This window comes from Aphis gossypii, chromosome 2, assembly GCF_020184175.1.
Source record: "Aphis gossypii isolate Hap1 chromosome 2, ASM2018417v2, whole genome shotgun sequence".
Classification (NCBI taxonomy): domain Eukaryota; kingdom Metazoa; phylum Arthropoda; class Insecta; order Hemiptera; family Aphididae; genus Aphis; species Aphis gossypii.
Genome location: NC_065531.1, coordinates 8,646,120 through 8,790,298, shown reverse-complemented (window position 1 = coordinate 8,790,298; position 144,179 = coordinate 8,646,120). Strand labels below are relative to the sequence as shown.

The following is a 144,179-nucleotide window of genomic DNA, read 5'->3' as shown; positions in this document are numbered from 1 at the left end:
TCAGTTTGTTATTAATCATCACATATACATTTGTGCAATTTAATAAAAAGAATATTATTAAGGTCTTGACATAAACGTACAACATCCTGAATGACAAACATGGGTTCTCAATGTTTTATTAGCTCAGAGCCTAATTCAGCGTGTACCATCATTGTTTATACAATTGACGTGTTTATATCAGATTGCAATACCAACTGATATAAAACTGGAAAATATTAAGCGAAATGAAGTCCTTAATAATATATTATTAAAGTTTCAATTTTAATAGAATTTTTGATGTTAATAAAAAAAAAAAAAAAAGGTATTTTTAATGAAAGCAAAATAAAAATATTAATTTCTCAAATTAATGAATTGCATATTTCTTTATACGCTGTTGTAAAAGACAATATTCAATTAAATACTCAAAATAAAATAAGAATAGCAGTTAATTGTTGCCGTTTTGTACAACTTAAATCCCTGGATCACTAATCTTCTTCTTTTTCGTGTTTATGTGTAAATATATTACCACTATTATCATGGATAATCGTAGATTGTAAATATTTTTAAATAAAACAAGAAATACTAAATCAATTATATTGAACAACGGTACTTATTATAAAATAATTTATCATAAAAAAAAACTAAAAACATATTTATTAAAAAAAATAATTTAACGATTTTATTATGATTTATTATGACACATAACTTTCATATTTTTACATAGTCACCATAAAACATAATTTTAAAAATAAAAACAAAAACATACCATCATGTGATCTACAAATTACCAGATACATAATGTATATTTTTAACAAAATAATGTATTTACGAGGATATATAATTATAAAATTACACTACTATAAAAACATTGGTATTTTATTTAGTGGATCAATCAATATCTCAACTAAGTCCTGACCAAGAATAATACATTATCGTAATACTCATATTGTTCAGAAAGCAATTGCAGGAGTTGTTTTATGACATGCGCGTGCAAATGGACATTAAACAAATATCATTGCAACACGCACGCACACATACATTAACAATAAACATACTATATTATTATATCATATGTATGTAAATGGCATTATTTTGGCCGTTAATATCTAGTCATGGCTGTAGAAAAAAAATACTATTTTCATCTAATTAAAATATATTGTTCTTATACTATACGATAGTATAACGTGTTGTGACTACTATTCAAACCACCTCAAATACAGTGTACTATGTAAAAATATGACATATTCTAATATAATTTCAGTATGTACTTACAAATTTTTTCCATAATACACATGTACATTTCTTACACTAAAAATAACACTAACTTTATTATATAAAAAGCATCCAAACAGTAATAAATGACAACTAAACTTTGAGGAAGCAGTCAATGAATGTTCATGTAAGATAGGTGGCTATTTTTCATTTTTTTTTTTTTTTTGAAGGGGATAAAAAATTGCTGATGATAAAGGTTAGGTAAGGATATTATCCACACTAAAATGTAACTATTTCAGTTGCACATGATTCGCAATAGCATGATTCATTGAGGCATGGCACAAGAATTGGTTGATCAAAATAAATGAGAACAAGTCGATACAAGCCACCTTCCCCTTAGCCATAATATATGTCTCTTAATAAAATTAAACATTTTAACAATTTCTATCTCTAACGAAACAAAATACCTTAAAATTAAACTAAACAAATGTCTAACCTTCATTTCGAAAAAAAAAAAAATGACAAATATTTTAGCTTTTCAGTTTTCTCTTGAAATTCAAACACAACCTGAAATTAAAAATACTCATTCACTAAACCATGATTAGATTACTATAATATTAGTAAATATTAATCAATACTAAGAACCAGTGAGTTGAGCTCTCAAATATCAAACAAATAGAAAAAACTATATTTTAAGTGTTTTTACTCGAAATGTACATTAAATATACCTATATTTCTTAATTTAAACTAAGTCATCAAATTCTATCCTAAATGATTCCACAAAAAAATTTAAAAAAAAAAGCTGGAATTGTGTCTCTAGCAAAATGTTATTCCCTTTTCCACAAAAAAATAATACACACCAAACTTACATGCTAATACGTTAAGGATTCCCCCGTCCGTGGTTCACGTTACCATTGCATATTGATATCATCATAACTTATTGTGCATGTTTGTAGTAAAATTTAACCATTTTTTTTAGTAAGTATAACAAGTCTTGCATGCAAGTCTGGCCAATTTCACTAACATATATGGCCTATTTCGAAATTATAGTATAAGGAAAATTACATCTCGTTCCAACCTTGTCTTCCTCCTCCTTATCCTACCACCATCCCCACCGGACCCAAACGACGGACTCCGCTGATAAAATATTATAATATATTAATATGTATACTATTATGTATGAGAGTAAAATCCCTTTTAGATCCATTGCGGTCGATCCCCGGTGGTGGAGTACAGAACAAAGAGCCGAAGCGATGGTCGGGCTGACAGCGTTTCGGAATTCGGGATCGCGCTAGTTTCCAAAATTAATAGCCCCGCGAAAATTGAATATGATAATTATGCCACGCGCGGTCTACGCAGCAGTTAACGCTTATTATATATAGGTCCAACGCTGATGGTGGCGTGTCCATGTCACCGGGCGTGTGAGCCTGTGTTCGCTGCAGTGAATGCGGAGTCGGTGGACGTATAATCCCGGTCGGGTCGATGGTCCGAGTGCGTCGACGAGTGGGCAAGAGGTGGAATGGGTGTATATGTACCGCAACAAACACCTACCCGTCACCCCAAAGATAGCCAAAACACATATTGTATGCAGACCGCGATGGAGACGAATATATTATAATATCCGTTACTACTACACAATACACATAATACGTATATATATATATATATATATCGTATATTTGTATGTAGGTATTATACGACGTATAGGTTCATGGTTATATATTATACGGTGTGATTCACCAAACACGATCACCCTCTTTTTCTTCTTCAATAACACCTTGAATCAAAATCTGTTTTTTTTTTTTTTTTTTTTGTAATAGTCAACTATAATACCTATATACCTACCATTTTTTCCAACTGTTGATATTTTTGTACTACTTATGTACTGTTTTGCGGAGGTATACACTTTTTTTTCTTTAATTTAAAACCCCTATTCGTTACTGTAAATTATTTAGTGCATTGTTTTTTTCTGAAGATGTTGAGGTATTATGTACAATAAAAATTTGAACTTATGATGGTTTTTAATTTACTTAAAATTGTGTATTAAGAATAATGCATAAATAACATAATATACCAATGTTAATGAATTTAGAAAGTTTACTAAAATGATGTGCTAAAATGATAATTTTTAAAATGTTAATTATTAATATTAATTAATCAACATTAAACAATTTTAAAAATTACCCAAATATAATAAATACTTATTTTAATATCATATATATTTTATATTATTGCAAAACTATTTTTAAGAATTATTAACCTTAATATAAATATTATACAAACTGTAACACTACTCGTTTAAATTTTGAAAAAAACAATTTTAATAGTTTAAAAAATATTATAAATAATTAACTGTACAAATCGTTATCATTTGAAAAAAGGTATATCGTATCACTAAAATACAATCCTGAAACGACATAAACAATAAAAAAATAATTCAAACATTTTAAAATATAGTCTGAATATATTATTTAAAAATTCCAAAAATCAAATTTGAATAGATTCCCTATAAAAAAAAAAAAAAATGAAGGTTAGCATACTTACGTATTCAATTATTTTTTATAAAAATAGCGAGGTACCTATACTATTGTGTATTTTATTATCAGTATTTGATATTTTATAGCACTATAATACATTAATAATATGTATTTTAAATATTATAAGTGAATAATCTTAGCAATTATTTTTTTTTAAATACATTGTTTTTTATTTTAGAAAAAAAAATAGAATAATAAATAAATAAGACATCAAACTGTTCATAAAAATGATAGGTATATAATTAATTTGCTCAAAATTGTTATTAATTGAATAACGATGAATATTTTTCCTTTGAAATTCTAGTTATATCAAGTTTAATCATGATTATGCAGTTAATAATAAAAATAAAATAAATTCATTATTTTTTTATCGGTGTAGCGATTTCAGATTTGATACATAAAGCTATTCTGTTATACATGTATAGTGCGATGACAGTACGCAAATAATATGATATTCTATAATGTTATAATTTGCAGTATAATATGACGTGTATTAATATATTATTATTTTATTATCTACATAAACGAGTTAATACTCCGAAACTCAAATATTACCATCGACTTAAACGTAAACATCGTATTAAATCGGTGTTAGGTGGGTAAGAAAATTACATGATTAGGAGTGGAAGTTTCATATCTATACACACCCATAGGTAGATGTATGGATTAGATGGATTGGATTGTGGGAACTGGAAAAGGAGGCTCATAGAAAGATGTCAATGAGATTCAATTGGCCAAACTTCAAACACGAGATTAATATCCGTGAAACGCATATGATTTTCGTCAGTAAAGATACGAGAGTAATCATATTATAGTATTATACGCAATATAATAATAACGTATAATAATATGTAATTCTATTATTATGACACCATAGTTATTTATGTAATACATACAACATTGTAATGAGTACCTATTTAAGTGTATTAATTAGTATCTTTTAAAATTTAACTTAATATTATTATTTACAAAAAATTTTATCGATATTTATAAAAAAAATTTCTATCAATATCCTTAAAAAGAAGTGAAATATTTTGAAAATTAAATTACGTAAATAAAATGTCGATCTAAAGAACTAGTAAAATTTTCAAGTATCTACTACTCATGTTTTTTGAATAATAATACATTTTGAAAATCGTTTGATGATAAATCGTAGTAGTTACGTGATTTCGTAAAAATGTAACGCTTATAACATTTTTTCCTATAATGACGCTTTGTGTTTTCTCTATAGTTGTTTGAAGGAAAACTTATGAGAAACTTAGTGTTGAATTAAATAATTGAATATAAATACAAAAATTTTTATGAATTTTCAGCTACTAAATATCTTGTACATTTTTACAGTTTTGAAATATTCGTAAACATTTGAACTTAAAATGCTTATTAAAAAAAAAAATTGTGGCTAACGATTTTTGATTTTTTTTTGTTTTGAAAATTTAACCATATATAAATAACATAATAAAAATAAAAATTATAATATTATCCTATTGTAAATGTATAATAATAAAAAAAAAATCTAACTAATGATTATGATATAATTGAATATCTAACTAGTTTTATTGCAAAATATATTACAATGACATGACATTGTATATTAACAATAATTAATTATCGTGTTATGGTTTCTATCATATTATAATCTTCATTATAATATTATTATTGTTGTTTCTCATATTATTTTATTGGGTATTTAGAATAAAAACAGAACAATTTATAACTACCATAGTTCCTAGTATATTAAACATATTTATGCTATTTATAAACATGACCATATTAATTTTAACGGTTTTTATTAGGAAATCATATAACTTTATTACATAATGAGAGTTCAAGTACAGCTAATGTGTAATTTTAATTACAACTGATTCATGTAATAGATGAGCTTAAATATAAATAAAACATATTCAAATTTATGAAATTGAGTAATCGTAGAAAGATGTATTTTTGAATATATGATAGTATAATTTTATAATCATAAAGTAAATTCATAAAAAGTATTTATAGACCTAAAACATATTGTATATTATATTGGATTATTAGAAATACTATTTAACTTTTAAAATATCGTTATTTATAACACTGATATAGATAATATATAAAAGCTACTTATACATGGTTACGATTCTTGTAAAATGAATGTGACATATTTTGTTATAAATTATAATGTAGTAGATACATATATCTAAAACATGGTGATTCACTATGGAATATTCAACGGTAACAAACGTTGCCGACGCCGATGGTACCGAAACCGACTGCCAAACGACATTGAACGACCAAAGATTTACAGTCATAGGACCTTCTGGCGTTTGTGTTCGAGCCAACAAATGCCCGCACGGTGTGTTTTGACTAAAAGGAAACTTTTTGCATTCGCCACCGTTTTGGAAATGGTTATCCATACATAAGCTACAATTTAGTAGATTCCGAGGCTGTTTGGATTCACGCCAAGCTCAGATAGTGCGTTCATTCCCATTCTACCCCCTAGTCATATAACACAATATATATTTTCCCAACGGGTTTTCGCCAATGCAACACTAATTTCCGTTTCGCCAAATTAGCACTCAAGCAAACGCTATGTTTTTTTGTTGTTTTCTATTCTTAAGCGAATTTATGGCTTTAATGAAAACGCATATTATAATGCATATATACATATATATGTATAAATACTTATAAATGTAGACGATGTGCGTGTGCATTTGAAGGTTTTACACTTAGTTCGAACCAAGTACTACAGTTAAGTAATAAAACTAAGCGAATCGGAAAAAATTTACGATGTTCGATATAAAAGCAAAATTGAAAATATAAAATGTTTAATTTTGACTGTTTGTTACTAACTTTTCAACAAGCTTTGTGAAACAGAATTAAACAATTTTTTTTTTACATTTTTTCTATATTTATCAATTGTATATTATATCAATAAATATTAAAAAAATAATAATTTCTAATTTATTTATTTTTAATACTATTATCTTTTATGAAACTTTCAAAGCACTACAAAATTTTTACTTCCTTAAAATATAAAATATATTTTAACAATTTTATTAATGAATAATTAAATCAATCATACCTACTTCTAAAAATGTATAGAAACCCCGAAATCATAAGCTTTTATAATATTCAAGTGAAATACTACAAATAATTTAAAATTTATTTATATTCTTATAATCTTATCTATTTGAATTAAATTTAAAATATATTTATTAAATGTTATAGTGAGAATAGTATTTTTGTTTTCTAATCAAAATTGTAAAACGTTAAACATGATTTTTATAAGGGTGGCGTAAGTTTTAGTGCAAGGAATCATTTTAAACAAATATATAATTTTTTTTTCCAGAGAGCTAGTTTAACCGTTTGAGATTTTCTTATAAGATATTTATTGGCAATAGAAATATATATATATATCACTCACTCAGTTAAGGTTATTGAAAACTTTTGATGTTGTTAGTATATAACTTTTTACAAAACTTGTTTACTATTTCCTTTATATTTTTCATGAATATGAATAAAACTTCTCATGCTTAATTTTAAATCTAAAAACACTAAAAATACCATTAAGAAATTTGCTCAATGAATTTATGAATGATTACACGGACCATTTTATTAAGGTTTTAATAATACCTGAACGATAAATAATATACATGTATAATTCATTTTATAGCATTTTTGTGCTTACCTATATTTTACAGTATTCATACGAAAATCATTTATGATTTCTGAAAGGCTAGTGATGATAAACTTTACATTGATAATTTCATATTTTTAATAAACCATAATGATATAAAATATCCCAGTGTTAAATAATGTTTTCATAATATTTTTTATAATATAAACAACGTTCTATTATATCAGATATACCTATTAAGTAATTTAACAATTCCTAACGAAAAAAAAAATTCTACAATAGTCTACAATAGTATGTGAGTATCTAAAGTATGTATAATGTTTATAATTTCAACTAACCACTTATTGATAAAAAATGTATATGAATGATATTTGCATCAACCGATAGCTTTATTATACATATATTTTAAGTAGATAATGTTTTGTTTGCAAACATATAGTTTACACTTACACATTGTTTAAATAAATTATACATTGTTTCTATAATATTATGGTGATACATAATTACTTGAAGTATGAAAATTAAAAGTTATTACATTGTTCATATAGGTGCCTTTATGCCACGCAACTAATTAACTATAATTATGTTTAGGTTATTTATTTAATTTAAGTACCATATTAAATTTTTCGTATCTGTTCATAAATACTATGCATGAGTTATTTTATTATTTGTAGGTACCTTTAACAGTATCGATGTATAATAATAAAAACTAAATATATAATGCAAGCGATGAACGTGATAAACAATTTTCGGATACTACCCACTACATTTGACCATCGAGCTCATTATATTATGTAAAACAAGAAAGCAACTTTGGAACCATACTGAGTGTTTCTTGGGTATATGAAAAAGAGGAGTTAAAATTATAGGGATGAAAGATATGTAGAAACCAAGTAGTCAACAATGTTAATTAAATTTTGTGGAACCATAGTGGACTAGAAATTATTTAAGTCTAAAGCTTTTTTATATAGCACTCACAATATGTTCGATATTAAGTAACCATACCTAAAAATATTTTGATAATCAATTAAAAGCTAAATGATTAAATCAAAAATTAACATGACTTGAAATTTCAATATTTACTTTAAATACTATTATTTTATTCAAATTTTAATAATTCAAATGACTCAAAAATTAAAAAACAAGATTTATTTTTCATCACATATTTTTTTTTCACCAGTTACAGAAAAATATTGTACTACGCTATAATAAATTTATAATAAATTAATAAATAATATTATAATTAATATTATATTTATATTTATATATATTTATTATATTTATTATATATATTACATTATATTGTAATGTTATAAAATAATAAAAAAAATACTATTTGTATATTTTTAATGATATAAATTCTATTATTAAAAGTTATATTAATTTTAGTATTGTTATAACTTATGAATTTAACTAAACAGTAATAATATTTAGAATCAATTTTTAACTATATACAGAACACGAAGAGATTTACTATTTTTGTTTTACAATTTTACATAACCATTAAACATAATTATTAAATTAATATTATTTATAATATTTAAATGTTAAATAAAACAACTTAATTTAATAATGATTAAACAGTTTTACTAATCCTTAAGATATCCATTTTCAGTAATCATAAATAAAAAAATTGCTGTATTACTCATATTTCAGTCATTGTTCTACAAGTATAATATAATCAAATAGGTAGATTTATAAATTAAATGATATTTTCAGTATCATAAAAAAAAAAATATATTGTAACTAAAGTGAAATATATATATTAAACATTATCGTTCCAAATATACAACAATGTATAGCTTTCAATCCATGTTTTAATTTATTTAAAATACCTAATTGATTATATTTTATAAACATTATGAATTTTAAATTTTTAAATGCAAATAATAGAAGCACCCCATATTCCTAATTAGTTTTCATTCCTAACAGTTTACATTAAACTGATTACGGTGTACAGCCCTTTCGTATCAAGACACACTTCATTGTTTTAAGAATATCCCTATAAAAATACCATGGTATATTATGGTACCAAAAACTTTATTTATTTAATTTTTATTTCGCTAAAACACAATTACTCAAAAAGTTATTATTACTATATAACACACAAGGGTAATCCTATTATAGAAAAATAGGTAACTACCTCAGACCCTAATACTAACAAATTCAAATAAAACCCCTTTTGACGTTCCATCGTTTAGTAGTAAGCACAATAAAAATATGGTTATTTTCTTCTTTCTACTGATTATATAAAATAAACCGATATAATATTATAATTAACTTATTACAATATGCCTACAACACTGATCAATAAGAAATTAATAATGTATTACTGATAATAAAAACCATTTTTAAACCATTTTTTCTATGGTAATTCAGTTATACAATATCTGATCTGATTTTTAAAATTTTTAAATATTCCAAAATATCACATTTTTAAATTCTTGACATTTTTCGTACCATTTTAGAATTAAGGAATATCTTGTAAAAATGAAAACTTCTATTTTTTAAAATTAATATTACGACTTTTTTTGTAAATTATTTAGTGGATAATTTTTCAAAAAATTCTATCTACCAAAGTAAAAATTCAAACAAATAAATATAATTGAGTTATTTAAATTTGAGTACTAAGAATCATAGTTTCACGATAATGTGTTGATAAGATATAGAAACTTAAAGATGTTAGTAATTTATGTTAATATATTAATATTTATAATTTATAAAAATAGTTCAAGTATCATAAATACTAGATTCAATATTTCATAATTCTATTTTATATTTTAAAAACCGTTTTTTAAGGACCATTATCTGAAGTACAAATATTATAATACATTACTGGAAATTTACTTATTTGAATTTTAAACTAAATTCTTACATTACATTTTTCAATAAATGTACAATAAAAAATTTTAGATAAAAAGGGGGCCCTTAATTTAGAAACAATAGTTTATATTGTCATGAACACTTAACAAGTTAACTTTTATTATATAAGAGAGATCTAGATATACAGTACTATATTAGATAATAAGACAATTTCATGCATAACAACTATGGTAAGTTTGAATCGGTTAAAGTTTAAGTCTATAATAATGGGATCAGAATATTCTCAAGACTTTAGATAGCCTTTATAGCATTGTCCATATTATGAAGCTACTCAATCTTGCTTACTCTTAAAACCATGCTATATTATGTTGACTATAGCATCATAATATATACGTTAGAAGTGGCGCAAAAAATATCATCTTCATTTGTCAAAATATTCTTTTGCATTTGTCTCGCTTATAGAGTTTAGGGATTTGTGAAAAGCCCTACTCAATTTATCTAAAATATGTGTATAAAATTTAAATATACGTAAAAATAATGTTGTTTTCTATAGTGTAAACATTAACACATCTAAAATAAAGGCAATTAAAAAGTCACATAAAACCGATGTAGAAAAATATGTTAACTAAATTACAATCAGTGATAATAATAATTATTATTATTTACCTTGTTAAGACTTAATTAGCTATTTAAAATAATATGAAATTTATTAAAATGAGTTTTGTACAATGATATATAAAGAATAAACACTATGAATTTACGATATAAATATATATATTATATTATGATACCATATCAATATTAAGAATTTCGGAAATGTGTAAGTCTATGAATATATGATGCTATTGGATACCAGTTAGCGTGGTGGCTGTATTTTCGTAATTAGCTGATTTGTTTAGTTAATATCATTAAGTTGTATTTTCTACCTTTCAATTACTATTTAATTTATAAAAACAAATACCCAAATACTCCATAAAATATTATAAAATATAGTGTACTGAATAATGGTATATTAAAATATTATAAAAGTAATCCTAATATTTTCAAACTATTATTTTTTTTAGGTAGATACTAAAATAATGATAATATTGTCCACGGGAGAATTTTAATTTAAAATTATAGCCAAATATAATGATTTATAACTCACACCATGACAATAAAATCAATATATATATATATAATATATATATCAATAAAAAAATGTTAATACTATGAAAGTATTATTTTTTAATAAAGTATTAGAAAAAATTTCAAAATTAATCAAAATACTATTTTTGGAATACTTTATTTGGAATTTGTTGTAGTTTAAAATAATAATAAACCCCTTAAAATCTAAATGGGTATTGAATAATAACAGATAGATAGATAAATAAAAGATACTTTTATTATTTGTTAAAAGTATACAAAATATAAAAAAAAGTTCAATGGTTTTAGATTTTAAGGTAATCAAATAATAAAAAATATACATATTTTTTAACTTAATATATTATTATGTATTAATATGTCTATGTCCTTCTGAATTCATTAAACATACAGGAAAATTGCTGACTTCGTGAATTCAGCAGTTTCATGCATTAATGGTAACATATGATAAAAATATGAGCTATTCGGCTGATACATCAATATGGCTATATGATGAACATATTATAAAGACTTACAATATAGATAGTACATCTAATACGTAATAAATTTTCATAAAAAAATGTACCTAATTATAGGTACATAAAAAAAAAAACAAAAAAAAAAAAATTATGAAGAATACAATAATACTTACATTTGTTTGATTCATTGTTATATTGTGTAATGTGTTAGGTTATTTGCATATTCCTGTTTTATTTTTTTCACTACAAATAGTTGTGTAGTATTAAAATAGTCTTTGAATACATTGTATTAGTTAAGCTTCCACGTGATCGATTCCAAAAGTAAAATAGTTAAATCTCTCTAGTTCACTCGTTTTGTTTATTTATTCATATTAGGTCGGTGCTCGAAGCTCCCATTGAATATTCAACCATCAAAGAACATTGACGCACACTCAATACTTTCTATATAGGTGTATATATTAAATAATTTCTGCTCTAGTAGTCAATTTTAACCGAAGTCAACCAGTTCTGTTTGAAAGTCCTTACCTACTCATAGTTCCTTATTTTATTTCAATATTGAAAGGAGCAAATAAAAAACATTTGAAGAGGAGGGAAAGAAGGAAATACACATCATTAACTGGTAATTTTTTTCCTAAAAACGTATATTTTTCAGAGTTTTAAAATGCTCTCTAAAATTTGATAGACTTGTACACAATGGTATAATGATGATGTGATGATGTGATATATTGGCACTTAGACGTTTTAGGCGTTGACTAAATCAATTGTTAACCATTTGAAAATTGTGCAAGTTATTATTATTGTTGTTTGGAAAACAGAATTTGCACACTGAAAATGAATAACTGGCCTACGGCATTGAGTTTTAAAAGCGTTTGTTTTCCTATGTCAAGATTTAGTTATATAATATATATATATATATATAAAGAGTAAAAGTATAAAATATATATAATACAATACAGTAGGTACCTATTAGAGATAGATTCAATTAAATATTTTTTCAATTATAATTATATTTACTTAAAATGAATACATAGCCTCTAGGCAAGGAAGTAAGTCTGAAAATAATTGAATACTATGTTTATTCTCATAATTTAAAATTAATGGTTAAAAAAACAATGTCAAATAATGTATAAACTTACTAATAACATACAAAGAATCACGAATATTATTGGTCTCTAAATCAAAATTAAAATACAAATATTATGTTATATGCTTAAAGCTTAAGGCCAAATACAATATACCACAAAAGTTAATTTTTTAGAAAAACTATTATAAGTTTTCAAATTAGTTAATATAAATGGAAATGTAATTATTTCTTAATATAGACATTCAAGTATTTTTATGCACATATTACTAGGTAATTAAATTATAAAATTTTATAAATAACGTTGTCAAATTTATCAAAAATTGTGTGTTCAGACATAATATTTTTATATTACTTAAAATAAACTTTTCTTATTGAAATAATTACTGGTCAATATTTTTTTTAGATTTTTTGTTTTAGTTAATTTAAAAATAAAACAATTTTATAAAATATAATTCATAGCTATGTAAAGATAACACAGTTTTCATAATTTTGGATACTTAATTATAAAATTTGGAATCATAAAAAGGGCCTAGATTTCCTAATCGGACAAATAAAAATATTTTTTGAAAAATTAAACATAGATATTTGGTATTTATGACATCGAATTATTATATTCAACACACATTTTAAAATAAAATGCATATTGTAAACTTATGGAATATTAATCATCAATTTTATAAATTAAAAAAGCTTTTAAATAATTGTAAGCGTATCGGTATATGAATGTCTAAAGTGCACTTATTTTAGTCTTTGACTAAAGTGTGAAAAATTAATTTAAATAATTCTTATGAAAAAATCATAATACCAAATATAGAGATATATATTTTGAAATATATAACACTTTATTCAATTTGACATAGGGCATAATTTATATACATTTTATAATTCATGGTTTATATTAAAAATTACATTATTTATATTCATATGTTTAATAGAAATACAATTATTGAAACCACAAAATTATTAAAAAAATGGTTAATAATTTTTTTTAGTTTCTTTCAGATTACCTTCTTTAATATGGTTAAAATGGTTAAATATTAATTTTATCAACATGATGGATGTAATTTGTATAATCAAATTTACAGTTATATTGTTTGTATTGTGTTGTCTAAAAGTTTAAATTGAGGTCAGCTCGATTCTAGATATTCCAATAAAAAAAAAAATCTGTCAGTGGATGATACCATAATAAAACGGAAAATCAGAGTTCAATAAAAGTTCATGACATACATAGGTAGCTTACTGCGAATCTGGTTCATGAGCATGTATAGATTTTTAGTTGAAATTATTATTTATTACTTATTAATATTTATAAAGATAAAGAAAAATTAATTAAAAAATAATCAACTCTAAAATAATATAAACTATAGATAAGTAAATAACTCTAATCATAACTTTTTGATTACTCCTCTTCTTATAAAATCCAAAAACGGGTATAATATTGAAAAATAAAATTGTATACTAAAAAATAACCTAAGTTATTTAACTCTTAAAATATTAAGTATATTAGTAACATCTCAAAAACAATTCACAATTTTTTGATTATAAATGATTATTTATACATTTTAATAAAAAATTTAAAGTTTTGTTGTACATAATATACATTTTACAAATTTAAATAATTATAATTAAATAATATTGCGTAATATTCTAATTAAGGGAATAATCAAAATATTACAGATTTTTTTTTGGAAAAATAATTTTATCTATACCCACATTCACCATATTCACCAAAAAAATAGTAATAATTAGTACTCGTATACTCTAACAATTAACTTTTAAATAAATAACCATTTATTATTTATATTATATTACATTGAGTTAGATAATAAAAATTATACTTAACTATATATGTATTTATTTTGAATTATTGCTAAATTTTAAAAATTAATATTTTTATGACAAGAAATATAAAATTATGATGTACAATTAATAACCTAGTATTATCTCACGCAGTAACAAGAAAATAATTTAAAAAATGTACTTGAAATAATAACTTGTGATTTGTGTTTCTTGAAATTACATTAATGCTAAGAACATTGAATTTAATTGAAATTTTAATTTACAATATATTAAGGTATTTTATACGTGAATAGGATCAAAAAGTATAAATAAATTATGTTAAAATGTATTCAAATAAAAATAAGCTTTGATTAAAGCAAGATTATACCAACTGACTTTAAAATTATTAAAGTAACCACCATTAAATAATGTTAATTTAAGCGGATTAGTTAGTTTGCCTTCCCATCGAGTCAACTTTTAATTTTTTGAGTTTTGTTTAATTTTGTTTATTTTTTTATTTTTTGTCCCTTCAGATTATTCAGTCATTTTTTTTTACACGCCTTAACCTGGCAGACACTTCAATAAATCAACAGAAACTTTTCGAAAAGCGTTTCACTGCAAGTTTTCTAATTATCGGAAACAATGTTGACAGAGTGAATTTATTAGGGTATGGAATTTGAGAGTTTTCGATCACTGAATAAAAAAAAAATGAATCACCATTGCATTCCTAGGTTTTCACAGCATGAAATAAACAAGTTTACATTTCGAAAATAAGAGTTGTTGTATACTAAAAAAAAAGTTTACTGAAAACTACAAGCGAATACTTCACCATATATGAAAGAACTTCCACTTATTATTTCTTATTATTTTAATATAAAATGTTTCGATAAAATAATTACACTGATTATTAAAAACATATTTTTTTCAGATTAACAATGTTTATACATAATTGATAGTTTTCTTTTTAATTATGAAGTTATTTTTTTCCCTATAAATGAGTCACATACATTTGAATTTCAGAATTTAAACTCTTAAATTTGAATTTTTAAATTGATTTAATTTTGACACTAGAATATTATACAATTATAAAATTATGTAAACTCATCATTGAAATACTTATATAGGTAAAACTAGGGCTGCTATGCCCTAAAAAATCTCAAAAAATGTCATTGAAAAAAAAAATGCATTTCAATTATATTTATTATATCTTAAAAATTGGAAAAATAATTATACTTTCATGGTATTATTACTATAGTATTTGTTACTTGTTTAGTTCTGGACGTACTAATCAGTTATTAATTCGGTAATACTTGGCAAGGTCTAGCAATATGATAAAATTGTTATCGACGATTACTTGTTTTTTTATATAACTTATTATTCAAGCCTTGAGCAGTTTTTCGAAAGTGTCTTGTTAATCACGACACTAAATTTCATCAATTTTATATTTACAATTTCGTAAAATATTTAATCGTAAATAGATAAGAGTAAAGAAAAGACGTTAATACCGATTTGTATAATTGTATTATTGATTGTAGTAAAATTATAGATTCATGGAATTTATTTATATATCTATCTTAAAAATTCGAAAATATATTTTAATATTTTTTATCATATAATAATGCATAAAATATTGCAATGACGCAATTAATTTATTTTCTTATTTTTGTATTATTATAAATATAATATATTTTAATTTTAAAAATTAGCTTTCAAATAAAATACAGAATAGGTATTATAAAAACAGAAGGCTGAAATATGAATTTATATGTAAATTCATCAACTTACGAGTTCTGTTTATCATCTATCAGAATAATGCTTTATTATAACTTAATTTAATTTGTACATTATTTTTCATTAATTTCCCACCGTATCGAAATAATACTATAAACCATTTATTATATGTAGTGTATTTATTTGCAGAAGTGACTACCCCAATGTAAAAAAATCATTGTTACCTTAGGTTCTCATTAATTCATACACTGCAAACATATAAAACAAACGAGTACACAATTTATTACCATTAACAAAGCATATAATCAGATCAGGGTGGTCGGCAAATACGTTGTCCCGTTATAAGCAGTACGTTAATTAACGGTTACAGAGACAAAACAAAAACAGAACTGAAGGAACTCATGGGATGTTTTTAGAGGGCCCTAAAGGAAGACTACTGTCTGAAACAAGTATTTAATGTAATTTGCCTACGTTAGTTTTCAATTATTTAAAACATAATAACAACAAAATGCGAATACAATAGCTTAGTAATTATTTTTTTACAGCTAAACTTATATCTTTAGGTAGATATTAAAAATACACAATTTCAAAAAAAATAATTGATGTCATACTTACTAATTGATTTTATAGCATAACGATTCATTGAATTTTAGTAGGAGTATAAAAAATATATACTACCTATATAAGAAATAATTACACAGCATAGTTGAATAAGTTGAACATCTGAAACTATAATAGATGTCTTGAAATAAACCATACCTTATATTTCTTGAATAGTATTTAAATTATTAAGTTAATGAGAGACGATATACAATATTGTATGAATAAAATATTATTTTACTAATATAACGCTATTTTATTCCGCTATACTTCTCTAAAAGTATTACTATTTACCTAAGAATCATTTTTTAAATATAGTATTTAGATCTTTAATTAAATTAATATCATGTAAAAGCCAGAGCGTTTAATTATAATCACATATAATATATATATATTGTAATTATTCATCAACTTTTGAACAAAAACAGATTAAAAAAAAAAAAAAATGTTTTTATTTTGGTTTTTGATTTGTGAACAAAACTAATATAAGATTATTATAATTATTAATTTAAATTATTGCTTTTAAAAAATATTAATTATTTCCTTTTGATAATCTTGAGATATAATAATTTTCTTCTATTTTTTTTTAATAGTTATTAAATAATAACCTTGAAAAAATTGTAAAATATCTCTAGTAATATAGTTTCTAAATGAAATTATTTTTCTTATGAGATTATTTGAAATTAACACACCTATTACATTAATATTCTCGATGACAAGTTAAACTCATAAATCACCAGATCTTATAATTTTATAATATTTATTATAAAAAATCTCTAAAGGATTTTAAAGAATAATTAAAAACATTTTAACTCGTAATATTGTGTATACAATTTTCTTAAGTATTAATTTTAATTGTGGTATCACTAGTCCTTTATAAGCACACAATTGTTGGATAGGGAAATGAGCGAGGATAAAATCTCACATATGAGTCCCTAGCCAAAGGCATTAAAAAAACTATGCCTGCTCAAATCCACTCGTTAATCGACCCAACAAAACAGGACTCTAAAAACAACCCATTGTGAGTTCTCTTTGTTATTATATTCTATATTTGTAAGAATTAAGTCACGTATATATATATATATATATATATATATATATATATATATAAATGTTAAATAAATATATTTTTTTTAGCTTATTAAAATAAGCATAGAATATGAGAGGGATAATGTGTTTTGTCGTTAAATACGTTAAAAACCTAAATGGATAGTTATTTAGTTCGTAGAAATAAAAAAGCCTTTAATTTATTATTTTACGTTGAGAGTTACAATACCTTTTTAATGAACTTCCCTATAAAAAAAATACTATTCTATTAAAGCTGTCGGAGCCAGCTATTTATTAAGGGAAAAAATGCAGGCAATTTCTAGTTGCGCACTATAGTAGCCATACAATAATCCGTACACAAAAATAAAATCAAAACATTTCAACTATCATTATCAATGGAAAAATTAAAACGCTTTGAAGGGAAATCAAATTGTGTTCATTGTTTTATTAGTAAAAAGATGAAAACGTTATCTATGCAAAATTAGATTATGAATTAATCTAAAACAGTGTCAGAAGAATACATTTATAAATATTTGAAAACTTGAATATTTATAAAAACTGTGATTTATAGATATTTGTAATAAACTTCAAAATTAGTGCTTTTTAAATATAAATACAATTTACAATAAAAGATTGATAACATTAACCATGATTGTATTGAGCAGTAACGTGTCTGTATTAGAACTTAACTACAACGTTACAAAGTAAAAAAAAAAAAACCGGAGAAAAATACAGTAAAGTATTATATTTTTGCTATGTTTACGTAAAAAGAAAATCAGTCATTATGTAAATAAAAAATTGCTTATATCATTTAAATTCATGTTTAAAATACAGAAGATTAATTAATAAAAATAAGTTTTTTTTAACAAAACTTCATAATTTAAAAACTCATGTTTGTCACATGGTTGACATTATATTAAATGTAAATATCCAATATTCACATATTGTATACTAGGTAACATATTTATATATTTTAATTTATGTCTGTAGAAAATATACTATATAATATATATATATAGGTGAGACTACAGCTTTTGTCCATAAAGAATCGACTTTGGAATTGACGATGTTACATACTGGGGTAGAAAACAGTAACAATAAGTATTCTATCAAGTTCTCGTAACCTACTTTATCCTTATAATATATATATATATATATATATATATAACTATACTGCTATAGGTATCGGTTTTATTTACAATAAGGTTTTATTTATTTACGCCTAATTTAAGGGTAAGTAAACAAAAACAGGTGTCATAGTGAAGATAAGATGAATGGTAAAAATCCTTTTTGCTTGAAAATAATGACGAAGGAACATAATGGTAGCAATATGACTGTGGTGTGGAATGGTGGTACAGTAGTGATGGTAGAGGAAAAATGTCAAATTATAAGGGTTAGGATATAGAGGTGCGGTGATAGACCTTGCGCCCGTGGTTAAGCTGTTGATCACTCATAAGAGAGAAGTTTGGCATTAAAAAATGCTCATTATCTTTGTAGAGAATTCAAAATGCAAAATAGCTGTTGTGTTTGTTTACTATATACATAATATTATGTTTGACCAAAATGTTCAAAGAATCTTTCTGACACTAAAACTAACACATTTAATACATCACATTAAAAGATAAGAATTAAATTTGAAAAATGCATAATACGTTAGTATTTTTGTATTATTGTTATTTGTTTTTAATGTCATAGGGGGAAAAATGCTAGTTATAGAATTTAATTTAAATTATCATATTTGGAATAGTAACGTAATTTATATGATAATATAATATTATGTACAGTTGACATTTTAGATTTTGTTTTCAGCGAAGCGAATGTATTTTATTTAAAACAAAATATATACATTTATATACAAATAAGGTAATAATAACGATTTTATTAACGGGGGAGTTTATTTTACTAAATACAAGCATACTTTATTTTACATTTGAGTTGTATATTTATTATACAACAGTAAATATGTATTATTTAAATTTGTAAAAGGTAGAATGTATTGATATGTATCTACATTATTTTTTAAAAAAAATTGACTTAAAATTGACTGTAGTTTGTACATGTTGTTATAAATTCTACCTTATCTAGTACTGAGTAAATTTTTAGTACATGAAAAAATATTGTTAAAATTAGTGTATTATAATATCATACACCTATATAATATTATTATCAATGCAGTAAAATACCATAAACCTCAATCTTGTATATAATATTTATAATATTATAATATATTAAGTTTCTTGTGCTAAGACAAAATAAATTAACAATGTATACAATATATACCATACATCGTATAATGGTTTTGGTATAATTCATAAAAATGTATTTAATCTTGAAGTTTTTTTTTTTCATAAACCTTAGTGATAAACTTGTTCTTCATAGGTACTTTGTTTTTATACAATGTTTACATGTACTATTATGTTAAGAGGATGTCAGTACGCTATTTTTTTCTCTCTCCGACAAACGCACATTATACCTAGCAAATTTGAGTTAAGAAGGACTAACCTTGTACTGTCAACGTTAGTATTAGAGTAAATCAATTTATTGTTTAACTAGAGTTTAGAAAAATATCTGTATTCTAACTTTAATTTTTTTTATAATATTTTCTGGTTTTAAGTGAGATATGAGCCATTTTAAATTGTATCACTACATAATATACTCATAATACACACAAAACATTAAGAACCATTAAAAATCTAAGATTAGAAAACAAATAACGTTCTTAACTTTAAGTTTAATACCAATGTATTCTAATATTAGAGCTAACAGTACAAGTTTGGTTTTACTGAACGAAAATGCGTTCGTGGGTCAATGAAAAAAATCGAATCATCTCTGGCAACTCCTTAATATGTAATTCTAAACAGTATATAATAAATATAAAATATAATATTACATTATGAATACTAGTTTATACTGTTTATAAATAATGAAAGTATTTAATGTTATATACAGACCACGTTCAATGGATTTTTTAAAATTATTTATAAAGTATAACTTTAAAAATAGTTGTTAATTTCAGCTATAGTTAATTTCAGTATAATGTTTTTTATTTGATGAATTTCATTAATTATTTAATAACTCAATAAATTGTATTTTAAAAATGTTCTTTTTTATTATCACGTATTTTGCAGTTTTGTTCATAAATTATAAATTATAATCTTAAAAAAGTCGCTCTTCTCTATATAGTAGTTGTTGATTATACTGCAGCATTGAATAATTTATACTTTATCTATTAATATGGCTGTATTAAATTTAAATTCAATAATTCTGAACGGAGACAGTCTACCATCAGCCAAAATTGCAATTGCATATGCTATTACTTATTGCACATTTATAATATTACTTTTATTATTTATTTTTCTATTAATTAAATGTTTTAACTAATTTTTGACAAAAAAAAATATATATATATATATATTAAAATACAATATAGTAGTTATTACAATATTATTTCATATATTTTTTTAGTTTTAGCTGTAAAAGTAAATGAAAAAAAGTAAACACCAACTGCGTAAATAAGTTCATGGTATAGCTTGAAATTAATCTAAATCTTTTGAAAATTTGTTAATAAACCTTAAATAAATAATAACATGCGTAGTGGTGAAAAGTTTCAAATATCTACAAATAATATATTTGTTTAATAGCAACATAATTAATAAAATTGTGTAATTGAAAATATGTATTGTAATTTACATATCGTAAAATTCATGAAACAAGAAATATGTAATTCAATACATTTCGTTAATATTTAATAAAATATAATATTATAATACTGGAATTAGATACCCACAAAAAGATAAAAAATATAAATCTGTAGAAATAACAAAAATAGCTAACTATCAATAATTTTTACCACACAGTCACTACCCATCGATAAGTATTGTTACTTATCAATATCTGAGAATGGTAGCCATTATTTTCTATCATATCTATTTTATATTACTAAAAATAGGCCAAAATTAAAATCGATTATTCAATTCTCAATACCTTTACACTAAATATGCATTTTTATTTTTATTCCTAAAATTTGATGTAAAATCTTAAGAGTATAATATATTATTAAAATATACCTTATAGGATACACTTCTGATCAAAAATCTATTTAAATTTAATACTCAAAACAATATCTAATAAACAGCGACAATAATAATCGTTAAAACGTAAGAATACCAGTTCATTAACTGTTCAGGGAACCTGTGAATAATATTATATAGATAACACTACTGTGTGTCTTACCTTGACGGCATGATACATTACCCTTGCGCCTGACTTATACAAGATTCGTGTTTCGTTCTGCTACAGGAATCCCATTGCACTGCAAAATACCAAAGCTAATAATTTATACTTATGGACGGTTTTATCATGAAAACCAAATGGAACGGAGAAAAGTGCTGACAAAGACTGCTCCTTTCTAAATATCAACAAAATAAAGATAGAAAATATTATCCTCGTAACCATTTTGTGAGAATAATTACGATAAAATTCAATAGAGGTAAATGTTTTAGAACACTAACGTCAACATTTGAAACGTTTCTAAAGTTGAAATTCGTAAGCTATTGGTGTGGTATATTATCTAACTGTGATAATATAAGCATATACCTTATACTAGTATATAAGACATAACGAGTTCTTTCGTTAGTCTTCCGTGATAATTATTCATTGATTATGATTGTAAAAGTATAAAAAGAAATCCAACACGGCTTTGGTTATTGTAACTAAACAGATCACACGATGGAGAATGGTGTTACGATGTTTGCAAACGTTTACTTCAACATTTAGCAAACAGGAGCCCAATTTTTTCTGTTACCGAACGTTTCCAATGTTTATCTCAACCGAATTTTCTTTAAGTTATACGAGGTCACAAGATATACATATTTTTTTCATATTCGACATACTTATGTGCCAAACCTTGTACCACCACAATATATGTATGCTCTGTTATTAAGTTGCAGGGTTCTGAAGAACGCATATATTTTTAAATTAAAATTAATTAAAAAAAATGAATTTAATAATATACAAGTATCCCCATTTGTCAACCATAACTAGATTTAAAATATACTATACATAAGTCATAACCACAATTTAATGCTTAATTTAGTGATACCATAGACAAATAAAATAAATAAGATATCCAAATACACATTATTAATGAAGTCGTCACATACGTCTTGTATATGTCAACGTTACAATTTCTACAATTGTGTTATATAAATAATAAATATTTTAAATTTTTACTCATATGTAATTACTAATTACCTCATCTATTGAGGTATTTTGTAAATATTGACCTGTTGACTATTAGCATATCATGGTCGTATAACTTCAATGTTTATGATATTGGAATGTAAAAGACAGTAAACATCTAATATGTCTATCTGATATCTTATTTAAGCTACGTTGTACGTACTAAAAAAAAAAAAAATAAAAATAAAAAAAAAAAGAATAAATGCAAAACAAAAGCATAAATATAATCAGTGTCCTTAAACAATTACATTGTTACGTAGGGAAAAGTAAGTAAGTCCTTAGTCCTTCCGTGAATTAAACCGATATGGTAAGAAATAAAATAATTGTATAGTATGGGCTATAATTTATATTTTTGTAACAGATATTATTATTATTTTGGAAAATTTTTTTTTTAATAATATCATTATTATGCATTAATCATATTATTATAATGAAAAATTGAAACACACTATGTTATGAGGATAATAAGATTTTTATTTTTATTTATTTTTTGCTAAATTTACAGATTCAGTTATTTAGTATATAAATGTAAGTACATGCAGTAAGACTAGTTAGAGTGTACCTATGTTTGTATGTTTACTTTACATTTGTAATGTAAAGTGTATCCTTTTTGTAAGTAAAAAAAAGAATAGAAACTTTCAAGAATTTTTTGATTAAGACTCTAGCCATGTGATTAAAATGTATAGTGTGGGTATTAATTTTTTTTTGTGTAATTATTACTATTTCGAAAACTCATTATTGTAAACGATGACTCAGCTAATTTTTAAGAATCGAAACTCGTATATCTATTGCCTCATAATAAGAATATTATTCACAAGGGATTTATCGACAACGGAATGTCTTTTGATGATTTGATGTATTCTTATAACAGCTAGTAGCAAGAAAAGTTAATACTGTTGAAAGATTCATGGAATTTTTTCATTGAAAAAAAACAATTTAATTATTTTTTTTGAATATCGGATGGGTTAGTACATGCACGAGAAACCTCAATTGACGGCATCCATCTAGGGATGACAGCGCATAGTCATACAAAATAATATGCGATAGTTCTCACAACCTAATGCATTTGTTCCGATGAGAAATAAAAAAAACTTTTTAATTTCGCATGTAAACGCAAACGCCACACGAATGCAAGGTATTATAATACTGCCATTATTATTTACAATTATATCAGAATAATATTATTTTGTATACAAGTATTTAATATTCATATACACCAAACTATTGGATATTTCGTAGCAAACCAAACATAGAAATTATATCAAAATAGACCACTGAAATATAAAATGCTGATAGAAATATCGATTTTATGTCATTCACCAACAACTGGGATTGTAGTTATAGTTATAAATTATTTATTTTGAATTAAAAGTTTTCAAACAATCAGATTTTTTGGAAATGCATTATACAAGATTTAAAGATTCCTATTCCAGGTATATCATAGGGAAAAATTAAATTTTTTTTTCCTGCTCCTCGCACTAAAATAATTATACCACTTCTAAAATTGCTCGATGTAAGTAAAGTTATAATAAATAATGTAAAATATGGTTTCCTTAAAATTAATCGATTAAACGCAATGGTATCTATTGAAAAAATATAATTTAAAATCACTACAGTGTATGTGGCCATAGTAATATAATAATAAGCTTTTAAGTAATCAAGTTTCGTATGTGTGGAACCATTCATTAGTGATTAATATATTATGTTATAAGTCTATTCTTTTCGGCATTGTTATTTACGCATAATGTGCATTGCGCACCACATTATAATTACCTAGGTATATTTTAGTATTATATTGCAGGTGGTAGTTAAAGAATATTTGAGTATTTATGAATAAACAACGATGACGTAACAGCTGTGCGTTATTTACGATTTATTTTTTTATCTAAAAGTTTTGAACGAAACGTATTTAATAATGTGGCCATATTATCATGCAAGTATACTTTTTTACATGCCGCCTTAAATGTCATACGTCTGCACTCTGCAGTGTTATAATTTATCAGTGACTTAACGCGTACATGTTTTAGTCATAAATATTTAGATACATATCGTCTATAAATATTAAGCATGCTTAAGTACTAAGAAATATTTCTATTTAAAATATTAAAATTCAATAAAATCGAAAAAATACAATTGATACTATTTCAGATTATTATACTTAATTAGTTTAATAATAAATTAAGAGTTTTTATATGGATTTGTAAGTAAAAATATAAGCAAAATAATATAACATATAATTTAAACTTTAAAATGTTTAATATTTTACAAAATTTTAAGTGTTATACTGTTTAATGAGAACCTTATACTTATAATATGATATTCTACTGTATTATTAGACATTTCATAAATATTTGCTAATACATACAACAAACGTGGGTGCGTAGTTAGTATAGTTGAGTTTGGTATATAATTGTGAGCTCCATCAATAGCTGTATCTAAGTAAAATCCCTGTAAGCTTTGAATAATTATGTTAATCAACTTTGAGTTGTTGACAAGGAAAAAACATAAAATACTTAAAAAGTTGACTCAATAAATATAAGTTTTGATAAATTGTTTTAGAATAAAAATAAAGACGTCAATATAAGACATATAGTAACAATATACAACTAGCAATTAACAACGGCTAAAAAAATATTGATCGTTTTAGCACATGTTTGAGTTTTAACTAGTTACAAATAACGAAATACCTATTAATACTCTTTCTAAATAAGAATATATATATGCATATATACTTATTATTACACATATATAATAAACATCACATCGATTTGGTTCTATAAGTTAGTACTAAAGGGTAGTATATACGTAAATACGACGTGATAAACCTACCCTCGCAATAGTTGTTACGAAACATGTAACATGCTGACGCCGTCATGGTGATGACCGCATACAACGGTAGAACTACGAAAAATATTTTAACTCGGCAACCGTTATCCTGACGGTCGAGTTAACGCTTGTACATAAGTATTATTAAAGTATAATTAATGTTCTATGAACTTTAATTTATGGTATTTGAAACAAATTTGTAGTTGAACATAATATTATGATAAACGAATAAACTCTTTAACACAGAGAGTTGAATACCAATCTATATACCTATACATATTATACCTAGTTTCAATTATTATTAATTAAACAAAAGTAATTAACCAAAATTATTTATACTTATACAGTAAAACAACAATTCTCCAGACGTGAACTAATATAATGTTTACTTTCCTGGAAAAACAGTTGAGAAAAACAAAAAGAGAATTTTGAAAGAGAAAAATTGTATAACATTTCTCACTACGTAATCGTCATTATTATTTATTTTTAATTATGTATAATTTTTGTTTAGTATTAGTGAAGTTGTTTCTACCCACAGTAATTATCCCTATCGAAAATTAATTAGCCTAGATTATCGGCGTAATACTTTTTATATCATATCATTTAATAACATTTTATTTTAGAAATATACCTATATATCTGCGTAAAACAATTTTTATAATTTTTCAACTGTAAATTTTAAATGTACATGTATTTGTGTTTCTTGTTTTAAAGGTGTACAGTTTTTTTTTTTTTTTTTTTTTTAATGTAATAGGTATATTATTGCTTCTAGGTACCTACTTACAAAATTAATTTTAAAAAGGTGCTTTTTATTTTTACGATCGTGTTTTCGTCTATAACAATAACTGATCGCCTTACATGTTTTCTTTGTTCATTTATAAATTTAATTTTAAGTAATAAAGTTACTTATATATTTTATTAGTTATAGATTTAAAAAAATATATATATTAACTCAAGAGAGTTGATATTTCACTTTCCATCTATTATCTTATGTACCTATAGTTTATGTATATTCAATAATTAATTTAACGTTTAAGTATTAAATTGTTTTGATTTATATTTGTAAATGAAATCAAAAACAACCGTAAAACACCAAAATAGTATATTTTATAATGACTCATTAACAACTTATTACTTTAAATTAAACGTACCAAATATATATCTTAATGGATAATATAGTTAAACTTATAAACAAATTAAAAAGTAACAACCCATACTTACATCTACTGCATAATGTATTTTGAAAAGATAATAAAACATAAACTTTCAAATTATATTTAAAATTTACTGAAGTACAATGTACATAAATATTTACAATATTTATGATTTTTTTGAAAAATTGTTGTTTAAATTGGTTTACGGTTCGATTATTTTTCTTGTCTCAATTTCGTTAGCTGTCTCACTGAATACATTTAATAAATAATAAAGTTTCCAACGAGGTTTTCAGTGTTTCCACTCTTCTTCCACGGTTTTTCAAACATAATCTAGATATAAAAATATGTGGTCTAAATTTCATAAAATATAAAGCAAGATATTTTAATTATTTTAGTTTTTTTTTTTTTATTATTCATTATAAAAAACTAATTTAACATGTTTATAAAAACAAATATTATATCAATAAAATTATTTTGATTTATATTTTGTAGTTTTATATTTTTTAATTATATTAAAAATATTTCATTAGTTAACATTGAAATAATAATAACATTTTTTAAATTATTTGATAAGAACTGCATTTTAATGTATTTTAATATTTTTACATAATATTTAAAATTTCTAAAAATAAAATTAATATTTTTTTATTTGTTTTGTTTATAAAATAATATTAAAATAAAAAATATGAATAATATAATTTTATATATTTCAAGGCAGTTTTTTTATCATGTGCTTATTTTTACTATATTGATACTTAAGAATAAGTTCTAACCATTGATTACAAATACTATACTATTTATTTAGTTGTAACTTAAATACATTTGTTATTTCTAAAAAATCCAAAATTCAAAGTTTACATCCATCATTAATTTACATTTTTTTAACTTCTTTATATCATAATTTGTGATTTCAATCTATTTTTAATCTATGCGATATAAAATAAAATAATACCTTTATATTTATGTTTAATATAATATTTAAGTATTAAATTCATTAGTATATAGTTGTTACCTTTAGTATATTTTGAATTTTATCCAATTTTATATAGAATTATTAGAATTCAACGAATTCAACGAAGTATACATGGTTATTTGTTCTATGTCAATCAGCGTGACAAATATTCATTTACTGTTAAACGACATAAATATTCATTACATTTGGTAGTTGTAATAATACTATAATAGTTTCACCGATTTGTATTAGTCAAATGTATAAACACGGAAAAATGTGATTGACAATCAATAACGCGTTGCATCCATAGATTGTACAACACAATAAAATACTAATATGCAATAATACACTTCTATGCCATAATATCATACAATTACAATCATTCTATACTACAAATTTGTGTTCGTTATTTTGTGATATAAATTTAGTAATGAAATCGGAAAAAAAATATAATCCTCACTATAATGTTAACAGATGATATAGTAGAAGTATATTATAATAACTTATAATAAAATAAAAGACCATTTTTTATTTTAATTGTAAAATTATTAAATATTACACAGGCTCCTAGACTCTAGGACCTAGAGCACACATTTTATCTATAGGCCTATAGCTTTGATTGGATTCGAATGAGTTTGTCTGTGAATATTATATTATACACTTAGATCTTTCTCCATATTTTTATATATATATTTTTTTGTTTTTTGGCGATCAGTCTTATTCTAAACTATTCACAGTTTACTAAAAAAGTAAAACAATGATAGTCGAGTGAAATATTTGAAGAAAAGAAAAACTATAAAGATTTTAACATATTTTCCCACAAATTTTGAAATAGCCAATACATTTTTTTTAAATATTTAAAAAAAATACAATCGAAATGTGTTTTATCTTTAAAAAACCTCTCATACATGAAAAAATGTTGCCGTTTCCTAAAATGCATAATAATTCCAGAAGAAAAAATTGTTGTCACTTTAAATATTATTATTTATATTACCTACTATTATTATAACTCATTAGTGATTGGGTAATTTAAAATATAGTGTTTCAATTTATGTATAAAATAATGAAATAACAAGTGATATAATATGGAGATGTAGTTTAGTCTCGTTTATTTAAATATATAGTGGAAGTTAAAGGCATGAAAATATTTTTTCTACAATCCATAGCACAATTTTTTTTTCTTATATTAATATTTTCTCAGGGGGATAAGACTTGCATATTCTAGAATTGCAGATTTCATGTTTGTTTGATCAAAGAAAATAGTGCTTTTCATGTTATATGAGCGATTTTACGAAGATAAATCGAAATGATTGTTTCAAAACCTATTCATTTTTTGTAGGTACATATTTATTATAAAATAATATTATAGGTAGTTAAAATAATTACAACACAAAAAATAAACATAAACCTATATTAAATTTAAAATACTTAACTTAATAAATATATAATAACTATATATGTATATATATATAAGTATAATAATAGGTATATAGGTAACTAATTACAATTAAATGATAAATGTTTAATTAATAATATACATTTTAAATAAAATATAAATATGTAACTTTTCTGTAGTATAATATGTATTAAGAAAATTAATAAAATATCGTTTTAAGCAGTAGCGTAAATTGGATGGAGCAAATGTAGCAATTTCACCACCACATTTGAAATACGGTAGTGCAAGTTCATATTATTGCACCACCAGAAAATAATAAAAATTTGTTTACCTACCTATAATTTCTAATTTCAAATGTATACATTTGTCTTACAAATTACGAGTAGGTAAAAAAAAATGATTTTCATGCAACTGTCGGTTTGTCTTTATATCTTAAATCCTATTTCAAATAGGTTTATAATTTGGTAAAAATTTTTCCAATTTATAATATAAATTATATATATTAGTAATTGATGAATTTGAATATTTTTATGCTATACGCTTTAAAAGAAGACGTAGACTTGGTTTAAAATAAAAAAATAGTTGTTATTATTTTTTATGTACTGTTATATAATACATTTTTTACCACTAAAATAAGTCTATACTTATTTATTACATAACAATAAAATAAAATATGTTTATTAGGATAAGATTTTCATATTAAGTTAGCAATGGTTGGTTAGAAATCAAAATATTTCTTTGCACTACCAGAAATCGAGTCCAATTTATACCACTGGTTTTAAGTAAAGCGGTGTTTTACGGTTTCATATTAATTATATTTTATAACATGATGTTTTTATATATTGGTTCAATGCTACGTATAGTATTATATTGTATCATATATTTATTAAGCGGAGAATTTAATCATATACATACAATTAATTATAATATAATAAATTAAATTTCGATCTGTTCATATCACCAAACTTCAACTCATTCAAAAATTATTGTAATTCTTTACTTGTTAATTCATAGCTATAAGTATGTTAAATAATATGTACGTATAATAATTAATATTGTACCCTTTTTGTTTTTCTCTATAATTATTCTGTTTATGTATATGACTTCAACGATCGATTGTCGTTATTATTATTATGTATGTAATTGGGCCTGGCCCGTTTAAAGCTTAAATAAATAAATAAATAAATAAATAAATATAATTTAAGTTTTTAAAAATATGTCAACGCCAGTTAACATAAAATCATAATTAGTTTTATTTTTTAAGACATCTTAACAAAAATAACATTTATAGACGTACATATTATTGAATAGGTAGTAAAGATTAAGTTTACAAATATTTTTTCTAAAAAAAATCTATCAGAACGATTTGATATTTAATAAGTATCTATATTCTATAATATAGATTTAAACCTAATGACAAATGACAATACCAAAATAATGAGAAAAACTGAACAATTGACAGCTATTTTATTCATTTCCTGTGCATTATTGTACAGTTTCCATAATATGAAAACAAAAACCACTAGTCTTGGAGGATGTACAAAAATGTAGAAATTTTATCAAACGTCCAGAAAATTATACAGGAAGTTTTTTTTTGACTTATATTGTAAACTGTGCAACATCTATATTCTTTAAGATAACACAAAATATTTTAGAATTTATGATTAAAGAACAAATACCTATATAATATATAGGGTTTTTAAGAAAAATAATTCTCAAAAATAGTAAATATTAGGTAATATCATTACAATTATAGTGTTTTAATAATGAACTAATGCTAATAAAATTTTTTACATACTGTATGAAATTGTTTTTTTCAATGTATACTGGAGACGTTTTAATTTTTTGATAACACATAGTTTATAGAATTAAATTAATTAAAAAATAATATTTAATGAACTCTTTTACTAATTTACAATGGTATACTACTTTTGACTAGTGAAATATTTAACGTAAAAATAGTATTTAATTATAACTGAATCTCGAGCATTAAAAATAATTATAAACTAAATGTATACTGCAAAAATCATATATATTATACGTATCACCTTATTTTATGATTGTATACATACTTCTGAAAATAATTACGATAATTATTTGATTAGGTGGAAAACTCATCAAATTGTTCAAAACAATTGTCGTTTATACTCAATCATCACAGTGGTCAAAAAAAAGTATTGCCTTTTGTGTTTTAATTTTATAATACATTGTTTTTAAGTAGGTATATTAAAAATATTAATCTTTTTATAAACACGTATTAAAATAAGGTTAGGTTAAATAATAAGTACATACAAAAAGATTAAAATATATGTATACATAATATATTGGAAATTTAAAAAATTAAAAAATATTTACTTCAAAATGTATGTTCTAGACTGATGATTTAATACTGTGATAGGAAGACTATAATTACAGAACTTTACTAAATCATTAAAAAAAAAAATAATGAACTAATTTCAAAACCAGTCGATATTTGACATTTTCTACATTATTCACTCTGTATTAAAGAAGATTCAGTTTTATACATGTTATATTATCGAGAAAATCAAAATAGGTTAGTATACAGTATAATAGATAGATACAAAAAAAAAAAAAAATAAGATTAAAATATAAAAACAATTCGACAAGTCCATATTATTAATAATAATATTTCTAGTAGACATCGCGTCCGGCTGGTGATGGGAATAGAGTTGTCCGCGGACATGTGTGGCGGTAGCGGCAATTCGCCCTCTGTCGGGCGGGCGAGCGTCGTCGTCGGTTATTTTTTCCGTTCAACCGTAACCGCGCACGCGGCCACCGACGGTTTCGTTGGAACTTTGGCAGTTTGGCGTGCCGACGCGTCAGTACTCGCTGGTAAATCGTACTCGCTACTACTCGGCAGTCGGTGTCGCAATGCGGTGCGCATCGGTACGGTCATCGTCGTCCACGCGTGGTGTGCCGTCCAACGTCGGATGGCCCGTTAACTCGATATCATGGCAATAATACTTAACGATATTATCGTCATATTAAAATAAAAAAAAAAGAAATTTCGAAAGATCGATTTTGTTATTCGATCGGTTTTTTTTTTTAATTTTTTCGACTTCACAAAACGACATTACATCGAACATCTTGTCGATTACACGTTTTTTTTTTTAGAACAATATTACTTTTAAATCGTCGTCGTTTCGTTGTTGACGGCATGGTTGTTGTGACGGTGGTACAGGTGGTGACACCTTTGTAGGATGAGAGGGTCACCTCATTATCATAATCACAACAACAACTCGCTACAGTACCACCAATACCATCACGGTTGCGGAGGCGGCGGCGGCGGCGGCAGTGGCGTCGGCAGGCGAGGCCGGCCGAAAAACGGTTGGCCCGAAGTCGCTGTCGCCGTTTACGTGTCCGTCGCCGTGGCCGTGACCGTGTGCTATTGGAACGGTCTTCGCGGTGATTTCGTGCACGACGACATACCGGCCGTGGCCATGAACGCCGACGTGCTGGGCACCGGCCCGCTGTTTCGAGTGGCCACCAACGACTTCTGGGGCACCCCGCTGTCGGACCCAAACAGCCACAAATCGTACCGGCCGCTGACTACGCTGACTTTCAGGTGCGCCCCTTCGTAAACGACAATATTATTAATACTGTGTCCTTTTACGGCGAAAGGCAATGTCTGTAAACCTTTAAATGCATTTTTAGTTATATTTTTAAACGAGTATCGGTTGTTGACAAAATTATTCAATAATGTTTATAATATATCGTTATATGTGCTCAAATTCACTTCGAGAATCGTCGAAAACTCATTTTGACAGTATAATTATTAATAATGCGTTACTAGATTTCATCTTAGCAAAATGTATGTTAAATGTTTTGTTAAATGTTTCATTTACAATATTTCTCTAATGATATAATTTTTGAAAATTGATCGATAGTTGCATTTTATTTTGGTAGAGAAAAATTATAATATTAAGTACTATGTATATTTTAGTGCAGTCAGCTGTTACAGTATGTAAGCCAAGTGGTTTTTTTTTTGATAAGACAATATTTAAAATGGTCTCCCACCTTTGAAAGTCTAGGTGAAAATTGTATTTTATAACGATATTTACTTTATTTGGTAAAACTAAAATACAGAAAATTACGTATTTTATAATATTATTATATTATCATTGCTTCCATACATTGTTACTATATCTGCATTATGAATACTCTATACATTTTTAATAACGTTATAGTTCTTATAGATATTATTAATTAAAAAAATAATAATAATATTACATAAACATTGCACTTTGATAGAAAAAAACACATTAGCTTATAACAATAATTCTAAATTATTCAACTTGTATTTTAAAACTAATTTATATAATTGATACAATCAAGTTTTTTCTATTAGATGGTTAGCGTACATAATCTTAACTTTCATCTATTTTTGTGGATTTTAAATATATTTTTTCATGACTCAATGTGCCTAAATAGAACTTATGATCTTTCTATAGGAAAATATACTGTGGGAGATGTTCTTAGGAGTTTGGTTTAGTAAATTATTATGTATTTTTAATTAACCTAAAAAACTCACAATTTTTAAGATAGAATATTAAATAGTATTTTCTTCATTAGATATAATAAGATTTTCAAAAATATTCTAGTAACCATACCACGATTTACCTTCTTTAATATAATTATCGATTTGGAAAAATAAACCATACAAATTTTCTAGTTCATGCATATTATATTATATTCTATTGATTTTATTTAAAATGTATGTATGAAATTCATAACATTATTTTACTTTGAACAATGTCCATTAACAAATATTATGATACGAAAACATCAGAGAGGACATGTTTTTACCTCCCAACAGAGATAGACGATAATAGTTTTAAGGAGAAAAATACAGTATATATTTGGTATTATATTGGTATTATATTTTAACAAAATGTAAATGTGTGACGAAGAAAGTATTAGTGTGTTAGTCTGATCTGAATATTTTGTTGTTACCCCAGCAAACGAATGGTTGATTTTTAATCGGTAGTCGGTACACGTGGCAAAAAACTGGTGCATGCGCAGATACGTGACCAAGTATATTGTAAACATTGCTAGCTGTATTTTTGAGTCGCTCAAAAGACAAATATTTAAGTGTATAATATCAGTTGAGGGACTTAAATTTGGCGAACTTTAAACGGACAGAAATAAATACATTTTTTTTTTTTTATAGTATTTTATTATGTTTTAATTTTGCGTTATAAAATAAAGATCCTTGTTTTGAAAAGATCTCTTCAGTGAAAAATATATAACAAACTTAGTTAATGAATCAAAATTAGTTAAAAATAAAAAAAAAAATATTCGTCTAATCAAAACCCTGAATTTTATTATGGGTATATATAATATTATAATATATCACTACATTATTATATTTAAAATAGTGGCTATAGTCTTCTCTAAAGGATGTTTCACCATTGTTTTTAAGTTTTTATAATAATATTTTTGCTCGCAATTCATTAAACAGTTGGTTAAAGACTGAATACAATAATTAGCACTTTAATAGTATGTACAAAATATGAATATTGATTTTTGTGTTACTTTAAGAAACAATTTTTTTTTCGTACTATATAAAAATATTGTTTGATTTAAATTGTGTAATTCACATGTCCAACCAATGGTGAAAAATATAACAAAGATTATCTACCAATAAGGATATTATTACTATACGTAAAAGATTTTGGAATTAGAATTTACCTTTTTGAAAGACTCAATTGTTTGAGAACCTTTAACGACTCAAAAATCCTGGAAAATAGATGTTTCTACTTCATTACAGACAGAAATTATACCATTTAAATTATTGCAGTGCCTAGCATTGTTTTATTGTATCCACATAAAATAAAATCCATTTAACTGATTAGCTAAATGTTCAAATGGGTACTTAAAAGAATATTCTTTTGGCACCAAAACAAAAAAAAAATAATTAATTGTATTTTTATAAACTAAATATGTGTACTAAATATCACTATTTAAAAAAGAATTTCAATTATTATTTATGGTTATAAATACTTAAATTATTTAATGTACTCGTAATATTGAACATTCAAGATAATAATGATTAAAACTGCGATAATAAAATCAAAGTAAATTAGTAAATACTAAATAGTCATATTTATTTATATAAATAATTTTATAACAGTAAAATAAAAATCAACTATTATGTGTCTAGTTATTTAGTTGTTCTTTACATCATAATATTGATTTCAGTTAAAATTTTGAAAGTTAATTTATCTACTATCGGTTATTATCAATTAGTCATTTTATTCAGCTCATCAACTTACCCCACTTTCCCCTATTATATTTCATTAGTATACACTTATCGATATATTCGTAAATTTGTATAAACGCGCTTGCGAAGTAATTAATTAAACAACTCACCCTCGTTTGAGATTATCTGGAGACAAAACCGGAAGTCTGGTGATTATGAAGCGTTTTGATATTACGGCCGACTAATTACTATGTCGTAGCAATTTTAATTAGTTGCTAATAGTCGGTGGTCGCCTCGACCTCATTTACAGGCGCCTTATCATATAATGTATCCTTCACTTTTTGATAAACTGGAAATATATGTATATACCTACCTAAAAATACTCTTTGATTGTATGTTTTTGCTAGTTACATTATTTTTATTATCTAAAACAAAAAATTCTCAGTTTTTTAACTACCTAGATTATAATAAACTTTAAAAATAAACATGTAGGTAAATAAAATTATTTAATTAAATAAAGTTGCTTTTCAAAACAAAATTAATTTTGAATTTGATAAATTAAGTAGAATTATAATAAATATAATGTATTTTAATATTTTTCACTTGTTGTAAAAATAATTGTTGATTTTTGTACATGGTTAATATGAAAAATGTATGATATAATTATTTACAATAACATTTATTACATTTTATTGATGAAACTATTAACTTTAATTGTAACTGTTTAAAATAATTACTAGGAAAAGTTGCAATGCTATACATTTGTAAGATGAATATAATACATTCCGTTAAAGCGTTTAGATACTTAATAATCTATCTTCATTAATTTACATTCAAGTGCTTATTATTGATATATAAATATATATATATATACATATATATTAATGTACTTTATGAAACATTTTTTCATGCCATACTTTAATATTTAATAACAAATTTTCAATTTCAATCTATAATATTCATAGCGTATTTTAAATCTAACTTTTCAATATCTTGTTTATGAGAAAGAAATATAAACTAAAAATGTACAATAATAATAATTTTAGAATTGGTCACTTTTTTCGACGGAAAACAACGCAAGTGTATGATGTGACCACCCTAGTATTATAAGAAAAAAAAATAGGTACTTATTATAACTATAGACAAAGTTTTAAGTAGAAAATACTTACCGTGAAAAATAGAAATGTATAATATTATTATACCTTTGTTCTCTCAATTGGTTACTAAAATGTATTATCATATAAAACAAAAAAGTGTTCAGATTTTTGTTACTATAGTGTCAATACATACATATTATATAAAAATTCGACACATTTTTAATTCACTAAATATTATAGGAGATATTACGGTTATTTTTCTTTGATTTATTTGTATAGTAAAATCTCCCCTATTAGTTGATATCTCCCAATAACGGACGTTTTTTTATGAACCTTACATTTTCACTACTATTCAATAATAGTTATATAATAATATTTGTAATTAAATGGGCATGCATACAATTTATCATTGACCTCAAAATAATATCAATGTTATCATGATATACAATGAAATCAGATTATAATAATCGACTATTTATTTAGTTTAATATATTTTTTTGATATTTCCAGTTCATAAAAAAAGAATTGTGATCAAGTAATTTAGTAGTTATAAGTATTTTAAGTGTGTATAAGCGGAGTAGTTTGCACTGTAGGGTACTAAAATATGAAGGTTCATTGCTCTATTTAACAGAACTTTATATACTGATAACTAATTAAGAATTCGCTTGTAATCCGATTCAATATATCTAATAATTAAAAGAAATATATTCTGCTTCGGAATATAAAATACGTGTGCATTACCTTATTATGATATACATATAATAAAATATTTTTATACATAATAGATTTTTTTATGTATAAACCATAGAGTATTACTCTATTGTAGAAACACATTTCTGTCATTATAATGTTACAATCGTAAATATTTTTAAATTTCAGTAACATAAATTGTTAAGAAAGAATTTATAGCTTTAATATTGTTCTTAAGTATATCATTTAATATACTTTAGATATCTAAATATCTGTGGAAAATGTATATACAAATATTTACCTCCCATCAACTTCGTGCACTAAAAGTGTATTTAAATTATAATTCCATTACATTCTATATTTATTATTAATATTATGTATTAACAAGATAAATTATTTTGATAATTCATGCTAAAAATATTATAACTTTTGCAATAAAATTGCATTAAAAAAAAAAAAAAAAATGATAATGATTTTTCACGTGTTATACTGTCTATAATAAAAAAATAATACTATATAGTTAAATAAATTATTAATAGTTAAAAAGAAAATTAATTTATTATGCTTATTATTTTTACCATTTTATAAGAAAATATGCATAAAAAAATCTATTGACTGGTCACATATAACACGAAACCATGCGTCAAAGCTTTTAACTAAGTTTTTTTTTGTTCAAAAATAAATTTTAAATCGCCTATTGTTTTAAAAAACAAAAGTGTTTGACTTTTAAAAAGAATTCAGATTGAGCTTTTGATTTTATTTTCATTGAATTTTAGACTTTAAGTGAACGAGGAATGTAATTTTTTTTTTTCTATGAACAGTGAACACATATTTGAGAAAAAGTTAGAGGGTGTATTTAAAAAGAATCTTTTAGAATTAAAATACATGTTTAGATTATACTTTAAAAAGGTCAATTTTTTTTTTCTTAATCGTTTATCTAACTGACATCCGTCAACAAAGTTGGAAGAAACATTTCGAAAACTTTAGCGAAGGTTGGTTTATTCTAAGATCCATTTATAACCATAATTTGAATTTCTAATGATAAATCATTAACTTTGAATTTAACATCAAAATACTCCGTAATCTTGATTTTATAATATGTAAAGCGAGATGATTAATTTTTTACCTATGTGTTTTATAGTCCAGTATTACTATATAAAGTATGATTATTTAGCAATCCATAAATAGATTTAGGTAAAATATCAGATGAATTAAATAATATGAACCAGAAGCTATATGTAAATTCGAAAAAAATAAAACATATCATAATCTCATTATGTTTGATTAGTTTTGAGCTAACAAAGTTGAACATAAATTGTTTTAACATTAAACAAATATTACTTTAATCATACTTATTTAAATTATGAATATTATTATTTATGCATAGCTATCAATATATTATTTTATATAAAATAAAATCATATAAATTAGAATATGTATTCTAATAAACATTAGAAATAATTTTTAAAACGTTTAAAATTGATCATGTCTAATGAGTGAAGCAGTATAGAGTAGTATTTAGTTCATAATGTTTAAATGTGTAATTTGTTAACATATTTTTTGTTCAGGCTATGTATATCTATATTATTTACGTATTCGTTCATTTTCCAATAATAAAGTTAGTATTTATATTTTAAATAGTAGATTTTTTTGATTTCGTTTAACTTAATATTTAATAAATAAACCAAGTTCTAATATTGATGAAATTAGATTAAAATAATATCATTATTATAACTGCACATAAAAATAGTTTCGTTTGTTATGATTTTATTTTATTAAATAATCTAACAAAGAGTAAAATAGAATAAATATTACATAACATTTATATGAGTAGATTTAATTATTTTCTAAAAATCACATTTTAGGTTATTATTTATGTGTAAAATTTATATTATATGACTCAGATATTTCTTAAGACTTTTCTTTTGTGTTTAAGACACAAAAAAACATCCGGGATGGGTGGAAAAATATCTCTAAAAACTTTTTGTAGTTATAAAATATGATTTTGGGCAAGTAAAGTTTTCTTTTAAAAGAAAATAAAGGGTAAAAAGGTGTAACATTGCTATTTTTGACAAAACTGTTAAATATGGATTGTATTATATAACAAAAAAAAAAAAAAAAAATTCTCTATCATAAAAAATATTAAGTGTATATATTTTTTTAACATAAATAATTAATATTATTTGTTATATATTTTTGGCAGATAAATAATTTTAATATGTTATTATTTATGGAATAAAAATTCTTTTTTGAAAAAGTTCTACTATTATAATTTCTGACATTACATTTTCAAATCATCTATTCAAACAACTGAAGATACTTTTATAAACTATAAACATTATTATTTATTGTAAAACTAATATAGGTATTTCTTTTTTGTTTGAAAATGTGTCTATCAAATACATTTAAAGTAATAGTTATACAACTATAATCACTGTAAACAATAATTAATAATTTGCTTTAATTTAATTTAATTTATTGTTCCGATATTATTTATGAAATATTATAAATACGAGTTTAAATTATTATATGGTATATAATATATATATTATAGTTCACTTAAATATTTTCAATCGAAACAAAACTATTTTAAGAAAATTTAATTTATCCATATTTGTTGTAGGTATGTGTAAAAAATTTCAAGTTGAATTCTAATAATATAACGCTTGACTTATTACTTTTAGACACTACAATAAATTAATAAAAAACAAATATTTATAATATGTACGTTTATGTCTCGTTTTGAAACAAACAAGTCATTATGTCATTAAATATTAAATAATGCAATTGATGTTTGTTAAATATTAATATAGCTTACATGATCCCTTTTGGCCACAAAAAAAAAAAAAAGTGTAAATAGAATAATAAAATATTAAAATTAGGGAGTGGTCGTTTGAAGGGAGCATCATATGTGGTAGAGAAATAAAAGAAACACAAAACATATGCATTTTACCATGCAGAGTTAATATTTTCGGTGAGGAAATTTCACCAAAAACTCGGTCAGAATATTGAGCAGGGTGGTCCGATTACAATATTCTTTAAACTTTAGGGATTCACCCATTATAATATATCCCACGGAAGAATATGCGCATACTAAATTTTGCGGAAGCCCTTCTTTATATTTTATTTTATATTTTTATTCTCTTTTGAGTTAGAACGCTAAACAAAGTTAGAAGCAAGTCCTTCTCAATTTTATAAAGTTTAAAAACTTTCTCATTTATTGGAAATAACTTATAATAATATTTTTCTTTTAATTTATATATATTTACTATAATACAATAAGTATAATTTTTTTTTTAAATGTTATTCGTTTACATGATATAAATCTAATTTATGCTTCGCCCACACGCGATTAACATACATGATAGTTGTACTACAACAGGTGTATAGTACAAGCTAAATAGGTTATTTGATTTTAACACGCATACCTTAATGTATTAATTTCATTTAAAAAATTAACTTTTTCATACGAATATATATATATTTAATGTTAACTAATCAGTAGACATATACATAATTTCATAAGCAATTGATAGAGTTAATTATTTAAAATTCGGTTTACATTATATTATTTAACTTTTTTTTAAATGTAATTATACATATTATATTTATGTAAGTTTCTAGCACATCATAATTATTTATTATGGTAGTATTTGAAATTCCATTTTAATATAGTTTTTTTTTATTACTAAAAAATATTAAAATCATTTGTTTTTCTTAAGAATATGGTACAATCTGTATACATTGTATCCGTCTTATAAATGTATAATATTATAGCATATTGTACGTTCTGAAAATACATTCAACTGACTTATGCTTAATGTCATTCATATTAAAAAATTTAAAAGTAGAATTTTATCTATCTATATAACCTTGTTGGTTTATTTTATACTTACATTTTAAAGCGAGTTATGGCATTTTAAAATTGTATTGAATTTTAAAATGCATAATGTTCATAACTCTTTTTAAAATTAAAATATAAAAAGAAATCTTAAGATTCACTAAATAGTATTCTTACTTTTGAATATTACAAAGGGGGAATTCACTGTAACATTAAGCATACATTAATTAAATTTATTTTTCAAAATGTACAATTTGTTATGCTATGCGTTTGTAAGACGGACACAAAGCGTATTATAGGTTTAACATCATCTTAAAAATGTTCGTACTTTATCTGGACAGAATCCTAGCACCACGTTATATTTACAGCCACAGTATACGTCATAGCCTATTACATTCTAACTCAATTAGTAAAAGTGATTGATAAAAATGTATCTAAGAGATCTAGGAGCTAACCTTTTTGAGCTATGGGTGGTTTTTATTCCACACACTCAAATGTTTAGGATTTATTATTATATGTATTGAATTAAATTCATTAAATAAACGTACAAAATGTTATAAGGTATTATTTATCAATGTATAGTTCTACAAAAAGTATACCTAAATGTTAATATCTAGAATCATAGTTATTTATTTTCTAAAATTGTAAATGTTATTACACACCTTAATACAAATTATTGCTGAATAAATATTATGTCAGGATCTAAATGAATTTTGCATACCGATTGTCTCAATGTTCAATAAATATTTATTTTATCATTTACATGACATTAATAAATTTTTATTTTTATTAAATGATTAGTATTATTTATTTAATATTTCACTTATCTTATTTTTAACTTACAATGGAGTTTTTATAGCAAAGTTTTTTAATACGTTAAAATTAGAAAATAATAATAATAATAACATGGAACTCTGTCAACTATTGTATAAAGATACTGCATTGGACGTGTTAAATATAAATTCAAGTATTTAATGCTAAATAAATGTATACGAACACTGATTATAAGTGGAAATAATGCACTTATATTTTTTAAGTTATTTTATAATATTATAATTATATTACTATGAGTAACATATTTCTCTATTATTAATATAGTGGGTTGAACTTAAATTTATTTTTATATTTAAATATTTTATTATATTATCAATTATAATAATTATGAAATACAATGTAAACATTTTTGTTAAATTAAATATATTTATAATAGTTAGCTTCTATAATTTAATACCGGTGTACAATATAATAACTATAATATAATGGTTTAAATAAGTTCGAAGTATAAAATACTTAAAATTAATCTATACAATGAAAAGTGTATTGTACTTAGAAAATAATAAAATTGCGTCCACAAAAGTATGAAGTCTCGATGATTAATATTTTGTAAATACATACATTTATTTCAGTAAAAATTGTAATTTTCTATATAATTTGAATATATAATTCGATACATCTGGTATGAAAAATTGAAGCTGTGTAAATAATTCCAGTATATATATAATATATAGTAAATATATATATATATATATATATATATAGTAATACGTAAATTTTAGGTTTTCCTGATTATTATTAAAACCACAAGGAATGGTTTGCATTTATCATCTAAAAGTACCAACTAGATTTAATATTCTATCATCAACTATCACCCAAGATGTATAAGATATTAAAGAATTTTAACACTGCTCCAAAAATGTATGAATGATAACAAACACGATAAAATAAAACATCTAAAACTAAAAACCATTTGATTGTAAAACTAATACGCTCTGTTCGAAATCTAAAATGATAATTTATTCTTTTGGCTTATTTCATTTTTTACCATTAATCTTTTGATTTATATTTTACAGAATATTTTTAGTTAGGTTATAGTTATAGATTTTTTGGAAAGTACAAAATTGTTTATATTAAAATATATTTAACCAAAAAAGTAAATTAAATTAAAATATTGTTTTTTTCCAGGTATTATGATAAAAATTTTAATGTGAAATTTAAGGTTTTAGTAACAATAAATATTATTTATCCTTAACCACATTTAATATACCTTTATTAAATTACCCATTGTAATTAATTTATGAAATAGTTATTGCACTAAAACTATTAGACTGTTATTTTATAATTTATACATCTATACATGTTTTACATTAAAACAAAAATATTTAAATAAATAAAGCTATATAATTTATAATTGATTTCATTAGAACAAAAGAAAAATTATGGATTATTTTTGTATCCTTAAATTATTGTGAATTGGTAATTTAATCAGCATCAATGTTATATTATAATAGACGGAATATTTTTTAATAAAATTAAACACAGAACAATTTATTTTCCTTTAAATTATTGAATTAGTTAATAATATTGAAGACAGATTTGTCTAAATATCAATAATCTATTGTAATTATATTATTATTTTAGAAGTTATTGTGAATTTAAAACTAGCTTATGAGGATATTGGACAATGTACCAAGTAATCACTTCACACAACAATCTACTCATTTTAAAATTGTGTTTTCGATTTTTTTTTAAGTATGTTTGTGTTTGATGTGTATTTTTCCATTGAAAAAGATGTATCAAGGTTTCTTTTTTCGTTTTCACACAACTTATTTTTTTTTTTTTGATACTTAAAGTAATAATACTATCAGATGTTAAATTAAATTATTTAGTAAAAAAAAAAAAAAAAAATACTTTTACCATTTTTTAAGTATTAAAAATAAATAATTGTTTTATACAATTTACTTAATAAATTTAGAAAAAATATACACATAAGAAAAAAAATTGATTTTAAAATTTAAAAAAGATTTATAAATTATAAATTATCGTCTAAAAGCGTAACCTTATGGATGGTGTTGGTATTTATTTTAAATATTTATGTATTTTATTGACTTTTTCAATTTTTTTTTAATTTTTCTCTTAAAATCTTATAAAATTTATCAGTAGTTTAATATTACATTATTTGTGTATGTGTGTGTGTAATTTTTCTGAACAAAACTGATATTTTATTTCTGCTAAATGTTTTGACTTATTTATGAATAACTAGGTATCCTATATTATAGTAAGATTTTATAATAAATTCTTAATTTATTGAATTATATTAAATAGTATATATTTATAGATAAAATATCATATTATATTGCATTGTAAATAATATCTGTAAAATAGAACTGTTTGAATGTTATTTTATTATGATATCACATTTTATTTTTATTACTTAAAATTGAATTTATAGTACATTAAATAAATATAATATAATGTATTTCATTTAAACATTTTGGTCATTATTTTTTGTTTGTCTTTTTTTTACTTTTTATACCTTTACTTTATTTATATATTTTGATCTATGTATTAATATTATAATTAAATTGCTTTTGTTTATAGGTTAGATTAGAGTATATAAAATTTCTGATTAAATAGCATACACATCGCATAATATTTTACTTAATATTCTATAGTCGTTATTTAATAAGAAAAGATTTTTGGTTATTAAACGTGTACTTAGTATAATAAAAACTACACGGTATCTACACGATACACTACACTTTTTACGGATAAATCCTAATAGTCGTTTAAAATATCGTTGACAAAAGTCTTTTTGAAAATATCATAAAGAAACTCAGAGAAAATAAAGTTGAAACCAATAAAAAGGAAAACGATAATTATTATTACATGAAGGTCGATTACGTCTTGTCACAAAATATACAATATTTGTTCAGTTTTTTTTTTAAATTTCTCATTAAAACTAATATTTTTTTTATGTTGGTTAATGTGAAATTTAAAGAAAGAGTGTTTTTAAATTAAAACTACCTAGTCACAGACACTCTTAAGAAAAATTAACTAATGAAATGAAGAATGATAACGATAATTCGTTATGCACATTATTAGATTATACACTTACATATATTTTAATGAATGACACTCGAATAATGAATACTAGTTATATAATAATTTAAAAATAATATAAAAATACATAGAAAGGTTGTTATTAAGTTATTTAGAATTCTAAGAAATGAAAACACTGTGTGGGCGTAAATAATTATCAATTTGAAACTAGCAATCTGAAAATTTCCAATTACGTGAACGAATTACTTAGTTGTAGCTATAATTATTTGCTTATACAAATTATGCTTAAAGATTTTTTTATTTATTATACACTGCAGTAAAACTATTCGTGTTAGGTTCTATTTATACCACACAATAAATGACATGATTTAATTTTCAATTTTTTTAAGCTTTGTTATAGTCATTAAAAACTAAACTACGTACATAACACTACTACTACAATTATTGTAGTGTTGAGAATATCTAAATGTTGTCTGATGTTTTATAAAAAGTAAGATGTGTTAAACTGAATTATGTTTAAATAATTTACTACTTATTGAAACTTACAAATACTTAAATATTTGATTAATAATTAATATTCGCGCATTGTATTTTATTCAAAAATGATTTAATATACCACGTTACCTGTGCACCTCATGCAAAATATGAAAGTTTTGACATTCAATGTTAACAAAACAAATATGAAATGTGATTATCAAATAAAAGTATAATTAATTTACTTTTGAGGTTAAATCAATAAATTCTGTTAACTTTTGCATTTGAAATAATATTAGATAATTTTGAGGTCAATTTTATTTGATCATATCTCTACAAAAATGCAAGAAAATGACAAAACAATATTGATGTACGGATAATCCTAAATCATTTTTGAAAAACAAATTCTTGAAACTACACTCACGTTTTATATGAATTATTATTTTTATTTTTTATATGATATATACAATCTATTCGTTTAGTAACAATAAAAATATGAGATAATAATGAATTGTTAAAATAATTTAAAATTAGTTGACAAGTAGTAGTGAATTAGTAAAAATATCTGATTTTTATGATTTATAAACAATATTGGAATTAACTACTCATTATTATTTTAAGACATGTGTGAATAATAATAAGTTTGTGTATTCAACATTTAGTAATAATATTTAATTATTTTAACCCTTTATTATTAATATTTAAACTATAATTAAAATTAAACAATATTATTTAAAAATAATAAATAGCCAACTGATAATATTAAAATAGGTAGTGCAAAATATTTCTATGTAATTATGTCTTATGTATAGGTACTAAGTTTTACTAAAGAAAACACATTTGATGCCTTTACGGTTTAAGCCAATATTTTAATAAAATTATTGATCCATTTTTTATACCCACTTGTTGAGTTAATTATTAAGTCTATAATATATTACTATAACTACTTTATTATGTTTCGTAAATTGTATTTCTTATTTATAATATAATCTATAAAATATTAACAATTTGTATTTGTTTATTTTATTTGTTTTTGTTTAGCATTAAGTAATCATATACATATAATGGTATATTAAACATTATTTAATAATTCAATGGTTGGTACAGCCGTACAGGAGCTTAACGCAAAAAATTGTTTGTATTATGTCTGAAATATTAGAATAATAATATTATATTCTAATATTATGTTAACACTGAATCTGATTTTGCACAAAAATATTAATTATTCTTGAGGAATTTTTCTATAAATCCACAATATGTATACTTAAAATTTGTGTTTTTTTGTATTATATCTTAAGTAGAAAATTATGTTACAAAACAGTTTAATTTATTCGATTGAGTTTAAGTGTATATATTTTATCCTGTACGGTTTAACAATAACATGACTAGTATTTAGCTCTAAAATGTAATTACACAACAAAATATTCCAACAGGTTTTTAATTTAAAAAAATTGAAAGAAACAGAAAAAAAATAAAATTGTTTTTGTCATCATGCAGAACATTATCTCAGTAGTTTTGTTATAATTCTATTACCAGAGCTCACAACGTGACATTAAATTCGTCCAAATCAAATTTCATTACACCTAATTTACTTAACAAACAGCTAACTTTATAATTACAGAGCGTAGAAATTCCTCACGGCACTATGGCATTGTTGTATAATGTGATTAAATGTACGGTAAAACTTCGGTATTCTGTTGTGATATATTTTTTTTCTTTTTTTTCTTCCTGAAGGTCCACTTGCTGTTGACGGAAAAGTGAGTGCAGAGTTAGATAGAGAATGGACAAGGTAGAAGGAAGGGATAGATGATAATTGAGTTTTGGTTCTTTTAATGGAAGTCTGGGAGGCCATATTTGGAAATTACACCAGAACACGCACGTCATGCAGGCCGTCATGTACGGCTAATCAGATTACCTGACGCAAAGGGCGCGTATATAGGCTTTGTGTTTTGTAGAATCTCATTAGAAAAAAAAATGTAAGGTAAAATAAACGAATAAAAGTATTTTCTCTAACAAATATATAATATTATACAAAATAAATCTGTAGTTAACATTGTGAAAAATTTTCTTATAATATCGCTACTGTATAATCACCTTGATGCAATTATATAAAATATATACTAACATACTAGGTATCTAAACCATTTATGAGATAATAATGTTAAAAGTTCAAATACCATACTTGCGTGCTAAACAATGATCCAAAATGGGTTCTTTGTTCATGAATAGCCTCTAAATGTTAGTTTTATGAAAATAACAATAAAAATTGAATCATTAAAATGATTTTTATGGCTTTGTCTATTAAATAATTTTAATTCAAATACTACACCTACCTGGCTATATTAAAAATATAATATTATCAATGTCTTTTAAAGACTTTTGCTTGAAATAAAACGAATATGAATGTTGTATTTGTATCTATTGCATGCATTTATATACCTTAAACGGCTTAAACTGTTATCAAAATAATAAAAATGAATCTTTAAATAATTTAATGAGCATCTCCATTAAATAATATGTTGTTTGTGTTAATAATTATTATATTAATGCATATTTAAATGTTATTAACTATTTTGACACCTGTGATAACTTTTCATTTTAATATTTCGATAATATAAAAATGCGCACTCATTTAACTTTAATTATTTGAAGTAACATTGTTATAAAAAAGTATTTATAATTAAAAATATATAAATAAAAATATCAAATTAATTAATAATCTTTGATTTAATGATTTAATGAATTTCAAAAGAGTGATTTAACACTTAATAAGATACTTTTTATTAAATGTATATTTTAATTGAAAGGGTTTAATTTTAAATCGATGCTAAAGGTCAATTAACTCATTGATTATGTCATAGCTGTTATTAATTTATAATAATAATATGTTAAGTGTGTTTAAAAAAATCCAACCATATATTAATTAAAATGTATTGTATTATTTTTTATTAATTTAAAAAAAATAAATAAATTTTTACGTAGGTATATTATTGTAGTTATTGTTACAATATTACTGAAATAAAAATTAAATAATCATTATATAAGCATACTTTCAATAATTTGATTATTTCTTTAGTGAACTACATAAAGTCCATTAAACTAATATAAGGTATTAAATTAATAATTTTTATTTATGGTTACTTAGTGATGATTATTGAATTACAATATTTGTTGGTGACTGGCATGTTGTCTTTTACAATAATATGTTTACATTATAATTTTATTCATACAGTATTTTGAATAGTCTTAATTTTTTTTCAAGAAAATATCTAACCATTTTCATTAATATTTGAATCGTTAAGAATAAAGTAAATATAATTATATGTTTTTTTTTTTTAATTAGTTTACCTATATAGTGTATGTGGTGTTTATAGTATAAAAAAGAAAAAAAAGTAACTGCATTTGTGTGTTGATATCTAATGCACGCTTAAATGATAGTTAAATAATAATGTCTATATTTTACTTTGTTTAAAATATGTAGAAGTATAAATTTACTTAACAGAAATACATTTCATTAACTAATAAAAAAAAAGTTGTGATTGAGATAACATTTTGGATGAAATTGAGAGTCTTAAATGTTATAACTATATACATGTTCAAAAAAATGTTGAATTGAAAATAAATATTAACTCATTCGGTACCTATATTATATTTAATATTTTGTCTATACATTTAATTTCTCTATATTAACGTATATAAAAATAATTGTTTGTGTGATATTGATGGGATATAATAGTATTTATAATAATAAAATATTATCAAAATGTTGTATTCATTAGAAGGTTTTGAATATTTTAGTTTGCATTTAAAGGAATTCATATCAACACAACTTTTTGAATTAACCTACAACTACAATGGAGGTAGTTTGACAAAATAATCGATTTACGCAGTGTTTTAATCACATCAGCTACAATGTAGCTACTGCTATTTCTTACCTCTGTTGACGTGATGGGAAAAGTTTTAAAATGACTTCTTTAAAGAAAAACTAGGATGGGAATTCAGGCACTCGGACTTTGCTGCAATCTATATTCCTTGCGTAGGCTTTATTTAAATTAACTTGTGGATAATCGTTTGCCAGAATAAAATTCTCCATGAGAGTCTAAGCTCTTCACAAAATAACCCTCAGTTTTAATTATTTCAAAAGAGAGTATAATCTCTCAGTTTTAATTATAAGTTGAAAAAGTTTGGCATGGTTTACATCACAAATCGAGCAAACAGTTTTTATCGAGTATCCGTTCCCAAAGAGTTTGGATTATAGCCAACAAAAAAACTGCTAATTAATAAAATCATTAAGTATATTATCAATTAAAAACTCGATTATGAAAATATCATTGACATTTAATTGAAAATCCTACGGACCATATATTGTCAATAAAATCGGCAAAGTATCAAAAGGCGAACTTCGAAAATTAATATGATGGAACTATGTAATTAATACATTGTAAATGTTTAATTAAAGGAACATATTATATAATATAAACTAATAATGTAATGGTCTTCATTACCATTACACTCCATATTCATTATATATTTGTATTACTATTATGACTCAGTCATCACTCATCAGTCTCAGAAAACTTAGTATAATACAACGTGAATATCTGCAAAGCTATTTACTTACTCGCTTGCCAGATATATCTTTCTTCATTATTTAAATTAATTTAAATATTTTTTCTACATCACATTATTTTTATAGTTTCACTATTAAAGTTTACTTATTTAAATAAATAAATATAATATTTTTTCTATTATTTTCTTTGTTGTTTATATTATAAATATTATTTTCATTATATTATATTTAAAATATTAAACATGATTAATTTATGTACTTTAGAAAGTGATTTACATTATTAAATTATAAATATAGCAACAAGCATATAAACCATTACTATAAATAAATTATAATAACTTATAATAAATGTGAGTTCAATAATTACAATAGAAAATAATTTACTAAGTATAATTATACAAAAAAGGTAAAATAGATTTTAATTAAATTATTCAGTTTTAAAATGTAATTAGATAATTCAGTTACTTTCAAATGGCAATACTTCATAAATATTGACAATTTAAATACATGGTATAATATTAGTTAGATATAATATGTTATAAACAAAAAGTAAATTAAAATATATTTGATGTTTTTTTGTTTTTAAATATTTTTTAACTAATATTTTATTTTTATTAGAAATCATTTAAATAATAATATTCGATCTGAAAAAAAGTCTTACTACAGGTAGCATAAATGGCTAAACTATTATGCATATCAAGAGTACAATGATAAATACGCTAAAATTTGGTAATTATGATTGCAAATCAACAGCCAGAGAGTATTATTAAATCATTATAAATTATACGTAGCAAATAATATTTTAATATAAAACATACATACTCTAAGCAACAACGGACTAAAAATAGATAATTTTGGATTACCTATCTAAGAATATTAAACTTTAAAAGCTTATATACTCTGAATACTATTTAGTTGGTTATTAAGTATGATTTTGTTGTCAAATCAGTATTTGTATTTTATTCACAAATAAATAAATTTAAGTAACATATTATCATGTACAATAAATTATATGTTATTTTATATCATGAATACGTATTTTTTTATGTTCCAGATTGAACCATTACGTATTTGGACTTCAACCTGTGTGGTTTCACGTTGTCAATGTTATCCTTCATGGCATTTGTTGTGTTTTGTTTGCTCGTTTGTGCATTTCAGTTGCTGGATTAGAACATAAATATGGACTTTTGGCTGGAATTGTTTTTGCTGTCCATCCGATTCATACAGAAGCAGTAAGTTAACAAAACCAAAATAAAGACTAATTTGATTCTTAAACAGATGTTGTTTTATTTTGTTTGGAAATTATGAAAAAAAAAAAATATTTTAAAAATGTTAATAGATTTAAAAAAAATAAATGAGTGTTTTTCAATAAAATAATCACCACACACCTCATCCATAAATATAATAGTTATTAATCAATATTGTAGATATTTCAATGATAAGGTATTTTATTTATGTATTAAAACCTCATGTCAACGTTTAGTATCATGGTGTAATATTAAATACAAGGGTTTATTTAATTCTACTAACTACTTACTGCCCCAGTTTTAAAAATCTCAGCATTATATCAACTACTTATTGTGTATATATTTTACACAAAAAACTCATTATTGTAAAATAAATACATTCATTGCATTGCTTAAAACTTAAAAAAACATTTATGTTTATTTTTATTAAAATAAATATTTATGATTTCGTATAATATAGGTATACAACTTTTGTTTAGTTACAATACATCTTTTTGTTTGATAATAATGACAATAAAGTATTTTATAAGTTAATGTTTTAAAATACTAAAAAAGTAAAAAAAAAGTTGTTAAAAAGGAGTAGAAAAAAATTTAATTATAAGGAGTTGAACAGTTGAAATCTTGATGATACAAGTATCCTAAATGGAACCGGTTTGTGAAATTTCAAATTTGTTATTTTTATATATCTTTATCATAGCTTAAAATTTAACGGATATATCATTGTTCCAAGAACATTTGAAAAAAGCAACAGTGATTGAATTTTGTCACATTCCATTTAATGTTATTAGGTTCGCAAATGATGCGATTGTGGTAAAAAAGAAAAAAACACATTTGGTCAAATAGCTTATATTATAACAACAACAATAAAAAAATAATAATAATGAAAAATTTTGCTAAAAGTGTTTCAAATGATATGCATCCTGACTCTTGGGATGCTTGGCTGACTTTTTGATACCTTTTTTTATTGCATCCTTGTAAAAAAGCAATGAATGGCCAAAAGTTTCACGAAAGGCCAACAACCCTCGGTTAGTCAACTCCTTTTTTATCACTGATGTTCAAGGATCTTTGACGATGCATGAAAACTTTTTCTTGCCTCTCGTATATTATATCACTGTATATTCCATGAATAATTGTTTATTTTCTCACCCTTTTGTGTTTCATAACTTTTATTTTCTGTTGGTTCTATTTAACATGACTGATTAATTACCATGTTAGTAAATACTTGGTAATTGCTTTAATATTTTTTTTTCGAATATGAATTATTTATTTGTATAAACTTATTGGGATGTTAAATTATTTCTGTTTACATAATATATTGATTTTTTAATTTAAATTTTAAATTTAGAATTATCCCTTAAAAAAATAAGGCATTACATACATTACATTACAAAAGAAAATAATAATATTACATTTGTATGAGCATCTTTTAAATTAAATAACTTTTAGTAAATCGACATAAGTCACTTTATTTGTTGTATGTATCTTATTTTTATGAATAATTGTTGTAAGTATATAATGTGACTAGAACGCAATAAATATCTTATATATTTATTGTTTGATGGTCGACAGTTTTTCAAACAAAATTTAATTACGGCCCACAGATACTCTGCAGGCGATCATAATATCAGCTATCAGAGATTTCACCCCACGTGGTATTTTGTTGTGTGGAAAAACTGTCGATGAGAACTTATTTTAATCCGTTACGACGTGTGCGGATTTTCGGTACAGTAACTCTTTGTGTATAATATAATGGCCAAAGTCACCGCCATCTCCATGCGAAGCTTTTACTTGTATAGTCCCCAAGGGTGATTTTAATTAAAAGTTGTCATCGCCGTTGTCAACGTTAGATTATTTTGAACGTACGATGGTGGTGGCGATGGTAAACAAACACAACACACCAAATAATCGACCAAGATAAAATTTTAGTGGAATAATAATAATAATATAGTATATATACGTGGTTGTAGTACAGTCAACACAACCACGGTTGCGGTATACTGGTATAGAAGACATAAAGGTATAATAATGGTGCCCCGGAGATGTTTAAGGTTTTAATTGCAAAAGCTCGCCCACATTTCTTCTTTCCAATCACGTGTATCACGGATGAGTTTCCTTTTTTTCCACCGATTTTATTTTCGTCAACTCGGACTTGAGATGAAATTTCTACCGTTCTGTGTAATTTCCCTTGACGGTCAAAGGTCTAGACGATATGTACGTGTGTTGGTGAAGTGTGCTTCGAATCGGCTTTAATTTCGTTAGGTGTACAATTGTGGTCACGCTCCCCTATCGTCAACAAAGTATCGCACTTTTGGGGACAACGGCACATGGTTAGGTTAGGTTAGGTTAGGTTAGCTTTTATTTTTTAGTAGAAGGTTCCGTAGTCTTCGTGTCCCTCACGCAAATAGTGTGTCAAATGTGTAGCATTATTACTCGTAGTATATGTACTTATCGTGTTTCACTATACGTGTTAAATGTCCATGTTATGTAATGTTAAGTTATACAAGATAATAGTTATTAGCATTCACACAGATAGTCGATCAAATTTTCAGGTGCAGCAAATCATATTTGAATAATTAAAATAAATACTTAGATAAATAAAAATTCATAATAAATAGTCATTTCCATTTATTTTATTTTATTTTTATATGTTTTTAAGTTATAAATTTGGTTGTATAATATCTATTTTATGTATTAATATTTATTAAAAACAAACAGTTCAATAATTTTTCTATAAACATATTATGAAATCATATATACAAAAGAAAATACTCACAGGTAGGAACGTATAAAATAAAACGTTAAAAATTATTTGTTTATTATTATTAATACAATATTTCTTAAAATTTCAACAGATTAACAGACTATCCAACGGGTATTTTCTGAAACACTAATAACTTTTTATGTGAATTATTTTCCAATATTTCCAAAATTCAATCCACCTCGATATCAGTGATCAAATTATTTTTTAAGAATATTTATACTATAAACACTGTTGGTTCTTATGCAAATATTATATACTTCATGCATTCAGCCGAATTCTAACAAAGGGACTTTTGGTAGTAAGATTTCTGATATAATGTTATTCAATGCTGTAGATACACGCACTATGCATATTTAGGTAACTCAACCAATATATTTTAACATTGATCTCCTACTACAAACTACATGTTTTATTTGCAATGTTTTGATATGTTTACGTGCAAAAATATTGTTTTCAGAAAAAATATACTATATGATAAATTGATATTTTAACTTTTCCTTAGATAAATTCAAAAACAATAGAATTATATTAAATGTATGAAACAATTCTAAATGAAAATATTTAATTTAATATATAAAACACTGCATAAGATAAATACGCTATTTCATTTTATATATCTACAGTTGAAAAATAATATTTATTATTTAATGCTTTAAGCTTAAGGTTTTTTAAAAGTGCATTAAACTGAGTAGTTACTAAATGTTTTTGTATGTAATACAATGTTTGACTATGTAGAAAAATATCTCATCAGCTTTAAAATTGTTTCAGGTAACGGGGATCGTTGGAAGAGCAGATGTATTGGCATGTCTATTTTTTTTATTATCATTTTTAACGTATCACGAGTAAGTACATTGATATATTATTATACTAATGTAATATACATTTTATATTTTGTTCATTATTCATGTAACGTATGCAAATGTTAATTTGGTTTTAATATAAATGTGTTTATTTACATCATTTTAAAACTATAAATATTTATTTTAGATTTCATAAAATAACTGTATTTAGTTTTAATCGATAGTTTATTATCTACCAAAATATTTAGTTAATAGTCTTTATTTTTTCGTCAGACATTCAAGGGACCATTTTAGAAACATGATATTTTTTTGAATCTCTATGTTTTGAATCTAATATCTTGCAAGTGAAAAACATTTTCATAAAATACGGTTGTTTTATTAATAGAATATACTATTTAAATAGGTTGTAAGTTAGGTTGACACTCTCCAATAATAATTCTATAGTTTTAGATAATCGAAATATAGTAAAATTTATTTAGATTATTATAACAAAAATACAAAAGTATAAATTTAAAAATATATCCTGTATAAATCTTAAAAAAATAAAAATATTTTAATACTATATACATAGAAAATTTAAACAAACTATTAAATAGTTTGAAAAAAAACAAATCTAAATAAATTAAAAACATGTAATAAAGAATAGTTGTTTAATCGTCCTAGAGAATCATAATTTGTGTACAAATAAATAACACATTACGCCTAATAATTTAAATTTATTAATTTTTAATGTTTCTTTCAATTATAAGAATAGAAAATAATAAATTGTTACAACTACTGTATTGATTTAGAAGAACCCTTCAGTTAGTATAAAAGCATTTTACGACAAAATTATAGATTTTATAGTTGAAATTTTAGAGAATATAAAATAGTTTTGGATTACGTTAATAATTAGATACGAGTACTACAATATTGCTCATCGTTTTAGATTCTGAGTAGAGCGAAGAGTGTATTGATTTTAGAATTATGTCTTTTGTTTTTTATTTCTGAATACACTTTATTAAATTTTCAACTTCAAAATCTTTTTTATAGTAAAACTAATCTAATAAACGATTTTCACTAAATGTTTATTATACTAGCATTTTATAAGCATGGTAGGTATAATTTTTGTATAATATAATACTATTTAAAGTATACACTATTAATATTTTTGATTTTTAATTTTTTCTATACACATTTTTCTGTCAAAAATCTTGCAAAATAAAAAGTTTTTCATACTCTTTTACTATGGATATTTAAAAATATTAAAGACACATTTTTTTTTTTACAAACATAAGAAGTTATACTCACAAAAATTTGAAAAACATATTTTGGTAATAAACAAAAAAAAAAATAAATAGTTTTAATTTTAAATTAATATTTAACTAATATAATATAATAGTGACTTAAGAGTTATAGTGATAAAGTATAAAAGTATAGGTGCTAGACATATATTTTATAGCAAAGAGGTTACTTATTTTATCTCCTAATTTTAAATTATATAATATTTAAAACATACGATTTTGTTTTGTTTCACCGTTAATTCAAAAACTGTTTTAAAATTTTAATAAAATATAACAAATATTTGGTTAATATTCAATTTTTGTTTTAAATACATTGATTTTTTTTATTACAATGAAAAAACGTTCCTTATAAAATAATATAATAATACTTTCCCTTGTATGTGAAGTATAAATGTTTATAATAATCCTTAATGTTTAAAAGTACTTTATGTTAAAGAATTTTTTTATGAAATTTAAAAAAAAAAAAAAATGATAAACAAAATTCAAAATAACTCATTTATTGTTAGTATAATCTATAACCTAACTTCTTTTCATTGTTAATATTTGAAATTTAGCGTATGCATTATTACAGAGATATAAAAACATAAATAAATTACATCAAAATAATTTTAATTAGGTTATAATATATATTTTCCCATCAAAATAATATAGTATATTATTGTTTTTATATTTTAAAAGTGAATGTTCATTAACAATAAAAAATAATGAACCAATCTTGTTGGTTCTGACAATGCATTATTAGAAAAATATAATCAATATGAAAGGATCACCAAACAGATAAAATTGTCAAAATAAGATAATATACCTCTAAACAGTCTAAATACAAACAATTTTCGATCACATTAACATCGTTTTTGTTGTTCTTTACGTTTATGGTTAATATTAGTAGATTACCTCAAGAATTCCATACGTTATTGTTGTTTAATTGATCAACCAACGGTGGAAGTAAAATAGTAAAAATAAAACTTCAGTTCTGACAAAGTTTAGAATTCAACACATACATTTCTACAATTTCTATAAATTAATGAAAGTTGTATAACTTTACTGACCTCCATCGCTAGTGTATCGATCACCAAGTTTTATTTTCTCTGCATAGCGGAGCACTTCTTTTTATTATTTATTATATTTATTATTATTTTATTTATCTTTTTTTATTATTTTTTTTTATTTTTTGAATAATTGAAGAACGTAACGAGGTGCAATATGGTTTTTTATATTTTTTTTCACCCCATTTTCCGTCCCTTCATGTCCGACGCAATGCCGTTGTATGATTAAGCATGAATGATAGCCCTCCGGTGCAGGAATTAGCAGCTGTGTGCAAAGTGCCAGTAAATTGTCGAGCATTTATTTAAGCCTTGCGCTTGGGATACATGCGTATCTATCTATCTATCTATCTCTCTCTATATATATATATATATATATATATAACTTGGAGTGCGTGTGTGTGTGTGTGTGTGTGTGTGTGTGTGTGTGTGAAAATGAGTATTTTTAACGGGCGTGTCGTCGCTATACCGTCGCCGTGAGAGGTACACCAGGTGCGGCGGAGTTTTGTGCCCCGACGATCGTTTGTCATCGCACGCGGTCGGCAGATTATACACGGTGGCGTCGCGGAGGAGCCGTTTTAAACGCACAGACGTGTAATCATTAGTGTCCACACTCTATCCCATCCTATAATTTAGGTCTATTGCATAGGCATAATTGTGTTTCACCCGTTAGGTAACCGCACCAGGGTTCGAATATGTCAAAAGAACATAATTTCAATTTTAAAATCGACCGATATCAACCACAATTGGAATTTTTCATCATAAAGGTGGAAACCATCTAAAATATTAACTAAAGTAAAATAACGATTTTAATCAGATTACTGATAACTGCAATTTGTATAAATAATAGAGGTGTACGGCATATGGTGGTGATAGAACAGTAGATCTTGTCATATTATCAGTCACACTGCAAGTGAATTTGCGTTAACACTTATAACATCTTATCTTGATACGCTCCAAGGCAACGACAATATGTCCATATCCGAAATTTAATTCTGCTGGTACTGTCACCTTATGACGAGAAATAATGGTGTACGTTTATTATTTAACGTACGTTGTACATTCCTTTTGAACGTCTTATGACCATATGATAGGTATGTACTCGTATATCTCGACGTCGCGCTGTAAGAACTTATAAGGACGTTAAACATTTAACAACATTAAACAGCATAGTACAAAATATTGTCTTTGAAGATATTTTTTCTATGAAAAAAACTGACATACTATATGTTTATATATTTTACTTTGATATTTAAGTTACAGTTATAGCTCAAATAACACAAGTTTTCAAGACCTCCTTAGGTATTTACCATATCCATAATAACAGCCGGACTATCTACATGTACAATAATCTTTTATCATGAAATTGCTTTTTTCCTGTTGAAACACTAGTACCTATGCCAAGAGTTTAAGCTGTATATTATGCATTATCATAAAACTTGTACAGGAGTATATTTTTGCCTTCGAAATTCTCCATAAGTTGTTTCTTAAAATTTTTGCATCACTTACATTTTATATTTTACAAATAAGTGGTTATAATTGTATTTTTTTTCATTCGATACAATAAGGGTAGTTTATAGCCTCTATCAAACGGGAACTCGTTAACGTGTCCGTAAATGACGGATTCTCCGCGAGTACTTGACAGTCCACATATCAATTGTAATTTATAAGACATATAGTACTTATCATCGTTTATAAAAGTTACAGACATTTTAAAATCATTGTACATGAACCATTTGTAACTAATATCAGTACCTATTAAAATAGTATTACATAATAAAGTAATTAAACTGGTTACGATTGAGTATGTCTTAATTTTTTATCCTTTCAGTTAAGCCCAGTCGAAGTTAAATAACCACGGACACACACAAAAAAAAAAAAAACAGTACTACTGAGCATCAAATTCACCAACATTGTTGTAAATATATTGTGGTGTATCTTTATAATTTGTTCAATCTTCAAATGTTATATAAAAATTCTTAAATTTTTATAATTTTATTAAATAATAACATTCACTATTTGATGAAAGCCTAATACCTAATCCATCATCCTTAACTTAAATTATTTTTTTTATAAATATTATACTACTCACTAAATTTAAACATTTGTAAATCTTTCACTTACAACTTCATATAATCAGATTTTAAAATGTCGATATCTAAAATTTAAAACATAGTTTAAAGCACCAGTTTTTTCATATGTTAATAAAAGTTTTTTTGAATAAGTGTTTGATAGAATTGTCGTTTTCAAAAATTTAGTCTGTTAAAAGGTATGGTAAAAAAGATGTTACTAAGCAGGATAATAAAACTGTAATATTGAATATCTGATATTCACGTTCCTTCAAGATTTTTCAAGAGTAATTCGTTGCATTTTAAGTTTTCCATTTATTATACTCAGTCAAATTTAACAAAATAATATATTTAAATGTGGAAGAATACATAGCTATTATCTGTGAAAATTATACAATTTGTAACACGCATTTGATAAATACTGTAACTAAAAGAAAATAACCTCTTCTCTTGATGTATAAATATGTGTAGCTACTCTGATAAACTATACTATATAATAGAAACATACAAATAAAATTTTATTTTATCTGTTATAGTTATCAATATTTGTAAAAACCGCATTCAAAAGTGACTTAACATCATAAATAAATATTCGTTTTCAAAATTTAAGGTTTTTTTTTGGTTAAAAATGTTATATTCTTTTTTAAATATACGATATTTTTATTGTAGGTATTCACCTCATTTATAAATTTAAGTTTTAAAAAAATGATGATTTATAAAGATATATATAAATTAGATTTTTTCCTATGAAAATAAATGCATAATATAATAGTTTAAAAAAATGATGTTTATTAGCATATATTTTTGTTTTATATATTATTTTAATTCATACAATCTATTACACTAGGTTTATGTATTATATTATGTTCGTAGTATTTATGTCTTAAAATATATTTTATTTGTTATCACAGCACACGGTGGAAACGCAGGGACCGAGTGTTACTTAGCTGTACATTTGGAGCACTATCAATGTTGGCCAAAGAAACAGGGCTAATGGTCCTGTTAGTAAATCTGGCTTATGACATATACTCTTCATGGGGTCATATTAAAAAGTAAGAAAAATAAAATATTTTTTAAAAATTTGGTAATAAAAATCAATTAATTTTTAAATACTTTTTTTATATTTATATTTCATTTTTAATATGTGATTTATATTTCATGCTTCAAATAATTTTAAACTTAATATGAACATTGCAATTACATAGAGTGTGAAATAGTCTTTTTTTTTAAAGATATAAGTTTGTCTAAAGATTTAGTTACCCTTAAATTGGTTTGGAAATTTCCTGGAAAAAAACTAAAAAAATAATTGGCTTTAAATTATATAGGTACAAAAACAGTTATTTAAATATTTTTTTCTTCTTGAAATTATATTTCAAAAAATTATATTTACCATTTTTTTTTTTTTTTTTTATTAATTTGCTTGTCTGAAGTTAAATTACATTCCTTATTCAAATTTAATTTATGTATTGTATGTATTATACAACTAAGTAATTTACTTAGTAACTTCTAAGTAATTTTAGTATTTAAAAAATAAAATAATATATGTTTGTTGAGTAATGTCTAGTGTTTTCATAATACTTGTTGAATTTAAAACAATATTTGATTTTTAGGTCATTGGTAGAACACAAGCAGACTGAGGAATATAACTCATTCACAAGAAGGGCTCCAAAAACTATAGCAGCAGTAAGTTTTTTATTACATTTCTAAAATTTAATTTATAATTGGTATCTTATTATTTCAATAAATATTAAATATAATATAACATATTATTATTTAAAACAATTAAATGTAATTTAAAATTAAATTAAAACTATTATTTTGACTGATAAATTTAATTTAATAGAGACAAAAAATATTTTAATTATTGAATGGTTTAAGAAATTCTGTTATATGAATTAATATAGATTTATATAATAATATGTCAATTTTTTTTAGTAGTCTTCCATCAATAGTATTTATTTTGTGATTAACTGTTTCTATATAAACTAAGATAATGGCATTCCAATTTGTAATCCATATAAATTAAGTTACATTCGTTTTACAACATTTTATAAACTTTAACTTCTTTAGTAAATCAATTATATTTAATTTTTTTTTTTTTTTATAGTTTTAATATTCTTAATCGCTATTATACGCATTATTTACTAAATTTAACTATACCTATAAATTGTAATATTCTAATATGGAAATTACAAAACCAAAAACCACTTGTCATCACTCACTTTAGATATTAATTTTATCTTAATAAATGTTATAGATTGTAATTTCATGTATGCTTATTTTAAACTTTTCAGACAATTGCACTCTTAACGTTTCGACTATACATGTTACAAGGCAGTTTACCGAAATTTACTGAGCCGGACAATCCTGCAGCGTTCCATGACAGCTCGAGAGTCAGGTAAATACTATAAATACTGTTTAGCAATACGCAATAATATTCTTTATTATCAAACATTTAGTAGTTTTTGACATCTTGGAATTCGATAAATATAAATATAAAAAAAAAAATGAAATAAACGAACTTAAGCAATAAAATAAAAACAAAACTAAATAGCTTCAAAAACTTATTAAAAGTTTGGTTTTATGTTGTACACATGATTACTTATTAAAGCATAATTTAACAAATAGCTTATGAAATCGTTTAGGAAAAAATAAAGTAGCATTACGGTATATTTATTTATTTATGACTAAAATATTATAAAAATTATTAAGTTTATTTAAATTCAAATAATATTATATTCAATTTTGAAAATTATTTAAATTATTTAATTTAAAAACGTTCATTTTTTTCCAGACATATTTGGAAGTGTTATGTACAAAAAATAAAATTAATTTAAATATATAATTTATAAATTAATGATTTCTCATAATATCTTAGTTCTAAACGTGTCAATAGCTTTATAGTTTCACACGATATTTGTAAATGTCAATGAAAACTAATTTACTAAAAAAAACCATAATATTTAAATTAATCAAAAAAATACATTTTAAATATATCAATAATACTATATATTATATTTTCTTTTTGATGTCTCTAAAAAAGTGATTTTATTTCATTTGCATTGGTTGTTTTAAAATGATGGGGAGTGGTGACAGTTAAGCATATTAAGATATCCAGAGATATTTAATATAGTGACTAATCTGTAGATATTTAAAAATCCAGGAATCGATTGAAGTTTTTATTATGATTATTATTACCTACAAAATATTTACAAAGTAAATAAATTAAGTATTAGATATAATAACCTGTATCGCAATCATACAGAATTCAGTTACATAATATGAAGTGTGTTAATGCCTATAGTTTATACACTGAACTAACTGTTCACATTACATTATTTTGACAATATTCCTTATAGCTAACTATGTGGAAATAATAGTTGTATCAATTATAAATTATTAGTCGCGTGCCTGATATACAGCTTATTCAATTAATACATAGGTGATGGGTAATATAATTTTTACACTATTATAAAAATATATAATTATATTATAATATTAATAAATTGTATTATTATTAATGTGCATGTATGGGAAATATGAAAGTATAATATTATATAATCAAATATATGTACTAAGTACTTACTACAGCAATATTTGAATACCAACCCCTCATTTTTAAAACAATATTATTTAATATTGCATGTATTGTGTATAATAATAATAAATGCATATTTTAAAATTCAATTAATATTTTAATATTTATTAAAATTATATCCCAATGATATAACAATATAATACAGACAAAAACTATATCCATAATACACTGTTATAATCATTATTTTAGAATTGATTATATGAATATTACATTTTATATTTTAAAAGCTGAGTACTTATCAAAACCAATATGTTGATAAATTATCGAACAAACTTTATTACTAATTATATGATAAGTATTTAATATCTTCATCGGCTAATCATACTTATTTTAAATAAAAAATAACAAATTTAATCTGTTTAGTTACCTAACCATCTTTTCTCATACAACTAATGTAGTAGTGCATTGAAGTCTTGCAGATATAATTAATGTGACAGACACTCGAACCAAATACGTCAAGTGTTTAGTAGAGAGATATGATCGAGTAGGTACTATTTTTAAATTGGATCCATTTCGGAACCTCTTCTAACGCAAAAGAATCATTAAGAAAAAAAATATACACATATATTTGAATTTTGCAGATCAATATTATATTAAGTCATGACAAAAATAACTGTGGATGGTAAAAATAACAATTTTCTCTGTCTGATATATATATATATATGTATAATAATATATAAGTATGGTTTCTGTTAACTACAACTAATTAATGGGCAAAAGGTAATTGTTTAGCAATGATTGGCGGTGAGGTAGTCCGCAACCGAGGATTTTGGTCCATTGAATGGTTTTGGTAGTAGAACTATGCAAGAACCACAGCATCCCTTTGTCCCTGCCCCGTTAAATGGCTCCCCGTCGAATAATTTATTGTGTATCTTATACGAGAACAACCCCTATGTGCATTCAAAGCAGTTAATATTAAATTCTGTTGTGGACGACGAGTATAGTACGAGAAGGGGACGCTTATGCCGCCACCAGGTTTTGGAATGTTCAAAATGGACATATTTCAGAACCCATTTATACAAGGAAATTCCGCCGACCGATAAATTTAACAAGTGGGTAAGCTACAGTACCCGGGGTTATCATTGTCCGGTATCGTGGGCATTGGGAATTCCAAAAGGTTATTTGTTTGCCACTGTTTGATACACTGATAAATTTACCTCGCAAAAATAAGTGTATATTACTGAATTTCGGAAACACCTTGAAACTTAGAGTTATGTTTGTTGTATAAATATATTTCATTTTATTTGACTGAACGTTATGTTGAAGATTTCTTATTAATTAATTTTCATTAACACAAAAATATATGTATTTTATATTTATAAAAGCTATATAATATATTATATATATATATATAAATCTATAAATTTATGTAATATATTTAGATAATTAATCTAAAAAATAAGAAGATTTTTTTTAATGATGTATTATTAATATAGGTAGCTATATGAAGAAAATCAAAAAATAATTATAATAAAAATAGTAAAAAATGTTATTTTGTAATGACTAAAAATTATGTAAAATACATATTTTCAAAAATGTTAGTGATTTCTAAAATAATTAGTGTTATGTTAAATTGATTACTCCAAATAATATAGGTAATAGCATGTATAAAAAACAAAAAAAAAGTAATAATTCAAATTGTATTAGCAGTACTTACATTATTATAATATTGATACACAATTGATTGCAATGTTATCTATAAAAACAAATTTATTGTTAAAAATAAATCTATATAGCTATTATAGTAACTTATGCTGAAATGGTTATATGGTATACCTAGTTAGTGGAATTATAGCTCAGATAAAGTTTGGTGCACAAGCAATTTTTAATGAAAATTTAATTTTTGTCTTTTTAAATTAAAGATCGTAAACGTTCTATATGACTTGAATAATATAATATATAATATGTAATATTTTATTACGAAATTAAGGATTTGGAATGAACAATCGAACAAAATTTTCTTAAGGATAATAATTATTGTGCATTTTTAATTCTAATTTATTTGAAAAGTGATTTATTTATATTACTATTAATAGAACATTCTTAACATTTTTTAGATTCTGAACGAAGTGATGAATTTATTGATTTTACAAGACGTGTGTTATTTATTTATTTATTGTGTCTGTATACAGCATAACTTGTAGGTATAATTCTTCAATTTAAAATTTCAGGGGTGGTTTCCAGTGCAAAGTTAATATCTTTGGTACATTATAGAAGTGAAAAGTAAAAATTGTCCAATATTTTTCAAAAATATCGGGAAAAATCAAAGAAAAAGAAACGTAAAACGAGAATTTTTACGCAAAACCAGTTTTCAAAAAAATCCATTTTTTTTATATGGTTGTAACTCAAAATTAAATCAATGTAAATACTTGAAATGTTCATCAAATGTTTATAATAGAAGTATCTATATACAGTTAAATTAAAAAAAAAAAAAATTGTTGTTTATAGAAAACTGAAAACTGATGTTTTTGTCGATAAAAGAATTTCGGATGCCCGAAAAAACTTAAAAATTTGATACAAAATCTCTTATAAGCCGTTCTTATTGTAGTTAAAAATCAAAAATCATTAGTCACTGTTCTTTTTTATTAGCGTTTGAAGTTCAATTATCAATAAAAATTCGTCAACATCATGAATATTTACAAATTATTTTGTAGTAAAAATATATAAATAATATTATTATAAAGCTAGATTTATATAACTATTATAACAACCATATTGTGTTTATCATAGTAATTATGCCACATATTATAATAACATCTGCTACTATGTTGTTATATATCAGGGGTGGCCAAACAGCGTCTCGCGAGCCGCATGCTGCTCGCCACATAGACTTTTGTGGCTCGCATCTTATCTCATTTTTTACGAAAAAAAATTTTTATATGAATTTATGTATTATAAATATAACATATGACCTTTTTTTTTTTTACATTTTGGCTCTTCTAAATTTATTAATACATTTGGTGGCCCGCGAGTCTCTTCTCGCAGGCCACCCCTGTTATATATTATATAATAATAAAAAAAAAGTTACTATATACTATGCAAATAAAATACGTAAAAGCACAAGAGATAACGTAACAGTAAAGTTAAATTGTATAATATTGAAAAAATGTTATTTACTTGATTTATTGAGTTAACTCGTATAGAGTTAAATATAATTAATAAAAATATTTTAATTTTTATGTTATATGGTTTATCGTATAATAGGTTAAACCGAATCAGATAATTTTGATAGTAATATAATAATATTATTTATGCTAAGTAGATAATATTATGTATTATAGTAATGAAGGTTTGTTCATAGTACATTCTACATACCAATTATTATCTGAAAGGCAAATAAATTAACTACAAATAATTTTATTTGGATAGAAATTAAGCCAATATGTAAAAAAATGAACAAGTATCATAATATTTTTGACCAAGTTCTTATCTGTGTTTACAATTTCTATTAAGAATAAACAAATGATGAAATAAAATTGAGTTAAGTGAATTTGTCTACTCTTAGTCTCTTATATTTTGTGTCAGTACATAAATAAAATGTACCTTTGTAATTAATTCAAAATTAAACTATAAATCTTATTAAATAATAGACAATTATAGATTTATTGCTCATCGGTTCCTTCAACATAAAAACGGCTTCAAGAGACTCTACGAGGGCTAGAATTAAATTAAATTTGCTTACATTATTAAAACTCATCTAAAGCCCTCTAACCTTAGTCGTACCACTTGATTTGTATTTAATTACTAACACTCCACAAACTATAGTTAACTGCTAAATTTTACCACTCGATTGAAATAACAAACTACCTTTACATTAAATTTAAATCAATTGATATTAAAAAAGTGACCATGCGATATATTATTTCAAGAGAATATTTCTCTGTATAATTATTTATTATTTTCTTTGGTTAACACAAATAGATTGAATAAATACAATCTATACATATCTATCTATCTATGTATACTTACTTAATTTGATTTATTTTAATATATTGTAATTAATTAATAAATAAAATAATCTATAAATATTCGATTATAGTTAGTTGAATAATTTGGATTCACAACCCTACTATTATTTATGAACTAAAGTAAATATTTGTATACCTTAAAGAACAAATACACAATTAATTGATTTTATTTTTATAATATTGTATTTTATAAATAAAGAATAATTTTTCATCAAATTATTTAATAATAATTTGTCATAATTTAAACTAGTTGCCTCAATTTCATAAACGCTACGATCATAATATATTATAAAACATACAAGTAAGTAACCAAAAGAAAAAAAATAATGACGTGGACTTGGTAAGAATATAAAACAAACAATAATTTTATACTACATTTTTCATTCAAAGTTTGAGATATAGAATTTTAACTAAGATACTATAAAAACGTATAAACCATATAATATAAGTATATAAATTATTAAATAAATATAATTTAAATTAAATTGACATTTTATTTCTACAGTTGTTGTTGAATAATCTAAAATGTTTTCCTTCCAAACTTGAATTTCAATAAAATTTTGTTGTTTGTTATTATTTTTTTTTACAAAACGGTCTTTGAAATCAAAAAAATTACCTACTATAATGAAGATGAATGAAATGTTACAATCAATACCTATTCAAAAAAAATGTATATTTAACCTGTTAACAATAAGGTATTAAAAACTATTTTTTTATTACTTATAATACGTATAATTATTGTAATAAATTTTAAAATAAAATAATTAAATAGTTACAGTGTTTTTGCTCATATATATTGTTATTTAGATTGATTTGAATAGTAAGTTTTATATATGAAATTATGTTTTAATACATGCTGCTTTTATTTTATTTTTACTGAATATTATAAAATATATAATATCCTATTGATTAATAACAATATCATTACAGTTGATTTATTTTAAATTTAACACAATTGTTATAAGACGTCTAAATAATATGTAGGTTCACCACGATTACTTTTAACTAAATTCGCATAGCTTTATTATTTATCGTCAAAGTTTTGAAATATCATGATTAGGTATGTATACGTAAATAATATAGTTATTTGTATTATATATTATGCATTATTACGCAACTTAAATTGTATTCAAAATATAATTTTAAACCAACTTTAGTAGAAACTAAACACTATTATACTATATTATTTAAAAAGTTAATGAAATGGATATAGAGTATAGTCTAATATTATAGAAATTTATCTACATTTATTATCACCTTGATTTCTACAAGACTATTGAAATATTGAAAATTCACGTAAATATAATGTAGAACAAACAATTTTATGTTTGTTAATAAAAACGATACTGAAATTTAAACGAATAAAATATTCATATTTCCGTTCAACCTTTAAAATATTATAAATATTATTTAATGTTAAATTTAATTATACATGCTTTTTTTTTAAAATTTATTCCCTGATAATTAGTAAATAATTGTAATAAAATTCAAAACTATTTGTACAATTAACAATAATTGCATACTAAGAAACTTATTTAAGACAATTATTAAGAAAGAAGTATGTTGAGCTAATAATATTATATTCGCTAGGTAATACATAATACAAGATGTGTACAAAACTGATTATTTTGTAATATTATTATCTCAACAGTAAGAAAATTATTAAAAATTTACAATCGTAAATAACATTTAAACTTCCAATTCACTTGTGTATAAGTTAGTTTTTAGATTTTTGTTAATATTTTATCCATAGAATATTACATGCATAATTTATTATAGTTGGCGAATACATTAATATTTTACTTTGTAACCAAAAATTATGTATATGAAATATTATATAGGTACCTACTTTTGACATTTTTAATTAATTTATTAGCCTCATATTTGTTTAAAATTCGTGGAGATTTTTCGTCCACAAGCAGTATAATAACACTTTTTAACTCATTAACCATACTTACAAAAATATGTCTTTAAAATAGTTTAACGTTATTATAAAGTTGGTTTTGTATTGAAAAATTTTAATTTTTGTTATAATTTTAAGTGATTGAATTTAACATACTACCAATAGACATAATTAATTATAGTTGTATATGATTTAAGGAGTTAGTTTTTTTTCTAATTTAACTTTGAACTAAATTAGTCATACGCCACCATAAAGAATGTAAATACATTACTCTGTAGTCTGTATTATAGTTTTTATATTTACCTAGATTTGTTATAAGAAATTAAATTAATCTTAATAAGATCAGAATTATAATATTATCACTATTTATAAATAATATTAATACTATAATATTATAATATCAGTTCTTTATACTTGTTATACTGCGTATTATACATAATATATTTGAAAATGTATACACTATACATTATTAATTTAATCGTGTACTGATGCATATAAATTATGTATTGATTTAACTTTAAATTTAAATATATTTTCAAGTACATTGTCTAAAAAAATAGACAAGATAAAGTGCTAATTATAAGAAAATTAAAACATGTAATTTATTTCAATACCCTAGAATATAGAGTATCAGTCAATACTTAATTTAAGAAATGACAAAAACATAGCTTAATGACTTTTAGGCACTTAGAGTTTCTTGGGCGCAGTCCAATGGGGATGATCGCCAAGTCTTTTAGATAGAATGAGATGATATTTGTTTTGTCTGTTGAAAACTGAGAATATTCAAAGAGTTGATAGTTGGTAGGACAAATACGAGACATTTTCGTGCAAAAAGTAAGTAAAGCTCGTGCTCTATGATATGTGAGTACACTTTAGGCGTGTATATGGTGACCAATCTAAATATTACTATAGTAACGTTTGATGTAGCTTAACAATAACATAGTGAATAATATTCTAAGATTCACCACCACATGGTCTATTGAATATAGAAGTGTGATTTATTATAGCGATGGAAAAATATTTTTTTTTCGGGGAGGAAAATATCAAATCGTATTTTTTTCAAATTATTTTATGACCGTAATTATTAAGCGATAGAGTACCATCACACACACAACATCAACCATTCGTATATGTATTGTTATGAGTATTATTATTGTTGTTTTTTTGTTTTACCATGTGGTTCCTCTACAATAATTTACACAATACACTTCCCTTTCAAATACATACATTTTAAACTCTGTTTGTTTGTTTTCTGATATTCATACAAATTTTATAATTATTGAAATACATTTAGAATGGTTTACAAATATCTGTTTTAACGATATTGATTACTTTTAAGTGAGAAATACATCGAAGTATAACAATTATATTTTTCCATAAAGATGATTATAATTTATAGGTTTTTATTTAATGTTTAATATTGATTACTATCAAAGTATTAACAAAACAGGCCTCAGATGTTACTTTTCAAAAACTCGAGTATTAAAAGCCATTAATCTTATTTGAAACAAAAGAGGAATCGTAAAAGATTGTTTTCAATTATTGCTTTTAATCCTATTACATTCAATCTGAAGATGTGGATCACTACAACAGTATCCTATATATACAATATATCGGAAAGTCGTTTTAAAATCATTGTGGTTTATATTATACTTGCAGTATAAGACTGAGCTGACAATTTTCACCAAAGCCTGGAAACTCAAATATAGTTTAAATGTTTCAAACTCTATGCATTTTAACTAAAATTTAAAACTTACTTTGTTTTATCTGACCGTATTTGTTTTAATTTAATACCACCTCTATTATAAAAATTAACCCAGTTATTTTATTTTTATGTAATTCTCATTTTAATTATATACAATTATTCGATAAAATAAGCTATAATTAGAAAAAAACGTTTAATACACTGATATCACCAATGGATACTGACGATAAAATATACTAACAGTGGTCATGAACAATTATTGAATATATATATTTTATAAGAATTTTGAATTTATGTTATGGTCAATGTTAATTAATTGATCATAATGTGAGCATTAGTTTTATTCGTTATAATGTTCGTATTAAGGTGTACCTACTAGAGAAAAAATGTCATTGCAATTTTGCAGACTTTCAACTACATTCTCTAGGGATCGCTGCCAAGGGTATTTCCAAGGTTTTAATGTCCCCCCTAGACCTCACCAAATTTACTTACCCAACCGTACGTGTTCCGAATATCAGTAAATACAAGTGATATAAAAAAAAGCAACAAAATCGAGAGAAACAAAATTCTGCTCTCTATAAAACGATGGGAAATACGTCATTTTACGATGCCGGTGTTACATGTTTTCTTGTGGTTATTTAAAATTGTATACATCCCAAATAATAACTACTAAATACACACTTCTGAATAGTGTTTAAACTAATATTTAAAATGGTGTATTCACATTACGCTGTAATAAATAAAAATACAAAATGACAACGTTTTTTATAAAGAAATAAAGCACTAGATGTGGTATTACAATATTTGAAATTAATTATTAATATCACTACAATATGTATTTTATTTGGACAAAAGCGTAGGGTAGTAAATCAGGTATTATCATTTAAACTTATAATATTATTAATTATTATTACATACGTGTTTAATTTTAATACAATAACCATTTATTTATAAATCTCCTCTTGCACATCTTAACGTAATCGTTGTACATTTCAAATCATATACTATCATACAATATCTGTATGTATTATTTATTTATAAAATATTGCTTGTATATTTTATTTACTATTTGATATTCTGTAATGTAAACTAACATGAACTTTTTGTATGTACCAAATTGAATTACTTTCAGATAATTTAGTTATTTACCAATATTTTTGTTTTCTAACAATTAAAAAATAATCCTTCGATGATAGGGATTGAAGTGATTATTCATTCTACATAGCCACTAAGACTGTTGATAGATCTTTGTTATATTTAATAAAACTCTAATTATATCGTTAAGTACTCTATTAAATATAATACCCCAGTTAATTTTCTAATGAGAAGAGAAAAATAGAAAATACTTTGTTTTTATTAATACTAATATAGTAATAAATAACAACATATTATATAAGACATAAGTATATCATTTATAGTTTTTTAATCGTTTTTTCTTTTTTTTTTTTATATTTTATCCAACTTTTTTGTTTGATTATCAATATCCGCTAATTAATCTTGTAATCAAAAATAATTATTTAAAATAAATATTTTACATGTCATTAAATATAAGGTTTATATAATTAAAAGTAATTAATCAGAATTGATTTACCTATACTAAATTGAAAAAAAACAATGTTTTATAGATTCCTCAGCTACAGTTATGTGGCTGCATTCAACCTGTGGCTGATGTTATGTCCATCGGCATTGAGTCACGACTGGCAAATGAATTCACTACCGTTGGTCACGTCTCTAGACGATATCAGAAACATAGGAACATGTATAGCTGCAGCATTTTTGTTATGTACTACGTGCAAGATATTATCCGACATAGATGTAAGTTATACTGTATTGTACAATGTACATTCAACATAACTCTATATTTACATGTTAATTATTTCTCAAAATACTTTATTTTTTATGGTGAATACTAACATCATAATAATATTTAACAGTTGTTATGAGTTTTTCTAAAGATTCACTTTAAAACTATTGTTTATTAATTTGTATTTTACTATTATAATGCATCTACATATATACATATATATTATATATAACATATTATTTAACGCATTTAAAATAACTTATGATTTGAGTTTTTAACATAACCAAATTTATAAACATAAAACTTCTACAGACACATTCGTTGTTTATTGTTTCTTTATTTGTGTGAATACGAATATCAAGTTGAGTGACTGTTAAAAAAAAATATAAATAATATAAATGTATAAATGAATATATATATTTTTTTAAATGTAAAATGTTTAATGTTATATGCCATTTTTATTATTTATTCAATGTTTGGTTAATAATTGCTTATTGAAGTTTAAAATTTATTAGAATTATAATATAATTTCACGTTTAAAATATTTCCAAATTCACTAAAAAATAAGAATTCATTTGTTTAAATATAACATTTATTTATGCCAAAAAGTATGAAACTAACATAATAACGTTAAGTTAAGATAATATAGGTAACTAACTAAATGGCTATAATTAATGTAGGGAGATTTTGTGTGTGACACTATATAGTGCCAACAGGAATCCAGAAGGTGGACTTTCTATGAGTTATGTTTTCCGTCCTTAAACCTCCGTTTTTAGACCAGTATATTTACCCCCTCTACTCGTATAACCAACTTCAACTCGATGCCAATACATTTTCGGGTTCCTGTTTTCATTTAATGAAGGTGGCAGTGGGTAAATGTTAGTTTAATTCAAAACGGATACCAGAATTTTATGCACAATCAATTCGGGGAGGCATTTAATGATAAGAAGGAAAGGTCGACCTGGTGAGCTCGTTAACATTTGGTCGAAATATTTTGGCAAAGATAAACGCCAAAATAGGTCGACGGATGAAGAACATTAAATTAAGCATATTATATACATAGTCAAGCGTGCACGGAAGTCCCTCAGCGTAAGGAAAAAATTAATTATCTTTTCCATATGATTTTAATTTTATGATTTGTAATACATTAGTTCATTATTTCATAAATAACTGTTAGTCTATACACAGAAACCATGACGCTATTTACTATCTATAAGTTTCACAATTTCCGTTGTTTTTTATTATATTCAAGTATATAACATATTACAATATTACGAAACGTATATGGCTATAGGTATACATTAAATACACATAATAGCTCAATAATGCCAATTGCCACACTTCGAGATAATAATATTCAATCTATATGACACATTCAATTAAAATAGGCTTTCGTCGAATATTGTTTGGATTCCCCATGGACTTGCATGTACTCACATGAAAACAACGGTTATAACCAACAAACACGGTAGTCATTTGGCGTTGAAATTTTACGCTGTTCAAATATGTATAAAATAATTTTAGGCTCCATCATAAAATTCCCCATTGGCAGAAAATTATAATATTATTCTGTCTATTTTACGGAAAGGGGAAAAATATTCGTGGAATAAAAACGCTGTATTCGCGGGTTCAATTTACGGAACACTAACCTCGAGTTTTTTTTATTGTTATTGTTTGCGTGAAAAAAAAAGTCCCTTATATCCGTCCGCTATTGTAAGCATTTAGTAATTTACGCCACTGAGCACGTACATCGACACTGCTTCCGTTAATTTTGTTCTCCAAATAATAATTACAATAAAAACTCTGTCTTGTTGCTTCAGATATTGAAGGGAATCGAGATTATTATTATATAGCCATTTTAGCAAAACATATAATACATATAATAATTTAGCCAAACGTCTAGCACGGCTAAAATATTACAATTATTGCGTAGACCATGACTTAATATAAAGGAATTTAGTTCACACTTTTCTGGAACTCTCATGTGAAACTGTAATTGAATTGATTATATTAAATTAATACCATCATAAATATTATATAGATTTGAATCATTTCTCATTGACAAAAAATATTTAATATTATTTATTTTGTAGTACTTTATTTTTATTCCACATCTAGATTTTTATTAGATTTAAGTTTATGAGTTTTACCAATAAAATATAATATGACGTTATCAGAAAATTATATTAAATTAATGAAATCATAAATTTGGGTAGAACTTTGTTACGATGGAAAATTATAAAATATTTCTTAGCTTTTTTTTTTGTTTTGTTGCTCAGTATCAATAGTTATTTTATAATTTATTATTCCATCCGACTGCTCACTATCCATTATTGACAATATTTATATTTTTGTAAATAATTTAACCATTTTATTTTATTAAACTTAAATTGTTTTATCAATTATAATTTTTCTTAAGTCTTGACACTTATACATTAGAACTGAAATATAATTATAATTATATATGATGTATGCCATATATAATCGACGGTAAATGATATTACATAAACTTCATAACAGTTATTATATCAATAAATGTATATAATATTTATTTATTGATTAAAAATAATTTGAATGTTTTATTTTAATTTTTAGACCCAAAAACATAGTCCTCAAGTTTTGGCAGTTCTTTTACTTATTATCCCCTACATTCCTGCTTCCAATCTTCTAGTAACAGTAGGATTCGTGGTGGCTGAACGAGTACTTTATATACCCAGGTTAATATATTTTATTTTTAAATTGTTGTTATTTCTTGTTTTGTATATTTTATTTACTTCATATTATCATATTAAGGAACAATATTATTAAACCTATTAATGTATAATACTTTGTAAAAGTCCTCATTGTCTTGTGTAACTTATTAACAAACATAAAAGTGCAACAAATATTTTAGTTATAATTTAAAATAAAAATATATTGTATAAATAATAATAAGAATTTTGTATTATTCTTATTATCTATACATTTATAACTGTATTTCAATCGTACAAACAAATATGTATTATATTTAAAAAAAAATTTAATTTTAAAATAATTTATTTCACAGATTTTTTTAATTATATATTATTTTGTTTTATTTTCATTTTAATGCTAAATTTAAACTACCTAGTTGTATTGAGTACATTTTTCAAGGTATACATTTAATTTAAATAAAAAATAGTTCCAGATTTTTTTGATTTTTTTTTTTATAATTAATAAATTGCATTTTTTATGTTTTATCTAGTATAGCTATATAATTATTATTACATTTTTAATTTACAGTATGGGACTCATTTTGTTGTGTATATATGGACTTCAAACACTTTTAAATCACAAAAAAGCATCAAACTGGGTGGTCATTACGACGAAATTCTTTGTCGGTTTTACACTCTTAGTATTTGTGGCTAGAACCGTACTGAGGAACAGTGATTGGATGTCTAGACCGACTATTATTAAGTAAGTTAACACAGGAACAACTAAAATTTAAAATTTAATCGAAATTCAGTAAATATAGTAATTTTTTTAGCATAATATTATCATTATTTATGAAATATTACATATTGAGTATTTTTTATTTCCTACTATAAAGTTAAGGTATTTGTAGTTTCATATATATAAATATATATTTTTTTTTATTGACAAATTTAATTTTTTTTTAATGTGAATGTAACGAAGAAAAATCAATAGTACCTAATGCATATTTTATTTCAAATTCCTAAATGGTTCATATATTGAATCATCGTAGTATATTAAGTGATTTGACTTTTCAGGGCTGGTTTAAAGACTTTACCACACAATGCTAAAATGCACTATAACTGGGCGAATTACCAAAGGGACGTAGGGGACACGCAAACAGCTGTAAACCACTACAGGGAAGCGTTAAGGTAAGACTTTAAAAAAGCATTAACTCTAAAAATAATCATAAATAATGTTAGATAAACTAGAATGTTTTGTTCACACTATATATACGTAAAAATTTTATCAAAATTAAATAAGAACAATAACTGCAATATTGTAAATTGCGAGTACCTACGAATTACGGTAGCTGTAAATTATAATAATACGATCTTAGTCATTTAGATTACAAAAAAGGAAATTATAATTTCGTATAGCAATAAACACTTCTAGATTATGATTTTTTTGAATGCTGACAGCGGCGTTCGTATTAGTTTTTTTAGTTGTTTAGTGTTAAGACCGCTATATCTCCAAAACGTGCTTTTGCTCTTAAAAAATGAAAAGTCGTTGCAGTTTCAAAGCCACAAAGGAGGCGGGTATCTCAAACCATTTTTTAAAATGTGTGTATGTATATGTATATAAGCGAACATTTTTTTGTCTTCCGGAAAATAATTATTATTGCAAGACGTAAAAGACAACCATATCTCGGCGTCCCTTCTGTTTTTATCTTTGGTTATTTTTCACGAAGACGGTTGGGTATTAAAAAAACGAGTTTTATTGTGAAGATACTCTAACAGCGCGTAGACAATATTTATGACGAGGGATCCGAGGACTGTTTGTTTTTCTGTTAAAGGTTAAAACGTGCACAAAGCGCAAGATAAACTGCCGCTGTTATGCGTGACATGTTAAAATATAAATAAGCTCCATTGGGATATAACGAAAACTTCGGTGAAGCATAAATTATACTTTTTGTTTATATTATCCTCTTACTGATAGTGGCTTCACTACGCTTGATTACATTGTGTTTAATAGTTTCAATTGTTAGGATTTAGTATAATTATTTTGCTTTTTTAAACAAGTTGATTTTTTACTAACATTATTTTTACGATCGTTTTCAGTCATATTATGTAAGAAAAGATTAAAACATTAAAAACGATTTCAGCGCTTAGCTATAAATATTTTGAAACAATTTTGTTTTTAAAATTTGGTACTGAATAGGTATATATTTTTATAATTTATTAAGGTAATATTTAAATCTTATGTATTACATTATAACCTTAGCATTCATTCAATATTTTTTTTAAGTATTTCAAAACAAAAACAACCGTTTCTGTAAAAAATATTTAAAAAAAAAACAATTTTTAAATTTATAACTACCAATTGAAAGCATAAAAGTTTAATTTAAAGCTCGAGGTTCAGTAACTATTTTGTTGTAATTCTATTTAATTTGTCTGGCTAAAACAATATTTTCTATGTCGTTGTCAGACAAACTTTTAAGCTTTTAATCATTCGTTTTCGTGCATTTTATTCCCCTCGGGCTACAGCATTTAAACAATCATTCAGCTTCCGTGAGGCATTTCCAAATACTGCCAACAATTGTGGAGTATATGTGGGTTTTTAGTTTCTGCACAGTGATCACAACTAAAAACCGAGTTCGTGAGAAATTCGATGATGATGGTTTTCAAACAAATGCGTTCATTTATTTCGTGTTTTGTAATTTGTATGCAAATTAACATCTCGATGTTGTTTTAAATACCTACTTTGTAAAATAATTCAACACACATATTTAAAACACCATTAAGAGTAGTATGAATCTTATGCTCTTCCATCCCCGAAAACTTAACATGAGTATTCATTTCCTGTTGGCAAACAATCTCCTTATCGTCCACCCGGTCTAAGACTTTACACATAACACTAAGCTACAACGCACAGGGTTTTTTTATGAATAAGATTTAAGTTTCCGTGTATGATTAAATTATGCCACCCAATGCGTAAACATTGTTGATCATAAACAGTTACAATAACATAGCATAATATATATATATATATAAAAGATGTGAACAAATTAATATTATATTTTCGATATAATACGATTTTAAAAAAAAGTAAATACATTTCAGTTCTTGTAATTTAAACCTTAATATAATCTTAGAAGTATATAGAGAAAAATAGAAGAAATTCAATAAATTAATAATTTTAGCATTGATCCCCTTGTAGTTTTAATAATGAATACCGGAATACAAATATGGTTGGATAATTCTTTTTTTCAGAGAAATTTAAGGTGTTAAATATTTATTTTATAAAACAATGAGATAAAATAAAAAATTAAAAAATATTATTACTATTTTTTGTTTAATATTTGAGAGTTAAGATAATAGAATAATCAATAATTAATTATCTTGTAATATAAATTAGTAATTTTATTATTAAAACAAATCTAAATAAATATAATGAATATATATATATATATATATATATATATGGTATATACTTATACGTAAATAATTATTTGTTTTCAATACATAAGTGAAACATAAAAACTATGAGTTTTTAAGTATAATATTTAATTTATTTAAATCATATTTACTATGAAATATGAGGGTTGGCCAAAACGTACTATTGCCAAAATACTGATTTTTTACTTGATTTAAGTGATTTTTTGTATCTCTATTTTTAATTTTATAACCAATGTCAGTTAACTGAAGCTCAATAAATATAATGAATAATGGGTTAAAGCGATTTAAAAAAAAAAAAATCATTTTTAAAAAAAAAAACCTATTTGTTGTCATTTAAAATTTAAAATAATCCAAAACGTATGTTTTTCATGAATTTAATGGCAATAGTACGATACGTTTTCGAAAATTTAATAAAAATAGTTCATTTTGAAAAAACTTTTAAAACATATTCCAAAATGTGCTTTATATAAAATAAAAATATTTTAAATTTATAATTTATTGTTTATAATTTTTTTACTTCTTTAATTTTTTGCGATCATTCTAAAATAAAACGCTTAATATATCATAACACTTAATTCCGATGTAGTATCAATGGAAATATCTCCAATTTTGGTAATTTATATCACATATTATGATATTAAATTACAATAAATATGTATTGATTTTTAGTTTCTGAGTAGTAAATAGATATTTAAATCAATGACTATTAATCATTACTAATATTATAGTACAAAAAACGTAATAAATTACTCCTATTAAAATGCTCTTTTTTTTGTGAAAGTTTATCAATTTTAAAGCTAATTATGTTGAAGTTTCTTATTTTTTTTTTTTAAACTGTTATATAAAATACAATTAAAAATAACAATATATGTTTCTTACTAGATGACAAACAATTTTCATTTTCTGTGTTGTTTTATTTTCTCCATCAACATCTTTGCTATAATAAATCAGGTGAAATCCCATTTTCAGGTAGGTATACAAGATCCCCCGTGTAGTGTTAGAAAAAAGTGTGGAATAATTTTAAACGATAATAATATTACACTTGTGTAAGTTTTGAAATGGATATGTCAACTCTGCCTTAACGGTTTGACAAATTGAATGATATTTTTCGTCTGAAAACTCGTCTCTTGGCTTTAGATAATGCACTGAAACATGTATCATTCTACAGCCACAAGAGTCTACTTTTCATCTTCAATAGCATTGTAACAAGACCGTAGACACTCTTGAGTCATATTTTATGCTAACAATATAAAACAATTTATCCAAAAAAAAGGACAAAACTTTCTCAGTCTATTACTTTACATTCTACACAAAAAAAAACCAAACGCAATTATTTTTTCAAAATCATTTTATTCAATTAATAATTGGAGTTATAAAAAATGATTGAGTTGATTTTTATTTAAATAATTTTAAATATGAATATATTTAACCAAAATACAATTCATCAAAAATAACAAATATCAAAGAATAAAAATGTACATAATTTATATTTGGTTATAAGTATTCCCTTTAATTGTAAATGTTGAGTAATAAGCTATTAACAGTACCTATAAACAAGTATAATATGTTTTTAAAATTATGTAATATTATTTTTCTAATTTACGAAATAATAAATAAAAATAATAAAACATTTTTTGAGATCTCTAAGACTTAGTATTATATAATTATAATTTCACTGTGATAATATTATAATTATGTGAACTAAATAATCCCGATCTTTATAATTCCTTATTTAATTACATAATATTTTTAAAGTACAATTTGAATCATGATAGTTCATAAAAAATTAGAATTTTAGTATGACAAATTTACTAATTTTGAAAGTATTGATGCTAAAACAAAATAAATATTTATAACTAGTCGTGTTAGTAATATCTAGCTATTACATTATTAAAAAAAATTTCATTGAAATGCAACAGTTTTTAAGTATTATTTTAAGAAAATATAAAAACTATATGAATTTAAAAATGATTCCTATATAAGACGTTATTAACTATACTATTTATATAATTAGAAAAATATAATTTTAATATCATACAAAAAATATTTAAGAATTGAATTTTCTATAAAATCGTTAAAAAAAGTATAATAAAGTTAATTTTTCATAATACTGTTTAGAGGAATGACGATTCTCAACAGTTTAGTAAAATTTTGAAATTTTCATTATAATAAATTAAATATTTATAATGTATTGCAAAAATGTGTCTCTTATTTGGGAATAAATTGGCAAATATCTATGGTCACGGTTCTTCTATGGTTTAATTTTAATTTGGAAAACTATATAGTATACTATGTATGAAATTTAAAATATTACATATTGGCTACTTTGAAGTAAGTATATCTAGTTAAATTTATAGATTACAAAGGGGTTCATATGGAACTTTTGGATCTTATGTTTATTATAACTAGTTGTATGAAAATCTTTTTTAATAAATTAACATGATAAAAAAAAAAAAAAAGATTAAATATAAATTAAATTAATTTGTTAAAGATCATTTAGGAAACTAAATGCCGAGATCACATTTATTTAAACATAAATCTGTATTCGCTACCATAACTTGTATGTATTATAAATTATAAAATGTATGTGGCTATATGTGTGAATAAAAATAAAATAATAAGATCCTTAATTTCTATATTTTGAAGTATCTGTAATTGCTCAGTACAAATTGTTGGATATTTAGTATTAAATAGTGCACCTTTTTATAATATATATTATGTGAATCCCAAATAGGGTTACCATAAATATTTTTAACAAGATATAATTTGACCAGATATTTTTTTATCTTATAAAATGTCCACTGAGATCAAGAAAAAAAAATTATTGTATACATGTATTGTAAATTACATCAAATTAGTATTTATAATATTTAAATAAATTTAATTATTCAAGTAATTTCAATTGATATAATTTGAAATCAACTAGTTATTTAATTTATTTAAACTATTTTCTGATGTAATATGTTAAAACCAAGATGATTTAATACATTTACTTAATTCTATTTATTTAGCTTGTTTTTGTAATGTCGATTGTTAACTTAAAACGACCAGTAAACACATAATAAACGGTTATACATAGTTAATTTATTTAGATGAAGTTTGTTAAAATATTTTTTTTTCCTTTTTTTAAGAGTTTTTTAAGTTTATTTAATAGGAGCGTATGAGAAAAAACCAGCTTTTAGTTGCAATCAAAGATCAGTATCTTATCTTTCAGTATAAAAGTTTTTTTTCCCTCGTCTGTAGTTAACTGACCATAAAAACGACAAAACAAAAGAAACAGAGCTTGCTTGATTATTGAACGTTTGAAACTGTGAAACTTTTTCAATATTTTTTTTATAATATACTTTAACACTTAAGAGTTCATTATTATTATGCACTGTTTATTTTAATAAAATTAATGCTGATCAAAAAAGTAGTATCATTTTAATAAAACTTATAAAATAGAAAATGCATAAAAAGTTCATTTTAGCATATTAAATGCTAACATTGATGCTAATATTAAAAAGTACTAAAACTTTTTAATAATATTCGAATTTTATATAAATTCGTGATTAATTTTTCCACAAAATATATTGGTGCACAACATTAGTTATTTGTATAACTAAAATATTACTGAAATGCTTATATTTGAGTATTCACGTGCCTATAATTCAGTATTTAGTACCTTTAATTATAGAATTAAATGTATGATAGTGATATTTATGTTAGGTATTTAAAAAGAAGACATTAATTTTGATTTTTCATTCAGCATAGCAAATTTTTATTAAGCAGATCTGATTTTGAGTTTTTAGGTTTGAAAGTTGAGGATGATACATGCGTTTTAAAGATATAGAGCGTTTTTAAATTGTAATATTTAGTATTGTATACTAAATATTGTATTGTATACTGTGACATGATGTGTTATTAAAAGATCGTTAAAAAAATTTAAGTAAGTTGCTACTACTCTGCCGTACATTAGGTATTGAATAGTTCACTATTATGAGTATGTTACATTTGAATGTAAAGGTATATTATTGACTATTTTATACGAACAACATTTCTAAGTGGCAAAGACTCTCCGTCAGACTATAATATCACTATGTTTATATTGTGATTTATATTTTTATTTATGAATAGATATATGACATTTATTTAAATTTTAGTGTTAAGGTAGGTTGATATATATTTTTCTTGAATAATTTAATACTTAATTATTATGATAATATACATTATACCATTTAATAAACATTCAAACAACTTGAAATATAAAAGTTTCTGTAGTTATTCGTTTTTGAATTTTAATAAAATAAAAATTACAATTAATTTGTACACTAATTTGGTGTAAAAATATTATTTTATTTGTTTTGTCTCGATAATATTTATTATATTCAAAAAAAAAAAAAATATTCTGATTTTTTAATGTTGATCTTTTTAAAGTATAAACTAGATTAAAAGTATTATCTAAAAACTAAAAATTAATCTCAATGTTTAAAATCGAATAATTGTATGAACAAATTATCATGTACTCATCATTGGAAAATCAATAAATATAATATCATTCCTTTCAGAATCTAATAAAAATAATATTTTTAACTTATTTAACAATTCACGTGAAAAAATAGAACAAATAATACATTGACATTAATTGTTTTTTATCACAAAAATAAAACCTTAAATACCAATAAATTAAAAATCAAAAATTTATCTACGTACATACATTTATCTATTTAAATTTAAAGTAAATAATTTTGAGCGTCGTTTGTGTTCCAATAACCGTAATTGCTTGGTGGATTTTATTTACTGTTCAGGAACTACAATTGGAATCATTCTTATAGAAAACTTTTTAAGACACCTGGTGCATATCATAAAAATGTATACAGGAATCATACTTTATTTTATAAATGTGATTTGGACCAGTATCATACTTAAAACGATATATTTTTACTAGTAGTACATTATGCCAAATGGCTTAGTTCGATTTATTGCTTAGTGAAATACAATAAAACAAACAAATTCTTGACCTAATGTTAAGTTTTTGAAACAAACTATTATATCTTAAAAGCAAAAGAAGTCCATTAGAAGCCACTTAAGAATAAATACGAAAACAGGAAATACTAAAACTGTAGTGACAAGCATAAACCACGAAATACCTCGGCTATTATAGTAAACATCTCAAAACCCCTCATTAATCTGAAGATTTAAGATAAAACTATTCTAACTTTTTTTGTTGGAAATCTATCCTGAAAAAGCGAATTATATTATAAACAAAAATGAGATCTGAAACATTTTGAAATAATCAATTATCTTACAAATATTATCTACTTTTAATAAATAGTGTATTATTTTAAGTATAAATTAATAGGTATTATAGAGAATATTATTTATATTTTTTTTACGGTCAAACATAAATATTAGTTGACTGTCTTCTAAAAATAAAGTTTTTAGAAAAGATTTTACTTTTTTCCATTATATTTTATACCTTAAAATATATATTTTAAACATTGATGTAAAGGTTATTCATATTATGTGTTTTTCAAAAAAATACATATAAAAATTAGCAATCAATTCTAGAAAAAAAGTATGCCTATTTCTATGCAAAAAATAAATATAATTAACTTATTTAAATTTATTTTAGCTTTAATCTAAACACAAATAAGTAAGATTTTGGACCTTTTCTAATCAGTGTTTATGTATTTAATTATTTTAACAATTAAAAGATATATATCTATATATATATTATATATGTATATTTTAATATAATTCCATTAAAAACTTCATAATCTTAATATTATTATTATTATTTTAAACTGAGTTTAATTTTCTCGAATCGCACGATAAATGATTTAGTACATTGTCATCATAAATGACTAAGACACGGTTCCGAGAGGTGATTTATATTATGACCTCGTGTTGATTTAAGTAAATATAACGACGATCATAGGGCACAGAGAAGAGAGTTTGTAGTCTTCATTAGCAACCAACGTTAAGTGCACGTCAGGTCGTTACAAGAGGTTTGTGACCCGTCATCAACTTAATAGCGGCTCAATCTTCACCACACCCGAGTCCCGTAAAACTTTCTTCCATAATAAACTAAAATATTATCAACATAGTGTACCAGTCTATTGACAGACTATTGACTATAGCAATATATCTTGGTATATATAGGCTGGCTCCGATATAGAAAACTTTCATTGCCTGATAGTTCCCTCTACCAAACATCTCAAATAACTGCTATCATTTCATTTTTTACTATACATTAATTTTATATTTCAAAAATTATTTTATTTTTATTTTAATTGATAAAAACTAATTTACCATATTTTTTACTGTCAACGAGTCAGTAATTATTCAATAATATAAACGTTTTATTTTTTCTAAGTAATGAATATTATCTCAGACGATTTGGTGTGTTCTTTTGAGAGGTTTTTTTTTTTTGAATAATTCATAGTTTTTTTCTATTTAAAATCGTACTTGTACTTGTACTTTATGAATACTTTAGTTTTTTATTAGAAGCGATTGTTATTTTAGTTCGCCAATGCTGTGAAATCATTTATTTAATATTTGTTTAATAGTATTCGATGTTTAGTTCAATATTTTTAAATTCTTATAGCTTGGCAATTCATATTTACCAACTGTCGTTTGTCGCAGACGCTTGCAATCAATTACAATATCAAAATTCTAAAAACTTTATAATAACTGTTGTTGATTTGAATACCAACAAGTTGAGTGATTCTTGCGAGTGAACATACAATCAGCATATTTTAAATTCTATCTTTTCAAATATATATACATTATACTGTCTGTGTACGAATATATTATGGAATTCGATGTTTGTATTACACTGTATTTATTATTTTTAGTGAACAATAATTTATGTTTATTTTATGCACATGCATTTTTCACTTAAAAATTAAAATAATATTTTTTAATTTAATTGAAACTTGAGATAAGGAGTGAATGAGTAATTTTGTTTTTTTAACGCACTGATTATAATTTATATTTACGTTTTAAATGTAAAATCTGTCAAAAATAAGTATATGCGAATCACAATTTATTATCCATTATTTCCATTATTATTATACTCATAGTTTCTTAATACGGTTATCAAATGAATGATATGAGTCAAAACGATACACTGTCGCATTTAAAGGTGAAATGGAATATTCGATGGAACATAATGCCAGTATATTATTTTAATATAATTCCACTGCCAGATTTTTCGTAGACGAGTCGTGTCTTTTGGTTTGGATAATAATACAACATCTTATTATTATTCCCGCCAAGCCTTTTCTCGCGTGTTTCTGCGATAGTGGTGGTGGTGGTGGTTGTGTGGACTCGACCCTCGCGGTGTACATTTGTCACGCAGCCGTGTAATCATTTTGTATTCGAATGCTATATCACTGTAATAAGAGATAGGTAACGAAGGGGGGTAATGCTTGTTTCGCGGAGGACTTCGATTTAGAAATCCTCCCCGCCAATATGTTTCAAGCAATATTTCGTGTTGTGGCGTCAATGCTGTAATACAATGATCCAATGAAAATCTACATGCACGCATACGCAAACACACACATGCATATTATAATATAAAGGGAAGTGGTGGTTGCGGGATAGTAAGGGTGTAGGTTGGGTGGACGACTGATGTTGGACTGAAATGGGATAAGAGCGTTCATGCTTAAAATTACGTGTCATTTCGTGCAGTACGCCGACACACTGGATGTATACACGTCAAGACGATGAAATAGAATATACGCTACTGCCGCCGCCGCCTTCTGAACTTTGTTTACCGCCTTACTCGTTTTACATGTCAACTATGCGTAAACTATACTCGGGAGGAGTGGATGGATTGGCCGGGGTAGCCGTGTATAGAACGTTTTCCTGTGCCTTTTTCGCCAACGGCATGAGGGGAAATTGAATTTGTTGTGTACTTGCGTCGAGTGAAAATACTCGGGTAAAAAATTGTTTTAGCATTTTTTCCCCCTCCCTTTCTACTCCGGTCAAATCGTTTACGTCGCTTGCAAGAGTTAACTGGATTTCTGCATATTGTGTATTCGGTTTAAGCTCATTTGTTGTGTTACAATAATATAATATCTAGTTACTTATGGCGTTTCCATCATATCCGTTTTACACAATGTACTACATTATGTACGTGAAATTGGCGAATTTCTAGGTCTTCGTAGTTGTCGTCACGTGTATTGCCAAAACTTTCAAAACATTTCCTTGGAAGTTCACGAAACAGATTCTGTAAACATAAATGGACTCACAGACTAAACGCATTGTTATGGGCGCGGATTTAGTTCTTGTCTCTCGAAAACATCATATTAAAACGTATATTATGCATCGTCTTTTTTTTTTTTTAATAGTTTAAAAACACACACACACACACATATTTTTACATTACAATAATTCAACCCGTTTTTTCACCACCTGCTAAAATGGCTTTTTGGATTAAATGTGTTTGTATGTAGGAGTGGTAGTGTTCTTATTTATGTATACGAGTATATATTTTTATTCCCGTTAAATCGATAAGGCGTAACTCCTTACGGAATACATAGTGGCGTTCTAATACATCCTTCCACTTCGAATATTGAAAGTAGTTCATTTAAAAAAACAAAATGTATATTTTTTTTTCACAGTAAAATAAAACATGTAAATAGGTCCTAAAATCGATTTCAAATGCACAAAGTTTATAATAGATATTCGTGTTAGCTAAAGGAAATATAATGTGGCGAAATAAGGTCATTATACTATATGCAGAGTTATAAACAGAATAATACTATATAACCTATAGAGTTTATAAAAATGCGTTGTACAGAAAACTAAAATAAACAATTTGCCAAATAAAAAAACAAAATACTATTTTTAATTTGATATGATAATAAAAAGAGTTTATAGAAGTTTGTTTTATTAAATTATGTCAGTCCCAAGCTTGAGTTTAATGCCTGGAGAAATATACCTGCAAAAAAATAATACATATGTAATCAACAACTTTTATTTTTATTCGAAAATGTATTATAATATTATTATATTTGCTTGTTCATATTCTTTAAAAATTGTTTTATGTTTTTAAATTTTAATCCAATCAAACAAAATATCATAAAAATTGTTTTTTTTGGTTTTATCTTATTTTTATTTTGTAACTAAATTCAATTGATAAAGTTGACATAACGTTTAAAATTAATGTAAAGTATAGCAATATAAAAAAAATAACGATGAACATTTAAAAATAATCACAACAATTCTTCATACAACACGATTATGGTAGACAATAATAATACATTTTAATTGTGTTATTGTAAAAACTGTCAGTTACATGTAAATAGTGATAATTTTTATGTATATTTCATCTAAAACAAATTAACAATTACTTTTAAATTCGCCCATATTTTATTCCAAACAAATTCAAAATATTTTAACTCAATGCTTTAAAGTAACGTCACCGATTAGATTTTGGTCACGTGCAGTATACATAATAATATGTATGTATACATAATATACATACAGTATAAGTACTTATATATTCATATGCATTTTTAACATAAATAAAAAATATAATTTTTTTTTTTATATAAAGGAAAATGTTCTGTTATACATATAGTTGCTTTAATGGGTAATCCGAGTCTGGACCAGGAGGCTCGTAATTCAATGAAACAGGAGATCTGACCAAGCACAGTATTTTTCTATATGAAATATAATAATAAATAATAAACTAAAAAATCCGCCTCATTTTAAATACAGGGGGGTTTTATTTTTCCCTGGGGCAATGGAAACTAGATAAATGTACATGAGTTCCGTAATACGTATAGATATGAGTTCATTTCCATTGACCTTATTTTATTTTGATATATTTAACCTCAGTTAAAATTATACACTTTGAATTGTATTGTATTAATAATAAATAGAATAGAATAATTTAAACATATTTAGCTTAAAATAAGCAAGTTTAGAGATTATTTCATTTAGTATTTGTAATAACATGTATTAAATTAATTACTTAGAAAAAAAAAATATTTATTATTATAATTTAAATAAATATTGAAGGTCACACAAATAACGCAATTACCCTTATTTCAAATAATGCTATTAATTAAGAAAACATTGATTGTAAAGGTTTACTTTAAAATTTAAAACATCTCATACCTATGTAAATACATTTCTTATTAGTTATTTTTAATTTTCCTGTCTTCAATTTCTATCTTCTAAATTATTCATATCACAACTTTCTCGTTTTATAATAAATATATAAAATATTTATTCAGTTTACTTACAGAATCAGGCTTTAACATTAAGTATGTAAGTATGGGTACCTAGCTATGTACAGAGTGATTTATAAAATATATTTTTTGCATAATTTAAATTTGAAATGAAACAACATTAAAAAAATATATATAATATTATAAACTTCAATTTATTTTTTTACATTATTTATCGTTATTATTTTAAATGATCTCATAATATGCATGTTGAACATACATTTTTAAATTCAAAATAATTCGGTATATAAAAATCTCAATTTAGATAACTAGTTTATAAACTATAACTATTTAAACATTTGATTAGCAGCATGGAACGGTACGAAGATATTCTGTAAAATGATGGTCCACTACTCCGCTACCTACACTTTAAATACTTTTAAATCATATATTTTAAAACCACCGATATATTTAAAAATAATGAATGTTGCATTAATACAATATTGACAACAATACTAACAACAATATTGTTGTTCAATAAACTAATCACTCGGTAGAAATAATGGGTAAAAAATTTACTGATATTATAAATAAATCTACTGCATCCCTCAGATGTCATGCTAATATGAAAATTCCGGTGTCTGATATCACTTTTAACTTCAGGATTTGTATAACCAAATTATGGTTTAAATATTGGTAAATTTTTCAATCTAATTCAGCTGTTGCTCACTCGGTAAGGAAATATTTTTCTCCTTAAGATTGGTTTCACAAATATAATCTTTCTAGGAAATACATAACATAATTCTCTCATATTTGATTTGGTCACTTCATACTTTTATTCAATCCATCTCATCTTCAACCGTCTAAATTATCACCACAACTTAACAATTTTTTTCTCCTTTTTAAATATAGTATTAGATACGCTCTTCAATATAAAAAAATATATTCTCATCTAAATACAGTTTTTATACTTTATGATTACGATTATGGTTTCTTTTATAGTCAGTATTAAATAGTTAAAATATAATTTTTATTTTCTTATTAATAATTGCAGATTAGTATCAGTTAAATTTGTATACACACAAGTAAAATAATAACATAATATAACAATAAAAAAAAAAAAAATTAAGCCATAGTAAAACCCATTATTTTCCTTTTAAAAATACCTAGGTTCTAGTTTGTTATAATATAATACATTATAATACATAATAATAATGATGCTAATATTATGCAATAAATTATAATATATAAACTAATAATGTTAAGTATCTAAAAAAACATAATTTTGTCGTTGAAATGTTACTTTATTCTTTAATAAACATAACAATATTATAGTATAATATGGTGTTATACTTGATAAGATAAAACATATAGCAGAACATAAGAACAAGTTCACACCGGATATATTGGACCACGGTTTCAATAACTTCGCAATGCAATGGCAGCACATGTATGCATGTGCATAATATAATATACGTGAGAGTGTGAGACGTGAGTAATGTGTGGATATATATTATAGAAAATATATGTTCGTGTACTGCATAGCAGAGGGTTGTGAATAAAATAAGCCGTCGGCAACGAATTCGTATTTACAAGTTGAGTAAAGGCCACGCCTAGATGGATTACGCGCGAGTGCGTATGTGCAGACGGGCAGTTCATAAACATACGTGTACGCCCGTGTGTGTGAAAATCAAGAGGTATAGAGAGGAAACCACAGAAGCTGAAAAATACATTCACATTTACGCTTTTTCAACTTGTATTACGTACCGGAAATATGCGGCGAATTGCGTGCCAGATAAAAAAAAAAAAAAAAAAAAATAGAAAAAACCCCGAATGAATAATATGAAACTGTAAAGACTTAAAAGAAGGAAGAAATGGATTTCAATGGATACATTACTTATTCAATTTTCAAAGTATAACGATATATTATATGTTTAGAAAAAAAATTGTATATTTATAGGTTTACATTGAAGTTCTTGATTCAAACTAAATATAAATATTTACGAAAGTATAAACTACTTGAAATTTGAATGATGTTACAAATGTAATATTATAATAAATAGTCGGTTTCCAGTGTTAAATTCTAATAAACATATATTCTGTATATTAGAACTCCGAAGAAAGTTATTTGTGTGAGACGTGACATATGTGTCGGTTATATCAACGGTACACGTCTGCATGATAAATTTTAAATTTTCATATTCATCTTGCTACGCATTTTTTCTTGTGATATTAAAAATGCAGCGAAAACCTTAAACAATAAATTCAAACGGAATTTAGGATTAGTTTGTTGTGCGACTTACAATACTGAATAGTTTAAAATAAAGAATATTATGTTTTTCATTCTGTATTATTAGGTAGTTCTGTATTTTTTTTTTTTAATGATGATTATAATATTTATAAAATATAATCCACATAAGTTATACCTACAATTATTTTTAACATTATTGTGCTATCACGAATAAAACAAATATTATCTACAGTTTAAAAATAAAGTCTATGTAATACAAATATAAGTCAATATAATTAAATATTAACTAAAAATTTAAGATTTTTAGGACCTGTGTTTATTTACTGTGACTTTTATAAAATTCCACTTCACGATCATACGTGTATAATGATTTAGTTTTATTCGCACATAATGATAACAATAAATTGTGCTACTTTTGGATAAAGTTGAGATAAAAATTAGTAGATGCATGTGGTTCAAGGATGACGAACAAAATCCACACATACATGTTAAATTTGCTGATATATACAAAAAAAAAACGCTCGTTTACACCTCGACAAAAACCATCTGGTGTGGACACTTATATTAAACTATTCATTCACCGTGTAAAAACGCTCAGTCAACACTGAGCTTAAAAAAGATGAAACGACCCATTTTATGAGAGTTAGCCCTTTGAAATTATTACACGTCATCCATCACTCTTTTGGTCTTCGACGAAAAAAAAAATAAAAATTATAGATTTAACCTGCTTACAAGCCGCATAATACACACGCAATGTGTATGTGTGTGAGTCGGGAACAGACTCGTTGTTGTAAAGACGAGAGCTTTGGCGATGAGATTATGGTGCAGGTGAATATTATAATAATTTTTATGCATAATATTTTGTATACAGAGTGTCAAAAAAAAAAAAAGAAAAAGAATGTCGATGATAGGGTGAGCAGACATTTTTCCCCGTATCGGCTCATTTACCACGCTGTACTCGTCACCTCGTGAACATAACGCAATATTCTATATGTGTCTGATATTGGATTATATATATACCCTCGTTTGTGTCAACTATCTAATGACATCGACGGGATATCACGAAATGACGAACGAGACTGTACGATTATATGTATGCGTATGACGTAAACGCGAAAAGGCGTACTGTCGAACAAGAGATTTTTGGGTTAACATATTATGTATTATTATTATTATGTTGGCATAGTGCGCACGCCAACGGTTTGCATTTCGTTATATTTTTATATTTTTTTTTCGATAAACATTATTTGGAGATCAAAACCGATAAGCGAATTGATATGATACACGCGCATGCAAACTCCTATCGTGGTTATGCAAACAAGTGTAAAGAGGTTTTTCGCTGCTCGCAGATGGAGAGAAATACTATGTCAACATATGGCAAAAAACACAGTATTTGAGTGTGTATGAGTTTGTGTGTGTGTGTGTATGTGTATGTGTGTGGTATTGTTGTGACGAGTCCAAAATTGGATTCCGCCGATGACACTTTTTCCATTAGAGTCGCGGACAAACAGTGCGAGACAAATCGATTTTCTTCGTTGTCGTTGTAGTCGTAGTTGTCAACCAGGCGACTATGACGGTGGATATACGATGTACCTATATATATAGTAAGTCGTGTCGGATGCAGACGACGTGTTTTATTCCTACTTGCATAATATTATTACTGTGACTCTCGGCCAAATGTTCGAGTCAAGTCTGCAGCGTGAAAACGAAAACAGAACGAAAAAACATAGTTGATGTTCTAGTATTGGTGGGAATATTAAATTGTGTATGGATATGAGGTATATAAGATGTGTCTTGCACATTTCTAATAAAAAAGTTTACTTGAGCTCAACGTTTTCGATAAAAAATTATCTTAACATGTATTCTATAATAAACAAAAGTGGATGAATACTAAAAGAAAAACTATCAAATTATTTGTTACTTTATTTCTAATGAAATGTCTTCATCTATGCAGTTATCCACCGGGATTGCTTTCAATAACATAAAAATACATGTACTATAATATAATATTAATACAATTGAATAGGCATATTTTTTTGTTATTTTTATCAAACGTAGAAGACAACTTGCCATAATACTTACCCAAAAACTGAAGTGATCTTGTCCCTTTACGAACGAAATAATTCTATTGCAATTTTTATATTTTAAACGAGTCTAAAATCCATAATAGAACTAATATCTTATCAATCCCATTTTCTTTGAAGTTATCTCCACATATAAGATAACTTGCAGTACCTATAATAATATTTTATGCTTTGTCTGTATTTAATAATTGTTTTTAAGACTTAATCTGTAATCATAACGGATCACAAATTTAATGAATTAAAACTAATATAAATAGATATTAAAGAATTATAAACTATGTGTTTGAATTTTTGTTTTTGTTGAAACTTATGTACTTTTATATAAAGATGTACTTTATTTTGTTTATTTTTACGTTCTAGATTATGGCCATCTTATGCGAGTGCACACAACAATTTAGGCACGCTGATGGAAAGGTCTAGGGATGCTGAACACCATTTTTTGGCCGCAATTCGATACTCACCAGGACACGTTAACGCTCATTACAACTTGGGTCAAGTCTACAGGTAATAGTTATATAAGTTCTAAATTACTTTCATTATTGTTTTTCTCTTTTAAGAAAAGAAGGGAAAAGATTCATGTAAGTCCTCTGGGTATTGCGTATTAAGCCTTTTTTATTAATTTAAATTTTTAGTTTTTCGAACTTCAAAGAAGATTATTTTAGAAACTTTGTAAAAGAGGGTGCGTTTTTGTTTCTTTGAAAAATATACTATTATTGTTATTTTAAATATTACCTTTTGTTGTTAATTAAACACAAATGCACACACATACATAATATAATATATATTATATTATACTCATGATGTTACCTTAGGTTGATGAACAGAACCAAAGATGCAGTGGCTATGCTGGAACGATGTCTTATGTTAAATAACGGTTACACTGCTGCGTACTTGTTATTGGCCAAATTACATACAGGAAGCCAAACTGGACGACTGTTAAAACACGTTGCCGCCTACCAGCAAAAACACCCAGAACATCAAGCTCGTTATGCTCGTTGGCTTCGTGATAACGGTGAGCATACCTTTTTATATCATACGGTATTGTGCTTGTATGTTTTATAACAATTGATCAAACATTAAAAGGTCTTGTTGAAAAAAAAATAGTCTCGGTGCTACACATAGGTATAAAGTACATCTAAACCCTTTGGTGTATAATGTATAGATTAAACTTTTATTAATGCATACTGGTAATTATTAAAAACTTTATGCGATTCTTGAAATAATAGATCCTGGGTTACTTTTAAACAGTCGAAAAATTGTTACAGCAAAATATCATAGTCAATATATTTATTGTTGGCATATTATTCCTCAATAAATATTACGTATGATGTATTATAATTTATTGATTATAATAAATTATTATATGAATACAATTTTTTAATATTTCAGTTTCTTAGTTATAAGAATAAAATTAATAGAATAAAATCAACATTAAAATAAAAATATTTTATAACAAACTAACATCTCGTATAATAATAACAATAACTTGACGTTATAATTTTATCAGTAACCAGATAGTAAATCTAAAAACAAGTTTGATCTTCAGTCTTCGCTAAATAAAATATGAATATCATTAATTAATGAGTTTATCTGGAAAAATTAGTTTGATAAGACTTTCAAAACTGTTCACAAATGATTTAAAGATTTTTTACTCATAAAAATAGTAACTCAAATATTTATATGTGGCTTATTATAAGCAATATTATAATAATATATATATAAGTAGAATTTTTAAATTAAAAATAATAAATTTAATAATCATTTATACAATAGTGTTAAAAAAATATAATAATAATACATCATTATTTATATAAATTATATATCATATATTATGTATTTTCTTAAGACTTTTTTCAATTGCTTTAAGTATGTAATATAATTTAAAAATATAATCAAGTTCATACATGTTAAGTAAATTTACAAGTGTCAAAACTACATAACAACAATACATTACATACGGATAATGTTTTATGTCAACAATAAACAAATATGTATTTGTATTTTGTGTATTGTGTTACGAAATATGAAACTTTTGATAACAAATCTAAACTATGTCAAATTATGCAAAAAAAAATTTAATTATTTATACACAATAATATTTATATTATATTATATGGATATTATACTGAGAACCACAAACCGAGTTGTTTTTTTTTTTATGTAATATAATTAATTTTATTACTATTATTAGTGACAATAAATAACCATTCAAACTTTAACCTATATTATTTTTTTTTTTTTTTTTTTTTTTTTTATTCAATTTTAATTATTTAAATTTACCTCAGAGTTAATATTATGAACAGTGGATGTCCTTTGTATATAACTAAAAAACTTCAAAAACATATAATTGACTTCTTCAATATAAACTTCCTATATCTTTGGGGAAAAAATCCTATTTTAAAAGATGATAGGTACGTTTTACCTTTTTTCCGTTTTGTCGTAATCCGACAATGGAATTATTTTATTGAGAAATAAACCTTATTTCTCATAGAAAAGCCTCTTATGTAATCGAATATAAAGTAAGGCCAATATTGTAATGAAGCCTTATTATGTAAGGAACATGTCATTTCTTTTTAGAAAATAAAATCATAATAAATATAAAAGAAGAAGGGAAAGGCACTTGAAGTAAATTAATAAAATAATACTATTTTTACAAACACAGTGGTTGAGTGGTTAATAATAATAAGTTATAATGCATTTTTTTTTCGAAATATTAACTATCCAATTTACTTAATGTTTGGGTAATATTATAATCCCACTGATGAGATGTTTCATAATATATATTTTACTTAGTAAAATATGATTTAATAACAATTCATGTAGTTCGTTTAGTTTAATTCATTAAAATATTATGTGCATGTATATTTATGAATCGCATATTGAAGGCTAAAATGTGCCATATTTTAATAGATATATTTGGTTAAATAATTGTGTTCCAGGTCGTGTGGCTGAGGCTTTAGTTTATTACAAAAGAGCTATGGCTGTGAATATGGAACACAGGGAGTCTGTTTTGGGTTTAGCCCGTGTACTTAGAGATCTAGGACAAAGATCCAGAGTTTACAGACTTATAACATGGTAAGATAAATATAAATAATTTTAGTTGCAACATGCATTAATGATTATAAATATTTTATAACTTTGAAGTACCATTGGGATAGCTGTATTTCGCAAATAAAATTAATAAATAGCAATCTCAATGATAATTTAATAAATAAATTATTGATATTTTCTTTTAATATCTATTATAGTTATTTTTTATATTTATATCAAATATATTATATTCTTAGAAATAAAACAGTTTTAATTAATTTATACGATGATCATATGAAATAAAAATAGTAGCTCTAGATTATTTTTAATGCATTTTTTTTTCATATATTTTTAAATTTAGTGTATATGTTTCGAGTTGAATATTAAAAAGTACATACTATTTTTGTTTCTAAAGAAAATGTTATTGGCTAGAAATGAATAAAATATTATTCTAACTTGTTTATGTAATAAACACAAATACAAAATTTATCAATCGTATCTCTCATAAAAAAAAAATGCAATAAAATCATTTTTGTGCAAAATGGTAATTAAAATTAAATTACAATTTTCACAACAATAATTAATATATTTTTTTTTAGCAATTTTATGCCAAATTAAAAATTATTAAATAAAAATACTGTTTATGGATAAACAATCCATGCTAATAAATATTTCAAATAATTTCAAATTTAACTTCAAAAACTTAAACCATTATTTGTTTATTTGTAAGTATAATAACTAATAGTGTATGAATAAGCACAATCATGTAACATTGTTTAAATTGATGTTGTAAAATATACAATATTATAACACTATAGAAAAAATAATAAAGTAATAAACTTTTATCAAACATAAATATCCAATGGAAACTATTTCTTTAAATTCGTTATAAAAGATATAACAAAATGCTTATAGTTGCAAATAATAGGCACTCCAAATTCCAATATACGTTTTAAGTATATAATAATGTTTGCGTTGAAAATTATAACCAAATTATAATTTTATTATTTTATTTTTTTGTTATAGTGTTAAATTCAGTTATCTTTCAATGTATCTATTAATTCTTATAGATAGCATTGAATGGTCATATTATACGATACTATTTTGAAATAAAAAAAAAAATATGTATATTAATATTTTTAAAAATTGTTGTATTGTAAATGGATACAGAAAAAAACCCGGTTAGTTTCATATTATTTTCATAATTATAAAAAAAACACATTTATATACCTACGATAAAATCCAATTTTTTTTTTAACAAAATCTGAATATTGACATAAAAGTCTCATTTATAGTCATTTGAATAATTTTATGTTGTGTATTAATACTATACACTATATCATAATTTTATTCTTCACAATACGGACTATTATAGTTTATTACTCCGCTTAAACGCGTAGAAACTTTGATTTGTCACTGTTGATTTACTTATTTTTAAATTTTTAAAAATGAATACATAAATAGGATAAATAGGAGAAAATATTGATTTTTTTTTTAACTTCTGATGACTATGGTAGGAGATTTTTCGATTTTGAAGGTACAAGTGATAGATTGTATGCAGTTTTATCTCTGTACTTATTTTATGTCCAATTTTTCAAATTCCTTAATTATAATCCACATTTCGTATGTGTTTTAAAAAATAAAAACGATGAACTACGCAAACAAAATTAAATTTCTATCATTTTTTATACTTTGTCTGCTAAGGGTTAAAGCATTATTTAATAAAATTTAATTTAATCAGATAAATTGTTATTACATAAATAATATATCAAAACCTACCTATATTTATATTTCAATTTTAAAGTTGAAACCTGTATACATTTTTTTTTTTTTGTTTTTTTTTTATTTGTTTAAAATTATTGATTAAAATAATATATTTATTTTATTCAATTTGAATTATTGTTTAGTACATCTTAGTAGTATATTATTTTTAATACGTATATTTTATGAACATCGTATGTACAAAGTAATTTATACTTAAATACAAAAGTTTAAATGGTTCACATACAAAAAGCTACAGCTTACAGAATTAGTCTACAGCCCATGCAAAGCTTCATTAATAGCGCCATTAACTGTGTATTATAATATGTTGTATACGAAATGTTATTACTACCTAAAATCTTTTTTTTTTTAATGTTATGGGTCATTCGTAACGTTTTAAGATAAAAATATATTATTTTGCTTTATAATTCAAACTATTTAAATTACTTTTTTACCCATCTTCGAGTTCGTATATTATCGCTGTTGTATTTTGCACACTACAGGGTTACAATGTCGTTAGCCTATATATTGCTCTGTTTCAACAGTGCAACGTACAGCAAAGGCGGGTTTTTAGTCGTAAATCTAATTTAACGTCATCCGCTTGCGGCGGACAATACGCAAAAGCCCTAATAATTATCAGTGGTCCGTTGACCTTTGTTGTGGTGCAGGTGGCAGTCGACGAGACGCAGACACTCGGTGCCCGGTGGAGGTCGGATCGTGTTCGCCGGCGATCTCTACGTCAAGGGATGGCAGCTATACAAACAGGGCCAAACCACGGCACCACTACCTTCGGCTGGCGAGCCACCACGACGACGCAACACCGATGGCAAAATGTCAATGTGCAACGTACGTTTAAATTATTATGACTAAATAATTATTACACATACGCACGTAGTTACTATAATTATGTAGTGGTGAATGTTGATAAAAGGTCATCATAATCCTTTATATTTTTTTAACTTTCCATTTTTCCAGGTTCCTCCATTTCCAATTTGTTTTTTTTTTCACGCAACTCTTTCCGAAAAATCATGACACGCTATACATTGTGCAATTCATGAAAACAAAAGTGCAATTAAACAGATTTATTATTAAATAATTTCTTGGAACTAAAAAATATTCATCGTGTTTTTGATAATAAATATCATCATTAAAGAAAAAAAAACATATTACTTATATCATAGCCATAATTGCATCATATACTGGAAAACTATAAATGAATATCAGTATAAACTAATGAAAATAAATATTTTATTAACATAACAAATATACATTTAGTATTTTTTTTATTATTATTATTTGAAGTATCTTGCTGTTTCAATTCTATACGGTATTTCAGTATTTTGGTATAATTCAGTTCAAGCAGTAATTTAAAAACTGGTAACCCTATTTTATAGGAGTTATTTTGTTTGACAAAATTATAATAGCACAGTTATTATTATTATTTTTTCTAAATAATAAGTAGGTATAAATAATATATTTTCTTAAATAATTTCCCACTAAATTTTAGGGAGTTTAATATTATGTTATATATGTATATATTATTATTATTACTTGTATACATTTAAAATACAGGATCAGGTATCTTATGCTCATTAGAATCAAATCAATCATACAGTACTTATATAATATTATTAACTACATTTTATACTTTAATAATTAAATACTATTATTATTAATTAAAGATTATTACGTTCTATCTAATTATTTTGCTGAGTTTGTCTGTGAAACTGTTGTACTCGTATTGTTGTTTTTTATTTCAGAAATCCTACACCGATTTAACATTTATTATTATAATTTATTGTTTTGACTTTAAAAAAAATAAGCTTTTCGTACATCGTAATATTACAACTCGTTGTCGTTATAAATACGATAATGTGATAAAATAAAAAAGGAACATCAGCGAGAATTTGAAAGTACGCCGAATTTTTCGTGTAGACTACGCGTAATATACTACACCAGCGACTAAGGATTGGATTTAACGAGCTAGAATTTTTAAAACGGAGTTAATTTAAACTTTTTTTTAATTTTAACGAGCTATTTTTTAATTATTTGCTTCTAAAAAATAAACGAGTTTTGTTTAAAAAGTTTATTTAATATTTAATCAAGTTAATTCATTTTTTGTTGCTTTAACTTTATTATCCTCCTTGCCGTAACGATAAAAAATCTAAAATTATGCAATTAAACTGTTTCCTTTGTCAACATATGGTTCAAAGTTGAGTGAATATTCTAATATTTTAATGCATCGTATTGTACTTTAACGATATAATTGTTAATTATGCTCATGTATTTAAATTAATGTACCTACTTGTTTAAGATAGTGTAGTTTCACATAGTCATAATGCAACATAAAAATAATAATAATTTAACAATTTTTATTAACGATGAAAAATCTGCACGCGATTTAGTGTTATTGTCTATGGCGATACTCAAGTAAATAATATAATATCATAACATGACTTTTATTGTAATTCTGTTCAGTGTACTAGTGTGCTCGATAAGCTATTATAAAAACGATCAGTAATATGTATCATCACAATTTTTTTCCCATACAAATTAAAACAATTCATGTATAGTGTCGTTTTCCTATCAATCATTATGTTCAGTAATAGAGTTTTGTGACATTAACTGCAAGGTACTGATATACTGTATATATATATAAATATATATAAAATAGCATAACAAAACATTTTAATATTGTTAAATGCGAAAATTATAATGTCATAAAACATGTAATTGATAAACAAAATAACACATGTCTGTTATACGTAAAAATATTTAAAATGTTACTTTTTTATTTATTGAAAGTGTAATGCTTACTTTGGGACTTAATGTACTTAAAAGCATTACATTGATAATAGTTTATGGGGTTTTGTAATTGCCATTATATAAGTGGAATTCGATTATAATTTTTGATGTCGTTATATTTTAAAATATCTTAATGTTCTTAATTAAAAAAGTATGTAACAATATTATAAGATCTTAGAAAAATACTGTTTTTCTCACGTTCATCACAATAATTTATATAAGAAAACATTTAAAAAAAATAATTCCATGTAGTGGCTGTGCCGTTTACGAAACATATCATATAAAATATAAATAAACAATTTTTCATGTAGTAAAAGTATTTATCAATTTTAATAATCAAACATGAAAATTATTGTTTTTAAGTGTTTTGGGTTACTTCAGATGAGGGGTGAAAGAGTTAAAACTACTCAGATTTCTTGATTCACAGACTTCCCCATACGTTTACGTCTATCTAAAATCGAATATATTGAAATTATTATAAATATGAATAGTTACAATGGACATATAAATACTTCTGGGCTTGTTGTTTATAATACCTATAATGTGAAATATTTCTTTGCATATTGTTCAATATACGAGTATGTTTTTTGTTTACCGACTACTGTTACATTAATTAATTTCGCTTACGAGTTTTATCTAGTTTTCATTAAATTATTTTTTTCTACTTACAGCAAAACATCGGAGTCAATTCCTTTTTCAACCGATGTGGTATGGAAAGTAAAGTTATAAAATACTATTATGTATGTTGGTACCGTACACTATAATATTATATTATTATATATTTAAGTCCGACTGCAGATACCGCTGTAACGAACCGTAACGTTAGTGTCCGTATGTCTGAAAACATTATGCGACAAGTCCTTTAACGCCACTGTGAATGAGAGCTTCTGTGCCTGCGTGCATGAATGTTGTGTGTGTTGTGACGATGATTGTCTTACCTATATTTTCCGTACATCGTATAAAGTACGTTGTAATGAATAGAGTAAAATAAGAGTTTATAAACTAGTCACGTGGAATAAAAAAACCCGATACTACATGCGTGTACAACTAACAAGAATTACGTGGTAAAATGATATGCATATGATACAATAAAACAATATTCAGAAAACTATAATGAAATATGACGTGAAATAAAAGAGTGTTTTATAATTGTATAATTATAATATAATATTTAAATAGTTATTGAAAATTACTTCTAATTAATCCAGTGGAAAAATTGTGTTGCAGCAAATAGAGAGCTTAACTGGTAAAGGTATCGTATATCATCAATAGACATTTTTAAATCTTCCAAAATAAATAATGAAAGCACTGAAAATAGTATATTTATAAAATAAAAATATTATTTTTTCTTAAATTATTGTATTAAGTATACTTGCACTTTTCTCCTTTCGTATGTTGATATATTGTTAACGTTATAGCATTATCTGAATTATAAAAATAACACGAAGATAATATTTAATTTAATTATAATTAAAAGATTATCATCACATCATTTTTTTTTTTAGATTATATTTTTTTATCAGCTATTATTACTTAGTTTTATTCAACGATAAAATGAGTTTTTAAATTTTTTAAATTTTTTAAATACAATAAATTAGGTAATCGTTTAGATTTGAATATATAATATTTTGTCTCCTAAGTATTTTACCTAGTTACTCCATTGTTTGAAGCATTTTAGTTTCGATAACTTATTTATAGTTTGACTTAGATACCACACGTAAATAATTATTTATTTATTTTTAGTATTATTATAGATATATGTTGTTTTACACCGATTCCTGCTGGATTTCTAAAAGGGAACTGATAACACAAATTGTAAAAATGTATTAAACATTGTGTTTTTACCGCACGGATGATTCATAATATTTCTATACTATAATGTTATAGGGTCGACGTTCAAACATTTATATTATGTCTATGTCTGAGCATAATAATATTATGAAGCGATGACCCAGCGAATACTATTATACCTTAACATTATTATTATACATATTTATATCATTTTTCAACAAAAATGCAATTATTTTTCAATAGGATTCCTAAGGGAAGTAGGTAGTATTATAGTTTCTTGGATTGCATTAATTTTCAGTTTTTGATTTGTAACCTTTACGTGATTATTTTACTCCAATATTTCCTGCATTCTTTGTAATCTCTATTCCCAACCTGTAGGAAGTACTGTACATTTAACAAAATACCAATATATTATAATTATGCTCGAATATTTTTGCAGTGTTTTATATAAGTCTTGATGTTTTCTTAGTTTACAATTATTAGATATAATAATTATTATATCTAAGTACTAACACATTATTTTTAACACAATACACATCTATACTATAATATTATGATAGTTCCTAAAATAATCTTTACCAAAGATTATCATATAATTATGATAATCATAAACAGTCATTTTAAAATTTCTTATATAATATTCTTGTAAATTTCCAATAACTTACTATTAAGATTCACTTTATTCGTATATCTACTATAGATGAGATGATATTTCTCTCTAGATTGTAGTTATAATTATTTATTCATTACAATATATTATCTTTCTTTGTGAACATACTCATGGATTAAATATTTAAAACAATTAATATCAGAAGCGATAATTGTTCTACCGAATTATATTTACCATTTAATAAAACAGTCTTAACACAGTCATTAGTATTCTTAACTTTTTATATTATGCTTGTGTCTTATAACTCACACAAATATTTTTTGATTCACTTTTTATAGTAACTTTGATATTTAAAATGATAATCGTATATTATAGACTTCCAATAACTGGTTGTTTTTTTAACAAAATATTTCTAAGCAACTTGATTTTTTCTGTTATAAAGTTGAAAGTTTAACTCAAATAGTTCGTTATATAATTTTAATAAACAAAAAAATTATTTATTATATTATGATATTTATCTAAGTCCCTCGTAATTCATTTAACGTTTAAGAATAAATGTGGTATTTAATGTTATAATTTTTTAAAGTATAATTTTGGGTATTTTATATAGTGAAAAGTTATAATATGAAAAAAAATTGAAGTATATTTAAACATATATTATATATATATATATATATAAACTGAAATTAATATATCTTTTACAAATCACGATTAAAATAATTATAATTATTTTATAATTTTAATTTAACAATAAAAAAGTTCATCATGATTAATATGATGATAATATAAAATATAAGATAAATTATTAGCTATTAATTATTAGCCCTAAGATTACATTGAATAATATATTTTTTAATATTAAAAACTAATAATTTTAAATCTTCATTTTATGTAATACAAATTATCCAAAACCATACTAAAATGTGATACTTACCATTTTTTTGAAAAAAATCAGATTTCTCAAAAAACCAATTCCTATAAATAAGAATATACTTTTATTTATTACCTGCAATATACCATCATGACATTATTTTGCATTCCTGAATATTCCCATAGTGCCAAATGGAAATTAAAAACGTTGCTATAATATGATCCGTTTGTATCAAGCATATCCATCTTATATTTCTCATTAGATTTTATTGTGGCCTTAAATTTAAAAACCATTGGTTAATGCAAGTACTCATTCTATGAGAAAAAAAAATATATTTTAAGCTCCTATACAAAACTCAAGTATAGTATAATATATTATTATACATACTATTCATTACTTCAGTATTTTAATATTAATTATTGTAATTATTTTTTTCTAAATAAAATGTATTATACTAAAATGATCATATTATCTTGCTTTTGCTTGTGCATTTATATGCATTTATAAAATGTGGTATGTAACCACTTCTACTCGAGTAATTAATGTGACCTAAGTCTCCTAAAATATTGTAAATCACTGTTTTATAAGTATTAAACTTATTAATTAGTAAATTTAAGTTATTATTACTTTTATTTATCTATTTATTTTTTTTGTATTGCCTTTAAAAATAAACAAAAAATACCTAGGCCATAACTAAAATATGTTTATATTTACCAAATAATTATTTATTGTTTGAATAACAGAATTATATATACTTGAAGTCAATATTTTTTTAACAAATTAAAGATCAAATAAGATTTACATCCGATCTTGTTTTAGTAATATGATAAATCAAATTTTGTATCTCAACTACTATATATTATTATGCAAACGAATTCCAATATATTTATTGAATTTGTTTCAATATAACACGTAAAGCAATCATCCGATATAAGGTTTAAATAAGAAGGGTCTATATTTAAGTATAGTTTCAAAAAATATAATATAAATACAAACTTTTTTACCATAGAAAAAAAATATTTCGTAGTCATATATTGATGTTCAACACTGTTTACGTGCTTTGCATAACTAAAATCATCAGAAAATGTAATTTTTTGATTTTTTTGCTTTTATTGCTATTTCTGGGTAGAATTCGAATCACAATATTACTTTGTTAGCATCGTATCGTTAGGGTATGGACTACTAAACTCAGAATCAATAGCATTGCCAAAAAAATTCATTAAACCATTTTATGTGTATTTATATTTTATATAGTAAATTCTGATTTCATTGATTGAAACTTGAAACCTAGTCGTTCTTTCCTCATACATTTTTATGTAGTTGCAATAAATTGGAAATGATGAAATTCAATACCAATTAGAACCTAGCTTAAATTTCAATACACAAGTCGTCATTATTTCCTCAGCATGTCATAAACGAAAGTATAATACTTATTTTTTACTAACAATGTGTATGTTATGCACCTATAGGTAACTAATTTATTTTTGTGTCCAATACATTTTTCTTATTTTAGCTACATTTTTACCATAATCACCTTTCATCCCAGTTTTTTTTTAAATTATTTTACCTATTTTTTTATTGATGATATATTTTTCTAATTCAATTTTTATGGTGGACCTTTGACCATCATTATTATTTCTCTTTTATATCTTCAATCTTGTATATTTTGATTGTATTTTTGACCACAATATTTTAAAAATTGCTTTTCACTAAAATACTATAATACGCCTTTGATCACGTTATCTCAACTACTATAATATCGATTTAACTGCTATGATCTTAAAATATCTCTTTTGATGTTTTCATTCATATACTAGACTAATATGAACTATTTTAGTTCAATTTAAAATTTTTGTTTTGATAAACAAATGTTCATAATGGTGAGTGTATGTATGTCTTATTTTAATAAATTAAATAAATTAAATTAGTCTATTATGTATCAAATATTATAATATTACCAAAAAAAATTAAGAAGTTTAATTTTGATGAAAAATAGAACATTTAAATAAAAAATTCTGTCTAAAATTAAAAAAAATATATATCTACAAGTGTAGTTTACACCTAGATTCATTCAGACCTAAATTTTATTTTAAAAACCTCGTCATATTATGTTATTTTGTTTATCATAGCTAAATTTCACAATCTGTTACATTTAATTGTTACGATAAGTATAAATGATGTGCTTAATAGGTGGATATTTAGTATTGCGCGATTGATCCATTCATAATTGTAACCAATACATGAGGCTTTTTATTTAAATAGAAAACATGAGCACTATTTTTCGAATTAGACAATCTTTATGTGGGGCGAAAAGAATAGAAAGAATGGGAAAGAGATGATTGCAGTAGTTATAGAAATTGAATAGAAGAAGTTTGTAAAAGGTTTTAGCTACGTTTTGTGTATTCGTAATGGAGATGTCTTTGTGGAGAGTGTGATTTGAGAGATAAAACAGCATTTTAGTAATTTTACAAAATTGAGACATTTGATAGATTTCAGTACAAAAAATATTTCTTGTTACTAGACTCTTTTATAAGCTTAAGATATTAGGTATACGTGTTTAGAAACGAATTTGTAATTGTTCTAATTTTTTTAAGATTTAAGTTTTGTTTTTATTATTATTATTACTATTATTAATTCTAATATTAACCAATATTATTTTATGAATAAAAATAAAGGACACTTGACAATCATTGACACATTTTAATTGTATTCACATACAAAGCAAACATCACTTAATTTATGCAAATACATAATATATGCATGGTTATAATTTAATTAATAATTCCTTCATTTTAATATTTAACAATAGTTTTTTTTTAGAATCAATCCATTTATAGGATTAAAATGCATAATATAAGCGAATGTAATTATAGTTTATAAAATCCATTATATTTGTTTACTTTTTATTGTCAAAGAGCATTGTATTGTGACATTTCAGAAAAAATTAAAAATTAACAATACATAATATTATTATAATGATTTTATAATAAAACAGACATTGTTTTATTATTTTTGCAAACGCATACAAATACTCATGGTTGAACAATATTTTTTAGAAAACCGTAAAAAAAATTAAATAACTTTTCGTTTTAGCTTTAACATTATCAATTGATATATTGCTTTATTATGATAAACTATCAATAAATGAGTATAAGTTAGCTTAATGTAAATTATCAAGGTAAACAAGTAAAACTTCTTAAACTATTTTATGATACAAAAAAATACCGATTACTTCAGTCATTAATCTTATTATTTATTTTTAAAATATCTAAACATGATTATCCGATTAAATTTAAATGTTAAATAACATAAACAAAATAAAACATATTGTACACATAAATTAGTGTAATATGATATTTTGGTTATTTCAATAATTATTAAGTATTATTGATACTTATAAAATTCTTTACCTGATATTTTTGTTTACTTAGTGGTTTTTCTTATGATTGTTTTTAACAATATAACAATAACTGTTAATACAATGAAACATCCATTTAACGAATTCCTCTATAATACTATTTTTTTTTTTTTTGTTTCCCATGAGACTTCTTTAAATAGAAATTTCACTGTAATAATAAATATATATGTATGTATATATAATTTGTTTATGTAGAAAATAACAAAATAAAAATATTACAAATAATTTATCCTCGATCTGTGGACTAAAATGTGTTTTTCTCAACAAAAATACAATTTAAAATATACGACATTATAAGTTGGATTGATAGCATGATGCATACAATTCAGTTTCATGCAGCCGTTTATCATACTGTTGTTCCATTACGTCATCTAGATTCCAACTCAAACTCACTCCACTGGGAATATAGTCTCATATCGGATAAGTTAGACTTGTTTCGTGCATATGTACCTATATAGAAAAAAGTATAAATAGCAATGTGTTATAAATAACAAAGCGCACAATCTGCCCACTGCCCACTTGTGATGAGCATTGTCAATAATTAATTTTTAATATCTGATTATCCATTGATCTTTTTTTTGTTTTATGATTTATTATAGTAGTTTCCTCGAATTTTAAGCCAATAGTAATATTCACACTCCATATGAAATTTTATTGTGTTTTTTTAGGTATTCAAATAATTTATTTATTTGAGTATTCTAGTGACTAATTGAGTAAAATATTTTTTAACAAAATCAAATATAATATAATTACATCCATTATTATATTTGATCATAATATTTAAAAAAAAAAAAAAAAATTAAAAAAAACAGTACATAATTAATAATAACTATAATATTTTTAAACTATTATATTATAATAATAATTATTTTGATGCATAGATTTTTTTTAAAAATTTATAAAATTGCATTTAATCAATCATAACATAATATCACGATATAAATATGTATAAATACTGTATAAAAAAAAGCATTTATGTTGTAATAAATACGAACACAAGTGCAAATGTTCACTATAATAGCACACCGAAAAATGACAAATACATTTTATTCTTATTATATTAATATGCAGCTCCATTAATATATTTGTCATTTTTAATGAAAAAAAGAGCGTGCCGTTCGTTTTCAACCTCCCCTGTTCAAAGGATGTGAATTTAAAAAACTGTAGTGCGTTGTATAATACTTGGATTACAGAAATAATATAAATAATATTTACATTTTAATAGGTACTAAATAAAATAGATAGTGAGAAATTCATCAAGTATGGTTATCCTTAGTGTATTCATTAATTATGCATTTATTCGTATTTTTATTTTTACGTTTTTAAGTACACTTAGAACCATATATTCTTAAATACTTGTATTCTTTTAAAACATTTAAAAAATATCATATAGGGGTACACATTTTTTTTAGACAGTAACCTCCCTCTTTTATTATAATTATTATTAAAATGATGGTTTTTATTTTACTTAGTTAAATTTATACTAGTATATTTAGTTAGTTATTAACGGTATTTTATGCTTTGATACAACCTTTAAATGCCATTAAAATAATGATAATGAATAAATAAATAAAATGAACTTGTTGGTAAATTATCCTGATGTATATTTAAAAATATGGTATTTATAGTGTTAATTTGCAAAAATCTAAAAATAAACAAACGGCTATTTAAAAACTCATTACTAAGTGCACTTAAACAAAATTTTCTTGTTTGCAGGTATCTGACAATTTCGTATTTATCTTGGTGAATCAATTTAGAAAGACTTTATTACGACATTTGTGTACGTGAAAACCATATAATAGTAACATATCATTTACTAAGAAATAATTTGAGATAAAAAAAAAGTACAGTTTTACATCGAAACTAAATACCATTTGAAATATGAGTATTTCGTAAATGTACTTGTATACTAATGCAGTAGGTATTGTATTATTTTATATAGGCGCTGCACGTACTGCGTTATATTAACAGACGCATTTATTTGACTTCGTTATTATTATTAAAAACACTTTCCGAATTTTAGAATTTATTAACACGACATACGATACGAATACTACAAATTTATCGTCACGCATGTATTATTATGATATAATATTCCATACATATTTATCTACAACTTGTATTATTTTCCACTTTTCATTTTTTTTAGTTTCTCCAAAGACAATATGCTCAACGTCTTATTTTGTCTTCTAATTGAAGTGAAATATTTAATTTTGAAGTGTTTTTGTTATAGTTCTTTTTTTTTTGTTATGTAGTTTTATAATTTTGGTGGGTAGGTACTCGGGGCTCTTATCGCAAAAACGATTTTTCGCGAGCGGGCTGAGTGGGAGACTATTATACGCTCGGGGCACCTCCATTAAATATCCTCGCCGTAAATTCGATAAATAATGGTCTATTTTTTATCTTTTTATCAAAGACCATCGTGCTCATGGGTCATTCTTAAAAGTGTAAAAGAACTTCGTTCTAATTGTTATCACAGCAAGAATGATTTTTAATTTACATCACTTCACCATTTTTTTTTTTTTAATGTTTTATATCGTTGTTTTTATAATTATTGTCTATTTTATAATTATTTTATTATTATCTATAATCTTTACTGTTTGAATGATTAAATCGTAATCAGTGACAAATCTCCAGATTTATAAACCTTATCCTTTAAAAAAAAAATTGAATGAGTTTACAGTGATATGATATTAATATTTGTATTATTCTCCATCACTACTATATTTATATATTATACGAGTATAAGTGTACGTATGAGACTAGCCACGAGAAATTCTATTGTTATTGAGAGGGCCTCACGTTTTCGAGAGGCCAGAAATATATGCGAGTACTCTTCTTTTGTAAGAAAATGTCTATTTCAGAAATATTTTTGTGTCGGGAGTCATCTGAAAACAAACATTTTTACCAATATTGTTTCGAACACACGATACTGTATGTTGTATATTATTATTATGTTTTCAAACTTCAGTGGGTAAAATACGTGACCTAGACAAAATGTCACATCAAGATGCTATTTACATCGGGGTGTGGGAATAGATAGGCGCGTCCAAAAACCATTTGAAATTAAAATTTACGACCACTGCCACTGCCGCCCCAAAGCCCAGAGCAGAAATTGACATCGAATGGGAGGGACACACAAAATGCGTGTTATTCGCCTACAAAGCAATTTCTGTTATAGTACTATATACGGCTTGTCGGTACAGAGCCGAACGTAACCGGAACTACTGTTTTATTACTATTATATATATATATATATAATATATTATCATATGGGTGTGTATAATGTATAATATATCGAATTCAGACAGTAAAATTAATAAACATACTGTTATAAGCTTTTATGTTACTATTATTTTTTTTTCATATAAATTCAATACAGTGATGCAGTTATGTATATCATTTTGTTTTAAAATACTAATTATTCAACTTAATTAAAAAAAAATACAATATTTTCATTTTTAATATCGTTAAAATTTGAATTTTATATATTTTAATGTTTGTTTAATTTTTATGCAAAACATCATTAACGTAAATATTATACATTTAATTGAGTAAAATTTTAAATCATATTATTTTTATTCTCAAAAACTACTCAATTAATTAAAAATATTTGACATTTTTTATTTCAATTACATACTAAAAATCAATGTTTTTTTTTAATTTGAATATTAACAATTGAATTCAAATTTTTCTTTAAATCAGACTTTTACTAATTCACAAGTTGTTTATTAGTATTCATGACTATGACTATGGAAAACAATAATAACTGTTACAATTTTAATCAACTTTAATACTTAAAATCGTGACCATTCTAAATAAAATGTATTTATTTTTAAAATTACACTATAAACTTAACTTTTTTATTGTTTAATCTTTAGTTTAATACAATTCTAGTATGCATTTTTATTTCATTAACGAAAAACAAATGACAAATCTATAAATTAATTAAACTTTAACTCTGTGAATAATTGTTCAATGTAAGTATGTAATTTGGCAATTTTCATCTTAGTTGTGAAAAAAAAACCATAACTGTTATATTTTCATACCAAGAACCATTTTTTTTTGTTTTAATATTATTATTTTCATCGTACTAATATTATACATTGCACTTTGATGTGCATATAGTATAACCTAAAATATCTTCTATAGTCCAAGAGTTATGCCCGTTCAAGTTGGCTGAAATAAAAAAATGAAAAAAATATGTATTAAATATAATATGTATATAAGTAATATTATAAAAAAAACCTGGGATTATGTTACAAATCAAAAGCTATAAACGTCCTTAGTAGTCTGCTCAAACATTTCCCATCCCGCGGGATGTCTGAGAAATGTGGTTAAAAAGGAAAGGGTCTGTGTATTCTACTGCTCTGCAGATTGTAGTAAAATTTCGTGAGTAAACATTTTTACAATTCAATAGACCTAAAAAAGAAATCTTCAAAATATCATGTTCAAATAATGCGGAGAAAAATGTTATCCAAAAGATGCAAGTATAGAATCAAAAGCAAAATATAAAAAGCGTATCTAGATAAAATTTATATAAAATATTAAAGAAAACAGCTGGAATGTAAAAAAAAAAAATTATACTCATTCATTTCCATTAAAAGTAGTTGACTAAAATTTTTAACTTTAATTTTATTGCTAACTTAATCACAGTTAGTATATCAGAATATTCAGTATCTTGCTATATATTATTATTATAATTATTATAATTTGTATTATACGTATCATATCATTTTCATTATATTTAAATTATTTATTTAAAACAATTCACAATTTGCATGATGCATATTAGTAATAATAACCATTGTATTTTAAATTAATCTTACCGAATCACTAGCAGAAAAAAAAAACTTAATTACTAATATCTATTTAGTATGATATTATGTATACGCATTTATCACATAAAATAACGTAATATTATGTAAATATCCTTAATACATAGGATAATTAGCCGTATCTGTACAGATTCAATGATTTATCATTGAGATAAAATTTAGCACACTTATTAGTAATACTTGATGCCTACTATACAACATAATATTATGTTCTTCAGTTACTATATTACCATAAATTAATTATCTAACCGTTTTAAATAATTCATACATTTATACGAAAAATTTAAATAAACATACATAATATATATATATATATATATAAAGATAATTACGATTTATGTCATTAATACTAAAAATCTGGCCCTTCATAATTTTACGTAATTAAAAAAAAAAAAATTACACTTTTAAATAAACAATATTCGTTAATTATTCAGAGTGCTCGTTTTTTTTACAAAATTAACCATTATAAATGATATCATTTTGTGCTCGTTTTCATTGTTATTATTGTTATTGAGATTGAACAGATAGTATATTATTATCATACTATCTAGGTAATAAAATGCTCCGATAATGATTATCGGTTCGTTATTACCGATCTACTCTCGTTTCTTTTTCCCGTTTTGATATCCTCTTATAATTACAGTTCGCCGGCACGTTAGAGTAGAATTGCATTATAAATACAAAATAAGCAGCGTTTTCACATTTCACAACTTTCCGGTTGCATACTTTATGAGGTACTTATATAAACAATCCAGATTATTTGTTTTTATTTCCAAGTCATTGGAGTTTACTAAAAAACTTATATCATATATAGTATATAGGTACAGGTAATCATTGTTGTTTAATAAACATCTAAAAAAGTTACAGAAATTATTTTTTTTTCTTTTTTTCCCTGACCGACTCTTACGAACAACGTACGTACATTGCGCAATAATGTTGGTCGCACTATAATAATGATAGAAATCTACAGTGAAAACATTAACTGTGTGTGAATGTGAGCAATCAGACAGGTGACTAAATAACAATACATTTTTCGTTTTTAAGGAAAACTCGTCCAATCCGATCGTACGCGCTTCGTGCACCATTTTAGTATCATTAATTTTATCACTGGTACAGCTGAGAGTCCTTGGCCGATGGCGTGTCAGTTATTTATGTCTTCTCACGTTTTCTGCACGTAATCAGGTTTGCCGCTCTACAATGGTAAGAAAAAAAGAAAATAAAGGCGTAAAATGTCAAACAATAACCTTCGAACTGAAGGAGTTTTTCCTTTTCGGAAATTTTCCTTTTTCTCCGCCTCTGCTCTGTTACCCTTATAAATCAAAATTATGTACTTGACTTACACTGTACGTACATACACATGCATAAGTATATTAAATGACACGACCACAGAGTTTCGTGATGCTATACTATGCAAACGGAATTTTTATTATCCCAGGAACACGTGAACAAAAATCTTCGGACATTGCGATCCTCCTTTCCATCATAACCGTTCCACACTGCTCGTGCCGTAATATAAAAAAATGTATACATGACAAAATACATATATTTCCCTATCTCACTCTCTTTTGTACAAGCCTCGTACCACAGTAATAATATTTCCCCTTTGCTAGCAGGGATTTATATTTTTATTTTTTTTTTACGAGGGTAAGTCCACTGTAGTTGTTGAATACTGATGGCGTTTTTAAGGCGCATCAGTGTTGACGGGTTACAAGGGGCGACGTGGCCGAGCTTTGAATATTGACACAAGTACCTACTATAATACCTGTGCGCGTGACGTGAATTTTACGGTCAAACGCTAATGTAACTACTGAGATTTTTTCTTGGCCTCTCTCCATATAAATATATATATAAGCCTTATCCACAACTATCCTATATTCCCAAATGCCTGCACTTGTACCAACCTAATCACACCTGTTATTCCAGACGTAACACTTTTGGGTGCAGTATAAAAAATTTATTTGAAAATTTATACCGTGTTTGGGCATAGAACTGTAACTGATAGTCAAATGTTTTACGTAATATAATAAATGCTTAATCATCTGATCTATAAATCATGACTTGGTTATTCAAAATGACTCCCTTAAATGATTAATAGCACGGAATTTTTCCATTCAAACATAATTAACAATTGTATAAACAACATCGACATTATCAAAATTTAATTAATTGATATAAATTCAAGCAGAATAAATTTAAAAATTAACAGTATTGGAAGAAAAATAACATAAGAACTAAAAATAGGAACCGAAGAAAAATTAAAACTTGTACAACAATTCTTAGAAACTTATTTAAAAAAAAAAAAATAAATAATTTCATATATGAAAATTAGAACTATTTTTTGATGTAATAAAAATAAAGACTATTAGCAAACTTCCTTATGTTGTCTTCTGGTTAACATTAATAGACTTGGAATTAGTATATTATGCAAACAAATGGAAAGAAATATAAGTGACCAAACGTGTAATTAAAAAGTTAAATATTATGTCCAAAAGTTATATAAATTTAAGCCTAAACTTGTTAAAAAAAATTCCTTAATCCTATTTCCGATACCTATAGTCATATTACGTAAAAAACTATATTAGTTTGTAGTATAATTAAGCGGCTCCACCTCGCAGTAACTTAACACGTAAGCTTAGATTTTAAATATTGCAGTATAAACTGTGATTAAGATCCATTGACTATAATTTTCTATACAACATTTATGCCGGAATTTATCATGTATAAAAAGTTGGATTAACAGAATAAATATTTGACCAACTATAGACTATGGATCAAAAATCATTTTAACGCATTTTATTTAAATTTATAAACTTATATCATAATATGTATAATTAAAATTACTTGTGTTATATTTTTTATGAGATATTTCAAAAAACACTGCATAAAACGATGCAAAATTAGTATATAAAGTATCCTAGCTATATTAATCATACAATTGTGCCAGTAGTATTTTTAGTTTTTTATTATCAAGCGCATCTATGATAAGAGCTTTAATTTAATTATTCGTATATTTTAATTTATTTACTTATACGATTATCAGTTAACCATGTCATTTAGGTTGTGATTATTTCAGTAAGATGCTTTATATAATTTATATTTTAAAGTATAAATATAGTATAAATACTTTTTTTTTTTTTTTTTAAATTATACAAAACTATAAAACTGTAAAATACTAATTGACTAAAAATGTTTCATATATTTTGCTTAAAATGAGTTTCATACACAACAATATATAATATAAAATGTGTATGTATATTTAGAGACTCAAAATTATCTCGACATTATTTTGCTAAATTTATGTTTATGGTTTAAAGTGTATAATTTTGAATGTAATAAAATAATAAATATAACTTTAAAATATTGTTTTGTATGGAAAAAAAAGTTATTTTAAAACATTAGTGGTAATGGATACTTTGAAGTTTTGATGGTTTAATCGTTAATTATGATCAGATACTATCACTTGAAACATAATTAAAGTTCTATTCTAATATTCAAAAAATAAAAATAAATAAATAAAAACTCAGTGATAGAAATTCAACAGTATTAAATGATAACTATAATCTTTGTCCTTCAAAAAAAAAAAAATATTTTTTATGAAATATGTCCGTATGCCACATAAATGTATTAAATTATACTCAAGTAAGCGAAAAAATATATACTGATACTAAAGTGTAAAGCTATTAAAAATATAAGATTTCAAGTATTTATTTTTACATTAACGTCAAACGAATTTTGTAGCAAAAAATAGTAATTGAAAACGTATTAAATGTAAAAGATAACTAAACACGTGTTATTTCCTTGTCATTGTTGTTGTTATTATTGTTATTATTATTATTATTATTACAGTATACACAATTTTTTCTATGACTTTAGCTCAGGTCTCTTCCTTCCGACCTTTTTCACTATTAACAACGAGAAATATGGCTGTAAAAGGATTAAAGGACACGATTTATAGGGGCTACGCGGAGCAGCCGCCTGCGTTGTTAAAAATGAATTATGGGAATAAGGTTCGTAATGAATATATGAAAGAAGAGAGAAAAAAAACTGTTTTTATACTACCTGAAGCTGCCCTATATAAAAATATCCTCCTACGCGTACACTACAGCACGTATATAGTCCCGTCAAAAGCGTATATTATTATATTTTTTAACATACATGGGTGAATCATTCGTTCATTGTTTTACGTGTTTTTCGTTGGTTTTATTTCACACTTTTCTAAAACTTTTAAGGAGAAACCTGTTTCAATTGGGCCAGCAGAGTGCTACAGCAATGTATATTATTTCAGCTATAGTCAAAACGACCTTGAATAGCTCTCAATAAGTATAGATTTGTGTGACTAAAACTCTGTCAGAGACGCGTACCTACTTAGACTAGTATGTATACATATTATACATTATATATAGATACAACAGTTTCCACTTATATTTCAAGCGTAGCGATTCCGATAAATCTAAAATATACACAATCGACGAAAATCGGATTCAATGCGGGACAACACACAACGGTAATACTTCGTGATATACACATGTATATTATAGGTACTTATAAATATCTCCTTTTGTATATTATATTCACTAGCTCTTTTCAAAATTGGCTTATCCGAATTGTATTCCTTATTTTATTTTATTTTATTTTTTTCTACAGTATTATTTTTATCTGGTGACCAGTACATATAATATATGATAAATTATTAGGGTGATCGTTGTCGTAAATGGATTTGTGTTAATCAATCGTTATTTATCCTTGTTCGTCAAAACACGTTTGGATGGATCTCAGTATTTGTAGAATCTACACAAAATCAGTGTGTTCATTGCATCCGGAAGTAACAACGCGTATACAGCCTTAATATACTACATCCGGTCTACAATTCGCGTGAAAAGTTCTAAATACATCGTATAAGTATATAAATGTATAATACGTGGCGACCGACCCTGTAACGCTGAAATGCGTATATATATATGACTACACCAAAAACGGGCTAAGTGAAAAGTCTTGTAAGTGGTCGAAGTATATATTATATCATACATACGGAAACCATGTCCCCCACAATAACACCAGCGACGCTCTATGAGCTATATTGTTATAAACCACCCTTCTAGGCTTTTTTTGTACACTTTTTCCCTGATAAACATACTGTGTACAGAGTGATTCTTTTATCGTACGCTGAGTAATACTATTAGAAATTTCTAAAATATATTTCAATTTTTCAATTTTAATAATAAATAACAAAATCAACAACGAACAACCTAAAATATTATAATCTTATAAAAGTCTAAAAATAACACACTTTTACAAAGATATAACTTAGTTGATATAAACATAATTAACCTGTTTGTATGTTACATATTTTAACTTGTAAATAATAATATTAGAGATCTTATATTAAATACAATGAAAAAAACATAGGGCGAGTGTAGTTTGACGATGCTATTTTCCTCGAAATAATCACACAAAAAAATAAAATATTATGTACCATAACCTATAGAATATATGTGCACCGTAAATCCACTCGAAATCATTGATTGTTTTATATAATAAAAAAAAGTAATAGTTAAGTAGGTATATTAATTTATTAAAAATAACACAATTACTTACACGTCCTATACGCATATATTATAAAACAGAGGTTTATTATAATAGATTATATATATATATATATATATATATATATGTATTGAATGCTATCAAAGCAGTAATAATTAAATGCATAATATATTTTGAATATGAAATTTTGTCTTGTATATGTTTAAATTAAATTCAAGGTTTTTCCAATTTTTGAAGAATTTTAATAAAAAATGTTCAACCTAAATTTAATAATCTATAACATTAAAAAATAATGATTTCCTTCTAATAATCTTAGTTATTTAAAAAATAATAATCGAAGGGATTTGAAACTATTTTCTACTGATTTCACTATTATTTATGATACTCGCTGAAGTACAAGTATTTTCAGTATTCTGTGGTGTGCGATATTAACTTTAATTTTTAATAATACATTTTTTAGACATATAATATTAATTAGCGATATAGTTATAACATAAATATAACTGAATGACATATTATGATCTTTAAAAATATAGTTAAAAATACCAGAACTAAGGTGTAAGTAAAAAAAATAATTCATTATAACAGTCAAATAAATAAATTAAAATATATCCTTAGAAATAGAGATTGACACAACGCCTCTGATCAAAGTCGTTTTTCTTATTCAAAAAAATTCAAATTTAACACATCCATTACAGTGACCTAAATTCAATGAAAAAATACAGTCAAAATCTATTATAGTCTATAAAGAAATACGCGACTACCTTAGTGGATTTTTTTCTTTCTTTAACTCGTTAACATTAATACAGCTATGGTTTAGGTATGGCATAGTAAATTCACTATCAAGATTAACTTTACTAAAGAGATTCAAATGATGAAAAATCCTACAATATATATTATAGATATTTCTAATCATAAATGCGCCTTTTTTATAATAATCAAAATTTAAGATTTTCCGTAAATATAATTCCTTTTTCTGCCACAAAATTGCCCGATATCATAGTGACAATATTATAAAATCGATATTCCTGTATGCGTGGCATGTATTATATAGATCGTGACGATGCGGTGGCCTATTACCGTCCATTATTGCGACGGTGTAATTCCGTCGCATTGCGTACCCATTGCTGCGGATAGACAAAATAAATCCACCGATGAAAGGTTGGTCAACCGCAAGGTAGTGATTTAATTGTCGTAGTATTTTTTTTTTTTTTTAAGAGAGTTATATCGATAGTATGATATACAAAGGAAAATTCGAAGTATGAGTAAATGATTCAAATTGATAATCCTTGTCTTTTATCGATTTTTTGTTTGTATTGTTTAACTAATCAAATAGTGTATGATGTATATTCTAACTACTAAGTTAATTGTTTAAAATTGCCAATATTATAAATTATTTAACATTTAATTAACTATGAACTGTTTGATAATTTATTATTAACGATTATTCTCTTTCGACAGCAAAAACATGATTAAAAACGCTGTTCTTTGTTTGTAACATTTTTAAATATTCCAAAAAAAAAATCGATTCGTTCTTAATTTGTATATTTTTTTAACAATAAATACATACTATAGAAATATCGGATACTAAGTACGTGTATATGTTGTAATTAATAATACAAATAAACTATTATAGCGTGATAAAAAAGAAAAGACAATTTTTTAATTTTCAATACAAATAAATATAAGATTAAAAGTGTAACCTATTCAACATTCAGCACTCTATAGTTCATTGAGAGTAGTTAGATAAACATTAAACACATTAAAAATCGTTTCGAAAATTATTAAAAAGTATTTGGTCTTTTGCATCCTTATTTCATTTAAACAACCACCTTCAGGTAGACCAATGGTTTTTAATTAATTAACGACACTGCAAGGGAACCTCATCCCAAACATTTTGAACTATTTTTTATACGTTAAGGTTTTATCACAAGAATACTTGTATTATATTATTATCTTCGATTTGCAAAACACAATATCTATTATCTATGAAATTCTTAAATCCTTAAGCACAAATTAAAATTGTTAAAATTTTTACTTAGACTAATCGTATTCTATTGTCCATTATTATATAGTTATTAATTCCAAATGTGTATACTCCCTATAGTAAAAACATGCTAAAACGAATGTAACTATAAACTATTGTTTCTTGAATTTGTGTAAACCTTTGTAATGTAGTATTACATTTTTACTGCATTGAAAATTACTTATTAATATAGTTCTTGAAACGATCGTTTATTATAAAACAATTAAGACTGAAATAATATTTATTAGTTATTCAGAACTGCATCATTGATATTTTAATTATAAAATGAGTTATGGTCATTTTAAAGTTTAAATATTTTACATAATTATAATTCTATAAAATTGATTCCAATATTAACGAAAATTTGAAATATTTTACGGAGTTAGACAAAGTCAATAAATGCGGGTATGATTTCCGTTTAAAATTGTTATTTAAATTAGTTAATAGGAGAATTAATTACATATTTAATAATAATATAAATTGTAAAAATTGAATACCTAAGCTATAACTAAACACTTATTGATTGATTAAGAAAAGTTAAATTTGTTATAACTAAAAAATTTACTCCCTTGCCTTATAATATTTTAAACTACGAAATGACTGTTATTTGCTACCTATTTAAAAAGTAGTAGATTACCATTAACGTTGAACGGTTGTTAGCGCGTTAACATGCGTCATAATGAATATTGATATTATTCTCACATCATATTTGCTTTCCTACACACTGATGTACCTAAATTGCCTATACAATACGCCGGCTAACATTTATAAAAAATATTATTAATAAAAAAATACATGTTTTGCGTCTTTTTAGAACAATCAAACCACTAAAAATTATACTAAAATTTTCTAACTAAGCAATTTTTGTAAAAATATGGTAGTAAATTGTTAAAAAACTTGTTAAAACAAAATCAGTTACAGAAGACAAAATATGTAAGGAAGATGCGAAAAAAATGTATGCACCGACAAAATAAAAAAATAATATCCTTTCTTAAAATAAATAATTAAGTAAAACCACAGACGTATTAATTAAAATTTTTTTTTTCTTCTTTTATCAATATTTTCTCTAAAAGCGAAATCTTATTAATTTTTAACTGAAATTTACAATCTGCAGTTATTTTTATTTAATCCGTAGTTTATCAATCTAAAGAAGTAATTATTTTGGGTTATTTAAGAATTTAAAAGTTCTACGAATTGAAATATTTTTCCTCTTATACAATTTATTTTGAAAATCTTGTAGTTTACACGTAAAAGTAGTATCTATTATATAATATAAAGTACAAAATATATATTATGTGATACAACTTGTCACTCGAATTTAATTTGTGTATAATTCATATTTTGATTGAAAGGTATCGATTTTATGAAACAATATGCGTGATTAATATTATAATGTATTATATGTATAATATGCGTATATTGCACTCGATTTATGGACACTGTATCGGATATACACAGTGACAGCTTGTATTGTTATCATTATTATTATTATTATTGTATCATTGTGTGATAATGCGTGTCTATAATATAATAATATAATATTCATACTAAAGATAAAATCGTTCGGAACTCGACAGTTATTCTGTCTAGAATACCAATGCCGTTAAAATTATTAACGTGTAAGCGATATTGTATAAAATTCTAAATGTGTTGTACCTTTTATCATCAACATGGATATAAACATTTTATTTGCACGCTATCGTACACTATACCATGTCAGTTAAATATTGTTGTTGTTATTATTTTTTATTTAAATATTTCTCGATTCTGCAAAATACGAGTATATTAGTTGCAATTTTTGATTCTGTTAAATAATAGGATTCTTTGCCATATACCTCACAGTTGCGAGATAGTATATTTTCACAGATATTATTAATTTACAATCAATAATACATAAAAACATTTTCTCAGCAATAATTAATATGTTCGGTTCGAAATAGAGCAATTTTTCTCCCAGGCATATTTTTATGGTACAGAACACGTATATTCGTATTCTTATACTTTTAAATTCTGAATTGTACACACGATTCGCTCGGATTCAATTTATTTATAGTTAACATTGTTGTGGAAGTTCAATTATAAACATTTCTCAACACTTAAACACCGCATGAATGAATTTAGCAAATTTAATAATTGTAGTAATGATTTTTATTTATATAGTTTTTGTGACTGTTTCAGGGTGTACAACTATCCCACGTAATGATTCCAGGAAAGTGACATTGGATTAATGAAAAACACATAAGGAAAAAATTGTCTTCGATTGATTAATGGTAGAGAAAAACAATCGACCAGGAATGTGAACGATGAATGGGCATAAGAAACAAAATAAACGTTCATTACATATATTATTTTATATATATATATATATATATATACATTTATATATTATCCTATAATATTATATAAATAATACAACTTACTGTAGCCGACGTAAAAAAAAAAATATAATGATAATTTATGTTATAAGAAAAAAATAATAATCATTGTATACTGAAATAATATTTATTATGGACTTGTATAATAAGATATAGTGATTTTATTTGTATAAAATTGAAATTTGCTACCGAATAAATCGCATTATGACTTTAAGTTCACAGCATCCCTCGTACTCTACCACCACCCTCTTCCAACCAATACTTCTACCATCGACACCAGCACGAGAAGTTAAAAACAAATATGGCTGGGACAGGGAGATCTGCTGATAATGGAAATGTAACTCAATCTAAACAAGAAACGTGTTTACTTAAGTCTGACGCGCGCATGTGGTGTTCTGATATTATACAAAGCGTATTATAGCCTCTCGTAGCGGAGAAAACAGTGATATCCTCTCGATGGTGAAAAGAACACGACAAAATCATTTCTCCCCTTTTATTTTCCACTTCTATATGGCTATATGATATTAGACTCTTCGCCGTAGTATATAAAACAAGAAAATAATCTTTTCCTCTCTCTAACAGATTACTTTTCAAAATTAGTATCCTTACCGTCTTGTAAACATTTGATTTTGTGTCAGTTGGTTTATAATATAAATTAAAAAAAAAAATAATAAAACCCTGCATTGTGGTATTGGAAACTGTTATTTTTTTTTCTTTTTTAAATGTATTTTATTTTTTAAACCGTTATTATTTTTCAAACACAAGATTCATCGGTTTCTAGCACGCCTTGAACAAATACTCGTAACTGCGCCGAAACGTCAACATATTAAAATCTATTATTTACTGTACGACTTTTATTAACAAAAAAATCATTTCATCAGTTAATTTTTTATTAGCAATCATAAATTTCTAAGGAGAAATAAGCAATTATTGATTCAGCTGCATATTAAAAATATAATATACAAATGTTCAAAATAATAAAATATAGAAATGTTGGTATGATTTGGTGTATAACGACCAACCTGTTTTATTATTTTGAATAATATATATTTTTAAATTGAATTTATCTGCTAATATTAAATATCTATTATGTTTAAATTATTATTAAAAATATTTAATTTTTGAAAAGAAAAAATAAGATACAATACAATTTTATTAAAAAATCTAGTCCTAGTGACTGTTTTATAAACTTTGAGTCCTAGATGTTTTGATTCGAGACAAACCTTTTGAATAAACAAAGAGGCTTTTCAGCTGCAGAACCATGTTTTATAAGTAGGTGCCTTTTCAGCTTACTTAGTTCCACATTTTCATTAGATTAGTTTTCTAATATAAATAAGGTTTCTCCTAAAACCAAAGGATAGGTGACTTTTATGGTATTGTTAAAAACTATTCTTTGATTATTCATTAATTTTTTTTCCATACTTAACACAAAATTATGAGGATTGGAACTCGGACCAAGCAATTAACTAACATCAACTTTATGAACATTTATTTTCGGATCAAGCTATTGCTCACTTAATTTAGGTTCCTTAATCAAAGAACGATCCATCATACCTACGTGCTCAGTTCAAGTTACAATCTTAGAGCAATAAAAGAAAATGTTCCTTTAAATAAAACACTATATTTTTTTAGGTTGATTTCATGAAATATCTTCCTATAAACATTAGCCAAAGGATTCGACAAGCTTAATTTTATCAAAACCAGAATTTTTTCGGAGTTTATAATTCCTTTATTTTTGTTTTATCATAATATTCTAAAAAATAATATTTATATTTTTAATCATGCCATTATATGTATATAATATCATCATATAAAAACAGAATATTTTTCTAAGTATACATTTTTGAAAATTATTTTTTTTTTATTTTTGTTCAATTTTGACGGATTACGAAATTTACACACCAAACGCGTCTAGAAATATTAAACACGAATAACCATTTGACGATACAAAGATAGACTATAGACATTAGTCGAAAATACAACGTTGCTAAACGTTAATGTAATCTACACCGTGGTATGTATATGTATTATAATAGTAATATAGGTGAAGAAATCATCTTAGTTACATGTTTATAAATTGAACGCTACTATTCCTCGTACAATTCATTATAATAACACAACTACGGTATCATCGGATCAAATTTAACAGAATCCAATTATTATTATTATTATTATTATTATTATTATCATTATAGTTCGTGAATCGATTAGTGTGTTATACTGTTTATAGCCACATGGTTACGCGTGTGCGGAAACCGTTCGATAATTATTGTAACTATAATTCTCCGAGCCCCTGTTCATTACTCCAAAATGCCTAGTTTTACTAATTACTATACTACCGTGACCGCTACTACCTAACAACGTATTAACGTGTGGTGAACAGGTTTAACATTTGGTCAACATACTCTACATAATACACATTTCATATACCATGTAGTTCATATGAAATAAATTATGGTGAGGGAGATAACGTTTTAAAGAACGAACACATTTTTTTAAAAACCTCTATTTTGAAAAATATTTAAGGTTCATTTATTTATTATTTTAATTGAGATGTGGTAAAAAAATAACTCATAGCTAGGTAATTACTATAATTACTAAATTGCACTCAGTATACCATTTTTACAACCTAGTTGCGTCTCTAAAATTTAAACAAAAAATCAATTATTTGAATGCACTTCATCAATATAAAACTATATTAATTATTTCATTGAATAGTGCATATTCAAGTAATTAATGAATTCACTTAAATTAATATAAGCAAATTCTGATTATTTTTCTTTTACTAAACATTGTAGATTAGATATAGTAATTGTATTAATGTAATTTTATTTTGATTCCCAAAATGAATAGGTGAGTATAGTATATACTCATTATACTTGTTTGTAATGCATACCAACAATATAGTGTATATTTAGGTATATTCTTACTTAACGTATATTATTTTAACCTATTATACGTACAATGGCTGAAAAGTGACGACAATGCGTCAATCTTAATAAAAAACAAAAGTATTCACGTTGTCACAACATTTTTCAACATTTTTGTGGGTACAAAAACTACAAACGATTAATAAAAATACAACAAATAACATTTATTCGATATTATAACATACAAGTAGTACTATATATTAATGCGCAAAATACACATTAAAGTATATATTTTACATTTTTCCTATATTCCTATATATATACCACATATTATGTTTTTATTTAGTAGTTTAGTGATACAATTAATAAATATCAAAGTAATGATAAATAAAAAAAATTATCGATTTATTTTTAATATTGACAGTATATTAAGTTACATGATAACATTGATAATAATTAAATAGCAGGATTACATCTTCGAAACTGGAAGAATATTACATGTAAAATTTATCACACTTATAAAATAAACCTTTTTTTCTAGAATTCAAACAGTATTCAGCCAAAAATTGAATACCTATGGTACTATGGAATAAGGTTCAATGTAAGTATAATGTTTTATTGATGTTTCTTCGAAAAAAGTATTAGTGTACAAATTGTTCACGTGTTTTTCATAAGTGGATTCTTGGAAAATCTCTCTAGATAATCTTCCAATTCAATTTTATAAAAACCATGGTTATTTTGTAGTCTTCGGCTAATTGATTTTGAAATACTATCCAAAATTATTGAACAGCTTTTTAAAAATTAATTTTAATTCTACGTATGGCTGGTCTTAGAATATCGTTGTATTGAGTACATCGATTACACAATAACCTTATTATTCGTACATTTTAAAATATTAACTCTCGAATATGATTTTTAAGCTAGCTAAAGTCTTAACAATTATACTTCCTATATGTTTTTTTTAATATTGAATTAACATTTATCAAATGCATTTATAAATTCAGTGATTTGAATTCTTAACGCTTCTATAAAATAACTATTACAACCTACGAGTAATTCTATTCTAGTAATTCTACGAATTTATATTTTACGCGTACAAAGCATATTATATTGCAGATGAACAAAAACTATATTATGTACACACTTCTCCCTCTATACGAGTAACAAATTAAAGCTGTTTTATATTATGCTTCCGAAAAATGATAGTCACCATCCACAGTTAACAATAATTCCATTATGTTTTAATACACGATGGACACATCTCCAAAAATTAAATATCTTGAAAAATTTGAACTACCACTGAAAACAAAAAGAAAAGTTTTCCACTGTGGCTTTTGAGTTTTGACGTGCGTTCGACTTGCCCGCCTATAACTGGCACCTCGGGCAAGTAAATCATCACGTGCGCGAGCGATCAGTGATTTCTTTTTTCCGATGCGTGACCGGAATCTAATACTACCATTTTTTTTTTTTTTTTTTGGAACGTTTCTAACTATTTTCCAGTCGATGAAGAGTATTAAACTTTGAACAATTTTTGGTATGACGTCCGCGGCATCGCAACGATTATCGCAAAACGTTAAAAAAAACATTGATGTTTATATATAATTACTATCCGCTACCATTAAGCGTATATATAATACGTATTTTATGAAAAATGTAAAATATTAAAGATAGAACTTAGATTATGTATATTCCCTCTCCAACATATTATATATAATAATATTGTGAAACAATTTATCCATACGTGTTCTACAGTAACTTGTAAAAATGCTGGTATGTAAAATTAATAAAATGATATTATAATGTAGGTATTTTATCAACTCGAATATTTATTTTATGTTGCACCAGCATTCTTAAACATTAACTATTATTTAATTTTACGATAGTTTGTTTTTCTATTATAAAATAGTCGATTTAATTACATGATCTCAACATTGGCATATCATACCTACTAAATAGCCAGAAAACATAAATTATTTAAATTTAATATTATGGGTTTGGAAGATTTAAACGAACGCATACGTAGAAGAATCTATCAATCTGTAATAAAAATGTTTTAACAAAAAGGGATTCCCTTAACATTAAAACATTGAATATAACTGAAACAGAATAATTTATTAAGGTAAATATAGGTAACACCTTACATGTGATAGCTTATAAATGTCTGCTGTACTCATAAAAACATTTTACCATAGATATGTAATTATTTAAATAATAATAAAATTACATTAAATGTTTTCAACTATTAAACATATTTATGATGCCGAACGCCGTATGGGTCCCACGATTTAAAAATTATATTCTTGCATTTTTATGTAATTATTTTTTTTTTTTTTTTGCAAACGCATTATCCACGATCATGAATACACCAATTAACACAATTCTCACTAATTGATGGCTTTTTCACATTAAACGCAGAGCGGCGTTTTGCCCGGTGACCTAACTTTTTATACCTATTTCTCGGAAATGCAGAATCAGCGATGCTGTCACGTTAATTATAAACATTGAGTCGTTTTGGGACGACGTTTAATATTTGTATAAATGACGAGAACGACGACGACAATGACGTGTAAATATAATTTAATTATTATTTTGGTAGACGGCGAGGATGACAGAAGGGAAAAAAGTCAGTGACTTTTTGTCTAACTCTTAACCTGTAAACGGGTTCTTACTTGTTACTATTATTATTATTATTATAATTAAGGGCTATAAGAACGGAAACTACCTCAAAATATAATAACGCAGGCGTCGTAATTAATTAAAAATTAATAACAATAATAATAAAAATAAAAAAATACATACATTCAGGTTTATTCAGAATTTACCGCGACTAGATAGTCGTCGTCTTTGTCGTTGGACAAGTGAGAAACAATATTATAATAATATAATAGCCGCAATATAATATAACTAGAAACGAAGTAAAACACTCGAATTAACTTTCTTTGAATCTCTATCATCGCGCCCGTGTGTGTAACAAATGCATTAGGAGCGTGGATAATGCTCATTATTTTATATAATATGTATACGTATACAATACGATTAGTATCCAGTGTTGTGTATGTAACTCGATTATACGCGAGAATATATTGTGTCATAAAGTATGAGTATAAAACCATAAACGTGTTGTATACGAGCGTAACAAAATAATACGATCTATTTGATAAAAATACTTTGACTATATTATTGGAGAACTGCAGATGTCGGAATGAAAAAATAAAAAACAAAAACGACGCACTGCTCAAACCCACTGAGGGACCGTTTTGCTTATTTATCTTCTCTAGATGAGATTTCAGGTTATAACACATACAACATTCATGTACTTATGTATTCGGTGACTATGCAATAATTATAATATTATTGTACATGGCGACGTCGCGTTTTTATAAGAAGCCAGCGTGGCGGAAATTTTCCAAAGAAGGTTTATTATTGTTTTTCGGAGCTTTTAATACGATGCTCTTTGATTGTACGATTTGCTTCGTTTTTTTTTTTTATTATTATTCTTCTGAAGTGTTTCTCTAACCACTATTTATTTCCTCGGGCTTTACCGTTTCCACCACCTACGCACCGAGATCTGCGCTACGACGAATGCATTATTCAGTACGTGTCTTTGTTCTTATTAGAGTAAAAGCTGCAGCAGCGGGCCTTTACAGACACAGACACAAACACAGACACAGACACACATACCTATATAGATATATATTATCTTATATATGTATACTTGACGTAAGTATGCACTTTGAACAAATAACTCGGCAGGAGCAAACAGTGGATAGGTATTCTACTCGGTTGACTTTGTGTGCTTTTTTTTTTAATGTACGAGATCAGACGCCAACCTAGCGAAATTCGTATATATTTACGGGGTGATCGAGATTTCATGAATATGATTGGAATTGTTTTTTATCATCATCGTTTTTGTAACACAGCCTTCTGTTCATATATATGTATAACATATTGTATAGTTACACAATATCATAACCCGGTCTGTCATCAATATTATGCACGTGGTAACTTGAATTATGTTAGTGATAGCTGTAGGTTATAGTATAAATCGCCTAGTTTTGTATACCAAACAATATATTTGTATATATTATTATTATGTAGGAACATGATACATTATTGGAATCTGTGTTTTATGTATAATCATAAATTTAACATCTATGCAGCCAAAAACCTGAGTGTTACACAATCTAATTCTAATAATTTTCAAGCCAATTTCTTGAAGCTAAGATATTCGCATTATTATAATAATTCTTATGAAAAAATAGTATATAGTAACTAAAACAATGATTATCCGTCACCCAAACATCCGTTAACTTCTTTGTACTTTAACCGTCGTTATCGTGTATTATTAAATATTAATAGAATACTGATGACATACACCCACACACATATATATATATATAAATATATTGTATTGTTAACGGTGTAATTGCACGGCCGTACCTATATTATATTATGGTGTATTGTTATAATCTACAATTATTTATATTCTAGTATAATAATATGTAGTTATTATGTGTCATAACCATCATTGTGTACTATACACATTTATAAATTGTCAGTACTCACTACTCAGCTGTGCGTGAACATTTTTGTGTCATATGTCATGTGTGTTTTTCCTAAAATACAACATCTGAAACAAACATAAACACGTGACTATATTATTTTGGAAAAAAGTCTAGAATACATAAAGACTCGCTGTTGAGCAAACCAATAGAATTTTTTTGATAATATATTATGTAATAGTTGAAAAAATTTGATTCACATGGTCGAAAAGCTTGGGAGATAATGTCAACGAAACAAATTTAGCTCGAGGTCGATTTCAATAAGGCTTGTTCGAAATATTTTTTTTCGTATCATCAATAAATGACGTGTTTTGATACTGAATTTGCTCAATGAACACGTGCGTAAACGAATATAGATTTTAACATGTTCATTGCATTTGTTTGCTTGTATTAAAACCAACTTCAAAATTTCATGAGCAAATATAATACATAATAATTTGGTAACTAGTAAATCATCGTTTAATTAATAATAAATAATTTTAAAATATTGTAAGTACATGTGTGTATATTTTTATAATATGTTCAAAAAAATGTAAAACACGTATTTATTTATAAAAAATACGTTATTGCTTTTTATTCAAGTAATTCAATTATTCATACGCCACTTGGTCATATATGGATAATCGAGGTCTTGATGTTAATAATCTTTATTATAAATATAAATATTATAACATGTAACGCAGAGAAAAAAATTCAAAACCTTTAAGTACGAGTATATACATCACGCTTCACTAACTATCCTAAAACAAATTGTGTAAATAATATTAAAACTTGTAGTATAAGGAGTTATAAATAACATAGCAGTTATCCGCCGCAGTGGAGCTATTCGATTTTATAATACTAATGTTGGATTCATCTTTTGTCTTTTTTCCTCTTAAACGACTACCGTGAAATTATCCGGGGACGATATTTATTTTGTAAATTCATCGTGGACAAAAAAAGTAAAATGAAATACTTATATTATATGTTGGTACGTGGGAATAAACATTTTATATTTACCGTGCTCGGGAGGATCATTGGAAGTTTACTCTGAAAAAATACTGGTTTGCATAATAGTATACACGCGTATATTATAAACGCGAATGGGTTTCGGTAAATTGTTTATAAGATCCGAACGACCCTTGTAGTTATAGTACGGCGTGTATTATATTATAAAGTTATACATGTTTAATACAATATGTGGCTAGTATAGCGGTCGTTTATGCGCGCACAATGCGTATAAACAATGGAGAAATTCAAAATTTTCAGACAAATAATGTTTGCATGTGCTACACCAAATGTACACGATTGGCGATCAGATTTAAATTCCAAGCGAATTGATAATCAATATGCATTTTCAATCGATATTTTAATTTTACAGTTCATATTACTGTGTTATAACGCATTTTCGTAGAAACGGTTTCGCAAACGGTTTCGTTTGACCGTCATACATAATTTAAAACCGACATTAATGCTACCGTTCGCAGATGTTTGGACCGAACGCGAAACGCATCCAAATCAATTTATATATTAAAACTGCCCCAGCAGTGGTACACGAAACACTTACTTGGATAAGAGACGTCTGTTCGTCTATACGAATCTATCCTTTGTACTAAAAATAGGGGTGAATCGCTCCTTCGGTAAGTCGTTATCGTTATTTCAAGGATTATACAATACTCGTGGGGTTTTCCAAATGCAGTGGCGTGTAATCCTAATATTTGTAATTGCTGTGTGTGTATATATTATTATAATTCAATAAGACCAATTATAATCATTAATAAACGGGATCTAGTGCAGCGAGTTCGTAAGACGTCGAGCATATAGCTCGATATACGTCGGTTGATCAGACACGTGCTTGTGTGTAAGTGTTTTTTAAGACTATAATTTACTTCTTATACTATTAATTTAATCGAAATAATAACTGAAAAATTGTATACATATTAATTTTCATATTTACGAATTTATTGTAGATTATGATAAGTTTTAAAATGCATAGAAAAATAAAACAAATGATTATGTGCTCCAAATAATACAGCAATTTAAAAATGCGAGTACGATGCGTGTATATATCATATACAAATAATAATATTAATTATATCTAGTGTTATTTCAAACTTTGATATGGTATAGGCTTTAACCACTGTTATCTCAAAATCCTTAAAATACACTCTTCATTACAATATAAACTTTTAGGATTTCGGAATAACTGCCTGTTAATCAACTTGAGTCTTTAAAACAATTTACTAATTAAACTTTGTCTCGGTTTGGCTCATCGCATTCTGATAATAATAGTAATAATATGCGATACTAATATACATGTAATAGAGTTGTCGGTAGATATAGGTGAAAGAGAATGGTAACTTTGTACTATTCCACTATATGTTTGAGCAATTTTTGTAATCGTAACTTAGTGGTAATACGAATAGCAAGGGACACTAAAATACGCACTAGAATCTACTACTATTAAATATATTAATAGAATATATACATTTACATTTAATATGTTGAAATAATTTAAATTGGAATTATTTTAGATGATTGTTTTACAGATATTTACTTTTATTAAATAGGTATTTGATAATTTAAGTAGGTAGTATAGGTATACAATATTGTCCACGCAATTAACGATAATATTGAATTTTGTTATACGTTTTACATAATACCTATACCAAAATATAATGTCGTACATATTAGATACATAATATCTGAGGCCTCATGTATGCTTTAAACAACAAATTTTATTCATTAAATTATCCAGTTTCCTACAAATAAAAGTTAAATTATAAAATATTGGAACAATTAATATTTACTTGATTTACTGACTAATAATATTATTCTAGCATGAGATATTTTTTTCTCTAGTATGGTAACAATTTTTTTAGAATACAATTATTTCAACTTTAAATTATAAAGTAAGTATTCATTATTCAGTAAAAAATTAAAAAATTAAAATATATATATATTAATTTATTTTTGTATTCCTGAGAACGATACTGTTCCCGTAATACTTCAAAATTACCAACTCTGACTAGTTAGGTTAGTGCTTATTTAGAACCGATGGTGTCAAACCAATGATATAAATATACAACAGAAATACTTATTTATATGCAAAAATTATAATGCATTATATTAATATAGTACATCGTAATACATTTATCGGATCAAATGTGTTTGCTTTGCTTGTTATTTTTTCAAATATTTATCGTTTTTTTTTTTTTTGTTTTTTTTTTTTTTTAAATAAATATTCAGTTAATATGTTATAATTACAAATATTATTCTTTTTTCTTTTAAGTGTTTGTCAAATAAAATGAAAACATCCAATAAAATAAATGTTAACATTATATAAGGTAATAAAATACTGCTAATGTGTGCCAGTTATGAAATGAATAGTAGTGTTTTTGTAATATTTTTTTAAACTGTCATTTATCATGTAATTACCGCACCTTTGATTAATCGATTGTATAATTTATCTTAAATTTAAAGTTTACATTTAGCAAATAAAAAATAGGTATCTATAAACAAATGATAAATTGGACTATTGAATTCATTACTTAACATACCAGATGTATACCTATAATATTTATAATTTCAAATATTATATTGCCTAATGATAACCGTTTTATTATTTACTGACAAATGATCAACAATCAATATTAATCATTATACTATCTTATATTTTATTTTAATCATCAGTGATTTATTTATTTACTGTATAAGTAAGTTTAAAAAAAGAAAAGGGAAATCTATGCAGTACAGTATACAATTTAAACGTATCTCAATATTTAGGTATTAGATTACTAATTAATTATTATGTAAAATATGAATTTAATAACAATCAACGCACGCAAATAATCACTAAAAGTTGAGATAAAAATTATAAATAATTATAACTCTAAAATTACTCATCCAAATCTCCGTTTATATTATCAAAATACTCCAAAAAATATTCTGAAGCAGAATATAAAATAATTAAAAACAAATATTGTCGTTTAAAAAATATAAAACTTGAAAACATTTATTAAAAATATTAAATATATATATATATATATTATATTATATATATTGAAAAATGATTTTTTATTTCAACTATAAATTAGTTAAAAATAGAGTTTTAAAAACTCTTAAGTTTTATTAATAATGGATCTTTCATGATAAAATGACCACCCTATATAAGTTCCTTTAGATGACCGTAGAGTTATCTAGAATATTACTTTAGGTATAATACGTGCATATAAACGTTTTGTTTTTAAAAAAAAAAAAAAAACTTAGTAAAAAGTATGAATGCATATTGCAAAATGTAAAGCTTATAGGTACTGTTTTAGTAAAATATGATTGATGGTTAGATGGAAAAGATAGAAAGGTGTTGAGCATTTTCAAAAAACTAAAAAATTACATCGAAATGACAATTAAGTCCATGTAATATGTTGAACAATAAATTAACGTCAAAACAACCACTCTGTTAAACATTATAAAAGGAGGTTTAAATAAAATATAATATATTAAAATAATACCCTTCAATTTGAAATGATAAATTATAATAGCCAATAGACCTATGAATATGGCTATTAATTATTTAAAACATCTAAAATCAATTATTATAGTAAAATATTTTATACTTGCTAAGATTGTTGTGATTATATACTTAAGCAATATAACAATATAATTTAAATTAAAACGTGATAATATTAATATTTTATAGATTAGAAATTCATAAAAAGCTCAAAAATACGAACAGAGCCTTTATAAATTGTATTGTTTTAAGTCTAATATAATACTCATAATAATACTATGTTATACTAGTCTAGTGTACTTGTGGTGAATATTTCACAAATTGAAATCTTCAAATCAACACGTCATGACAGTTGCAAAACTATACCCGACTGAGACGTAACGAAATAATTATTATTTTATATATCTAATGAAATATAGTGTATGAATATTATACATCTATAATAGATACAAGGTGATCACTATTAATAGTTATTTATTCTTCTAAATATATGTTCTTGAAAACATTTGTCTATACAATTTTAGTTTCATGGTATATAATATATATTACTACGAAACTCACGATATTTTAACAAATAAAATAAATAATAAAAAATATTTTACACAGTAAAAAATTTTTATACTATAGTATATTATAAACATGAACGAAATAAGATCATTTCATCAAAGTAAACATGTAATTTCAAGTATCGAAATTCAGCCGTAAGTAGTCGGTGGTGTACCCCCTACCAAATGTATAGGATATAAGTGAATGTGTAAATATTGGATATTATTTTCATTTTTCATTTCTGTTTTACTAAACGTTTATATATTTTATGAAAAACTGAATTACAGCCAACCTCGGTCTTTCAGTTGTTATAGATTTTACCATTGATTTTAAAATTTTTCCTCAAAATTCTTTATTTTGTTGACATCAGTTACAAGTTTGAACAATAAGTTAAATTAATAAAGTTATACATTTAGATAGTACAAAAAATTATAGTATAAATAATAATTAACCATGATACCTACCTTTACTGTTTTTTTAGAAAATTCAAATTTAAACACCCGTTAAACCTAAGTTGATTATAATTGCTAATTAGTATATTCAACGTCAAAGCAAAAGGACTTTTATAATTTTGTAGATATCAATAAATTACAAATTCATGGGATCGAAGTAAAATATTTTTTATAAATACCTACAGTACATAATCATTACATCGTTTTACCTAAACTAATTTATGTAGTTCAAGAATATTATTTGATTGGATGAATAATTTTATATTGATATATTGAACAAAATTGTATTAGTGATACAGTCCGTTACCAAATTATTGTTGTTTCAAAATTGCAAGTCGATCAAAATATAAAAAAAAAAAACAGTAAAAAACACTGAAACATTCTTTTTGCAATTTTAATATTATAATATTTTAAACACTGTAACATTTCCTGTTGATACACATATCCTATTCAAATATTATGCAATAAGTATTTAACCAACCCGTCACCAATCGATATCATTATTTTGTAATTTTAATTCAATTTTACTGTCATAATATTAAAAAGTGTATTACAACGTTCTCTATCACACTATTATTCGTCATCAAAGTTAAAATGGATATTTTATGTTGTTTTACAAAGATATAAATAGTTTGAACTAGAAATTTATGACAATGAAGATATCCCTAAAAATATACAGTTGTCTTTTTTATAAATCGTTATTTTCTCACCGTTGATTAGTGTCGATCTTCAACTTATTGTTTTATATTATTAACAACCACCAAAAAAAAAGTGATTGCTAGCTGTCGTGTGCACGCAAGCGTTAAATAAACAGTGTTTATATCGTAAATGTCTTTAAAATTAGAGATAATAGTATGGTAGTTGAATCAGGAGTTTTTTTTTTTGTCCTTTTTAATTATTGTGTTACTTCCGTTATGTGCAATTATGTTTTTATTAAGGCGTATTTTCACCGTACGTTATTATTATAATGTCTCTCTGTTTCTCTATTTGAATGACGATTCAATTCTATATCACAAATACGAATAGTTCCACGCTTGCACCCACTTATTATATTAGGACATTAAACAAAAAATGAATTAAAAATAAGAGGTAAAGCCGGGTTATTACCGGTTACCACGTTTCAAAGTTTACAGCAATAAAATATTCTATAATATTATAATATTATATAATATTTTATATTTTATGTGAAATTATACGATCCTTGATACTATCTAGATATTATATTATTAATTATAGTATGTTAACATTATAACCATGTGTCATTTATATGATCACGCTTTAGTATACTAATCAACAGTTTAATGTAACATTTTATGATTAATTTTGAAATACTAAGCATATTAATAATCGGTGAAAATATACAGCAGTTTAATTTTAAGAATTAAGAATTATGATATTCAACCTATGAAATAATTAAATAAATTAAGTCTGAAAATAAAAGAATAATTTATATTTCGTACAAACTTATCGATCATCCATTACAGTAATGTAGTTTTTAAAACCATTTATTTAAAAATAAAACGATTTTTTAATATAAATATAAATTTGCACCAATTTGAACTAATATTATAATAATTCAATAATATTCAATAATACTCAATTACTCATGTATAGATCTGTGCATTTCACTATTTTCTATTTATTTTTTTGCAATACCTATTGGATTTTGATTCGTTTAATATAAGATACATACAATAATTCACATATAATGTATGTTGTATATACATAACAATTATAATCCACTGCATCTTCATCATCTACGGATAATAAGTAATCTTGTTTTGATAGACGAGTTTTTAAAATAAAAATATAACCACAATAAATTATATGCATACACCTTATATAAAAGAATAACTATATAGATTATTTATAAACACGAAAAAATGAACAGAATATCCAAATACATGATTCTTTATTTATTTTAATATATAATATTAATTATGGTATACCTAATGCTGAAAATATCAATAACAGTATTAAATATAATATGTTATAGCAATAGTAAATTGTAATTGTATATGAATATGATTTCAATATACATTACTATTATTGGCACCTTTAATAAAGCAAAAATTATAGTACATGTTATAAACTATAGATTATGTTTACTTGATTCGAAAATATATAAGTAAGTTCATTATTATAAAAAAATATACTTTAAGTTCATATAAGTTATAACTAATATATTTTATCGTACATAAAATATCAAATCAAAACATTGTAAAAATAATAACAATATAAATTAGTAACATTGCATATTACTATTATAGAATATATAGCAAATATCATATGTGTTTAATATGCGTCTTGTATATAAAATGTAGTATATAAATATTATATAATTTTTTTAAATAAATAAAACAAGTGAAAAACCTCTCGCCTGCTTAAGACTCGAGTACTTTCTCTACGACGTTTTCCAATGTTTAAGAAAATGTTTACCAATACGCCACCATCGTAATAATAATAATAATAATAATAACACAGGACGATGTAACACTTTAAGAGGATTTCGACCAACCACGTGTTTTTGAGGCGATTTAACTTCACACACATAATAATATATGTATATTATGCATGTATACGACGATATGTATTCTCCGATTACGAATTCACCATTACGCGTGCGACATTTCGTTCGAAATTACACCAACCGACAGACTCGAAGAAAGTTTAAACCGCTTTTATTTCTCTGTTTTTAATAATATATCCGAGCAATTTGTTTCCCAGAATTTATACGCAACTTGTAGCCTATATCGTCGTCGTCGCACATAAAAAAGCAGTTTCCGAAGACTGCGACAACGTCGTAAAACCGACTGGCAAACGCCAAAGTAAACGTCTCGTTTGTGCGGATACAATGCACATATTATTTATATTGACATAATGTTAGGATGAATAATAATAATAATAATAATAAAATACAAACGATTTAGTTTATATTTATTATATAATCGCACTAGACTGTCTCTCGCCGTCAAATATAAATTCGTGGAAAAAAAATATTATTATAGTTATGTCTAAGTTATTTACGTCATCACATGACAACTAAAATAAATAAATCTATACACCATAATACAATTGTCTGAATATTTATTTAAGATTATTTTATTAATACACTATACAGGACAGTCTAAGGATATTGGGCTTAATAATATGTTATACATAATACTAGTTCTATATTGTTACTACGACGTATGGTTTGCAGATTGATGGTCTAGGACATTTTGATTTATAGGTACACCTATTTTTTTTTAACACATCTATAAATCCATAAAAGTAATCTACTTGATAGCTTATGCTAGCAAAGTTATATCCACTTATCGTCTACCTTTTTAATAATTATATTGTATAAGCCATTCGAATTAATTGGCATTCGCGTTTAACACAATTTACAATATATTTTATAATCTTTATAGTTTAGGTACTTATCTATTGAAGACGTATATGACATTTTTATATGTATTTTTATGATTTATTTCTCTTTTTGAACAATTAATTAAAATATTGCTGTATGATGTTTTAACTATTTCTTAATGCATATGTAATGATTATAACTGCTGGTCGATATGACGAATGGTGCTCATTATTCTATATAAATGAATCTTGTGTTGAATGTATATAAAATCGTTAATATATATATTTACGATTTTATTAGTCGTTCATTCTGTAAAAATCGATTTAATATACTCATTGGTAATTCGAAGAAAAATATGTGCGCACAAACTTTAACTTTATTAATATTAAAAAAAAAAAAAAAACATAAATCACCTAATAATTTAAACATCTCAATAATAAAAAAATATAATTGAGATATTAAACACAATTATTTAAAAAAAAAAAGCCCAAAACAAAATAATTGACTTGAGAAAAAGAAAAAAACAACAAGATTATGCTTCGGCCACGTAAGGTTAAGTTACTGTTGGTTGAAAGCGGTTAATGGGTGATTTCGCGCAAGTTGACAGTGCAGACGGTGGCTCTGGTGTTGAATATCGGAGACAAAAACGCATGGAACGAAGAGTATATAATATGATGATGCGGAATCAGTGTGCAACTAGAGGACGAAAAGTAGAGTATGATAGAACGGTTGTCTTCAATCGGTGAGTCACGACACACTTTGAGTCACGTAAATTTTAAAAATTAGTTCCGATAAGGACATTTTACTAGCGTAGAACAATTATAATATACTAAAACAATATTTTATTAACATTATACAATTGTACGTATACTAAATAATATGTTCTTGTATATTATGTAATCTGGTATGACATTGGTAGATATCAATGGGAAATAAGATAAGAAAACTTCTATAACTGCATAAGACGTAAGGCAATTTAACATTTTTTTTTTTCTTTTTCATGGCTTACAACACTTTCATGCATGAGCCTTGAAAAATATATTTTTAAAAAAGTTGGTCACATGTCAAACATCTTGAAAATACCACAGTGAAATTATAATATAGTCTCTGTAGATTTCTTGCAGGCTTACCGTCGGCCCCATGTGTCTGCATCTGGTGTTTGCCCGCAGAGTCACGCGCCGCCACCGGTCGCTGAAACTTTGAGTTCCCGTGGGTCCAGCTGCGCTGACGACCGAGTTCCTAGCAACCAACCACCACTCTCACCTCATGCTTAAAGTCTCCTTCATCGTCGTAACGAGTTTTCATCGTTGAGGTGGAATCGGTGTACCCACACTACCAGTACTGTTAGTCACCAGAGGGTAGATCGCAACGGCCACCAAGCGTATACGACGACTGTGAACCCGTCGCACGCCGTGGGTGATCCTGAACGGGTGTCATATCAACCTAGCGTTATCCGTGCTCTTTCTAGTACATGTAAGTATGTAAGTATCCTGGTCCAGTGGTATTAAAACATTTTGACTTGTGACCCAATTTTTTACCCATACGATGTGCTTCTAATTTTCAGTATGACAGTATGACGAAACGCGTAAATAGAGCCAAATAAACTTACGCGTAAATCTGGAAGTTCACGAAAATTTCAGTCTGCTGACTTAGGTGGGAACTACGACTTAACACGATGGTATAGCTTGCAGTGATTACAACATACTTAGTATATTGCAAGAACGTGTATCATGCGAATGGAATCGAAGAATCGACATATCGTGTAGGTAGACCAGATCGATAAAAAAATTAAGTATTTATTATAGTATTGACATATAATCGTTCAAGAGAGTTGAAACTTGACAATAACGCGGTCGGCCACGATTCCGAATATTATCATTCCTAGTGTACCTGAATGACTGGGAACTCTATACATAACAATAATCATCAATACTTAAGTCATGTGCTGCTCTGAATAAATTAACTATTATTAGGTACCACAATGCATGGTCTGTAAAAATCAAAATACTGAAATACAATTGTTATTTTTTGTAACATGCAAATCATCTGGTTTATAAAACAGCACATCATAAATAGATCATTAAAAATTTTAACGTCAATAGTGAACTGATGTTTTTTTCGTTTTATCTATCTAAAATAAGAACATTATTATAAGATAATGACTAATATATTAATTATAAGAACATTTTATTGGAAAGCTATATTATTTTATGTTACTCGTGTCTAGGTTCAGATAATGATTTAATAACGAAACGTTGTGCAGTGTACCTAAATGGTTTTATAAATAAATGGCATTACGTATTGATCGATATTATATTTATTACTACATCATTAATTTGTATTCCTTTAACAGGTGGTGGGTACTTTTTAATTTACAAACTTTTTGTCAGTAATATATTAAAACATGGAGTGTATATTTAAATAATTGTTTTACAGCCTTGAAACACTCTTAAGACGATTCAAATACGAAAAAAAAATAAAATGTATAACTTTGGAAATTTAATCATTACTTTGCCTAAGTATTGGATTATAAAAATTGATTCATTTTAAATTAACATTTTAAATCCTATCATTATTTAGATTTTATTTTACTGATTAATATTCAATACCTGGATTAAAATTGGAATTGAAAAAGTCGCAAATGCAATCGTACCTTTAGTAAGTACCATCTGCTAGATGTCAGTATTAAATAGTATTGATGTATATATTATATATATATATTTTTTTTTTTATTTGGTCATTAGACATTCTCAAATATATGCATATTTTCATTTTAATATAAAATATTTATTTGTTATGAGTAGTTAAATAAATTTATATTTGATATAATATCTGGTTTCAGTGTTATAAAATTGATAAATTAATCATAAAAATGACAATTTTGTGATTTTTTTATAATCGATATCATTTAAATCATTATAAATGTATACTAATATAATATTATGCTATCTACGTGCTTATTTCCGATAGATCACTGTTAACACAAACACATTCCAAATAAAATATTCATTTGCCCCATAAATATCCAGGGTGTTACCCAGGTGTTCATGATATGATTATATACTGAATAATATGTTTTCACCATGTGAAACATCTTTGCCGAACGAAACTAATATTCAAATGATCTACTCATACATATTTTGTAAAGCTTTTTCAAATGGTTTTGTATTAAAACCGCGTACGGAACGTATTTTGGAGGCATGTAGCAGCTCGTTTTAACGAGTAAAATCACAAATCTGCATACAAATATTTTTTTATTTATTTTTTTCAAGAGTTCCAGTAAAGAAGCACGCGAGTGTGTGTTTATTTTATTACCACCATAGAGTAAACGAACAATTAATTTGAGCATTTAAACCATTATTGTTTGAATTAATCAAAGTAGACGCCATGTAAACATTTAAAAAAAAATAATTCAATTTAAAATTCAATTAAACGATTCTACTACAATAACAATTACAAATTATAACGATGAGAAACAAAACCTTTCGCTATATATATATTTCTATTTAAACTACAGGTTATCTTACATGACATTACGATGAACAATAAAAAACTCTTTAATTCGTAATTTAATATTTTGGGTTATAACATTATAATGTTAACAAAGAACATAGTTATATTGTATCCTATAGAAATTTTACTAATTTCATATCAACAATAAAAATTAAATTTTTTTCTAAAAACTTTGTGTATTAATTACGAGTATATTATTATTAATAAAATATTATGGATAAAATTTCAATCACAATATCGTTAAATTATATTTTTTTTTCTTAAAATATATTATGCTTTTCAGATATCATTATATATATATATATATATATTTTAACAAATTTGAATTTATGATTATGATTAATAATACTATTTTGCCATAACACGTGTCTAATCAATATCGTATTAAAAGTAAAGTAATTATAACGCTATAATCATGAACCGATAAATTCTAGTATCAGTTCATAGTATTATGATAGTCTTCATGTCTACTGATATATTATTTATTTAATGTTAGAAAAAAGATTAAATTGATAAAACATACTTATCGATAAATAATATAAATAATATTTAATTAATAATTTACCCTTAAAACTTTTTTATTCGTTTAGTAGTTATTGTGGTTTTTATGAATTTTTGAATAGGTAATTAAAAAAAAAAAAAATCTCTACTAAATTATAACTAAAATACAGATGATTTCGCTTAATGTGAGCACGTTTGGACCAGATCCATTTACCACATAAAGTGGTTTTCACGAATGCTGAAATTAATAAATATCATAAAAGAAGGTTAAGTGAATACCACTCAGCTGTATAGTGAGTGTCAAGTAGATTATTATAATGGGTGTGTTAAATTTTATTTCAATGTATATCATTCTATACAAAAAATGATTTTAAGCTAAGACTGACTGACTCATTTAAGTGCATTTCATCATATTATGTTTTTTATATTGATATTAAAGTAATATAATGTTATTATATTATAGTATTAAGGTAGGTTGATTTAATTTTTTCCAATAACTGCATTTATAATATTATTATTATTATTATTTCATAATAATAAATACAATTTTTGACATATTATATTATAATATTATTTTTATTAAATTCAATATTATCTTAAATAATATTACTTATAAGGTATGAGTGACATTCTAATACATTTTTAACAAAACAATACTTGTAGTTTGTAAACTGTTGTAATTTTGACAATTTTTGTCAACATTTTAACTTAAAATGCAAATTAAAAAAAAAAAATCACACATTTATATTTTTAAATGGAAACAAGAAAACGTATGTATGGTCTTATATTAATTGTTAAACAACTTTGAAACAGCAAATTTTTATTTTTCTACATTCATAGAAAAAAGGTTTGAAAATAACCATGGCTATTACTTATTAGCTGCTCATAAAGAATTATATAATATATATAGAAAAATGATAATATAAATTTAACATGGTGAAAATATCCATAATAATAGTTATTTTATTTGAATGATAACAGAATAAATAAATCAATTTCGTAAATTTGTTTTTATATTTTCCTAAAGTGACTAAAAAAAAATAATAACATATTATTATAAAATCAATATGGTTCATAGTCCGCTCTGAATTTAAAAATGCGTTTAATAAAAGTTCAATTATTTTTTAAATACATTTGTGTACATAGTACATACGTCATACATGCATTATATTAATACGATGTTTACGTAGGCGTAGAAGGTGCACATATGGATTCTGAGGTAAAAATACTTGGTCGAAGCAATTTAATAATAAATTATTTAACGTTTTAAAGTATCTTGAAGTATTTGCACTTTTTCCAAGATCAAGATTTGATTTTTTTTCTTAAACGAACTTAAACATTAACACTGATTGGAATTTGTTAAATTTTATGTAATGAAAGACATGTGTGCCGTTTATTATTACCATTTTTATTTCTTCACAAAACAGTATTTTTTCAAATAAAATCACTTGTTTCATAGTTAAGATTCAATGCTTTCTATAACTCTTTTTAAACTTATACATACAATATTATACACATTATACATAGACAAATTTTAACTACGTTACTGAAATATCGTCTTATAAATATATATTATATTTCACACAATCTTAGTTTCAATGTGTCTTCATTAAAATTTGAATAGTAAAATATCATGTTGCCCGTTTTAAAAATATATAATATAAATATGTTTGTAGTATTTCTTGTTTTTAAATAAACATTTATCAAGAAAAAG

The 144,179-nt window shown here is 24.6% G+C and overlaps 1 protein-coding gene and 2 long non-coding RNA genes across 6 annotated transcripts; 1 reads left to right on the top strand and 2 right to left on the bottom strand.

Moving 5' to 3' along the window:
* The first annotated feature begins 32,404 nt into the window (after positions 1–32,404).
* Positions 32,405–122,394, top strand: LOC114124924 (protein O-mannosyl-transferase TMTC1-like). 3 transcript variants are annotated; one of them, XM_050199548.1, is made up of 15 exons: positions 32,405–33,167; positions 51,371–51,548; positions 55,093–55,166; positions 60,431–60,571; positions 61,130–61,202; positions 61,814–61,917; positions 72,319–72,508; positions 75,093–75,214; positions 75,759–75,932; positions 76,247–76,360; positions 93,472–93,615; positions 93,924–94,123; positions 96,051–96,186; positions 98,571–98,748; positions 101,379–101,618. In XM_050199548.1, the coding sequence occupies exons 1-15, from the start codon at positions 32,803–32,805 to the stop codon at positions 101,469–101,471; spliced, it is 2,286 nt and encodes a 761-aa protein (XP_050055505.1). In that variant the 5' UTR covers positions 32,405–32,802; the 3' UTR covers positions 101,472–101,618. The 3 variants fall into 3 exon arrangements, with proteins under 3 accessions (XP_050055505.1, XP_050055507.1, XP_027844171.1); XM_050199550.1 differs by lacking the exon at positions 101,379–101,618 and adding an exon at positions 98,878–101,305; XM_027988370.2 differs by lacking the exon at positions 101,379–101,618 and adding an exon at positions 121,984–122,394 and having other exon boundaries at positions 32,407–33,167.
* LOC126549659 (uncharacterized) lies at positions 33,150–37,116 on the bottom strand. Its single transcript, XR_007603771.1, has 3 exons — positions 36,974–37,116; positions 35,975–36,153; positions 33,150–33,238 (listed from the first exon to the last, which is right to left on the bottom strand). It is a non-coding gene; the product is annotated as an uncharacterized LOC126549659 (long non-coding RNA).
* Positions 101,064–102,318, bottom strand: LOC126549657 (uncharacterized). Of its 2 annotated transcripts, XR_007603769.1 has the most exons (6): positions 102,080–102,318; positions 101,901–102,015; positions 101,523–101,645; positions 101,377–101,465; positions 101,244–101,308; positions 101,072–101,158 (listed from the first exon to the last, which is right to left on the bottom strand). It is a non-coding gene; the product is annotated as an uncharacterized LOC126549657 (long non-coding RNA). The 2 variants fall into 2 exon arrangements; XR_007603768.1 differs by lacking the exon at positions 101,244–101,308 and having other exon boundaries at positions 101,064–101,158.
* Positions 122,395–144,179: the final 21,785 nt, after the last annotated feature.

Excerpts from the sequence above, each read along its gene's own strand:
- LOC114124924 (XM_050199548.1), top strand. The coding sequence starts at position 32,803 with ATGAGAGGGTCACCTCATTATCATAATCACAACAACAACTCGCTACAG. Across the intron at positions 72,509-75,092 it reads AGATATTATCCGACATAGAT|ACCCAAAAACATAGTCCTCA; the intron begins GTAAGTTATACT and ends TTTAATTTTTAG. Across the intron at positions 96,187-98,570 it reads GTTTACAGACTTATAACATG|GTGGCAGTCGACGAGACGCA; the intron begins GTAAGATAAATA and ends GTTGTGGTGCAG.